The 144179-nt window shown below is 43.3% G+C and overlaps 4 protein-coding genes across 8 annotated transcripts in view; 3 read left to right on the plus strand and 1 right to left on the minus strand.

Annotated features, from left to right (window-relative positions):
* Window positions 1-19837: 19837 nt before the first annotated feature.
* On the minus strand, window positions 19838-39934 carry CMPK1 (cytidine/uridine monophosphate kinase 1). The gene is made up of 6 exons (XM_030571843.1): window positions 39681-39934; window positions 28608-28754; window positions 26262-26414; window positions 24060-24136; window positions 23884-23980; window positions 19838-22179 (listed from the first exon to the last, which is right to left on the minus strand). Exons 1-6 carry the CDS (start codon window positions 39849-39851, stop codon window positions 22138-22140), a joined length of 687 nt encoding a protein of 228 aa, XP_030427703.1. The 5' UTR covers window positions 39852-39934; the 3' UTR covers window positions 19838-22137.
* A 1908-nt stretch (window positions 39935-41842) lies between these two features.
* Window positions 41843-72504, plus strand: STIL (STIL centriolar assembly protein). 2 transcript variants are annotated; one of them, XM_030571842.1, is made up of 17 exons: window positions 41843-42462; window positions 43144-43206; window positions 47101-47208; window positions 49131-49246; window positions 49440-49627; window positions 51732-51979; window positions 52917-53000; window positions 53133-53219; window positions 55109-55256; window positions 57302-57411; window positions 58606-58720; window positions 60023-61105; window positions 62688-62814; window positions 64587-64812; window positions 67045-67237; window positions 67747-68003; window positions 70585-72504. In XM_030571842.1, exons 2-17 carry the CDS (start codon window positions 43163-43165, stop codon window positions 71414-71416), a joined length of 3966 nt encoding a protein of 1321 aa, XP_030427702.1. In that variant the 5' UTR covers window positions 41843-42462; window positions 43144-43162; the 3' UTR covers window positions 71417-72504. The 2 variants fall into 2 exon arrangements, with proteins under 2 accessions (XP_030427702.1, XP_030427701.1); XM_030571841.1 differs by lacking the exon at window positions 41843-42462 and adding an exon at window positions 42523-42596.
* A 4303-nt stretch (window positions 72505-76807) lies between these two features.
* On the plus strand, window positions 76808-94104 carry TAL1 (TAL bHLH transcription factor 1, erythroid differentiation factor). Of its 4 annotated transcripts, none has more exons than XM_030571449.1 (4): window positions 76808-77015; window positions 84942-85361; window positions 86581-86672; window positions 93085-94104. In XM_030571449.1, exons 2-4 carry the CDS (start codon window positions 84946-84948, stop codon window positions 93501-93503), a joined length of 927 nt encoding a protein of 308 aa, XP_030427309.1. In that variant the 5' UTR covers window positions 76808-77015; window positions 84942-84945; the 3' UTR covers window positions 93504-94104. The 4 variants fall into 4 exon arrangements, with proteins under 4 accessions (XP_030427309.1, XP_030427307.1, XP_030427310.1 ...); XM_030571447.1 differs by lacking the exon at window positions 76808-77015 and adding an exon at window positions 79747-79875; XM_030571448.1 differs by lacking the exon at window positions 76808-77015 and adding an exon at window positions 83661-84599.
* A 45720-nt stretch (window positions 94105-139824) lies between these two features.
* PDZK1IP1 (PDZK1 interacting protein 1) overlaps window positions 139825-144179 on the plus strand; it is a 23340-nt gene continuing 18985 nt past the window's right edge. Inside the window, exon 1 of the mRNA XM_030571451.1 lies at window positions 139825-140102. Coding sequence (XP_030427311.1) covers window positions 140036-140102 — 67 coding nt within the window. The 5' untranslated portion in view covers window positions 139825-140035. The remainder of the gene's footprint in view (window positions 140103-144179) is intronic.

A 144179-nucleotide genomic window follows, 5' to 3' on the forward strand; every position in this document is an offset into this window, starting at 1 on the left:
TACAACATATTAGAAAACAAATGCTGACACAAAGCATTTTATTTTCATCTAAACAAAACACTTGGATCGACCTAACACAAAATGTTTCCCAGACTTTTATTCCAGGGAGATTTCAAAATTTGGGGTTTAATTCCTGATCCGAATGAAAACAAGCCTCAAAAGTCTTGAAATCTTCCCTGAAATAGAATTTGCATTCTCTGCACAGCTCCAGTAAATACATTACAGAGTGGGAGATGCTCAGCTACCACAGTAATGAGGGTCATGTGGCTACCTAAGCTCAGGTCCATATGGTTTAAAACTTTAAAGGGATACTAGGCTTGATAGAAGTCTGTAGAAGTCAACAGGAAAATTCTCATTGACTTCTATGGGCCATTGAGCAAGCTTATTATACAATACTTCATGCCAAAACAATTAGCTTTTCTTTTAAAAGAAGTGGGGCTAGTGGGTTACAAAGCCTAACATGAACAGATGCTTTATTATTCACATGTATATGAAAACAAGGTGTGGATCTAAATAGCCCCTGTAGTGTTGGGGCCCATTATTGCTCTTCCTTTCCCATGGGGTTCTGTCCTACATGATACTGAGCATGCTGGCCCCAGTCCAGTAAGAGACTTAAGCACATGCAGGACACAGATCTGGCCCTGAGGTGACGGATTCACACTAAACTGTGGTTCAGGGCAGATGCATTTTGTACTCCCCAAACAGTGACTGAAGGACGCAGTTTCTCTGTGTTTCAGGACAGGCCCCAAATCCCTCGAATCCAGCATCTGATTTCTCTCTTGATAAATTACCTCCTTCACTGCCCACACAGACACCACAATAACATCAGTTCAATGTCATTCTGTTCTTCCTCTACAGCAAACCCGATTTTCTGAATGACTTGGCGAGATCACCTCTCATTAGCCTGACACACGAAAGGCAGCAAGATCTCGCCTTTTGTCCAAGCTGCCAGCCAGGTCCTGTTCGGAGCTCAGATGACCTTTTATTTTCGTTTTCAGTTAAGCAATCCTCATTTCACTGTCAAGCCATTCATTTAATGGACTCTTGACATAAGGGCGCTTGGAAACTTAGCCTACTGTTAACATTTCCTGTTTGCATTTCACTATTTGTATTGTCATCCAGTGGATTGGTTAAATGATTTTGAAGAACCAGGAGTCTAAAAGTGGGTTTATGATAGAGATCATGCCAAGCTGCAAAACTCAGACTTGCTCCAAATGGAAACCCTTTTCCCTCAAATTTCAACCTCTTTCTCTCTGCAAATTTCAGGGCTGCTTAGATTCTAGGGTTGGGTCCTCCTGTTATAGAGCAACAGGTATGGATTGGTATTAGACAGCTCCCAACATGCTAGCCAAAGTATAAACATATTAAGAGATCGATCATCAGTTCTTTGAGTAGGGACTAAACAGACAAGACTGACGAAGCGTGGAAGGAGATTAGAGTCACAGAGATTCCCTCTGTGATTTGACCAAGGTTACCCAGCAGGGTTCAGAACAGAAGCCAGGTTTTCTGAGTGCCCATATAAACTGGACCGTGCTGTCTCTCTACCTGCGAATGATTTCATTGGACGTGCCAGAGCCCACTAGGGGTGCCTAATTACCTAATCAGCTAATTTGGTAATTTACAAGAAAAATACACCCACTAAGCCATCAATATTTTCTTTTGCAAATACACAGTGAGTGGTTGGTTGATTCCTGTTTTAACCCAACTTTGGTTTTTTGTGGTGTCCATTTGCACACAACTTTTCACCTCCAGGACCAGATTCAGATTCAGCCTATGTCAGCAAAGTAAGTAGCCAGAATTGATCTGTAGGCCTGGGTTTAATGGTCTATATGAAATGGCGCAGTGATCTAAGTCTGATTCCAGCTGATCAATAATAGCACTGGCTGATCAGGTGCCACGAATTTTATAAAGGATTATGGCATTGCCATGCCTATAATGTTGGCAGGATTATTATGATTTATTATTTGTATTACCACTGCACCTAAGAGCCTTACCAGGATGCCATTGTGCTAGGGGCTGTACAAACACTGAACAAAAAGGTAGTTCCCTGCCCCAAGAGGCTTACAATCTAACTAAATGGTTTGTGACTAAGGATCAGAAGTGGGAATCAAAAGGTCTGGGTTCTATGCCTCACTCTGCCCTAATGGGTAAAAATAATGCTGTTTTGTGCCTCACTTTACCATCGGCGAAGAGGAGAATTTTTCCCCCTTCCCATGTTAAATTAATTAGCATGTTTGCAAAACTGCTTTGAGATCTTTGGCTAGAAGGATCAAAAATTCAGAGCAGTCATTTACTGAATGGGGTTTCCTTGTATTCAGGAATATTGTTCCTTGTTATCTGTATAAGAGTAGGGCCTAGGGGCCCCAGGCGAGGTCAGGACCCCATTGTGCTGGGCGCTGCACATATGCATAGCACGAGAAAGTCCCTGTCCCAACGAGCTTGCAGTCTAAACAGACGAGGCCGGTATTATTACCTCTTTTTTTTTTGTAGCAGGGCAAATGAACCAGAGAGAGACTAAGTGACTTGCTGTGACAAGGTTGGGACTCACCACTGCAGCACCTCCTACTGGCTGTCTTGGTGAATTAGCTCATTCAGCCTCCCGAGTGCCTTCTGCAGGCTGGTGTCCTGCTGTCGCTTGGCCCCTGTGTCCCTCCCAGACCCGATGCCCTGTTATCTGGGCTGCAGTCCCCTGGCCATACACTCCTCAGCCTCAAGATGTCCCCTCCCCAGGGAACCCTCACCCACTATCCCCACCTTGCCTCAGGCTGAGCTACTGTCAGTCCTCATCTAGCCCCCACTCCCTGGGGCAGACTGCAGTATAAGCCACTCATCACAGGCAAAGGGGTTTGGATCTGTTGCCTCTGGCTACCCATGGGCTGCCCCTGCAACCCAGTACCTAATAGGCCATACTAGGCCTGCAGCCTGGGGCTATCCTAGGCCAGAGCTCCCCAGCTCCCTTAGCCTTTCCCCAGCCCTGCTCCACTCCAGACACTAGGCTAAGCTCCCTGCAGCCAGGCCCTTCTCTCTCTGAACACAGAGACAGACCGTGTGCTTGAGCTTCTAGCTCAAGCCTTTACAGGGCCAGCTTGGCCCTGACTGGGGCGTGGCCACAGCTGAGCCTGCTCCCTCCCAATCAGACCAGGCATCCTCCAGGACTGTTTTAAACCCCTCAGGGCAGGAGTGGGTAACCTATACAGGGAGTTTTGGCAGAGCAAGATTTGAAACCAGTTCTCCCAAGCGTCAGCCCAGTGCCTTAATTCCTGTCTGTCCGTTCAACTGATCATGGCTATTGAAAGAGAAGATCTGGTGGCTGGAGCAGTGGAATTATTACCAGATGTCCGTGCTGCAATAACTGTTGCTGTAGCCAGTTCCACATCCTGTTATAGCTTGAGCCAGACCAGTTGCATTCCTGGTAGTGTCTGGTGATGAAGAGATCAAGGCCAAATCATCAGCTGCTTTGTCAGTGAGAATTTCTTATTCACTGGTGATTGCTTTTTATTATCTAGGATGTGTTAAATAATATTTTCCAACAGTTTCCATGGGAATGTTTTTCATCCCGGAGCTGCGAATGAAGGATTTCTGGCTGGTGCACCGTCGACTGCAGGACCTGTGTCAATCTCAGAAGAGAGGAAAACACTCGCTACTTGCCCCAGCTCTGCAATCTATTCCTCTGCGAGGCAGGCATTGGTCAAAGGCTCCTTCTGAAGCCAGACCTGGACTGAGGGGGCTCACGCACGAGCCAAAGAGTTTACAACAAACCATTCCCCCCCACACTCCTCGAAATGACATTCGCTTCGGGAGGCCTCGGCGTCAGGAACAACGGCTCTATTGAAGAAGATACAAGCTTTGCTTTTGCCTTTCAGTCAGATGAGCGTTTCAACAGGAACTTTTGTTCGCCTGAATCACAAGGAGGTGGAGACCAGGTAAATACGAAAAGCCACCTTAAAATAGAACGATGACCTCATGCCGTCTCTGGTCTTTTTTTGTCTTTTTTTTTATTAAGCAAGAGAGACAACCAGCATTCAAGCCGACTTAAAAGCTTCAGCAGTGTGATGACAGCTCCCATTCTAGGGAAGAAAGGCAAGAGGTGACGGGATTTGGATCCAGACTAAATCTTCATGGCAGCTAGTCTTCAATATGTACTTAAAGGTCAGAGGCCTGGAGAGGCTCCCTTAAAATAATAAAAAGCTTTTGGCTTTATTAGCCTTCAAAAAAAAAGTTATTTCCACTGTTTATTGGTGGCATTTTCCACTCCCAGAGATGTCACTTGGATGTCATTTCAGGGACTATTCCGTGTTTACACAGCATGTCTGTATTTGGCAATCCCTCCCACACCTGTGGAACGGGGATAATGTTTTCTTTGTCTTGACTATTTAGGTCCCAGTCCTGCAAACACCTCCACTTTAAGCAGGTGAGTAGTCACACTGACTTCAGTAGGACTGGTCACATGTTTGAACATAGGAGCTGCCACACTAGGTCAGACCATAGCACAGCATCGTAGGCGGCTGGCATAAGAGGCCAGGAGGCTAAGCCTCCCCAAACAGCCAGTCCACCGCCTTTGGAGCACGCCGTGGTGGGTACCCCGGCTATGGCCTCGTTCATGCTTGTCCTCTTCCCCCAGAGGCCCTGCCCTCCCGTTGCATCTTCCTGTCTTCGCTCCGCCCACATGGGGGCCTCTCAGGAGGGGGTGAAGAGGGGCATGCAAGCGGCGAGCAGCTAGCCCACCAGCAGGTGGGTGGGGTTGGGGGAGGATGCAAAGAGGCACGAGTGGTGGGGGAGGGGGCTGAGTGGGGCCAGAGGTCGAGTATGAGTGGGACCAAGCAGGGAGGGGCCTCAGAGCGGGGCCACAGTCCGGGCACACCCAGCCCCCCCAAAAGGAGGAGTCATGCACTGCCCATACACAGTATCCCGTCTCTGACAGTGACCCATACTGGAGCTTCAGGGGAAAATACACCACCGGCAATTACAGAGTAATCTACCTCCGTCTTCCTGCTCCCAGCTTCTGGCAGTCAGAGGGTTAGGCTTGCCCTGAGCATGGGGTTGCAGCCCTGACCATCTTGGCTAATAACCACTGATAGATCTCTCCTCTATGAAGTTATGAGCTATACATTCGGTCATCGCAACATCCCATGGCAATGAGTTACACACGTTAGTTGTGTGTTGAGTAAAAATGAACTTCCTTTTGTTTGTATTAAACCTGCTGTCTTAATTTCACCAGGTGGCCCTGGTTTTTGTATTATGGGAATGAGTATGCAACACTTCCCCATTCATTTTTTCCACACCATTCATGATTTTATAGATTGCCTTCATACCCCCCCATCTCTGTCATCTCTTGTCTACACTGAACTGCCCTAATCTTTTTAGTCTCACCTCCTATGGAAGCTGTTCCAGATCTTTGATCAGCTCTGTTGCCCTTCTCTTAAACTTTTCCAGTTCCACTCTCTCCTTTTTGAGATGGGGTGATCAGCACTGGACACAATATTCAAGGTGTTGAGACACCAGCGATTTATAAAGCAGCATTATAATTTTTTGTCTTATTTTCCATCCTGTTCCTAATCATTCCTAACATTCTCTTAGCCTTTTTGACCGCTGCTGCACACTAGGCAGAAGTTTGCAGAGAACTATCCACAGTGACTCCAAGATCTGTTTCCTATTTGGTAACAGCTAATATAGAACCCATTGTTATATATGTGTAGTTGGGATTATGTTTCCAGTGTGTATTATTTTGCATTTATGAGTGTCAAATCTCATCTGCCATTTTGTTGCCCAGTTTTGTGAGATCCCTTTGTAGCTCTTCCAGCCAGCTTTTGGCCTTAACTGTCTTGAATAATTTTGTATCATCTGCAAACTTTGCCACTTCATTGTTCTCTCCCTTTTCCAGATCATTAATGAACATGCTGAACAGCACAGCTCCCTGTACAGATCTTTGGGGGACCAGCTATTTACCCCTCTCATTACACAAACAGGCTTGGTCATCATCTTGGCTAATACATCAGGGATTTATCCAGGGCCCTTCAGAGCTGAAAGCACAAAGGGCTACCTCTTGAGCTAAAGACCAAAGCTTGCTTAGCAACAAACTCTTATCCTCTGTGGAAAAAGCACAGAGAGGGACACACAACACAGTCACTGGTAAGTTACATAAAGTTGACAGGATCAGGTTCCTTGATAGAGTCTCCTCCCCTCCCCGTTTAGGCTTTAGTATAATTTTTTTTTCATATCCCACCTTATTGCAGAGCTGGCAAGTCCAGAAGAGAACTGCAGGCAAGATAAGACACCAGTTAATTAATTACTCTTGATGGAAGAATGACAACCAAGTTAATTGTGCATCTTAATATGCCTTCTGTCTACTACTGTTAACAGCAATGGTGACCCCCTACACATGTGGCAGAAATTAACCAACTGTCCCAACCTGCAGGCATTCACTATCACCTGTAATAATCTCTATCAGAAGGTCAGGTGCAGTCCTCACTCAGTCTCTTTTTATCTCATTTTGCATACTGAGGTTATCTCTCAATTTTTTATTAAGGTCAGTTGGGCCTTACAGGTTTAATTAAATGACGTCCTTACTCACTTTAAAATACATGTAATCTGAAGTGTAGCTATCTAGTCTTTCATTCCTCAGTGGGGATGAATATATGGTTGGTGTGGGTCAGGCAAGGTGAGGAGATAAGAAGAGGTTTTTTGGGGGGTGTGGAGGGAGTCTTACTTCTGTTCTCAGCCTATGAATGTAACTCCCATTAATCTGAAAAAAACACAGGTGATGTCGTGCTGGGAGTCTACTACAGGCCACCTAATCAGGTGGAAGAGGTGGATGAGGCTTTTTTCAAACAACTAACAAAATCATCCAAAGCCCAAGATTTGGTGGTGATGGGGGACTTCAACTATCCAGATATATGTTGGGAAAATAACACTGCGGGGCACAGACTATCCAATAAGTTCCTGGACTGCATTGCAGACAACTTTTTATTTCAGAAAGTTGAAAAAGCTACTGGGGGGAAGCTGTTCTAGACTTGATTTTAACAAATAGGGAGGAACTTGTTGAGAATTTGAAAGTAGAAGGAAGCTTGGGTGAAAGTGATCATGAAATCATAGAATTTGCAATTCTAAGGAAGGGTAGAAGGGAGTACAGCAGAATAGAGACAATGGATTTCAGGAAGGCGGATTTTGGTAAGCTCAGAGAGCTGATAGGTAAGGTCCCATGGGAATTAAGACTGAGGGGAAAAACAACTGAGGAAAGTTGGCAGTTTTTCAAAGGGACACTATTAAGGGCCCAAAAGCAAGTTATTCCGATGGTTAGGAAAGATAGAAAATGTGGCAAAAGACCACCTTGGCTTACCCTTGAGATCTTGCGTGACCTACAAAATAAAAAGGCGTCATATAAAAAATGGAAACTATGTCAGATCACGAAGGATGAATATAGGCAAATAACACAGGAATGCAGAGGCAAGATTAGAAAAGCAAAGGCACAAAATGAACTCAAACTAGCTATGGGAATAAAGGGAAACAAGAAGACTTTTTATCAATACATTAGAAGCAAGAGGAAGACTAAGGACAGGGTAGGCCCACTGCTCAATGAGGAGGGGAAAACAGTAACGGGAGACTTGGAAATGGCAGAGATGCTTAATGACTTCTTTGTTTCAGTCTTCACTGAGAAGTCTGAAGGAATGTCTAGTATAGTGAATGCTTACGGGAAGAGGGTAGGTTTAGAAGAGAAAATAAGAAAAGAGCAAGTAAAAAATCACTTAGAAAAGTTAGATGCCTGCAAGTCACCAGGGCCTGATGAAATGCATCCTAGAATACTCAAGGAGTTAATAGAGGAGGTATCTGAGCCTCTAGCTATTATCTTTGGAAAGTCATGGGAGACGGGAGAGATTCCAGAAGACTGGAAGGGGGCAAATATAGTGCCCATCTATAAAAAGGGAAATAAAAACAACCCGGGAAACTACAGAGCAGTTAGTTTAACTTCTGTGCCAGGGAAGATAATGGAGCAGGTAATCAAAGAAATCATCTGCAAACACTTGGAAGGTGGTAAGGTGATAGGGAATAGCCAGCATGGATTTGTAAAGAACAAATCGTGTCAAACTAATCTGATAGCGTTCTTTGATAGGATAACGAGCCTTGTGGATAAGGGAGAAGCGGTGGATGTGATATACCTAGACTTTAGTAAGGCATTTGATATGGTCTCGCATGATATTCTTATAGATAAACTAGGAAAGTACAATTTAGATGGGGCTACTATAAGGTGGGTGCATAACTGGCTGGATAACCGTACTCAGAGAGTAGTTGTTAATGGCTCCCAATCCTGCTGGAAAGGTATAACAAGTGGGGTTCCGCAGGGGTCTGTTTTGGGACCGGTTCTGTTCAATATCTTCATCAACGATTTAGATGTTGGCATAGAAAGTACGCTTATTAAGTTTGCGGACGATACCAAACTGGGAGGGATTGCAACTGCTTTGGAGGACAGGGTCAAAATTCAAAATGATCTGGACAAATTGGAGAAATGGTCTGAGGTAAACAGGATGAAGTTCAATAAAGATAAATGCAAAGTGCTCCACCTAGGAAGGAACAATCAGTTTCACACATACAGAATGGGAAGAGACTGTCTAGGAAGGAGTATGGCAGAAAGAGATCTAGGGGTCATAGTAGACCACAAGCTTAATATGAGTCAACAGTGTGATACTGTTGCAAAAAAAGCAAACGTGATTCTGGGATGCATTAACAGGTGTGTTGTAAACAAGACACGAGAAGTCATTCTTCCGCTCTAGCCTGCGCTGGTTAGGCCTCAACTGGAGTATTGTGTCCAGTTCTGGGCACCGCATTTCAAGAAAGATGTGGAGAAATTGGAGAGGGTCCAGAGAAGAGCAACAAGAATGATTAAAGGTCTTGAGAACATGACCTATGAAGGAAGGCTGAAGGAATTGGGTTTGTTTAGTTTGGAAAAGAGAAGACTGAGAGGGGACATGATAGCAGTTTTCAGGTATCTAAAAGGGTGTCATCAGGAGGAGGGAGGAAACTTGTTCACCTTAGCCTCCAGTGATAGAACAAGAAGCAATGGGCTTAAACTGCAGCAAGGGAGATTTAGGTTGGACATTAGGAAAAAGTTCCTAACTGTCAGGGTAGTTAAACACTGGAATAGATTGCCTAGGGAAGTTGTGGAATCTCCATCTCTGGAGATATTTAAGAGTAGGTTAGATAAATATCTATTAGGGATGGTCTAGACAGTATTTGGTCCTGCCATGAGGGCAGGGGACTGGACTCGATGACCTCTCGAGGTCCCTTCCAGTCCTAGAGTCTATGAGTCTATGAGTTTCCCAGCTAAATTTCTCCACTTTAGATAAAAATCAGAGCTTCTGGATGTTTATTCAGCACAAACTAAACCTTGAGTGATTCACCCTTTGCTAATCTAATCCAATTTGTGGTCTTGTCTACACAGAAATTGCAGCAATTTTACCAATATCTGTTTCCTGCATTGCTGTTGTTTAACTGCCATAACTACCTCTTAAACCATTTTGAATGAATTAAGTTACAGTAATATAAGGCTCTCTTAAGATGATGTATGTTCAATAGAGCTTCATCCATTTAACTACATTGATTTAGAAACTGATTCAGTGCCATTGGTGTGTGTAGACTGGATTTATTTCTCTCTTCACTACCGGCTCAGGCTGTGTCCGGGGCCAAGTTTCTGAATTGCTCTGTGCCTCAGTTTCCCCATCTGTAATAGGGAGATAATGCAACATACCTTGGTTAAGCACTCTACATTGCTTAGATTTAAGCTAACACACTTGTCTCTACTGTTACTTCCCTCCTCTACACATCCCAGATGTGAGTTTATTCATCTGTTGCATGGTGTTAAAATCCTAGGTTGGGAGCTCCCGGGCCAGGGACTATCTTTGTGTTATTTGTTTTACACTGCACAATACTGTGGGGCCCTGATTCCTGGCTGAAGTCTTTAAATGTTGTCACAACAATAAAGAATCAAATGGAAGGGGTTATGTAAATGCAGAATATTGTTCTTACTAGAGCTGGTTGGGAATTTACCATCAGGATGGTTTTTCTGTGAAAAATGCCCTTTTTGCAAAAATCAAAATTTTCTGTGAGAAAATTTCAATTATGCAAATCAAAATTGATTCTCTACAGGGAAAATGAAATGAAGGCTCCCTGCCTGGAAAGCGCTTGTCAATTTCAGGCAACTGGGGGGAAGTGGGGAAGGCCCTTAATCAATTATACCTTCTGCCTGCAGGGAGAAAGAGAGAAATTGACACGACTCTTCAAGCAGGCAGCTGGGAAGCCGAAAAATACTATTTCAGGTCTTCCAAAATGGATTCTTTTTCTGGAAATCCCTTCCTGCCAAAAATTGTGGGGTTTTGTTTTTGTACTTTTCCTCCTGATTTGGGATGATTTTTTTTTTCAAAAATGCAAAAGTTTTTGAAGGAAAGGATTTCCATTTTCCAGACAGCTCCAATTCTTACCCTGTATTTTGGTCCCCATTTTATGCTTCAGATTCCCCTCGCCCAATGTGAACTAAGCGATATCCTCAAGCCAGATGGCTAGCCCCAGCCCTTTACCTTATATTTAATGTTCTTCCTCAAAGGGGATAAATATCCACATACAGAGCACTGCAGGAGTTGTATTGAAACAAGGCTGAGAAAATTAAAAAGCATAGGGGTTCTGAGAAGATGGACTGAGACAGCTGCTAACTCCTGTATCCAGTAAAATACTTATGATAAAGCCTTAGAGCTATGACAGTGTCTATTTGTAGATTGGTTATTTTCAAATTCCAGTCTCTGATTTTAGCTGCAGGTGGCTTAATTTCTGGCAAACGATGAGGATACATGTGGAAAGTTTGAGCTGTGAGATATGAGGATAGGTACTGCATGGAGCAGCCTGTTGTTGTTTTGTAAGGAGGTGGGACATACTGCAAGAGAGCTGTAGCTGTATAGATGTACAATTAGCTAATGGACAAGCTACCAGAAGCTGGCACTCAAGAAAATGTAGCATAATTCCTGGGTTTTGTCCAACCAATAAAACTTATTGCATTCCTGTCACCTCTTGCAATTTTATTGTGAAACTTGCAATATTTGGTGTTTTGCTTAAATCCCCAGCTCCTGGAGTCAGGAGATTACCAGAGATTCTCAGCTTTCCTTTATAAAAAAGTATGTTTCTAGCCCTGGTTGTGGAAAAAAAACTAGAAAACATGGCCTTACCACATTGTAAAGGCTCAGAAAGAACCCCAAATGTATCGTTTAAAAAAAACCTCATGATTTTTGAATGGTTGGAGTTGGCAATACAGTGGTATTGTGCACTGCAAATGGCTTCCGTTGTAAAGGTCTACACATCAGCTCTTCCCAGGGTGTGGCTGTAGAGATCAAAGGTCATTTCCATGGTGGAAGGCAGGGCTCTGGATTAGCAGCAGCTGCTTGTGTAAAGGAATAACTGAGTTGTTGCATCAAGTAAACACTAGCACCTGCCTGAGCAGGATCACTCCTTAGGGAGGGAGATAGACAGGGCAGTTGTCTTGGCCCAGGTGCAAAGTGCAGTACCGGGACATTTACAGAGATGCTGCAATGGGTGAAACAGCAGTAAACATAACTGTGGGCAAGTCACTTCCTCTCTCCAGGTCTCCATTTCCCCATCTGTAAAATGGGGATATTTTAACTACCCAGCAGACATGCTGATGTTTCAATAATTTAAAGGCATTAAAAAAAATGTTCTGATCATTTCTAGAATGGGATGGGACGGTATCTATGGGAGGTTGCAGCAGTGCCTCTACTCCAGCTGGCATGACGGGGAGGAGGGCACTCATGTGGGGATTCCCAATTGATGGATCCAGGCAGGCATGGCTCTAGGAGTAGAAGTATTTTTAAATTTTCCATCAAAATGGTTTTTTCATCAAAATTGAAACTGCCCGTTGGTGGGGAGGAAGATGGGATTGTGAAAAAAAATTCAATTTTCAGTTGCTGAAAGGCAAAACAAGTTTTTGATTTGCCAATTTATTTCCTTTTTCTAAAAAGCATTCATGGCAGACGGGACCCCTCACCATTTCCTGATCACCTGTGCCAAGTAGTCTCATGCCCCGTACTCCCCTCTTTAGAACCCTATTCACATCCAACACAAAGCCCACCTCCCAGGCCCCATAGGCTTCATTGACCCCTTTGGTCCATGCAGCTTTATCATGGCATTTGCACAATGCGGGTAGATTTTGTGCAGTGTCCTTCACCCAGAGGTAGATTTCACCCTAGTTTATTAATCTAGGCCAGGTGGCTAGCAGATTTACAACAGAAGCTACATTGTGGTGGTAGTGGCACCAAACCCTCTAAAAAGAAATTGGCATTCACTAATTGCTGCTATTAAAAGTAATAAACTGACAAAAATACATTCAAATACTAACTATTGCCATTTTAGAAATACAGCAGATTTCTCTCTGCATTGAAAATACAGCAGTTGTCATTCCTGTTTATTGGGAACAAATATGTTCACATGTGCTCAAACATAAAAATCATACACTTATATACTGGCACACAGGAAACATTTTTAGTACACACACTGATACATATTATTACCTCTAGCGTCCCTTCTTTATGAACCCAGCACCCCCTCTGGTGGTGAATTTGAACAGTTGCGATGAAATAACTCATACCTCCAGAGACCGAATGGTTCTTGCTTCCAGAGGCACAGCTAAAAATCTAGCAGTCAGGACTTTTCCAGGTAGTGGATTTTCACACGCTAGCACGACAAACAACTCTCTTGCCCCACTGCAAGGTAAATATATGTGTATTTTTAAAATGAAATTGAACTGTAGGGTACATGGGTGACAGACACATTGGAACATTTACAATTACATAATCTTAGTCTGTTAGTCTATAAAGTGCCGCAGGACTCTGCTGCTTTTACATAATCTTACTGTTTGTTCAGAGTTTGCTTATGGATGAAACCTTGTTCTAGAATATAGAACAGATGCTGCAGGCATCCATTATGTATTTTTGCAATTAGCAGAAAGTCCTGGTACTTCTCTTGAAGAACATGCATAATTGTGTGAGATGTTTATTGCTGGGTGCTGCCTCCTACCCCTGGCAAAAGCAGCATCCCAGATTCATGGACCCTTTACAAGAAGTCACATACTATAGGCAAGATGGGTGGTCTTCTTTCTGAATAACATTTGAAGCCCTAACATCAGCATTACAGGGAGGTAGTTAAAATCGGTTTCTTTCTTTCCATGGAAAATTTCAGTGAAACGGGGGTAGGGGGGGAGTTGGGGGGGGGGAGAGTTTTGCTACACCTTGCAGGGAAATTGTTGCTTTCTTCAACAGAAATTCAAATGTCAAAACATTTCAGTCAAAATTCAAGAAGTTTTTATTTGAAAATGCTTCCACAGTGCGTCATGGTCTCATTTTCTCCTATGGTCTGGCCTCCTTCGTTTGATTGTCCCCCTTTGGGTGAGGGTGGTGCATCATGGGAGACCCTGGTCATGGCCTATCATGGAAGGTGTAGTCCAGCCTGTTCTATGCTGGGGAAATATGAGGCACTGGCACTACATCTCTCATGATGCACTGCGGCATCATTTCCAAATGGAACTTTTTCGATGGGGAGCAGTCAGCTGATTTCAGGGAAAAAATCCAAATTTTACATTGAGCTGAAAACCCATTTTTTTGTTGCAAAGGCTTTTCAATGGAAAATTCCACCCTAGTATAAGGAAAGCAAACTAGAATGATGGCCAGAGAACAGGTGGGAGTTCATGGGAGTCTAATGTCTGTATTAGAGACGTGTAACCATCCCAAAGAAGTAAGGTGGCTTGGTCTTTGGGAAGGATGTTGGCCAAGTGGTAACCTGGTAAACCTTACCATATGATCCCCTGAGTACAAGCCAACATGGCTAAAGGAGGACCACCTTCTCTCCACCTAATCATAACTAAGGAAATTCTACAGCAATACATGGAGTGGGAAAGATGTCCTGTAGAAAAGTGGGTGAACATATAGCATGAGAGCAGCTATTTACAAAGTAAATTTAGGCACCTGCAAATTGAATGGTCCGATTCTCAGGGATTTCCCAGCTCTCACAGATCCAGAGGACACCCCGGGGGGCTGTAGATGCTCAATGCCTCTGAAAACCAGGCTCCGTTGGTTTAGGTGCCTAACTTCAAGAATCCTAGGTTGTAAATTTTGGCCTAGCTTCTTTAAAAGTTGCTTGTTTTGCTTCAACAAAGGGGACTTATCCAAGAGAGAAAAATATGGGGTGGGAGAATCAGAGGTGAGCAAAAAACAAATAGTGCAGGAAAACTGCTATATGAAGAATACTGCAAAATCCAAGTTCTGCTTGGTTAGACCAGAACACAATTAAGGCTTCTGTTTATTCCAGCTTTGTCACAGAGTTTAAGGCCAGAAAGGGCCACACGATCTTCTAGTGTGACCTAAAGGAGGTTGAGGAGCTACCAAAGCCCAGCACCGAACCAGAGACCATAAAATCTTCAGGCTAATGCATGCCCAACTGAGCTATGCTTTATGTGCTCCTGTGATTGAAAGGTGTGATCTGAGCATAGTGTAGAAAATCAGGAGCAAACAAGTGTCTTATCCGAGCTTTGGAAGTGACTCATTAGATCAGCCATCCTGGGTCAGACCAGTGGTCCATCTAGCCCAGTAACTTATCTTCCAACAGTGGCCAGTGCCAGATGTTTTAAAGGGAAAAAACAGAACAAGGCAATTAACGAGTGATCCATCCCTTGTCCAGTCCCAGCTTCTGGCAGTTGGAGGTTTAGAGACACACACAGCATGGAATTGCAACCCTAACCATCTTGGCTAATAGCCATTGATGGACCTATCCTCCAGGAATTTATCTAATTTTTTTTAACCCAGTTATACTTTTGTCCTTCACAACACCCCCTGCCAACACGTTGCATGAAGTACTTCCTTAGGTTTAACTGCTATTAACTTTATTGAGTGACCCCTGGTTCTTGAGTTATGTGAAGAGGCAAATAACACTTCTTTATTCACTTTCTCCCCACCAGTCATGATTTTAAACACCTCTTGCATATCCCCCCTTAGTCATTTCTTTTCCAAGATGAACAGACCATCTTTTTAATCTCTCCTCATATGGAAGCTGTTCCATACCCCTTAATCATTTTTGTTACCCTTCTCTGTACCTTTTCAATTTTAGTACATCTTTTTTGAGATAGGGCAACCAGAACCGCACAGTTTCCAAGGTGTAGGTGTTTCAGATTTAGATAGTAGTATTACGATATTTTCAATCTTATTATCTATCCCTTTCCTCCTGGTTCCTAATATTGTTAGCTCTTTAGACTGCCGCTGCACATTGAGATGTTTTCAGATAATTCTCCATGATGACTCCAAGATATTTTTTGAGTGGTAACAGATAATTTAGACCCCAAAATTTTGTATGTATATCTTGGATTATGTTTTCCAGTGTCCATTGCTTGGCACGTCTCAACATTTAATTTCATCTGTCATTTAGTTGTCCAGTCACTGAGTATTGTGAGATCCCTCTTCTGAAGTAGCTTTGGACTTAGCTATCTCAGCTTCTTCAACCAGAGTGAAATTCACCCCTATGCAAAGTGCCAACACGAGGTTTAGATATTGCTTCAAATCTTATTTTAGAATCTTATGTAATACAGAGGGCTTTACTTGGTTCTCCGCGCAGATGTGAATTTCACCTTCATTAAACACTGACTTGACTGAATTCAACTGAGTTATTCCGGATATAGGCCAGATTAGCACAGAAAGAGTTTAGGCCTCGAGACTTTTTGTTACCATTATTTAAGCAGCAGTGACTGTGCTCAGAGCTGCACACAGGAGAAAGACAATCTGAGCCCAAAGCAGCCTACAATCTAAATGAAAGCCTAGTAGAATTTTAACACTGGCTACAATGAATGGCCAGAGAAGGGATTAGGCCTAAAGTAACGTAGAATTTACCAAAAATTTTAAATATGTGCTATGTATTTAACTTCCAAATCACTTTTCAATGACTGCTTAATTTTGTGATGAAAATAAGTATCATCCCACTACTAAGGAGTCTCTATATGTAAAGTGAGGAAGACTGCAACTAACTGTATATGGTATCAATACACCATACCTTAAGAAGGCATCATAGAATACAATCATATCTAAATGAAATTGCAGAGGAAATTTAGGTTGGAAGGACATAATTACCTGTGTTGGAATTTAGAATGGGCCTCAGCATTGGCACTTGTATGAATGTGAGATAAATATTACAGGCTATTTCAGGACCTCAACTGTGTCTCTAGAAGACCTCCTACCAATCTGAGGTATTGATTCTGCATTGAATCAGACAAGCAGACCACCACCTAATGAACCACCAATACCCCCTTCCTGCAGTACTCAGGTGTTCCCTGAGGGGCTTTGAGGTCTGCTATACACGAAGGTTTGCCGGCATAGCTATGGTTGCGATGGATGTGATTATTTGCCAACATGACTAATGTGTAATCTTTAATTATAATGGTGAAAAAAAGTCCTTTTGCCATCATAGCTTATTTTGCTTAAGGAAACACGCATAAGCTGTAGCAGCAAAAAGGACTTTTTTGCCAGTATAAACTGCATCTACTCTGGGAAAGCTCGTCAGCAGAACTATATTGGCAAACCTTTTCAGTGTAGCCAAGGCCTTAGACACATACAGCTTCACATCTGAGATCTGACATGATTCCAGCACAAGGAGATGGCTGAAGCCACCACTTATGGAGTCTAACAAAGGTTGTTAGCTTTGAGCCCAAGGGACTCCGCTGTATACTTTCATGCCACTTTTTCATACTCATGGATTAAGCTGACTTCATTGAACCATTCAGTAGATTTTTTTTTGACACACTATTTGAATGTCACATTTCCTGTGCTACTTGCAGAGAAACCCACGTGTCTTTTCCATTTCCTAAAAAAGAGTGAACACTTTCATTCTCCAAAAGGAGAGAACAAATCAAGAGGCGGGCACAAATCATTTGTGCTGGCTCCACATTTTCCAAGAGCTGTCTTCCTTCAGTCATTATTACAAAAAACAAAACTATACAAACAACTGTGTATGTCTGTGTGTATGTTATGAGCAGCACAAATCAGTATTTGCTTTAGGGTTAAATGGTAAATTGTGTTTAAAGAATGTTCCAGACAAAAGCAAACTTTTGAGCACATCCCTCTTTCTATCATGTGTCAAAGGGGAAGAGAAAAATTCTGCTATTGCCAGTAACTACAATAATAAACCTGGATTTAAAAATAGGCTGGAATTGATACTCCTGGTTAATAAATCCTTCATCAAGAGTGCCTCTGTCTGTCTTCATCTCATTCAGTCCAGGTATTACAGCCTCAGCCCAAAGTCGAATTTGCCATGGCAGCTGGTTGGATTTCAAAGGGACTGGGATGATGAATGAAGACACGGGGTGAATTGTGCCCTTCTGGTTCTTCATTTTTATTCACAGAAGGTTCTCTGGCACAGTATACGCCGGAAAAGAGATGATAGACACTGTCTATTTGCCGTTAGCCTAACAGGTAAACATCTGAAAACTAAGCTTCCAGGAAAGCTTAAATCCTATTTATGATGTAGGATTTATGGGCTCTATGAGGCTTTCCATTGTAATGCTCAGATACTGGGCTGCCTTTTGGTTCTCTCACGCTCATTCACTTCAGTCCAAGCACAATGGATTGTGGCACGCTAAACATACAGGGAACACTGATGTACACCTATGTAATGTCTGCTATGTGTCAATTTGAAGATGCAACAGGCTCATAGGGGCATTTCTGATCTCATTTGCACTGGAGAAAACACAGAGTAACATTTATAAACAGAGACTTTATATTATATAATTAGAAGTATCAACTAAATACTAGTATAATAAACTCTACAACAGCTTGATATGGGACAGTGGATCTCCCTCACTTGTGTCAGTGAAAGGGAGCGTGCTCTGAAGACACTGATCAACAGTACTAGAATTTATTTGAATACCTCTCCTGTCCTCTTTTCCCAGGTATATCCTTCCCACTACCAAAGAATTGTAAATTGTGAAGGTTAAGGGGGGGGGGGCACATCAGGCAGCAGCAAGCGAGGTCCTGAACCCTGTTAAAATTTTTACAAAGTACTGTACGGAAACTGAGTGAATCCCCATAGCTGCTTGGCTAGTGCAATCTACAGTCATTGACTGGCTAAGAGAAGGTACACATTCTATTATTTTTGTTGCTTTGTCTCCTGTACCCTTCACTCTTACTTGCTTGTTTATTATACCCACCTGTTATATCTTGTGTTTTAGGATATAAACTCTTAAGAGGCAGGGTCTGTGATTGTGTGTTTGTACAGCACCTAGCACAATACGGCCCCAACCTGGTTGGCCCCTAAGTGCTACAGCACTATAAATCTGTGTCCTGGAGAAACAACCTAGTCTAGGTGAGGGACCAGGTACTGGCTTCCTCTGAGCACAGACTGCCAACTCTGTTCTAGGCAGTCCTTTTGAACCTACTGGCATCATATAAAGACAGCACTGATATAAAATTCATTTCAGCAAGGACTTCAAGTCATGTTTGAAGTAGAAATCTAGTCTCCTAGAATGTCACCTTTCCAGCTGAATAAAATATTCATGGCCGACTGCTGCAGTTTGAGCTATGGTTTTCCATGCAAATAATTAAAACTCTCCTCACTCAACTCAGTTCCTCCTGGTTAGCTGTGAACAAGTTGAGACAGCAGCATAAATCAAAGTACTTTGCAGAATAACTCAGTGTTACACTCATGACCTCTCTTTTTAGGTTCATGACAAACACTCCTGATGGGAATACACGGTAAAGTAACCAATAACCAACTCTCTGTTTACATTATCCTCTGATGATTTCTTCATTTTAAAGCTGGAAACTTTTAGCATTGAATCTCAACTCAAGAAGGGATTTCAGCAATTGAACACCTAAACCAGACCTTTGGCAGTTCCTGACATCAAGAATTAAGACCTCCAAGCAGACCCCATTTGAGGGGGGGAAAGTTGGGGGCTCAATGAACCAATCTTACTCCCGCTGACATCAGTGAGGTTTTGCCATTCATGTCCACTGAAGCAGTTGAGGACTAAACCTAAAAGCAAGTTCATCAGCCTTGCTGCATCTGAAATAGTGCCTTTAAAGCTACAAAGAGAAAAATACAACTCTTCAGTGGAAAAATGAATCACAAATGTCTCATCTAGAGCCAATAATGGGGTTCTATTGAGGAAACCAGATTTATGGGGCATCTAAGACTCAACAGGCTGCACACGGGGCTGACACACTTAGAGAAGACCAAGTGCCGTTAAAAAAAATTATGGGGGAACTCAGACAGCGAAAGGACATCCATAGCTGCTCAAAGGTGAAAAGTTCCCTTGAGAGCACAGAGATGGCTACAGGAGCTTGCAGTGCCTTAGCACCAAAGAGAGCAGCTGATGGTTGAATAAAGCTCTGGGGGGTCGGGGGCGGAAGGGGAAGAAATATGATCCCTTTGATAGCAGATGTAGACCAGAAACTGCTTTTTTGATCCATGTCCCAACACTGATGGGTCCTTTTTCTTTCACAGATGGATCAGATGAATTATCACTACATGATTAGATAACATTATGTACATATCAGAGAGAAGGAGCAAAGCCTTATATTCAAATACTGCATGCTTCCAGGTTTTAACTTGGGTTGAGTAGGGTCTCTGGGGCCTCATTTTCTGACCGTGGAACCTGTGTGTTTAAGTGCAGGAATATATCCTTAATTTGTCATTTTTCATGGCAGATCATAAATGTAAGCCAGGAACTTGGATGAAGCCACAGAGCAAAATGTATTGGTCAAACTACTCAAATTCTTAATACAGTATGCCGCTGCTTGGAAAAGACACATTGATATATTACTTCTATTTTTTTATTTAATTTAATTTCAATTATGTCTCATCTTGAATAAACCCAAGTGCCACATTAATGCATCTTCAAAAAACAGAAGGACAAAATTATTCAAAGGACAAAATGCACAAGTTACTCCAAATTCAATATTGCCAACATTTTTTAAAAAACTGTTTTAAAAACAAAAACTTATTCCTAAGTAACTGATACTTATTTGGCTTCAGCTCTTAAATACATAGTAAGGTATATGATGAGAGGAAACAGAGTTTCTATTCTTAGCAGAACTCTTAAAAGCCAATATTATTAAAATAACACCAAAATAAATATTTACATATTCAGAGAGATTTCTTCAATCTGCCTACAAAAGTGTTTGAGTCTTGATTTTAGCTTTTATATCAGAACTGTAGTTCCATTTCATCCTGTCTTAGGTCAGCACATTTAGACACGGAAAACAGAGTTCAGTAGTTTTGAAAAGATGTGGGGGGGAATTAATCAGGTGAACGCATTTAAAGGATTTTGTGAAACTCTTCCAAATTCTCAGGAACAAGGCATGGTGCACATTTTCTGTGTTACTACACTTTATACTATTTGTGCTCAGTAGTCTGACTTTAGACATCCAATGTGTTGGGGGAAAAAAATCTCTTTTAGCAGTGGCTATGTTCCATTCCATATTAAAAACTCTGAACTCGCAGTCTTATAAGCCTCAGTAAACAGAGCCTCATGCAAGAGTTGGCCTGAGCAGATCCAAGTGCAGGATCAGGACCAAAGTATTTGTAACTGAAAATCAAAACTACCATTAACTCACTTGTGACTTCCCCAAGTAGGATTTAATGATGAGCTGAAGCCCAAAACTTCAAAACCATTTCCCCCTATACATCACAATGTCTGTTAGAGTATCACATCCAATTATAGCAACAGCTGATGTAGCAAAAATAACCTTCATTGATAATGTGGGGGGGGAAAAGGTTAAAATACTCATCCTCAGGTTTCTGGATGTCCTTTAATGAAAGTTTTGGGTGCATGAGGAATGCAGAATTGGACCCATATATGGCTATGAACGTTAATGCTTGTGGAAAAAATGATATTTAGCAAAAAAAAGTCATAACTATATCAACTGTACAATATTTAAATGCATGATGGCTTGTGTCAAAGTCACTTGTTTATTCCGATTATTACTGTTGACAACTGCACTAATTCAAGATAATGCAATAAAGCATGAACTAATTTGTTTAAGGGAATGAAACTTTTTTTTAAAAAATTCAAACTGGTCAAATGAAGTGCAATAATTAAAAAAAACTTTTTAAAACAAACTATTAAAAGTATACAATTTTAGGGAAACTACAAGTTTAACCATAAAAATCTCTTTCCCTATAAAACAAACCTTAAAGTATTCAACAATACAATATTCAATAATACAGAAATGCCCTTTCATTTGTTACAAAAACAGAATTCTTAAAAGAATAGTTTTACTACACATCTGCTTGGAGGTTTGTCACTGTCGAAGGACTTCATTATACTTAAGAGCATAATTACCATCACAAAGTGAGTGCATAGACACTAAACTGACTCTGCAATTCTATTCTTAACCCCTTGCATATGAGGACTACACAAAGGGGGTACATTTTCTCTAAGTACTCAATAAGTTACTACATATGGTATGCACCCAGAGTCATAAGAGAGTACCACTTTACCAAAGCACTCTGTACATCTATTGCTTAACAGCTTCACACTGTATTAAATTAGACAAGAAGTTCTAAAACAAATGCACATGCTAATTTTACAGTTCTGTTTACAGAATTCAGCTGTGGGATGAAAGAACAATTTGACTGCATAAAATTTTACTTGGAAAAAGTTTCCTAAGTTTGGTCCAAATACAGGCAGAGAGTTTTGTTTAAAAATAATAATAATAATAAAAAAAAAGATATGTAGGCCCTGCCGCTTAATATTGCTATTTACTGGACGCTTACAAACAGATTTATGGCAATAAGAAAGGCTGCCCATGAATGGCACAAACTGTAAAAGGATTGATAGTCTCTCCAGATTGATTTTGACTACTATCTTTATTTGTAAGTAACTGAACTAAGTTAGATAAGAATCCTGAAATGTATTGTCTACTATAGCTACAATAAATGAATCCATTCCTATTTAAAAACAATTTAATTTTCAATTAATTACTTTTCCATCTATCCATGAATACAAGAAACATTTAAAAAAAACCTTTAAAATGATTACAAAAGTGTTGAATTTAGTAGCAGCTATTAACCCAAGATTCAAGCACAATTTCAAGGGAACTTTCAAGAATGGAACTAGCCTTCTTTGTCAAAAATTTTCACAACCTTACCAAAAACCTGAAAGAGAGAAACATTTAATTAAAATTAGGGAACGTTAAATATTCAGCAATTTTAAGTTAGGCCACCTCACACAGTTATTGATGGTAAATCAATGTTTTTTAAAATGTACAATACATAGCTGATTTTTTTTAAAGATGTGCATATCAGAAAAGAGGGGAGGGAATCTGGCACCAAATCCAATTTAATCTCTCATTTCCATCTTTTCTAGGTTATCAACATTATTACATTTTTTTGTGTGTGGCAGCATGAGAGCAAACCGTCTATAGCAGAAAACTCTTCAAAAGGAATATTAAATTAAAAAACAAAATCTAAACAACAAACACACAATTAAAAAAAAACAAACAAAACAGGCCTCTGCCACAAGCAGATCCAGGAAGGTGAACCCTTGTGGCTTGACTACAAGTGGTCTGTATGTACTGAACTAATTGCAAGATGGAGGCCCAATTTCCCAATCTCTGATATGAGGGTAACACCAATGATTAGTAAAACCAAAACTTTTTTCTACTTATAATGTTTAGTTTTTGCATTTTACTCAGCTTCAATAATGAAAAGAGGCTAATAAATTTCATTTTTGTTTTTAGTTAGTTTCTAATTTTACTTCATTTTCATATTTCCATGTGCTGGTATAAAAACTGCAGTATTTGGATTGTACGGGTATATTTGTTTGAAACAAAACTGGCTCCCAGTTGAGGAGGAAAAAAATTCAATTTATGGAAACATTTTGTTACAGGACTGCTCTCTCTGTATATAAGTAAATAATTAGTTAATAGTCAAGGTGGCAGTAGACAGAGCTTATGAATATGAAGCATAGTTCCTGAGTTTTGTAGAAGCAATAAAACTTCCGGTTGTGTGCACTGTAAATGTCTTCCTTCAGATGCTATTTACATCAGTTCTTAACACATTTCATTTGGTTTTAGGTTTCATAACAATAAATTTTAACAAATTCTAAATTCTGGGCCAAATTTGACTAGACAGAGTCCATTTCAATTACAGATGTACCCAAACAAATACCCAGCTTTCAATCATCCTTGAGCTTTAGGTAAGTGAATCCTGATCCACCTTTGCTCCCCAGAACTCTCTTCTGGTATGTTTACACTATATCGCTGCCCGCCGATCGATCCAGCGGCGGTCCATTTATTCCTTCTAGTCTAGACGTGATAAATCAACCCCTGAGCGCGCTCTCATTGACTCCTGTACTCCACCGCTGTGAAACGGGGGAGTGGCAGCAGTCGACTCACTGTGGTGAAGACACTGCGGTACGTAGATCTAAGTACATCGACTTCATCTACGTTATTCACATAGCTGAAGTGCCTTGGCCCTAAACGCACAAAGGCTAATAGCATTGTGCTGCAATGCATTCAGCCCTGGGGTGAACAGGAAGCACATCACGACCCCAGTTGACTTACTACATGGAGCCCTCTCTAACCTTCCTGTGAGAAGGCAGTTTTTGAGAAGCAGGAAATGGAGGTGATTAAAGGTGATAAATGGGGAGCTCTTGTAAGAACCCTACCACCAAAAAAATAAATAAATAAATAAATTGTTTTATAGTATTTGACATTTCATAGACAGACCAAAAAGAGGAAGGCTACATGTAAGGAATGGAAAGAAGGGATATCACTGACTCAACATCTCAGAAGAAGGGATCCAAAAATATATACCGCGTTATGCAAGCCCCAAAATTTATTTGTCCATGAAACTTACTTCATCAACAGATTTAGAGGCATCCACTTTCCTGACTTTTCCCATTTTCTCATATTGGTCTATTATGGGCCTAGTTGACTGCAGGTATGTGTGAAGTCTATAAGACAGAAAAACCATGTATCACATCATACAAAGAAAACAAGAAACATAAGTATGAAAAGTTCTGGGTACAGTACCTCTTTTCTAGACTCTCTCGGTTATCATCACTCCTACCACTGCTCTTTCCTCTTTCAAGGCAGCGGTCAATACATATCTGCCAACAAACACAGAATGAACTCTTAAAAGCATGTGACCATTATCTTTCTATATCTGAAGACAGACTTAATAACAAACCTTTGTCCTTTGTTCAATAGGCCTAGTTCATTAACGTGCAAAACAGATTTGAGGGCAACTGAGCATGCGCACACATGGTTCAGTGCATATATTTTACAAAAGATTAGCTAGATCTAGACAGTAATATGAATTAGTTTTTGATTCACTTGCCTTTTTAATTGTGGCTTGGGAAATGGGGGCTGTGGGAAGGTGATGGCTTACAGTTTCAAAAGTGACTCATGATTTTGGGTGCCCAATCTGAGACACTAAGATTGAATACCTAACTTTCAGAGAGCAGATGCTCAGCACTGTCTGAAAATTGGACTCTTTAAGTGTCACGTTTGGCCACTAAAAATGAATACATCAAAAAAAAATCATTAGTCTCTTTTGAAAATGCAAGCCTACAATATTTAAGTATCAGGGGGTAGCTGTGTTAATCTGTATCCACAAAAACAACAAAGTCTGGTGGCACCTTAAAGACTAACAGATTTATTTGGGCATAAGCTTTCATGGGTAAAAAAACACTTCTTCAGATGCCACTTCTGAAGAAGTGGTTTTTAATCCACAAAAGCTTATGCCCAAATAAATCTGTTAGTCTTTAAGGTGCCTCTGGACCTCTTGTTATTTTTATAATATTTAAGGTACACATACTACATGTTAACTTACTAGGTCTGAATGACAAGCGTCTTAATTTTTGTTCAGTCAATATCACTGTATTTATTAAGTTATTCTGATCTGTAATATATATTGTGAATAAAGTATAATTATGGTTAATAGATACTGAATACATATAAAGTTATGGTTATTCATTTAACATTAAAATGTAATCTTGATAATATATGGCAAACAATTTTTGATATATGTCAAGATGCAAGAGAGGGATCTTTTAAAACAATTTTTCATATGGAATACATCCGTGATTTAACTTAAATAAAGTAAAAGACCATTCAGTTATTATTGTAGATTACTAGAGCTAGTCAAAAAAAATTGAAGAACTTTTGGGGAGGGGGAGAAATTTTTTTTTTCCCAAAAATGAAAGTTTTCATTCAGGTTTTTTATTTTCCCCTAATTTATCTGATCGATAGACATTTCTGATGGAAAAATTTAGCCTGTTGCTTGTTCTTTGGCATGTTTTTTTCAGCTTGTCATCTTTTGAATTCCCAAGTTTGACTGATCAGTTTAACTATGGGATTTTTTTCCAAAATTGAAAATTTGCTATTTTGAAATTGAAAAAAAAAAATGAAAAGTTGATTTTTAAAATTAAAAAAAAAAATAATAAAAAGTTCCACAGAAGGTTAATCTAACATTTTAAAACTTTCAGTTTCTGAGTAGCTCTAATGCTTACATCTCAAGGGCAATGGCATAATATAGAGTATAACATGGCATTTGTTATTTTAATTTTAATACATCATTGCCAGAATATCATTGTAATCTAGGTTTCAGAGTGGTAGCTGTGTTAGTCTCCTTGTTCTTTTAATTGTAATCTAGTTACTCATTTAGAAAAGTTGTTTTGATTACTCAGTGTCCTAGTAAAATTCACCAACTATGAAAAATTTTGAATCATTCTGCCAGCACCTTAGAAGTGATCAGAGGAAGATGCTGGCTAACTGATTCTGCTCTCAACTATGGCATCAGGCTGTACACACTGTAGGTGGAAAGTTTTCCTAACTTCACAGGAGCATCTTGTGTATTCTTATGTGACACAATCCTTTTGATTTCAAAGGTTTCTTAAGGAAAAACAAAATTGTTCAGAATTGTTGTTCAATATAATTTCTTTACGCAACTGAACACTTGATATTCTGAAGAACACAGTAACAGCAATACCTAGATCTAAAACCATTCTACAAAGGTCAGATTATTAACCCCATTTTATACAAGAAGTTTTATAGCTGTCAAGTGAACTGCCAAAAATCTTCAGTAATCATAGTCCAGAACTTCCTTCTCATGTTGCTAATGCTCATACATATTGGAAAATTCAGTACCTTCAACACAGTTTTACTGTTCTCGCTGTCTGCCTCTCATCATACAACATGTGAGACAAGTACACAGCAATGATATTTCAATACCTCGTTGTCACAGTCGAAAAACAGAACAAAAGACACATCTGCCTTTCCATCCATAGTCTTATTCCAGCCTTGAAGATTGTCTTCATTTCTGGGGAATCCATCAATCAAGAATTTGTACTTTTGGACATTGGCCGCCATAGTTTGATCCATAGCCTAATAGATAGCAGAGTTCAGTTCAAGAACTTCTTACACACAAAATAATATATTTGTCTCTTAAATTTTGGTCAGATGTTGACATGATTTACAAACTTTTAACTTGATAGTTTTATTGGACCAACATCTGTTAGTGAAAGAGACAAGCTTTGGAGCTGACACAGAACTCTTCAGGCATGGGAAAAGTGAGGTACCCAGACTTTCACAGCTGAATACAAGGTGGAACAGATTGTTTAGCATAAGGAGTTAACACACATTGTAAGAGACCATTCAAGATGAAGTGGCCAGTTAACACCTCTGCAATCATAGGACAAAAAAAAGAGAGAAGAACAGGAGGGCCCCAAAGGGTCACATGCCCCTGCCCAAATGCCAGGGGAAGGGAGAGGCCAGCAGCCAGGGAGATGAAGGGGCAGGGCCAGAGCCAGAAGGGAAGAGGTGGGGCCAGAGCCTCTCCTCTTCCAGCCACACTGCATGGGACACTGCCTGGTGCAGCACAGTGGCTGCATGCTCCCAGGCAGCTGCACTCTCCCAGGCAACTGCTGCGCTGCACTGGGCAGCATCTGGGAGTGGCTCCATATGCCAGGGGGAGCTGGCGCAGCGGGAGGACAGACCTCCTCCCCCAGGTAACGTGGGATGGTGAGAGTGCGGGGGCCCCCAGGCTGGGGGCGAGGAGTCATGTGGGAGGTCACGTGCTCCCCCTTTAGCTGGTATCCCCGTGGTGTCCCTCCCACACGTCACCTGTCCGAGTGTCTTTATTAAGTCCATGATATTTAGTGTCTAGCAAAGCTATGAATTTAGGCTCCCCGGCTCATCTTTTGAAGGTGTTGTGCAAACTTCCTTTGAGGATAAGGACTGAGTGGTCAGATACGGGGTGATCACTTTGTGAAAAATGTTCGCCCATGGATGTTATGGTGATTTTCTTTCATAATTTTTCTGTCTGAGTTCATTTCAGAGCATAGCGATTGTTTTATTTCACTCAGAGTTGTCATTGGGGCTTTTGGTGCACTGGATGAGATACACCACGTTATGACAGGCATGTGTAGGACCCATGGATCTTGAAAGGTGTATTGTGGGGGGTATTAATCAACATAATTTGGTCAGTCACGTATCTACAGAATGTACTCCTCTACTGTCTTAAAGGCATCCTCATTATTTCACTGCTTCATAGTGTGATACGCCAGGGCCAGAGGGCAGCAGGATAGTGATAGATGGGAGATACATAAGCCCCAGGATGATCAGGGCCTTACCTGCGGACTGAGGAAAGTTGCTACAGGTTAATTAGAGTACTGGAGCCAATTAATGCCCTGCCAGAGACCTAATAAAAACCCCTGCTTCAGTCAGACAGCCAAAGATAAGGAGTGCTGAGTACTGTTATTGACCAGAGGATCAGAGTACCAGGGGAAGGGAAACCCTGCCCAAGCAGAGCAGAAGGACTCCCCCAGCACAGAGGATCAAGAGAAACCCTGCCCAAGGGGAGAGAGAGTAAGCAGCCTGTGAAGATGAAGGGGTTGGGACCCGGAGTAGGGGGCAGACCCAGGTCCCTTCTCCACTCCCCTTTTCTCCCCCACTAGGGCACTAGCAGAGCTGTCAACTCCCAAGAATGGGGGCAAGGGGTGGCACCATGACCCATCACACCAAAGAAAAGCGCAGGACCCACCTACAATAGCCGCAGCCATTTGCCACAACAGCTTTAGCAGTAATATTATTGATATAAACTTCACGATTCATTGTTTTACAATTTCAAAGGATGTAAGAGTTTACTCTGGGCTCCAGCTTGTCAAGCAAGATCTCAGCAATCTCATACTGTGCACAAATCTGGTTGGGGAAGTTATTTTTATATTCTACAAGATGCTGAAATGCACTCTTACAAAATACAATGTGCCCTGAATGGTACTTGGTTTTGAGTTAGTTTTAGTTAAAAACTTCAGAGAAAACATTATAAAAATAATAAAATGTATCAAGTGCCCTCTTTGTGCTTTATGTAATGAAAGGCATTACCTCTTGCCTTCTGTAAGGACCATAACATAGCCATATGTGGTTTTAAGGAGAAGCAGGGTATACAACATGCACCCATTGCCTATCATTTTCCTCTTGCTCACTTCAAAGGGAAGGTAATGTTTTCTCAGGCTACGTTCGCTACCTTGTTTGCTTGGAAAGGTGAACCATCAAGACAAGAACATTGATTTTTCTTACCCTCTTCAACAAGCTGATAGTAATCTCAACTGGTACGATTGCTCCCTCTTTAATATATTTTTCAATTAGTTCTCCATACTGAGAGCCTGGTCTTTTTCGTTCATCTCGAAGGAGATCGCCTGCAGAAAGGTGAGTGTACCCATATTTCTGAAATACATATAACAATAGTGTTAAGCAAATGAAGACTCCTCTGAGTAAGTATATATACTAAATTAACCTAGCTGTTAAAATTAATTACAATATCCTATTAATAAAAAGGCAAGCTTACAGCCAATAATAGTCAGTTTGGTAAAAAGCATTCTATTTTCAGCCTCTTGTCATGATTTCACGGTACACCCAATACGTGCAGGAAGCCTGGCAGACTGTAGGACCTCGGGTAAAAAATTTTTTAAATGCCTACATGATTTTTGAAAATGAGACATAGGCTCCTTAGGCCTGGTCAACACTAAAAACTTAGGTTGCTTTAACTACGTTGGTCAAGGGTGCGCAAAATCCACACCCCCCAAGTGACACAGTTAAAGTGACCTAAATCCCCATGTAGGCAGCACTAGATTGAAGTTTCTGCTTCACAGAGAGGTGGATTATCTTTGCCAACAGGAGACCCCCTCCCGTGGGTGTAGGCAGTGTTTACACTGTGCTGCTGTAGTGTTTTAAGTGTAGACAAGCCCTTAGTCACTTAGACACCTTTGAAAATTTTACCCCTTGTAATGAATTAGATGTTTAAAGTAAACCAAAAGACTAAAAGATACATGTTGCAGTCCCACCCAAAATACATGGCTATTTAGATATTCACTGGCAATGTTAGCCAGTAGATTCAATTTTAATTTAGCAAGTGAAAAGGAGTCAAAACTGCTTTACTTGGTAAGCATAAAGGCAGGCTTGCATTTTAAAATAACTACCTACCTTTGCTGCAGATATGGGACTATTATATGTTTTGATTAGAGTTCTTTATTTAGAAAGGCAGCATGCTCCAAGCACAGTGCTAGAAGCCAGAAAGACCCGCTTTCTACTTCTGACTATGACGCCTTCTGTGGCCTTGGACAAATCACTTATACTCCACTGTAAAAGCTGTGTGAATAATGGATTTTTTGGTCTGTTGGCAATTCCGAGAAACTGCTAAAAATAGTTTTCAGAGTGGTAGCCGTGTTAGTCTGTATCATTCTTTCTTTTTTTTTTAAAGAACCAAACAAAATGTTTCATTTCATTTGAGCATTTTTTACATTTCTAGTTCTTTTTAAAATAAAAAGAAAGGAAATTTCAAAGTGAAAAGTTATGTCAAATAAAAAAATTGGAGGAATCCCATGGCACCTTAAAGACTAAGATTTATTTGGGCATGAGCTTTCGTGGGTAAAGAACCCACTTCTTCAGATGCATGAATTGAAAATTATAAATACAAGCATAAATATACTGGCACATAAAGAGAAGAGAGTTACCTTACAAGTGGAGAATCAGTGATAACTAGGCCAATTCAATTAGGGTGGATGTGGTCAACTCCCAATAATTGATGAGGAGGTGTCAATACCAAGAGAGGGAAAATTGCATTTGCAGTGAGCCAGCCACTCCGAGTCCCTATTCAGGCCCAGATTGATGGTGTTAAATTTGCATATGAATTGTAGCTCTGCAGTTTCTCTCTGAAGTCTGTTTTTGAAGTTCTTTTTTGTTGAAGGATGGCTACTTTTAAATTTGTTATTGAATGGCCAGGGAGATTGAAGTGTTCTCCTACTGGCTTTTGTATGTTACCATTCCTGATGCCTGATTTGTGTCCATTTATTATTTTACGTAGAGACTCTCCGATTTGGCCAATGTACATGGCAAAGGGGCATTGCTGGCACATGATGGAATATATCCCATTAGTAGATGTGTAGGTGAACGAGCCCCTGATGGTGTGGCTGATGTGATTGGATCCCATGATGGTGTCGCTAGAGTAAATATGGAGACAGAGTAGGCAACAGGGATTGGTTCCTGGGTTAAGTGTTTCTGTGGTGTGGTGTCTAGTTGCTGATGAGTATTTGCTTCAGATTGGGGGGCTATCTGTAAGCAAGGACTGGCCTGCCTCCCAAGGCCTGAGAGAGTGAGGGATCGTTTTCCAGGATAGGTTGTAGATCGTTGAAGATGTGCTGGAGAGGTTTTAGTTGGGGGCTGTACGTGATGGCCAGTGGTGTTGTTATTTTCCTTGTTAAGCCTGTCCTGTAGTACATGACTTTTGGGTACCCGTCTCACTCTGTTAATCTGTTTCCTCACTTCCTCAGGTGAATATTGTAGTTTTAAGAATTCTTGATAAAGATCTTGTAGGTGTTTGTCTTCGTCTGAGGGATTGGAGCAAATGCGGTTGTATCTTAGCGTTTGGCTGTAGACAACGGATTGTGTGATGTGTCCTAGATGGAAGCTAGAGGCATGTAGGTAAGAACAGCAGTCAGTAAGTTTCCAGTATAGGGTGGTGTTAATGTGACCATCACTTATTTGCACTGTCATGTCCAGGAAGTGGATCTCTTTGGACTGGTCCAGGGTGAGATTGATGGTGGTGTGGAAATTGTTGAAATCCAGGTGGAATTCTTCAAGGGCCTTCTTCACGTGGGTCCATATGATTAAGATGTTATCAATGTAGCGCAAGTAGAGGAGGGGCGCTACAGGATGAAAGCTGAGGAAGCGTTCTTAGTCAGTCATAAAAATGTTGGCTTCCTGTGGGGCCATACGGGTACCTATAGCAGTGCCGCTGACTTGAAGGTATAAGTTGTCCCCAAATCTGAAATGGTTGTGGGTGAGGACAAAGTTACAAAGCTCAGCCACCAGGTGTGCCGTGGCCTCATCAGGGATACTGTTCCTGACAGCTTGTAGTCCATCCTCGTATGGACTATTGGTGTAAAGAGCTTCTACATCCATGGTGGCCAGGATGGTGTTTTCAGGAAGATCACCAATGCATTGTAGTTTTCTCAGGCATCGGTGGTGTATGCTTGTATCTGTAATTTTCACTCCATGCATCTGAAGAAGTGTTTTTTTACCCACAAAAGCTTATGCCCAAATAAATCTGTTAGTCTTTAAGATGCCACCGAACTCCTCGTTGTTTTTGTGGATACAGACAGAGGACTACACTCTCTGGTAAAAAATTGGAAATGTTTAATTTACAAAATGGCATAACAAAATGTTTTGATTTTTAGTTAGGGGTGGGTTTTTTTGTTGTTGACCAAAACAATCTGGCAAAATAGAGGTGAATTGGCAAAATGTTTTGGTGTCATCCAACTTGCATATTTGCCAAAAAATGTTTTGGTCAAAAAATTTCACCTAGCTGTATTCCAGTTTCCCTATTTGCTACATGGGGATAACATTACTAACCAAATGCCTAACAGTATTGTGAGAATGAGTTAATGTTTGCTAACGCTTTGGGGATGTAACATACTAAGTAGTAGGAACTATATGTATATTAGGTAGTTTTGATGAAGTTGTCCTGGTTTCTTTATTCTTACTTTTTTTTTTAAATCCCTGTTTTGTATGCATTTCAGTTATATGCTTACATTGAAACCAGGAAACTCAGCATATATATTGAGCCAGGTGGCAGTCTCCAGGGAGAGGGAGAGTGTCAGGATGCGACACGGAGTAATCCACAAGAGAAGCTAGTGTCTTCCCCTAGTGCTGATGTGGCAGTCCAGGCTAAGCAGCTAGACTGATGCTATTAGAAATCTCTCAATATACTGTATAGAAAGAAATACAGAAGGGAGTCCATACGCAAACATATCATACAGATAGCAGTATTTAGTCTAAACATCTATCACCCTTGTATTTTGTGGTCAATTAAGGCATTTAAAAAACATTAAAATGCTCTAACATAAAACCTCACCAAAAAGCATGTGCTAGACCTATGCTTTTCTAAGGCACCCATCACCACAGAATCTAGATACCAGAAGTAAAATACATGTGTGATCATACTGTACAGAGAACAGATTTCAGAGTTCAGAATGATAAATCCCAGCAGAAAAAAGTTAAAAAGGAGAGTTTTGATAGCTGTACTAGTGTCAGTTAACTACAGAAATGTCAAGTACATAAGGTCTTTTTTAAAAGTAAGTTTTTAATATTACATGAAACTTTAACAAGATTACAGATAGTTAGGTCTATAAAACAGGTATTAGAGACATAACCTAGGAACATACCAAAGTAAATGATGATTCTAAGAATACAAAATAGAGTACGAATGTATATCTTTACTCTAAGTTTTAGTACAGAACAAAAACAAACAAACAGATTTTAAAGTTATCCGCTTGGCTGCAGTGATAGTCACAGCAGATTTCAAAAAAGGAGCCTGGGCAGAATAATAATGAGCATACTTCCCTTTTATGGCTGTGATCTTGGGATTTAAAAACTTGGCTACTAAATAAATACAGTAGACACATTACACAACTCACCAAGCAAGCTTAAAAACATTTAGTTGCTTTCCAACTCTACCCACAGAAGCCTGGAAAGGCAGTTTTGCTATAATCACAATTTAAGAAACTATATAATTACTTAAATCCCCCCCAAAACTGCAGACAGCTGGAGAAAAAAATAAAGCATGCAAGATTTTGCCCTAAATGACCATGAAGAGAAACTCTAGCTATGTTCTCTATTACTTTACTGTATTTTTATTCAAACGGGCATTGCATTTAGATATGCTTATTTACATATTAACTATGAACTGCAGAAGCCATAAACCAGAGTAAAGCTTTATATAAACAAGAAGTTTTACTGTCCAGAACCAAAATTAACATGTAGCTCTTCTTGCTACATTTAAAGAATTATGATATTTTTAACATTAAGTTAAACATTAAGGAGAAAAGAGGAAGAAAAAAATAATCCCCTTGGTTTCATGGGATTACAGCACCATTTAATTTTCCTCAGCACTTTTTCTTTTCATGCAAGAAGAAATATTGACTCAATCTTTGGAATTCTCTTTACAACAGCAAACTAAAATAGTTTTAAATAGTTGAACAGGAAAGAGCAAGACAGAAGTATTTTAAAGTGATCTTGTTAAACAGGGATGTTTCTAATTATATTAACTTCTAAACTGGAAAGCTTTTCAGAATGGATTAGTTGGGCTACATAACAGACAGCCTGCTCCTCCAGAACTTGTTAAATTTTCAAACACCTTCCAGCCTTCTCCCATGCTGCCTCTCATGCTTGGGAGGAGCTCCCTGTAAATATCCATAAAGCTACCTCATTATCTTTCTTTTAACTCTCCTTCACTGAGATATCTATGAAAAACTTATAAGTCTGCTGACACCACTGTCTATGATGCTGACCAGTACTGTCCCATTGTATCTCCCTGCTTCACTGTTTCCATCTGTTGTCTATTGTCTTATACTTAGACTGTAATCTGTTTGGAGCAGGGACCATCTTGTTGTTCTATTTGTACAGCACCTAGCACATCCATGGGGTCTTGATCCATGACATAGGTGCTGTGGTAATACAAATAATAAATCATAGTAACTCAATGGCAAAACATCCATTTGTTGACTTTGATGAGAACAAAATCCCAAGGAAACAGTTTTAAATCTTGTAAATAAATGTGGCAGAGTCTTGATTTCCAATCTTTAAATGGAAGACTGCTGAGAAGTGATATTCAACAGGTTGCTGCCTGTCTTCATGAAGCTCTCTTATGGCTGTCAGAGGAGTGCTCCCTCTTGTGTCATGCAAGGCAAGTATTTAGAAAATGAACTGGAGCTAACGAGGTGTATTTTCTCTCCCAGAAGCCAAGAAAGGAGATGTCTTTGGCAAAACTTTTGTCTCTCAGGGCTGTGGGTGTGTTTTTTAACACCTCTGAAAAACAAAAGTTAGGCTCTCCTGCCAATAAAGCTAACACTGCTCGTTGGGGATAGAAGTTTTTTGTCATTCATTTGCCAGTGTAGACATAGCCTTAGCTCTACTTTTTATGTCTCTTACTCCCAGGGGTGAAAGGACTTACCTGTAAGCAGGGCGGCCGGGCTCCTGGGCAAGGTGTTGGGTGTGTAAGAGAGAGAGCACTCTGGGCCCCTGGAAGAGGCGGGGCCTCAGGAGAAAAGGGCAGGGCTGGGGCCAGACTCCCCTAGCCAGCCCTTCAGCACTGCCTGGCCCGTGCCACCCAGGGCTTCGGCTGCGATTTAAAAGGCCACGGAGCAGCTACTCCTTTTGCCCCTCACCCCTGTCAGCAGCTCCGCCGGTATGGTCCTTAAAACGCTGCCACAGCAACGCTTTATCATCGGCTGTGTACCAGCCCATACCGATGACCACTTTCTTACCGGTACGCCGTACAGCCCCAGACTGGTTTACTTTCATCTCTGCTTACTCCTAAGGATTTCCCCTTCCTAGGTTTAATATTAGCAAAGTTAACATGTAATGCTTTTCTAGTAGTGTATACAATTCAAGCAGCAGTGACTCATTTGACTCCCTCCTCCTCAAGTGGTCTTTATCCAATTACTTTAGGATACCAAACCAAAATGATTTACATTTCTAAGTATAGGGCAGCAGCCACATAAGCTACTTCGTCCCTGAGGCTGCATTAATGGCTTGTAATTATATTCCCTCCAGCTCTACAAAACTTCCCTATGGTTGACGCTTATTTGTTTGTTGTGTACCACGGACAGGATTTGACCCAAAGTAACAAAAAGGCTTTTTGAAAGTTACAAGCCTTACATCCCACAACTTAATTTTTTTTTTTAAAAACCTGTTTGAGTTAAGAGTTCATAACTTATGGTGAAAACCCTTTTGTGGCTAAAATCTTAAATTAGAGAGACAGTATCCTTTTCTCTCTCGGTCTCTAATATCCCGAGACCGATACAGCTACAACACCACTTTATAAAATCTTAAATGTCAGTTTTCAGTCTGGACCAAATTTTTATAACCAAGTTATACAGTATGGAGAACTAGGGTATAATGGCACAGTGGAGAAACTATAACAGTACTCTACCACGCATCACTAGAAAACAAACAAATGCTAGTGCCAGGACTTGTGGTTTCTCCTTCTGTAGTTTAAGTAATATGAGTGTTTTTATGGTTCTTAGTCATTGCTTTCATGTGGGTGTGGACAAACCTCCATCATTTATGGCACTCATCATGCATAAAATATCCACGTCTACTCCATTTTAAAAGGCTCTATTTGGAGGCATTTAGCCTTAAATACACCATAACTATCCAACAGAACAGAATTTCATCATCCTGATTTTTAAAGAGGTCTGCTTCCGTATGTAAATAATTGTCAGGTATTAATCATCAGCTATTCCCCTCACTCTTCTAAACATCTTTTCCACCTTAAAGTACTGTTCAACTAAAACAAATTCTAAATATTTAGAAAATTTGTATGAAATTCTATAATTAAATCATGTAATTGCTTAATGCTAATTTGAAAATCTTTGATGGCAGAAAAGACAAGGATTAACTTAACACAGGACACACATAAAGAGTCACTCTGCATAACTTGTGACCTCCATCACGTTCAGCTGCGGAGCAAAATTTCACTTCTATTTTTGCTTATAATATAATTTGACTTTCACAATTTACAGTGGCACAGAGAAAATTATCTGCCCTCGGAATTATCAACTCCCTGGTTGTACTGTTTGTATGTTTACATCATAAACTCTTTGGAACATGGGCTTGGATCTTTGGCTGACAATTTGTGTATTTAAACTACTGTAAAGCACCAGATTTGGTTTAAGATTGTTCTGGGTCAAAAGATACAGAGGATTTTTCTCAGGTTGTACGGAATGAAGACAGTTTAGACATATCATACTTTCTCATTCCCCAGTACTCTGCACTATAAAGTAGTGTTGAAAGTACGCAGCTCTGATAACAATCTCAAACCAAGATCTATTGACACAGTGCAGCCAAGAGGATCTGAGCACCATCATTGCTAGGAGGCGTTGAGATGGATCGGTCATGTGCTTCGGATGGAAACTGATTCCACCACCAGAGTAGCAATAAGATGGACACCTAAAGGCAAGCAAAAATGAGGCTGCCCAAAAACAACATGGCGAAGAACTGCGGAAGCCGAGCCGAAAAACCTGGGGCACAGGTGGGGAACCATTGAAAGACTTGCTAGAAACAGACAGGAGTGGAGGAGCTTCATCACTGCCCTAAACACCAGAGGTATAAAAGGAATATGATGATGATGATGATGAAAGCATCATATACCTCTGAAATAATAAACCAATTGTACCTTCTATTGCAATCACCCCACAGTATCTTTGCAGGACATTCTCTTAAATTTATGAATGGTTTATGTATGATTGTGTTCCATACCACAATGGGGGGTTACCAACAACTTTTCCAGGAAATACAAACAGTAGGGGGTAATTAAGGCAAGTCATTGAGGGGACCATAGTTGTGTTAGGTTCTGTACAAAATATACAAAAGATACCTTGAGCAAAGGGGTAAGAAACAGGGGACACAGAAGGTATACCTACACTGCAATAAAAGACCTGCAGCATGGCCACAGCTGGCCTGGGTTAGCTGATTCAGGCTCATGGGACTAAAAGTTGCAATATAGATACTTGAGCTAGGGCTAAAGCCTGGGCTCTGAAACCCTGCAAGGCGGATGGGTCTCTCAGCCTGGGCCCAAATGTCTACACACTGCAATTTTAACCCTGAAATTCAAGTCAGGGCTTGTCTACACTGAAAAAATTGCAGCAGTGCAGCTACACCACTGTAGTGCTTCAGTGAAGACACCTACTCCAGTGAGAGGGGTTCTCCCATTGAAGTAGGGACTCCACCTCCCTGAAAGGCAGTTGCTAGAGTGACAGGAGAATTCTCCCACTGAGGGTTTGGCTACACTTGCAGCTGTACAGCACTGGAAGTTAAAGCTGACTTCGTACAGCTGTGTAAGGAAAGCACTGCAGTGTGGCCACACCAACCGCTACCAGCGCTGCAGTGTGGCCACATCTGCAGCAGTGTTGGGAGTGGTGCATTATGGGCAGGTATCCCAGCATTCAAGTGGCTGCAACATGCTTTTCAAAAGAGGGAGGTGGGGTGGAGTGTGACAGGGAACCTGGGGGAGACAGAGAGAGTGGATTTTTGTCAGCTCCCTGCCTTGCAAGTTCTAAGGACCTGAAGATACATAGCACCAACCTTCAATCATTTGAAAAGTTTTGACCCCTTCCCCCACCCCTCTCTCATTCACTAAATGCAAATAGCCTTCAGACCAGATAAGCAGCTGCTCCAAAACGGACCCCTCCACTCCCCTTCGGGGCTGCTTCTCTCCTCAAGCAAACACTAGCTGTGGACATTGATCCCCCTGTCTGCCTCTGCTCGAGCAAACAGTAGCTGGGTTTGTTTTTTAGATAAGCAGCTCCGGGAGCCCCGAGTTCACAACAAAACAAAGAGAGGCATCACAATAAAACAAAGAGTGTTATCTTTACTTAAAAGCATTATGGGAACATTCCGGAGGTCAGTTACAGCGCCACAAGAGCAACATGCTATAGTCGTTATTCCCCAGGCCGAGGTGGAGTACAGCCAGCACTGTAGCCAGGGAGATACAGCGCTGTATGTACCTTGCCAGTGTGGACGGGGAGTAAATTACAGCGCTGTAAAGCCACCACCAGCGCTGTAACTCTCAAGTGTAGCCAAGCCCTGATTTAGCAGTGTCTATGCCTGGGGGAATGAGGGATTAGTTTAATTGCATCACTCGGGTGTAGATTTTTCACACCCTTGAGCCATGTAGTTATATTGACCTAATTTCCTAGTGTAGGCCAGGCCTCAACCGACCCAGGCTCTGAGAGTCGATGCTGTGGATTTTGCAGTGTAAATGTATCCAAAGAGGCCCTGGCAGAAAGGTAATGGGAAATGGGACACGGACTCTGGCAAGCACACCCATCAGCTCTAACTAGGGCTGTGATTAATATTCATAGACTCTAGGACTGGAAGGGACCTCGAGAGGTCATCGATTCCAGTCCCCTGCCCTCATGGCAGGACCAAATATTGTCTAGACCATCCCTGACAGACATTTATCTAACTTACTCTTAAATATCTCCAGAGATGGAGATTCCACAACTTCCCTAGGCAATCTATTCCAGTGTTTAACTACCCTGACAGTTAGGAACTTTTTCCTAATGTCCAACCTAAATCTCCCTTGCTGCAGTTTAAGCCCATTGCTTCTTGTTCTATCACTGGAGGCTAAGGTGAACAAGTTTCCTCCCTCCTCCTGATGATACCCTTTTAGATACCTGAAAACTGCTATCATGTCCCCTCTCAGTCTTCTCTTTTCCAAACTAAACAAACCCAATTCCTTCAGCCTTCCTTCATAGGTCATGTTCTCAAGACCTTTAATCATTCTTGTTGCTCTTCTCTGGACCCTCTCCAATTTCTCCACATCTTTCTTGAAATGCGGTGCCCAGAACTAGACACAATACTCCAGTTGAGGCCTAACCAGCGCAGAGTAAAGTCGAAAAATGACTTCTCGTGTCTTGTTTACAACACATCTGTTAATGCATCCCATGAACATCTTCCCGCACCCCCAATCTTACCTCTGCCCAGGGTACTGTGAATAACATGCAATCAGAACATGGCCTACATACACAACAAGAGTGCATGACCTGTCTAGTTTGTACCGCTGGGCCTCTACCACACACACCCCTTGCAGAGATAGCCCATTTCCCCAGCTTTGCACTGAAGGAGCGAGGGCCCTAGAGGCTGGGAGTTCGGTCTGGGTGCACAAAAGGGAAATGTGGGGGCTCCAACGTGCACTTGGAGAAACAAGTGAGTTTCTTTGAAAATACACCAAAAACAGCCTCTTGCACCTTCAACCAAGATTGAGAGCTAGAACTTCCCTCACCGCCTAGAAACAGAAACTGAACCCCAGGGAGACAATTATAACGGGCCGCCTTCCACTCCATCGCTGGGGTCCCCATGTTCAAGCCCCCACTCAGCCCCGCAACGCCATGAAAGCGAGCCCCCGCACAGACTGAGCCACAAGACTACTCGTCCCGTCATGCTCCACGCCGCCTCGCAGGGAAGATACCAGAGCCCCTCGCCGCGTTGCATGCTGGGAGGTGTAGTCCGCTCGCGCTCTGAGGCGGCGGCGGCACTGGGGAGGGGTGTGTTCCCTGGGGTCACTGAGACCCTCCCCGCGGCGCTTCTCACCTCCACGATGCGGGCGCACTGGGTCCCCTTGCCAGCGCCGGGCCCGCCCAGGACGAACACAACCAGCGGCTTCATGAGGAGAAGGCTGCGGCGAGGAGCGGCGGCGGTTCGCAGGCAGCGAGCGCGAGGGCTGAGGCGAGCCGCTACCACCAGCAGGCAGCGATAGAACATGCACGGGGTGAGGGGGGGAAGGGGAGCGGGGCCGGGGGAGAGGCCCAGGCCGCCAAACCGCCCCCTGCTGTCACACGCCGGCTGCTGACGTGTGAGGGAAAGTGCTTCCGGGTGCGGAGGCGCGCGGCCCGGTGTGTGCTGCTGGGGTGGGGTGGGGAAGTGATGACGTGACACCTGGCTGGCGGCCGGCGCAGGGGCTCTGCTGAGAGCGCGGCCGGTTCAGAGGCGGGGGGCGCAAGGCCAGTCTTGGCAGGTGTTCAGACAAGACTTGGGGGGAGCAGTGACACAGCCCGCTGCTGAACTGGGGGGGGGGGGGGTATTGCTCCTTTCCCTGCTCTCGAACCGCTGCGCGTTGAACCTCTGTGAGAGTCCAAGCTGGCTGCTGATCTACCCATTTCCCCAGCTTTGCACTGTAGGAGCGAGGGCCCTAGAGGCTGGGAGTGCAGTCTGGGTGCACAGAAGGGAAATGTAGGGTCCCCCCCCCCGCACCACCCAGGTGTTCCCAGTCAGCATTGTCCCTTTTTTGAGGTAGAGTGACCAGACAATGTGAGAAAGTGGGGGGTGGGGGGGTGGTAAATAGGAACCTATATAAGAAAAAGACCCAAAAAACGGGACGTCTGGTCACCCTATTTTGAGGTAGCTATTATAGTTGCCTTGGGAAATCAGTAAGGATGCCCAATAGGCACTGCCATGCCAGCTGTTCAGTATTCCGGGCTCACAACACCAGGACATCTGGGAGGACCCTGAGGCTCAGGCTCCTCCTGGATCCTGATTTTGGCAGCTCAGTGGTGGCACTCCTTATCAGTGAGCACCTGTTGGGGCGCACCCAACTAACAGGAATTTCAAGTCTAGTGGTGTTGCATAAAAGCAGTACACTACAAGTTCTGTATAAGTGCCAAGGAATCTTCAGGAAGAATGATACAATGGCAAATTTCGTGCTTGACCTTGCAGTAGGAGGCTTCTGGGTACACGTCTGGCTCAGTTGATCTGTTTATTTCCTTGTGTGGGTATCGTAGTTTTGAGAATGCTTGGCGAAGATTTTGTAGGTATTGGTCTCTGTCTGAGGGGTTGGAGCAGATGCAGAGGTACCTCCTACTGCAAGACAAGCCCAAGAAAGAAACCAACAGAACTCCACTGGCCATCACATACAGTCCCCAGCTAAAACCTCTCCAACGCATCATCAGTGATCTACAACCCATCCTGAACAACGATCCCTCACTTTCACAGGCCTTTGGGGGTAGGCCAGGCCTCTCCCACAGACAACCTGCCAACCTGAAGCATATTCTCACCGCACCATAGCAACTCTAACTCAGCAACCAATCCATGCAACAAACCTCAATGCCAACTCTGCCCACATATCTACACCAGCAACACCATCACAGGACCTACCCAGCTCAGCTACACCATCACCGCTTCATTCACCTGCATGCCCACCAATGTAATATACGCCATCATGTGCCAGCAATGCCCCTCTGCTATGTACCTCGGCCAAACTGGACAGTCCCTACGTAAAAGGAAACGTACACAAATCAGATATTAGGAATGGCAATATACAAAAACCTGTAGGAGAACACTTCAGTCTCCCTGGACACACAATAGCAGATTTAAAGGTAGCCATCCTGCAGCCAAAAAACTTCAGGACCAGACTTCAAAGAGAAACTGCTGAGCTTCAGTTCATCTGCAAATTTGGCACCATCCGCTCAGGATTAAACAAAGACTGTGAATGGCTAGCCAACTACAAAAGCAGTTTCTCCTCCCTTGGTGTTCACACCTCAACTGCTGGAAGAGGGCCTCATCCTCCCTGATTGAACTAATCTCATTATCTCTAGCCTGACTTGGGCTTGCGTTTTTATACCTACCTCTGTAAATTTCCACTACATGCATCTGACAAAGTGGGTATTCACCCACGAAAGCTCATGCTTCAATACGTTTGTTAGTCTATAATGTGCCACAGAACTCTTTGCCGCTTTTACAGATCCAGACTAAGTTAGCCCTGAGTTAGCCTATTTGTTTGTTGCAGTTGAGAAATTATATTTCCAGTTACTAGAAGGCTGAAAATATCCACCCAGGCTAGAATATGGGTTTAACAAAACCCCAGACAAAAAACGTGCTGGGGACAATTGTGCAAATGAAATTCCAATCTCCAGTGTGCCTTTCCCTCTTTATCCAGTGTGGGCTCCAGAGTGGTATCTTCCCCCCAAATCCATTCTGCCCCCAATCATGCCCTGCACACTTACTCAATAGCCTCACATTCTAGACTTCTTATGATGAGAGGGGTCCCATGTAAACTATGAGAGCGTTTGGATTTCTTATAAAATAATTAGGGGTGTGTCTCTTTAAAACTCTAACCTCAGACAACTCGCCTGTTGCTGTGGCATCCAAACCACGCCTCCCTCCCCCTCCTGAACGTGTGCGCCTGCGCAGTAGCGCTTGCTCGCTGGGGGACCGTTTAAAGCAGTGGTGTTTTTTAAATCCCACTTCGCTTGCGCGCGCAGGGCGGTTGGTTGCCCGGGGTGTCACCTGATTGGTTGAGCGGTCGAGTCGAAACGGGGTGCTGATTGAGCGACCGCAAAAAGAAGTGGGCGGAATGCAGGCTGCGCCTCCTGATTGGGTAAGAGGGGTTGGAGGGGCGGGGCGGAGCGGCGCGCGGCGCCCATTGTTTGGAGGGCGTCGTAGGGGCGGGAGACTGGCGGTGCCGCCGTTGGAGCCGCCACAGGCAGAAGGGCCCGGAAGGGGCCTGCCCAGGTGAGTCAGTTACCGAGCTCCCTACCTTGACCCGCGGCATTGCCCCTACTTGCGGCGGCAGTGGGGGGAGGGCCCCGTTCGGGGGTGAGGCTGGGGCGCCCCGCCTAGAGGGGGACGGGCTGGTGGTTGGGCACCGCGAGGCGCTGGGGTCCCGGCCTGCGGGTGTGCTGGCCTCCCGTTGGGCTGGGGTGAGGGGATGCCAGCCCCACACCCATACCCAGTTCCCGGTCCGGGGACCTCTCCCCCGGCCTGGCTCCTCCTGGTCCTGCGTGGGGGCCCGCGCGCGGGGTGCGGGTGCGGGCTGGTTTCATTGGGTCGCGCGCAGGCTGTGGTGGATTCATATGTCAGCCCTAGTAACCCTATCAATTGCCTTGCAATATCCTCTGGCTGGTTGTCGGCTTTGATGTAAATCAGTCACTTGAGAAGATGTGATTTGTGTTCTTGTTGTTTTCTGTGTTTTGTTTATTTGTGTTACTATAGTGCCTGAGAGCCCTAGTCATGGGCAGGGCCCCATTCTTTAATGTTCTTCCTTTTGTTTTCCTTGTAGGGGATTGAAGGCAGCAGTCATGGAGGCTATTTATGCTGTTTCAGATCACCAAACAGATCCTAGGTATCCGCTCCTCTGTAGCAAAATTACTTTATGGAAAGCTTTTGATTTTAATATTTTTCCTTACAAGGAGATCAAAGAAAGCACAAATCTCTTGATTCTTTGGACTACAAATATCTCAAGTTTATTATCTCTGCAATGGACGATATGCCATCATGAATTATTTGTATTACAGTAATGCCCAGTGACCCTAATCACGATAGGGGGCCCCTTGTACAGAGTGCTGCACAAATAGACTTTAAATGGCAGTTTCTTTTCTGAAGATGTTACAATTTAAGGCGCTGTTCTGCAGTCTGATCCATGTAGGTGGGTCCCTGTGCCTCCACAGAGCCTCATTCTTACAGATCAGCTTTCACATCAGGCCCTAAATATTATAACTAGTGAGAGTTCTTATGTTGAAAATGACTGAGTTTGGTGACCCATTATCTTTGCCCTTAAAGAGCAGGACCTATTAATAACAGTGTATGAAGGGAGTGGGGAAGGGGGGAGTGTGTGTGAGAGAAAGTGAGTGTGCAGAATGGTTCAGGCAGTGTACTTTTTTTAACTGCCTGGTCCCCTAACTAACTTATTTTTTTTAAACAAATAGTTGGAGAATTGGGCTCCACCATTATTAAATACCCATTGAAAGTCCATTTCCTAGTACACAGCTGTGCATGTTATAGAAACCATCACGACAGAAATCCTAGTATCCATCTAAACAGTGAGGCAAATATTCAATAAAGGTTTAAACTGATTTTTTTTATTATAGTTATAAATTTTCGCTTATTTCTGATTGCATGGAAGTAGCGAGATTTGAATGTGGAGAGGCTGGGGAGCTTGACAAACCAAGATGGGGGGGAACTTTCCATGCATAAAAGGAACAGGAGTACTTGTGGCATCTTAGAGACTAACAAATTTATTTGAGCATAAGCTTTCCATGCATAGTGACAGGTAATGGGCAGAAGGAGAGAGAAGACATGGAGATGAGATGACAAATTACACTCCTTGGACAAACATAATTCAATACTACAGAGGGCTACTTACGAAAAAACATTAAGATTTTAAAGTTGCTGTTAGTGAGTGGCCTCCCTAGAAGTAGCACCTCTAAATAAACATTGGGAAACATTGGGGAGGAAGTTTTGCAGTGGTGTGCTGCTACTTTGGTGAACATAGGACCTCAGTTTCCATAGGTCTCAATCTATTGCCTTTCACCAGGGTGGCGACTGTCCTATTTCTGTCTCTTTTTCCACCTCTTGCTATGGAATGTTCTCCCTATAGTTTTTGAGTAATCCACAATCTTGTTCCACACAGTTATGGACAAAATTAATCTCTGCAGGGCCTGTAAGCTAACAAAAAATATATATAATAATTAAAAATCAGTTATTCATTCTTCTGGGCTTCCCAGTGCATCCTACCTTCAAATAACTCTTTTTGGCATAGGGAATGTCTAAATTTTATGTCTTGTACAGTGTGAAGTACATTTTACACTTAAAAAAAAAAATATTTTTTTTAATTGTGGCAAGCTCCAACTTCTGTCTGGCTCAGTAGTTGCCAAAAACCCACAAAACCCTAAATCAAAAACACTACCTACATTCCACAGTTGAGCCCCACTTCTGCAAAGATCTATGTGCGGGCTCTACTTTAAGCTTGAGTTACGGTGGATAAAAATTGATTGTCGATTAATTGCAGTTAACTCACGTGATTAACTAAAAAAAATTGCAATTGATCAGTTTTAATTGAACTGTTAAACAATACAGTACCAATTGATTAAATATTTTTGGATGTTTCTCTGCATTTTCAAATATATTGATTTCTATTACAACACAGAATACAAAGTATACACTGCTCACTTTATATTTTTTATTACCAATATTTGAACTGTAAAAATGATAAAATAGTATTTTTCAGTTCAATCTATCGTAAAAAAGCAGCTTATAAATGTCAATATTTTTTGTGCTTTGTTTGTTACATAACTGCACTCAAATGAAACAAAGAGAAACTTCAGAGCCTGCAAGTCCACTCAGTCCTACCTCTTGTTCAGCCAATATATATATCATTCTGCCATATATTTCATGTTATAGTTGTCTCCAATGATGACTTGGCACATGTTCATGTTAAGAACACTTTTGCTGCAGATTTTACAAAACGCAAAGAAGGTACCAATGTGAAATTTCTAAAGATAGCTACAGCACTCAACCCAAGGTTTTAGAATCTGAAGTACTTCCAAAATTTGAGAGAGATGAGGTGTGGAGCATGCTTTCAGGAGTCTTTAAAAGAGCAAAATTCTAATGAGGAAACTACAGAACCCAAACCACCAAAAAAGAGAATCAACCTCCTGGTGGCATCTGACTCAGAGGATGAAAACGAACATGCATCGGTCTGCACTGCTTTGGATTGTTACTGAGCAGATTGTGTCATCAGCATGGATTCATGTCCTCTGGAATGGCGATTGAAGCATGAAGGAACATATTAATCTTTAAAGCATCTGGCATCTAAATATCTTGTGACACCATCTACAAAAGTGCCATGCAAATGCCTGTTCTCACTTTCAGGTGACATTGTGAACAAGAAGTGGGCAGCATTATCTCCTGCAAATGTAACCAAACTTGATTGGCTTGATTTGCTGACCAAGAAATAGGACTGAGTGGATTCATAGGCTCTAAAGTTTTAGATTGTTTGTTTTTTATTTTGAAATGCAGTTTTTTTGTACTTAATTCTACATTTGTAAGTTCAACTTCATGATAAAGAGATTGCATACAGTATTTGAAAAATACTATTTCTTTTGTTTTTTACAGTGCAAATATTTGTGATAAAAAAATAAATATAAAGTGAGCAAATATAAACTGGATACTTATGTGTCTAACTCACTTTCTGAAGTGCAGTATTTGAGCTGTAAACAGTACAGGAAGTATTGGTCCTTAATTCAACAAGACTTTGTGAAATTTAAAAAAAAAAAAAACTTCTGTGAGCTTGTTGGGCTTTGCACCTTTTTAAAAAAAGAATCTAAAATGCAGACTTAAATTGGCTGACAGCATTGTTTTAATGAGAACCAATCCTCCATCATAACCAGCATGTGAGACAAGTGAGTGAACTGAGGTAGGGCATCAGAATAGAGAAATCTCTTTCTTATGGCAGCTAAAAGAGTGTGAGGGGGATTTACATGTATTGTTTTGATTAATGTAAAATATTTTAATGAAGGAGTCCTGAGTTGATCTTTAGTCAAATGTTAGCAGTGGGTTATGAACTGTATTATATGGATTACTAGAAGATTATTTCTGTCAACTTGGAGAAATCTTAAAATAAAATTTGTAAGACTTTGTCAAGAAATTTGAATGGCTATAGCTTTTGAACACCTGTTTGTGGCTGTGAACTTGGAGTTCTGTAGTCACAACACTCACAGTAATACTCTTTCTGTGTAATATGCTGTTTGACTTCAGATATAATTATGTTTCTTTAAATATGCTTCAAAACATGCTGCTTTTTAATGGAGCAAATCCTATGTAAAACTATCAAGGAAACTGGAAAGATGACCTTTTGGCAAGTTTTTTCTTAATCTGAATTTAAAGTGAGCTGAAAATCACTTATTTCCTGGTATGGTTTATTCTTTCCAATGTCTTATCCAGAACATCTTCATTTCTCAAGCTTTATCTAAAAATAATTTGTACCTTGGCATTCACACCTAAGACCATATGAAGGAACTGTAGTAATGAGCCCTTTAAAATGGCAAAATAAATGAAATCTCATTATCTTCCTTGTCCGTTTCTTAGGAAAAGTTTTTTTCTTCAGCCAGTTTGATATTCTTACGAGATGTTGGTGGGGGTTTTTTCTTCCTTCATCTTCTGGCCCCTGACCTAAACCGAATAAAGTGCATCTTAAAAGATTAGGCTTAATATATTTGATTTTTTTTTTCTTTTGCAGAATTGCTTCAAGCAGGATGGTACCATTCAGTTTTCCTCTATCAAAATGTGCACTTTGGGATCCAACACCTGTGGGAGATGTTATTGGCGCACACATCAGTTATTACAGGTATAAGTAAGACTTGTTCCTCTTCAAGATACAAATAATTAAATTACAAGGGGGCTCTTCTGAGTATGTGCAGAACACTATTCTACAAGTTGCATCCTGGGTATTCAACCTTGTTAAAGACTGTTCCAGTATCAGTTCATCATGTGTGGATGGTAAAGCTTTATTAAATTGTATTGTGCTGAGGAAGATTAACTTTTGTAGGGATCTGTTTATCCCTTACACCTCTACAGATGGGATTTTGATTTCCCCAACCCCACCCTGCAAAAGTAGTTCTGTGCTGGAAATCTACAGCATCTCAGGGTGGGACTGCGAGGAAGGGCTGTCAGCAGCATCTCTTCGTCCAATGGCAAATATCCATGTTCATTTGTTTTGTCAGAAGCAGTAAATACTTGTCTTCTCTGCCTGCGCTTCTGGGGAGAAAAAAGGAGTTTGCTTACCACTGCATTGCTTCCATGGTTTTAGTAGGAACTGTCCTCCCAGGGAGGCAAAAAAACAATGGGGAGGAAATCACAGTGAGCACAGTATAAATATCTAGCTAGAGGGTTTCTTCCTTCTGAAGGACTGGGGAGTCCCTTCTTTGTAGATCAGCATAATCAACAGGTTGAGAAGCCCCGGTGAAAAATACCCGCCCCTCAAGAGAGAAGGTGGAAGGAAACTATAAAGTATAATGATGATGGCAAACCTCTTGTTTCTTTAGGCCAGTTGTCCTCTGCCGCTACATGTCTGCAGGAAAGAGAGATCCTGATAAAAGCAAACTCCAAAATGCTGAACTAAATTAAAACTCAACCTGGAAATCCTAATTAAGTGAAATGTTTACAGTCCTGTAAACATGTCAAAAGTTCTGACAAATACTCTTTTTAAAATAAGTCAGAAGGCAAATCCTGGCCCTCATCAGTTCCTAGGCCAGTACGTGTCAGACCTGGGATGGGGGGAAGGGAAGTGGGAAAACCTGTTTGCACTGGCATGCCCTTGAGAATAAAAGCTGTGACCCTCATGATTTAAGAGGGTCAGATGGTAAAGAGGGTGTCAAAAGTTTGGTTATTCAAACAAAGTCCATTAACATTAGGAGAGGAAAAATCCTGCAACACAGCAGTGCAAGTGTAACAGCAGAGAGAATAATCTTTTACCAGCCGAGGTGAGTACTAGTTGAAGACAACATGGTTGCCTTCTGGGCAACCTAGAGATGCTATGGGTGCTTCACCAAAAAAATAAATCTAGATAACTGCCTGTCAATGACAGGAAAATGTTCTTTTAATGGAGGATTAATCAGATTTGTACAAAATCTTCTGTGAAATTAAGCATTGAACAAAGTGAGGCATAGTGTGCAGGGGGCATTGCAGTAGTTCAGACATGTTCCTTTTCAGTTGAGCAGGCTGTACTTTTGTTACACCTCTGCCATTTACGGATTTTTCTCACAGTATTCCTGAACCCTTTACAAGGTAGTTCCAAAATAGGCATTCATTGGTTAAAAATATGTTAAAGACTTAAAAATGTAACGCTTTCCTAACCATGACCAAGTAGGATTTGGGCCACACTTACAGCATTCTCACAGACAGCTTCAGTCTACAGTCATCTCTTGACGTTATGTTCTTCACAGACAGCTCACAATCAAAACTCGACATGCAGCTTCAAGCTAAAAAATTTCTGAGGCTTATTGCACCTAGGTTCTACTATTCTTCCTGTTACTCTAATATCCAAATCTCTTCCTGTTTAGGGCATAGGATTGTTTCATTGTAGTAAAATATTGGTTTTATTCTTTGAAATAGTTTATTCAGGACAAAAATTTTATATATTAAAACTTCCTAACTATACCAAAAATATTCTTGTTTATATAATATTCATAGAAATCATTGTTAATGTTGGTATTAAACACATTCATTGTCTCTTTCCCCCCTCCTGTGCCCCTCTCCTTTCCCCCCCAGAAATCCCAAACTATTGATGATGGAGAAGGCTCTTCGTCTTGCCTATCGCCATGCTAAGCAGAGTGAAAGAAAGTTCTTTTCCTGTTTTTTGCTTGGGACTCTTGCAGTGGATGAAGGTAACTCTTTCTTTTTATTTTTTAACCTACATGAATGTTTTATTAAATCGTTTGTCACTAGCTTGCATCTTTCTGCATTTCTGGTGATTGAGCAAGCCTCAGTCAGTGAACTGAACTTGATGGTTTTGGTATGCAAGATGCAGTATTCTTCTCCACATCCACTCTTTTTTACCATATTTTTCCCCCACCCCAGATGATGAAGGTGTATCACTGACAATAGACAGATTTGATCCCGGTCGAGAAGTAACTGATGGTTCAGGGAAAGTCCCCACAGCACCTCTTCCTGGAGACTTTTTGATTCCATGTACAATTAGTGCTCGGGGATCTTCCTCTGGAGATATTATAGTGCACAATTCTGAAGACTTCAACTTAGCTTTTAAGGTAAGCCACTCCTAGCAACTTTCTGATCTCTTAAAACAGTGACACAGAAAGGAGACTAATGGCTTTCGGTATCTTTTTTTCACCTCCCTGCCATTCATCTAAAGCCAAACTAGAAGAGCAAAGGCCAGAAGGTTACCATTTAATGGCCAATGTGAAGAGAGTTGTTCTCAGTCCACATCATGATTGTCACCAGTAAGCTCCTTTTTTGGCAATCTCAGTAGAAATTCCTAAGACAAAATGAGCATGAAGACAAAACTCCTTTTCGTTCCTAGCTGAAACTCTCCCAGAATGGTGGGATAATATGGGAAGATCTCGCTCTATTGATGGTGTCACATCATTTTTGTGAATAACTATTTCCATCTGCAAGGCAATATTCAACACTAAAGATCCACAAAGTGCAAAAAAAAAAACAACCAAAAAAATGAACCTAAACCCTCTTTAGTGGTTGATTTACAGTGTATAAAGAAAGTAATGCATGATTTTGGGTGGATTTTTTGTTTATATATAAGGAACATCAGTTCTTTAGCCCTGACCCTCAAAAGCCAAAGAGAAGTAAAGAATCCTCTTTGGGTACGTCTAAACAGCAGCTAGACACCTGTGGTTGGCCTTTGCCAGCCAACTCTGTTTCATTACAGTGTAGACTTCTGAGTTCTAGTATCCTCCTACCTTGCCGGGGTCCTAGAGCCCAGGCTGCAGCCTGAGCCCTCAAGACTACACTGTAACATAACAGCCCCGCAGCCTGAGTCAGCTGCCACCGGCCAGCTGTGGGTTTTTCATTGCAGTGTAGGCATACCCTTTGTTGCTGCAGAAACTGAAATAATTACATCACAAGAGACAGCAAGATAAGACAGCTTTCCAAACCTTCTGTTACAATAGGACGGGATATCTAGTTACACTGATTAGTTTTGCTGTTTTGAGAATTTTATTTCAAACTGATTTCTACTGAAGTCTGAGAGCTAATCTTAGGGTTTCAGTCTGTTAGGATTTTTTTTTATCCTTCTCTAGTTCTCCAGTTGGTCCTTCAAGCAAAAGGAGTAAGGCAAGCCCTGATGATGATGACTCCCCCCGCCCCCTGCGCCACGGTTAAAAAATAAAGCAGAAAAATGCCTCATTCTTTTTTTTTTTTGCATCAAAAAGTATAAGTAATAAAAGTTTCTCTGATGTTCATCTTTGAAGAAAGAAATAATCAATTATACTATTCCTGAGCTTAAAGTTAAATATGTGCTTAAGTCTTTATAAGATCAGACCCCAAGATGAGTTTGTGTGATTGGTTTAGGACCCAGTTAATTTAAAACAAAAATGTCAGGAATGCTTTGGTAGGGCATGTTGCACCTTGTATTGTTTGTGCATCCCTTAACACTCTCAATACTTTGTGTATTATCTAGACTATGAAAAACATTTAACGTGTTAGTGTGTAGAAACAGTATACCAGTAACTACAGATATGGTACATAAACAAAAGATAAGTTACACAGATAACTTGTGAAGTAATGTGGTAAACTATCAAGAATGTGTGTAAACAGGATAACAAATGTAAATCTAGTAGGCTTAACAGCTGAACTAATTTCCTTTTCTACAAATTGTATAAATGAGAGCTGTACATCTTTAAATATTTTAAGCCTAGCTTAAGTAAACCTCTTCCTTGTCAAACTCTTCTGGGAGAGAAGGGATATTTGTTTTTCCCCAAAGAGGATATTTCAAGGAAACAGAGAATCTCAGGCAGCTAAACATTTTTTCCTTCTACCCTTGCCTTGTGACTGTACTTATAGGGTGGCTCTTCATATCTTGAAAAAGCAATTTATGTTTCAGTGAATAATTTCCTTGTGATTGCACATCCATTTTGTGTTATGAGGGTTTCTTGAATGCAAGCAATTGTCCCATTGCCAGGTTTTTGATAAACTAATTTTTGGATTTCATATTACTATTTACTATGTTCAATACAGTCACGAGCTGTTTGAAGAAGGGGCTGATCCTTTGTGTTTAAACAATGCCTGGCACAATGTTGGCCCTGATTCATGACAGGCACCTAGGCATTACTGTAATATACCTGTTATGTATAAATATGGTGTATAAAGACTAATCTCAGCACTTTTTGCCTCTCCTAGGGACTTGAACACAGTTTGTGCAGTAGAGACTCTTTGGATCTTTCCAAACTGCTCCCCGTAAGAGTTCACATTGCTTCAACAGAGAACATGGACAATCTAAACTTTGATTTTCACTGGGCAGCTGTTTCTATAACAAATACTTTAGAATACACTCCTGTAAAATCTGTCCCAATTATTCCTACAGCCCTGGCAAGAAACTTGAGCAGTCATATGAATATTGCACAGATTCAGGGGACTTATAAATGTGGGTAAGTTCAATGTTAAAACTTTCAGGCATGAAGTGCTGGTCAGTTGAATGTCCTCGGATCAGTTAGGTGGTGCAGGGAAATTATCTCCCATTAGTGTCAGTGGCTTAGCCTTCAGCTGTCTTTATGAGGAAGCAGGAAGGCATAAAGGATATTATTTCTGATTTAGCTTTCAGTATCTTGAATAAGAGGGCTTACACAGTGAGCACAGGAAGCTAGTCCTCCTGGAACAGGAATCGAGGGACATTCTGCACCGTTCTGTTCAACTAGAGCTATTGCTTTTGACTTTAATAGGGGGAGGATCAGTCTACAGGAGGAAAAAGAAAAACAATTACTGTTTTATTAGCTTTAAAAACAGTCTGTAGTGTTTTTTTAGATTATCGTATCAATATAAGTGCTAGACCCGGAAGTGAAGATCAGGCCATTTCAGTCAAAGCTCACCAATCTTAAACGCATTTGTAAATACTCACAATAAGATAACATTAGAGAATCTTAATTTTTGTCTGATTGTTCTATTGTTAATAGGGTGCACTGAGAATTTCATTTATGATATACATCAAGTAGTTTGAGCCTTCAGTGCTGTCAGGATTTTTGTCCTAGATCCTTGACCATTCAAAATGTAGACTTTTTTTTTCTTCCCTCCAACCTCCTCCTTTTATAACTTAAAATGTGACACATCTTACTACTTTTCTGGGTTCGTCAGTGCAACCAATATATTAAACTGACTGTAGTGGCTTCAATAACAGCTTGATGAGTTGTTGATAGCTAGGAAATAAGCCTGAGAATATCCATTCTTTCCCAAGATATGAGTACTTTGGCCACCTGAAGCCTTCATACAGCATCTTCTGAAAACATGCTTCCATCACAGGATTTTCTTTCTTTAAATGTTGTTCTGGAGTTCCTGAGTCCTAGAACAAACACTTAGCCTGTTATGTTCCAGATATCTTACAATGGACCAAACCCGAAAACTACTTCTGGTGCTGGAATCTGATCCCAAGGCTTATGCTTTCCCATTGGTTGGAATGTAAGTATTTGGCTAGTTTTGTATAATGCCTTTTCCTGATACTAGTATAGTTTTGTCACTTACTTGGATGAGTGTTTAGTGAAGGATATAACAAGTCCATTTCTAATGGCAGGTTTTTCCTTTCCCCTTTAGTTGGCTGAGTGGCATCACTCATATCTACAATCCACAGGTCTGGGCCTGCTGCCTGCGTTATTTGTTCAGTTCTTCAATTCAAGAAAGGTAAATGGCTTAAACTTTATTTGATGGAAGTCTTGTTTGAGCTACTTAACATCAGATGCTATGGAAAACTTGCTTTTGGTTTGATCACGTGCACACCTTGTTGGAACGTTGGCTCTATATAAGTGTAACTGGGTGAAATTGCGTGGCCTCTGCTAGTAAGGAATTCTGACTAGAAGATGATATAATGATGCCTTTTGGCCTTAAAATCTACTAATATGAAAATAAATTACTAATGTTCCTGAATATTAATTTCAGAAAATTAGTAAGTTGGGTCAGTATCTGTCTAATTACTTTTGGGAGGGGGAAGAATAGGTGTTAGTTTTTAAAATGGAGGACTACACATCCCAGTTCTTATTTTCCTGACTCTTAAGGCAGCTAATCTCTTCTCCTCCTTTCCACTCCCTTCCGCAAACAGACATTATTTTAAGAGTTCCTAGTACTCTTTTCTTGTGTACCAGTTTTTGGTTTATCTTCCCTTGTTGTCTACCATTTTTTTTACTCATGTCATTTCCTGTTCATATAATCCTTCCATGAACTTCCAGCACTAGAAGTCAATGCTTGTTTTGGAGCCTTAACACCAGCAATACATACCTGTGACAAATAGCTAACTGGTAGCGTTTTTTCCCAATCCTTATGGGACAGAGTGCCACTCTGTTTATGTGGGTTAAAAAATGCACTGCACTTCATGATTAAATACTAAGAATGTAGTTCTGTGGCCTGTTTGTACCATTCATTAAAATTAGAATTTATTGGCCCTGAAATTAAACTTGAAAAACACAGTTTGCCATTATCTGCCCCCGAAGGGACAATCAACTTACAAATAGGTACATAATTTCAGACAGTTCAGATTTATGACAAGTGTTACTTGTAACAGTAATATCTATAATTACTTAAACTGAAAATTTAGAGGAAGATTTTGCTATTTCTCTGTATTTGACTGCACTTCATATAGTGTACTCTTTCTCTGTATAGTCAAGTTAGCAAGGGGGTAAGCTGTCTAGCTAAAAAGACCATTAGACATTCAGTGGGGGGGGGGAAAAATAACTTTTTTTTTTTCTTTTTAATCAGGATGTACTGGTTTAAGGGTGCTCTATCACTTAATGGAATTTTGAAATTAGCCACATCAAAAAATTTTGACTTTCCCTCTTGATTGTCTTTGTTCACTTCTCACAAACATAAAGAAATAGCCAACCTGCAAATGAAATTATTTTCATGATATTTGAAAACTAACTTATGAATAAACTGTACCGTTATCCTCAGTCTACATTTACTTTTTCATTTGTTCTTGATCTTGGGTTTCTTTGTTTCAAATGCTGAATTGGACTTACACATTCAGTGTTGTTCATCTGTAGAAAATGTTAGTATATTATAGGATTAAGTTAGCATCCTCCCCAAACACTCATTTCAGTATGTTCAATAGAAGAGTTCTTCTGAGTATGTAGGAACAATTGAAATACTTTATTTAAAATAGAGGTTCACTGCTTGAACTTTTAGAAGCAAGCAAGCGATCAGTTAAGATGCTACAACATTGGATCTCAAAGCGCGACAGTTCTGTCTTGACATCAGCTCTGTGAATGGATTCCTCCATTTTTGGATGCTAAGTGATCTAGAATAGCATTTTGTTGTTTTGTTTTGTTTTTTTAAAAAGTCCACAGTCTCCTTACTGTTCTCTCCACATACAGCATCAGTGAAAGGTCTAGCTGTTTTTGTATGCAGTTCCATACAGAATTCAGCTAAAAATGAGTATTGATATGTTTCATCTTGATTAGCCGGATGTTCCTCATTTTTCAGTGAACCATACAGAAAGTTTAGTTGGCCAAGTGGATTTTTCCTGTTTTGTAAAATAAGTAATTTTTTTTTTTTAAATGAATGATTTTTCTTTTACCTAGGGTTCTTTCGGAGTCTGGAAGTTTCCTGATTGTTCTCTATTCGCTGACCCACAAGGAACCAGAGTTTTATGAGTGCCTTCCGTACAGTGGGCAAACTGAACTAGGGTTTCAGCTACTAACAAGTAAAGAAACATTACATCTCTTCAAAGTAAGTGGCTTGGTTGACTAATACATCTTCATGTATGTTGTATTTTGATAATTAAAAGCTACACTGTAGCATAAAGTTAGAAATTACTAATATGACTTGCACAAATACAGTGTTAGTGTAGCTCTAAATCTAAGTTTATTACAGTAATTACTCTAATTTCCTAAGTTATGAAAGACTTAAAACCCAAGATGTCTTCCAAAGTCTGCAATTGTTTAACTATCTAATCGTGGCAAGTGCTAAAAAATATTCTGCATATGGACAAACACCAAGAAGTTAAACTTGTCATGGCACAGCCCCTCCTTATGTATGGTCAACAAAACTCTGGGACATAACAGATTTAGAAGTAATATGAGCAGTGTTATGCCACTAGTTTGTGTGTCCCATGTACACTGTGGGCTTGTCTACATCACAAAGTTGCAGCGCTGGTGAGGGGGTTACAGCGCTGCAACTTAGGAGGTGTACACATCTGCAGGGCATCACCAGCGCTGCAACTCCCTGTTTGCAGCGCTGGCCATACTCCCGTTTTGTCTCGGGTGTAGAGGATCCAGCGCTGGTCATCCAGCGCTGGTAATCAAGTGTAGACACTTACCAGCGCTTTTCTTGACCTCCGTGGAATAAGCAGGTATCCCAGCATACCTGAGGAAGCCTCTCCTTCAAGCAGGTCTCTTTCCCTGCGGTTTGCAGGGGGGTCCGGGGAACGCGAGAGCAAACCGCGGGGAAGCTGGTCTCCTTCCCCGGTTTGCTCTCGCGTTCCCCGAACCCCCAAGCAAGCAGGTCTCCTTCCCTGCGGTTTGCAGGGGGGTTCGGGGAACGTTAGAGCAAACCGCGGGGAAGCTGGTCTCCTTCCCTGCAGTTTGCTCTCGCGTTCCCCGAACCCCCGAGCAAGCAGGTCTCCTTCCCTGCGGTTTGCAGGGTGGTTCGGGGAACGCGAGAGCAAACCGCGGCGAAGCTGGTCTCCTTTCCCGGTTTGCTCTCGCGTTCCCCGAACCCCCCTTGAAGCCGCCCAACAGCGCTGAAGTGTGGCCACATCTAACACCACTTGCAGCGCTGGTTGCTGTAAGTGTGGCCACTCTGCAGCGCTGGCCCTATACAGCTGTACTAATACAGCTGTAACAACCAGCGCTTCAAAATTGTAGATGTAGACATACCCTGTGTAGGTGGAAGAACAATCCTGGCTGTTGCATGATAGTTCTGGAAGAAGTAGTAAATTGTGTTGCCCCACCCCTTTCCATTTTATAGGAACTGAGCAAAAAGGGGAAAATGTCAGGAATAGTGACTGGTTTGTGGCTTTCTTGCTGTTTTTAAGAGTGCAACTGCTATATATAAGTACATGAGAGACAAGCTAGGTGCAGTAATATCTTCTGTTGGACAACTTCTGTTAATAAGAGAGTCAAGCTTTTGAGGTCGCTCCAGAACCTTGTGTCTCTAATATCCTGGGACCAACACGGCTACAACAACACTGCATACAACAATAAAAGTATATCTTCGTTGTACTGTTTTCAAAGGAAATTTAAATTGCATCAGTAGTATCCAGCCTTTTCAGCCTGAGGTCCAGAAAGGTTAAGGGGCCACAGTCAATACCTTAACTCTTCTCTGGGCTCAGGCAGAGCCAGTCAAGCTCCTGGCCTGCTCAAAGTAGGGCTCCTACATCCTGGCAGGGAAGTAGGTAGAGGAACAGTCTGAGTTACTGTCTCCTGCAATGCTGAAGGCTGCCAGGAGGGGAATTGCTGAGCAGCTACAACAAGGAAGGGACAGCAGCTGCTCACTATTCATGGTTCACACCAGATCTGCTTCTAGAGCTGCCGGGAAAGCAGTGGGAGACAGGTGGGAGGCATCGTTACTGACTCCCTGTAGTGATGAGCCTGATTCATAAACTTGAGTAGCAGATTTGCAGGGCATTTTACAGGGAACGTATTTTTTAATTGGTAACCAAATACAAACTTTTTTCTGTTTTTGATAGCCATTATATAGCACGTTAGGGCAGCCGGTTGGATGCCACTGACTTGCTTCAGATTTCATTAATGCAACTCATTATTTAATTTCAGAATGTTCAACCTTCAGACAAGCACCCTATTCAATTTGAGCTGAATGCAGAAAAACAAAATGCAGAAACTGAGTTCTTCAGCAAAGTTTCCATGAATCTTTCCATTAGAAGGTGAAGAATCTTTCTCAAGTGTCATATTTATACACAGTCTATTTTCAACATCTGTTATTGGGTGAAGTTCTTAACCTGTGTTATGTGTTTCAGGCTAGATGGTAATAAAATGGTCTTATCTGTCCATAAAGTCTATTAATTATGGATCACTTGCACCTTACCTAACTTAATGGCTTTTCATGAAATAATGGCTTTTCATGAAATAAGGTCTACAAGTTGACCATATGTTTCTAGAGAAACTCTTGCATGTACCTATACTAGATATATTATTGGCATTAAAGGCTTTTACACACTTAAGTGGATGTTTCCTAAAATATGGATCTCCTCTAGTGTGCTGTATGACACTTAGTGTTGGTGAGTTCCAGTTGTCCAAGGAGGAATCTGTAACGGAAAACTGCTTGTATTCGTAAAATGCCTTTTTCCTTCTTATTTGTCAAAGCTGTGAGATGTGCATAGCAGGAATCTTGGTTTTTATAAATCTACCTTGCCATCAAAGCTTGTAGCTAACAATAAGATGGCCTTTATTCTGCTTAAAGCCATATTATATATTTTTTCCTCAACTCTTCCTTCCCTGTCAGTGTCTTACAGTGGGCCTGATAAATCGGTGCCTTGGCTTAAAATGTCATCTGAAATACTTGTATCTAGCAAAGATTCTTTGACTAAAAACTAGATAATCCAGAAAGGGATATTTATTTTTTCCACATTTTTTGTGATCCTTAGATCTTTTTGCCATCTCACGCTTCCTAGCCAGTCAGAAGAGAGATGTTTATCAGTGGTTCTTCCAAACTGGTAACAGTACTGCTCTGTAGATCTCCTGGTATGGACCACAAATGAGAAATGTCAGGATTCATGCACTCTGTCAATCCTATCATGTTAAAATACAAGTTACACCAGTGGTCCCCAACCTTTTTGTCTGGCGCCTGCCAGACGAAGGACCACTGCGGCAGTGGAGCACCCGCCGAAATGCCACCAAATTTCGGCGGGGACGCCTCTCGATGACGCCACTTGTCGACGGCAAGCGGCGTCATCGAGAGGCGTCCCCGCCGAAATGCCACTAAAATTTGGTGGCATTTCGGTGGGTGCTCTCCCGGGGGTCAGGATGTGGGCGCATTAAGATGCCCCTGCGGGCGCCATGGCACTCACGGGCACCGCATTGGGGACCACTGAGTTACACAAAGGTCTTTTATTTTTTAGTCCTCCTCAAGGCTCTTCCCCCAGCAAATTGTCAGTAAGTGATCATGACTCAGGTGTGGAAGATGAAGATTTATCTCCAAGACCAATTCCAAGTCCTCTTCCAGTGAGTCAACAGGTAACTTCAGTTTTTCTATACTGCCTCTCTTCCAGGGATTCTGGGCATTTCTAAACATTATAGATAACTATTTCCTAACTCAAAAAGTGTGGCAGGGAGCACATGGGAATTCTATATTTTAAATCATCAAGTCCAGGTAACTCGCTCTTTTAAAACTGTTGGAGGCAAACTGAGGAGCTCTCTGGATCATTAATGTTGATTTTTTTTTTTTTCAATAAGTCCTGGAGCACTGGGGAAATTCTGGAGGAAAGTTAATGTCCCAATTTTTTTAAAAGGGTAAACATATATGCTCTAGGAATTTATTTTGAGGCAGTTCTGTGGCCTGTTATACATGTTAGACTACATAATTGCAATGATACCTTCTGGCCTTGGTATCTGATCTCAAAGTGCTTTGACAAACATAATTTCACCACACCTTGGGGGAGGTAGACATGACTTTTTTAAGCTAGCTACTTGGTAGCAGAACTGGAGGACCCAAGAATCTTGACTCCAAGTTCAGTCTAATCCTTATCGCTGGTAATATAGTTCCTTCTGATGAAATGCTGCAAAGTGCAATAGCAGTTGTGAATAGAAACTCACTGGTGTTAGATGTGAACCTGCAGGGTAAAGCCAGCGGAACCATACTTGCCCTAGAATTGTTAGGGAACAGCGGTGTCTCCTCCCTTTTGGCAAGGGGAGAGGCAGCAGAAAAACTGACTAAAGAGTATGTTTCTGGGTAGGAAGATATGAAGGTCCCCTGTCTAACAGGAACACCTGTTTTTTCCTTTAAATTCTGTTCTGTGCTCCAGAAGCTATAAAATGCACCCATTCAAAAAACTTAAATACCCAGAAATCAGTAAATATCTAGTAATTCTAGACTTAAGTACACTAACTTAAAATCCCCAAGCTAGGGATGTGTTAGCTGCCTGGGCTGGGAGTATTGTGAAGGGCACACTCCATCCTGAAAGGGAAGGACCATGCTACTCGAGCAGTCTTGCCACTGTTTCTCTCCCAAACACCCATCCCCCCAGAGTAACACATTGACTCTGACTCTTAGACCCAACATCCGGGCCTCTTTAGTGGCAGGAATTTTGCCTCAGAACAGGGCTTTTACAGAATTCCTATCTTCCCACTCTTGGCTTCCTGTTGCCTTGAGCGTGTGGGGAAGAAGGCTTATTGACCTGAAGCAAAATTATCTGTCCCATATTTATTTTGGCTAAGAGTTGCAGAGAAGTGCTTTTAGAAACATAGGTCAAATAAGGTGACATGATGGTGCCCAAGCTAGCTTGACTTCACTCTTTTTTATAACTGTCTCCTATCCAGGTTACTAAGATCCATCCTTCGGTTCCTGAACTTTCCCTTGTCTTTGATGGCAGCTTCATGGAACCAAAACCAATGTCTCAGCCTATGGAGACTATGAATAACAAAAATCAACCGCTGCTGGTACCTCAGCCTAATAAAAAGACCTATTCAACAGGACCATTATACCAAAATCAATGCTTTGATAACAATAAACAAAGCTTCAGCACCCATGCTAGACATTCTTCATTGAGAAGGTTACAGAGCCAATTAAACCAGATAACTCCAACTTTAAAACCTTGCAGAGGAAAGCAGCTGCCACTACAGCAACAGCCTAATTGTAGGAGAGTTGGCCTTCAAACAAGAAAGAGTTCTGGATCCTCTTCCTCTTCATCATCCCCTTCCCCTTCAACACCTCGCAGTGGGCCCTCACCTAATACATCTGTGCATCAACCCAGGATGCCATCTGAAAGGCTTGTATCAAATCCTGATAGAGCCACACAAAGAAAAGGGAAACCTCCAGCAACGAGTCCCTCAACATCTAATTCTAAGCAGCCTCCTGGTGCCACACAGCCTCTCCAGTACAACTTTGCTTTTTCACATCAGAACTCAAGAAGACCAACAGAACTGCAGATGCCTGTCCCTCAAATGCCATCTTGCTGTCCAGCTGGTGTATGTAGTTGTCCACTTCATGGACATATCCAATACAGTTCAACAAATGCTTGGCAAGGACTGGTTAAAATGGGCACCAATGATGCAGAAATCCAATCTGATGTTCCTCAAGAGAGCGCGTATTCAGTTTTCCAGCAAAATGTCACTTGTCCAAATACTTGCTGTAGTCCAATACATACCCCAAGTAGTTCTGTAACTCATGGGTACAATGGGAAAATGGGGAGTTGTTCTCCCCTTGGTAGCAGTTTATCACCTGGGTCAAGACTTTCTTCACATCCAAGCCCTTGCCATCTCCAGTCTTGTGCAGCGCATTCAGAATGCACACATGCACCTGCCCCTAAAATGGGGTCAAATAATGGAATGATGGGATTATCTCCAGATGCTTACAGGATTCTTACAGAACAAGACAGGCAGCTGAAATTACTTCAAGCTCAGGTTTGTTTGGGAGGTTTTCTCTTCTTCCCTCTTACTGATAGATACACTCTGGTAAATGTGTTCTGAAATAACACTAATGAAAATAAGTTGGTTATAGCTATCTTTTTTTGGTTGGAATAAGGGATCCTGTCAAATTGGGACTCAATTCTCTCAGTAGGCAGCTCTGCTAATGATTTGGTCTCTGTTAAAGCAAATTGAAAGCAAATTCATTTGATTTTTCTAATTAGATTATTTTGGAATTACAATCAAGTAACACCGGTAAATATTTGCTCTGCTTTCAGTAAACTGTTTTGTATTACTAGGAGATAGCTGTCTCTACCCATCCAGAAAGTAAACCGCACAGTTAAATGAGCCATGAACTAGTTTGGAATTAATATAAATATATGGTGAAAGCATGGTGCATTCTAATGTGTTTTCTTCCCCCATAACCAAATTTGCAACTTAATAGCTTATAACAGACTTGTGTGACCTCTTTTGAGAAACACGAGTACCTCCATTGTTTGCAACATGCTGTTGAAATTGAGCAGGGTCAAAGCACTGAGGTTGGAAGTGTGCTTTTCTTTTGGTTGTCCCATGGAATTCCATTCAGGATAAATTAAGTTGCCATTTTCCTTCTATCATTTGCATTCCTCTGGAAAATTGTCAGCCAGCCAAAATGGTAGGTGAACAAGAACATTCTAAAGAGCCAAGCTGCTTCCAGAGCAGCTGTAGCAACAGGAGGTGGAGCCAAGCCAGACTCCCTTCCTCCCACTTCTCCTGATTATACCCCCTTCCTCCTCCATGGACTTAGCGTGAGGTACCAATGGCCCATTCTCTTCCTCAGCCTGGGCCCCAGGATGATAGCCGCCGCCTCCTGCAAGTTCGTGTGGTTCAAGTGTCAAGTTGAAGGTTCAGGGTTCAAATCCAGTGGATGATGCAAGAGGAAAGTGGAGGGACTGTAGTAATAACAGACCTTATCTGGTTTTGGTTTTGTTTTGTTTTAAAGAAACTAGGAAATGACATTGAAATAATATTATTTAGGTTGCAAAGATAAGCACTCCAAGGTTGATGTTAGATTTTTGGTTGCACATGAAACCTTAAGTCTGCCCCCTTATGCATATGCATTATGGCACAGTATTTAATTACATGATCATGTACTGTTTTTCCACAGTACCCTGGCCTCCTTTAGTGAACAGGATGGATGCAGAAGGGGTAAATCTGACTTTTCCAAGCTTTCGTGTACTTAGCTTTGCAACCTAAACCAGTTTTTTAACATGTTGGGAAGGGGGGCGCTATACAAAAGAAGCTAATGGGGGGCGGCTTCTAATGGGCATAGTGCAAATAGGTACATAAAAGCTTTTTGGTGTAGTTCTGCCAGCATGTCCTTAATTTGCCTGCTATTCCAAACTAAAAATAGATCATATAAATCATGCCAAACTCTCTGACGGTAACTAAAATACCATTAAACTTGTATTGCAACATAATCAGAATTTGAATCCAGATTTTCATCAATAAAAGTCTGGTATGGTAACTCGCTGTCAACTAGCATCCTGAATTTATTATACTTTCAGTACAAGTGATACTCTCCTAATAACTGTTCCAGATCCAGCGTTTGTTGGAAGCACAAACTCTTCAACCTTGTGAGAAGCAGTTGGAATTCGTTGCCATGGAAACACAATCTTCCCAAGGTTTGCACATGAGAAAAAGTGTGAGCATTGCTGTAAGCACAGGTAACACTTTTTTTAATTCCTTTTCAGAATGATGATATAAACCTGTTCTTAATATTGCTTCGACTTGTGCCTGATTTTCAGAAGTGCTGAGCACCCACCCCGCTAGTCATACTCAGTCCGTTGTTAGGGGCTAAGCACCTCAGAAAATCAGGCCTGTCTTTTGGGAATTGTCATGCAAGGTCAGACAGGAGTTCTTTTTGACAAGGAGATGAAGGCTTTGAATTCAACCCATGATTCAGTCACAAGAACTTTGGTCTCTTTTTCTTTATAAGCAAAATGATGTACATATTCCTGCTTTAGGTGTAATAGTTCTAATCCTCTATGGCATGCTATCAAATATTTATCCAGGACAACATTAAGGGTCTCCATTTTTTCCCAATACTATATGTTAGGTATTGATGTCATATCCTTCTTCAGGGGGAAATTGACTCCCTTTAATGTCAGTGAGTCACACAACTGAAGCCAGTAGGCCATAAACTAATGTCTGGTCCTAATAACCTTTTTTACAAGCTTGTGGCTGGTTGTGGAGTTATCTCCCACTCCAAATCTTACAGATGGGCACATCCCTTTCTTAAAGTAAATTTAGAGGAATACAAGACTAATTGTATTCCTATCTAGTTGTTTCATTTGTTAAATAAAATGCAGCATTTATTTGCTATTGTACATAAAGTAACACTTTTTAAATTGATGAACAATGTTAATTTTTGCAATTTTTTCATTAACTAATAGGGGTCACCAAATGAAATTTAATATGCAGCAGGTTTAAAACAAATAAAAGGAAGTTCTTCACAGGACACAGTCAACTTGTGGAACTCCTTACCTGAGGCGATTGTGAAGGCTAGGACTAGAACAGTGTTTAAAAGAGAACTGGATAAATTCATGGTGGTTAAGTCCCTAAATGACTATTAGCCAGGATGGGTAAGGAATGGTGTCCCTAGCCTCTGTTCGTCAGAAGATGGAGCTGGATGGCAGGAGAGAGATCACTTGATCATTGCCTGTTGGGTTCACTTCCTCTGGGGCACCTGGCATTGGCCACTGTTGGTAGACAGATACTGGGCTAGATGGACCTTTGGTCTGACCCAGTACAGCCATTCTTCTGTTAACTAAAAGCAACTTCCTCAGATTTTTTTTTTTTCCTGAACGATGTTTTAGAACTTAGAATCATAGAATATTAGGGTTGGAAGGGACCTCAGGAGATCATCTAGTCCAACCCCCTGCTCAAAGCAGGACTAATTCCAAAATCCCTAAATGACTGAACTCCCAGCCCTGGGTTTAGCAGGCCAATGCTATCCCTCCCCCCCCAACTTGTCAATTTAAAAACAAGAAACTAGTGAAAATAAAACCAAACACAGCAATGGCTTTTATTTCTTTATAACTGTAGAGCAGGGGCAGGCAACGTATGGCGCACGTGCTGAAGGCTGCATGCAAGCTTATTTTCAGTGACTCACACTGCCTGGGTCTTGGCCACCAGTCCAGGGGGCTCTGCATTTTAATTTAATTTTAAATGAAGCTGCTTCAACATTTTAAAAACCTTATTTACTTTACATCAATAGTTTAGTTATATATTATAGACTTTTATAGCAAGAGACCTTCTAAAAACGTTAAAATGTATTACTGGCACGTGAACCGTTAAATTAGAGTGAATAAATTTAAGACTCGGCACACCACTTCTGAAAGGTTGCTGACCCCTGCTGTAGAGAATTAATTTATTGGAGAACAAGTGACCTTTTTAAAACTTAAAATCACAAACTGCATTAATTTTCCTTTGCTAGGTGCTAGCTTATTTTGGAATGCACCATGTGAAAAGCAAGAAGACTCTGTGTGTCCAGTTAAACAAGATGACACTGAAATATCTAAAGAAGATATAAGCATTTCTATTAACAGTGAGCAAGATACAAGTAATACAAGTATTGCCTCCTCATTAAAGGCTGTTGACATACCCAGCTTCGTAGAAAGTTGCCATGTTGCAGAAGAAGGAACTAACCAGGATGGACTCAGGTAAATATTTGATTTGAAAAATCTTGTTTGTGGGTGGTTGATACTCGTTCACTGTTTAGTTCACTGCCGTTTAAATAATGTCATGTAGAAGCAACTGACTTTTTTACAGAACATCGTCAGTTGGCATCTGACTTAACTAAATGTTCTATATAATTCCTTTTGCCTTTAATCCTGTCTCTGAAATCATTTGTGCAGATGTACCAAATATAGTTGCCTATGGCAATCGGGCACCTTTGGTGGCAGCTGTAGCTGATGGCAGCAAATCCCCCCTAGGTAACTTTTTAAAAAAAAAATTAAAAATGCAATGATCTTCCAAGCAATATTCTCATCCTCCCTTTAAATCACAAGGGGAAACGCTGCTATACTTAGCATTTTCCTACATGAGTTCTCCACTGCAGAGAGTTGAAGGTCATATGACTTGGTTATCTCTCTGGATTCTTCTGTGTTTCACACCTAATCACTGACTTTTTTCCCCTTGTGTTCTCACTGTGCTAAGTCAAAATATAGAATCTATTAATGTGGCTCTAGAATAAGCCATTTTGATTACTTTTAAACCTCCCAGTCATAATTTTACAATGATGTTAAGAAAATTTAACTCAAAGCACTTCCAGTATTAGAATGAGATTAGAGTTTTTCATGCGTAGAGTTTCTCAATCTTTTCCCTTGATAAAGAATCAAGTGTTTTTCATTTTCAGAAGCTCCATAAATATAAAATCCTGATCCAGTACATTTCACACGTGTAAAAAGCTAAGTGAAGACATACCATTCAGGTCAGATTAAATTAGATATCTAAAAATAGTCATGCTGGAAAAAGGTTAGTCATTAAACTGATAAACTATGGATTTCCAACTAACTTGGGGCTCTGAATTGGAATAGGGAAGAAGCATGCACATGTAGTTTTAGTTAATGTGAGCATTGGCTCAATCAGTCCTTTTCTAACATGACTGGTTTTAGAGAGAACTCTCTCCAGCACTGTTTTCTAACTTGGCTTTATACACGTGAACTATTTTGATGATTTCTTCATAGGAAGAATGCACAGTAGCATTGGGTTTTACCTGTTTGTTTTTGCTGGGGATAATGAATTGCTTCTCCTTGCAGTAATTGATTATCTGGCACAGCACATGATTTAAATCTTATCTCTTTCAGCATGCACTGTTGATTGGTTTGGGTTCCAATATTTCCACTATCGTTCATGTTTGTTTCTGGGAGTCACTCGGAGATCTGTCTGGGACCCCAGCATTATCATTCCTTCTGACCTCAACTGTTACACATTTGTAGATAACACCCAGATACAGTGGTTTCCCCATGCCCTGTGATAGTTCACTGTGGCATATCTGCCTTTCTGATGTGTGAAGACTTTGAATCAGATTCTTCCCTGAAGCTCCTATTCATGTCAGTAACAGTGAAATTTTTCATCTGAACTTCACTTATCTTATTGTAGAAACCAATTGGGTGCGTAGTACTGTGAACATACCATCCTTTCAGCCAGGTTGATATCTTCACTAAAACTAAAGTATGTGAAAATATCGGTATGTGTTTACAGTGAAACACAATAATACTTGTCACTAATATTTGTGTTAAAGTGACTTTGAACTAAAAAGCCAAACAAACAAACAGAGTCTTAAGGGCTTTGAAGAAGGAGTAAAGTGCTGACATTCTGAAAACTTGGATGCAGCAGGTGAAACAGATTAAGGCCAGAGGGAGGATCATTAGTTCATCTAGTCTGATCTCCTATGTAACACAGGCAACACAGTGTCATCATGATGAAAGTGTATCTATCAGACAAACTTTCAGTCTTGGTTTGAAGACTTACCCCTGGGGGGAATTCTGCATCACTGCACGTGCGCAGAATTCTTGTCCTCCACAGACTTCTTTGCTTCCCTGCAGAAAAATGGCTTCTAGCTGTTGGTTCTTGTGCCCTTCCTTTTGGTAGATTAGTAACCAGTATATCCTCTCCATGATGGTACTTATATAATGTAATCAGGTCAATACTTGATCTTCTTTTTGATAAGTTAATCAGAGCTCCTTCAGCCTCTCTGTAAAGCACTTTTTTCCAGCCCTTAAATCATTTTCGTAGCTCTTTGCTGCACGCACTCGTCTTTTCAACATCTTGGAGAACAGTAAGAGAAATTGAGAGATGATATAATTTTCCAAGATTTAGTTTCATAAGTTACTTTAAAACAAAGTAAAAAAATCCAATGGTGTATTAACTCATTGTTCTGTCTCCTTCAGAAATGAGCTAGTTTCCCCAGCATGTGCTCCGAATTCACTGTTGGAAGAAAGTGTTAGCATGTGTTTACAGTCGGGACCCACGGAGGGAGCTAACTACCACATGGTGGCACCAAATGAATCACAAGCTGAGCATGCTGGTCCATCACTACCTAGACACCCATCCGATGATCAGAAGTTTTACCAGGATATATTGGTAAAAGTATTTTAACATACACCCTTTAATATCTGCTTGTCTTTCATATCTTACAATTATTTGCCACTTGTCCTTCATGGTGCGTTCTCATAACAAGAATAGGTTCCATGCAGTACATTACTGTGGCTTTCATGTCGCTGAAACTGTGTATGGTTGTCACATGCATCTCACCTCTTCATGTTTTCTGCAGTGCAAAAGAGAGGCGAGTTTGTGACTTGCTTTTCTTGGAGATTTAAATACTCATTCTGCCCTTCGCTCCCATCTATGCATAAATGTTGTATCTTATTTTTGCACACCACTTAATACACAACATTTAGTGATACCAATAGTTAACTTATTCTGACAAACAAGTCACATTATTTTCAGATCTAGCTGTATGGTACTTTGATTTGGAGTAAATATGCCATAAATAACACAAAACAGGATTCTATAGTAAACTCCTTTGTCATGTTTCTGTGCCCTTGACTAGTTGGTGGTCCACACATGCTTATGCTTTTTCCCCTATATAGGGTCAAGTAAACCACTTCTTAAAGTCATCCTGTGAAGAAAGTGATCCTCCATCTACAAAACAAACAATGGTCAACAATGATGGTACCATATGTCGGAATATTAATGACCCAAAGGAAAGGAGTTCAGTATCTGACCCAGGCCTGACGGATAAAGAGAGCGTGATTAGTGCAACCCTTAAGCAATTAAGGAACCTTGGTGTGAAAATTGAATCACCTGACAAAATGAAGAAAAATGCACACAAAGTAGAGAATGCCAGGTAAAGTGTTAGCCTTCACTGTTCGTTCTCTTCAGATAGAAAGACAAAGAGGGACCAAGAGGCCCCAGCGAGCAAGTAGTGATGCAAAAAAGGCCTAAAACATTACCTCCAGGACCATGTTTTTGATACTCATGCACAGGGAACACAAGCTTAGTGTGACCTATTCAGCCTAGTTCATGCTAGGCACTGCTAAAGCTGTTAGAAGAGAATGGCAGGAAAAGCTGGACTCCATCCAGATATTTACACAGGCACTAGATACAGGATAGCCCCTTAATTTTTCTTTTAAAAAAAGAAAAAGTAGTAGTTCTCAAACTTGGGTTGGGCAGTGCATAACTAGCCACAATGTTCCTGCTATCACAGGTTAAACCACATTGTCCTTTAAGGAGTGGTGTTTGATGCTGGATATATCCCAGTACAAAACTCTGAGGATTGCTAGAGGCTTTCTTAACCAACGAAACTTTTAAAGTAAAATCCAAGCATCTCTGTATGCTGTGTGGCTGTTTCAAGCACTCCTTTGTCTTGTATTTCATTGGTGTACGTTTTAGTTGTCGTCGTCAAACTTGTGCATGAGACTAAAACTAGAGAGACAGCAAACACATGAGATGAGGACAGACCCAGTCAATGAAGTAATATGGAGAGCTTAGAGCAGTGGGAAACTGGAGGCAGTGAGAAGAGGTACAGGCCTGAATCCATGGAGAGGACATAGTTTAAAAATGGAGGGTGGGAAGATAAAGGTTACCAAGGAGCCAACCCAGCTGCATTAAAGCAAGCTTTGTTTTCATCTTTATGCATCCTTAATGTGACCATGTTTCTTTATTCATGTAAACTAAGAGTTCTGGCTGGTGCAAAGAAGGTATAGTGGCAAGCAGGCAGGCATGGGGGAGATGTCTGTCCCAGGAACTTCTGCTCAGTAGGAAAAAAATTTGAGAATTGTTCTAACTTGCATTGCAGTAGGTGCTTTTACCAAAGTTTAAGACAGCCTGTATTACTGGCTGTATCAAACTTTCCCCACCATCACTCTCAAGCTTGTATTCTGTTAATATGTTCTATTAACATGCTAATAGGTGTGAAACTATAAAACAAACTAGAGGTCTCTCTTCTTGATATACCTCTTTTTAAAAACAAACAAAAAAAAAACCCTCCCTCCTTCTGTCATCTTTGTGGCTGATTTTGAGATCTTCACAATTGTCTCCGTCACGGTAGGGAACAAGCTGAGAACAAGGCCCCTCCTGCTTATATTTTGGTGGTCTGTTTTTCTCACAAGTCCATCTTTCTACATGTACCACTGGAGTACATGGATGCCTTCAATTTTTGATATTGGGGAAACTGGATTTATTAATCTGAAGCACATAGCCTGTAATAGATGAAGTAATGAACACCAGTATCTTGGAGCCTGTCTGGACCGTGTATTTTTAGGATTAAACATTACAAGAGTTTAATAGAGCAAGGACAGGAAAGAGTGAACTTCCTTCACATTCTGAAAGAGCTCTTGAAAAACTGTATCCTTCCCAGTAACAATAAAAGTCTCTCAACTTCTCTTTTCAGGCTTTTGGAAATGGGTATATTGGAAAAATCTCTAGATGTCCTGGCATTATTTTCCCATAGAGACAAAAAAGCAATCCTTAACCAGTTATTGGTTTACAGCAGAGGCTGTCTTCCATCTGGATAAAAATATTGGGCTACGTTGCAGTATATAAACAATAGTCAGCCCTCACATTAGCGCTTTTCACCAGTAGATCTCAAAGCAATCACGAAAGAGTCCAATATGATTCCCATTTTTATAGGTGGGGAAACTGAGACACAGAAGTGCAGTAACTTGTCCAAGGTCACCCAGCAGGTCAATGACCAAGCTGGGAATAGGACTGAGGTCTTCCGAGTCCCAGGGCAGTGCTCTAACCACTAGGACACATTGCATCTCGGGGTAGAGATCAACGAACTATTAATTAGTTTTTGGGTGGCATATTGAACTGTTGGTCTTAACTTACAAAGCCCTGAAGCTTGCCTGAGGCTTCCTATCACTATGTTACACTACTGAAGTTGTGATCAGCATTGGATCAGGGATGATTATTCTCAATCCCCTAGTGCAGTGTTTCCCAAACTTGGGACGCTGCTTGTGTAGGGCTCCCACTAGCTGCGGTTTGCTGCTCGAGGCCAATGGGAGCTGCTGGAAGAGGCAGCCATTACACCCCTTGGCCCACGCCGCTTCCAGAAGCCCCCATTGGCCTGGAGCAGCGAACTGCAGCCAGTGGGAACTGTGATCGGCCGGACCTGCGGATGTGGCAGGTAAACAAACTGGCCTGGCCCGCCTGGGGCTTTCCCTACACAAGTGATGTCCCAAGTTTGGGAAACATTGCACTAGTGGATCTTTTTCTGTAATGTAGATCCCATTAGGTAAAATGCACAATCATACTATGTGAGGGGTGTGTGTGTTAATTATATGAACAAATAGCCTACTTAAAAGCCAGATATTTCAGCGAGTTTAGGAGGGGAGGAAATAAACTTCACGGTGTTGGTATTCTGAAATGATATGAACACAGTATAAAGCTAAATTTAACTTAATTTTCGGTGCTTTGTGTTTTAGCGTATTGGCCTGCATAAATCCTGAAGCAGTGGTCTCTGGACTAAACTACATGTCATTTGTTAATGTTGGCATGAGTGGGTTAACTCCCAATGGAGTTGATCTGAGTATGGAGGCAAATGCAATAGCACTCAAGTATCTAAGTGAAAGTCAACTGACACAGCTTTCTCTCAGTCACACAAGTGAAAAAAACTCTGAAGATTCGTCTTTCCAAAACCTTTTACATGCAAATATGGACAAGAGCATGATGGGTCTTAGCTTAATTTCGCCAAACAATATGTCCTTTGCAACCAAGAAGTACATGAAAAGATATGGGCTCCTACAAAGCAATGACAATAGCGAAGATGAAGAGGAGCTACAAACTCAGAACTGCAGCATCTCTAATATTAGCAAGAGTGAAGATGTGTTACAGAGAAACTTTAAGCCCATGTTGGAGGGTTTTAACTTCTGGAAAGAATCTTCTGAAGGAGTTTGTGAAAGATTATCCATTAACCTGAAACCTTACAAGGAGTCAACTGGAAGTTACTCTCTATCAAAATCCGATGGTCCTGTATTGAGAAATATTACAAATGAGATCTGTCCTCCAAAAATAGATCATCAGCCACATGAGAATTCACAGCAGATTCTGAAGGACTTAAAGCCAAAAACCGAACTTGTAGCTGGGAAAGTAGAGTTCACTCAGCAACCTGACAGGGAGAACCTGGGAAATGTTCGGATCTTCTCTGAAAATCTACAAACTCCCACCCTTGAGACATTAAATCAGGCAGACAGCATGAGTTCAGTTGGTACCTTTCTCGATGTAAAACACCTCAGACAGTTGCCAAAATTGTTCTGAACCTTTTTTGAGGAGGGGGGGTGGAAAAGACTGGCAACCAGCATTTCTTGGATTTGAAGGCTTCTGAAGGTTGGACAAGATTAGAAGAAGCCAACGATTACGTTGCCTTTATAGGTTACTTAGCTTTCTTGGCAACAAAGGGCTAACAAAACTGAGTATGTCATACAGTGCTGGTCCACCAGATGCTCAGCTGACCAGGATTTGGCTGTCAGATTTTTAAAGTACATATGTACTTTTGTTTACAGTTTGGATACACTTTTAATATCCAAAAGGTCAATCAATTTAGAATGTCTGGACATAAGGTGTGCTCCAATGTATTTTTAATGATGCCTGTTTCTTAACTTTTCAATTATTGCATTTTTTTTTAAAGCATCATTGACATTTTTATACATTTGTGCCAACTTTGAGCTATAGGGTATAATGTGTAGGTGGGAGTTTAAACTCAAATAGAATGAACACAATGACTGACTTCAAGTCTACCCAAGCATATGGCAGGGTTACTGTATGTGGAAAAGCATAACCTTGACTTCAATTAGTATAAAATTATTTAAAATTGAGCCACAATTGCACATATAATAGACATTAAATGTATCATGAAAACCCAAGAAGGTCAGTAAAATTAGCACTAAATGTTTATACCTTTTTTGTGTTTTTTTTTCTTTCTACTGAATGAGTGTCTATTTATTTGGAAAGTACACATTAATCATAAAAGACCAAGCAAATCTGTATGATACAAAACTGAACTATTGATCTGTTGCTTATTTACATTTGATGTGGTGTTTAATCCTTGTTAAAACACTTACAATATAGCAATCACAGTTAACTGTTAAATGAGTGACTAACCTTAAGTAAAATTGCAAGTACGCTGTCTCACTTGGTTTTCAAACTTTTTAACAATTCTTGAGTTCAAGAAAGACAAGCAAACTAATTGGTTTACTTTGTTCTTCTGTATTAATATGTAAATTAACCTGTCATCAACACTCTGGAGTGCATTACTGAAATAGCCTTTTTTTTTTTTTAATCCTATAAGATATATGTTTGTTGAGTTCATGAATCTAATAAATTATTCATTTTTTCTTTAACTGGTCCATTTTTGTAATGAGCTTTTAGATTTTTTTGGTTCAATATTTTGTCTGTTGTCACTGGCTTCACTTAATAAGTTATTTACAATCTTAAATATAACTGAAAATGGCATTTCATGTACTGACTTTAATGGTAACCCCTCTACCTACTTTTTATCAGGTGCTCTCCAGCCATGTAAAAACAATTCTTCCTGAGCTCTGTTAATTCTTACCTGGAGCCTAGCTTCTGCTCAGGACTCCAAGAATAGCAATCAATTGTCACAGTCAATAGGAACCAAGTGCCTGATCTAGCTCCTGTTGAAGTCCAGTGCCACTGAATTCAGGGGAAGTTGAAGTCATAAATCGGAAAATAAACTCCTCCCTAATGGAACTAGAGCCATCTAGTGTCTTGCTGATAAATCCAGTGTATTTATGCTAAATCAGCATTTAGTTACAACTTGTTTCAATGGAGGTTAAGTCCATTAATAGCTGTTAGCCAGGATAGGTAAAGAATGGTGTCCCTAGAGATCACTTGTTCATTACCTGTTAGGTTCACTCCCTCTGGTGAACCTGGCATTGGCCACTGTCAGTAGACAGGATATGGGGCTCGATGGACCTTTGGTCTGTCCAAGTACGGCCATTCTTATGTTCTAATGCAAGATGGATCAATGACAGGCTGTGTATGGCAGTTGATCAACCCAGATTTCACCCTCCTTCAGGAGCTAAGAACCCCTACCTTCTTTCCCAACTTCTAAAGTAGGGAGCAAAAAAAATTGCTTCCTAGAACTCCTTTCACTTTAGACCACCAAGCAAGCAATTGCTTTACCTCTAGCTCATGCTCCAAAACGTCATGCGTTTTAGCTCATGCTCCAAAACGTCTGTTAGTCTATAAGGTGCCACAGGATTCTTTGCTGCTTTACCTCTGAACTCTTAGCAGGGATTTAGTGTTGTGAAATGCGCTACAGTAGAAGCAGCAAGCTTTGTCCCTGCCACTGTGCTTCCACTGTGACCTCAAAGACTTTACAGAACAGAGTAGCACTACAAGGGTTGGCTAGGGGTTGTGGAGAGCAGGCTTTGTCAACACCATGTGCACTGGAAGTTTTTGCAGTGTATAAAGATAATCTTACTCCTTCCTCTCTGAATGTGATGTGAACCCTCTGGAAGTCTGGTCTCTACTTGGACCAGCTGGAATCCAGGGCAGTAAATATATCTTCTGTTACAATTCTTAAGAATTTTTATTCTAGTTATTGTTAGCTCATACTTTAGAACAGAAGCCAGGTACTAGTGGTGGGATCCATACAGGGGACTTAGGCATTGCAACACTGAGCATCATGGTGCCTAGAAAATCCAAGAACAATACTATGATCAACAAAGCCGAGTTCAATGCCTAAGAATGAGATCCAGCTTGCTAGGTGGGTAGCTGCCTAGGCTAACCAATGGGAGATGCTGATTTGAGGGGGGTGGGCAAGTCCTGCCCTCTCTCACAGATAGGCACCTATCAATGCTAGCGGTCTGTTAACAGAAACCAGCTCCCTGGAGTTGGACATCTTAGGAGCCTACAGTTTTTTGCCGGAATGAGTTGCGTGCCTGTCTTGCTCTACACAAGAGCTGGAGGAGGTGCCCACCTTATAACTCACTGGGGATGTGTCAAACCAGCTTCAAATTGCCCCCTCTGGCAGAAGGGGGGGATAAGATTTGACAGCAGTGTCCCACCTCTCAGGAATATGCTCTAGCCACTGAGAGAGATCCACACATCTGAATGTCCATTTTCTCCTGTTGAAGCTGTTCCACTGTGCATAAATAATTGAAAGGGTGATTGGAATGAGGGAATTGGACACCTCCCCACAATTACTCTCCAAGTATTTGCTCCACTACAGATATTCTGATTTCTCTGCACAGGGCCGGCTTCAGGCCCCAGCGCACCAAGCACGTGCTTGGGATGGCATGCCCCAGGGGGCGCTCTGCCAGTTGCTGGGAGGGCAGCAAGCGGCTCCGGTGGACCTCCCGCAGGCGTGCCTGAGGAGGGTCCGCTGGTCCCGCGGTTCGGGTGGAGCATCCACAGGCATTCCTGCGGGAGGTCCACCGGAGCTGCGGGACCGGCAAGTGGCAGAGCGCCCCCCGTGGTGTGCCGCTGTGCTTGGGGGCGGCGAAATGGCTAGAGCCAGCCCTGTCTCTGCAATACCAGTCCCTTTCTCAGCAGAGCCCAACTTTCCTTCTAAGAGGAACCTAAGAGCTGGTGGGGAGGAAGGGGAGAGCAGGCTTTCAACAGGTTAGAATGTCTGCTTGTTAACATCAAGCTGTCACTGAGGGTGTGTCTACACAACAACTAGACAGCTGCATCTGGCCTGTGCCAGCTGGCTCGAGCTGTTTCGCTGCTGTGTAGACTTCTGGGCTCTGGCTGGAGCCCAAGTTCTGGGACCCTGTGATAATTAGAACTGGAGAAAGTACTGAGAATATGCTGTAATGAGTCCTGCATCGTGCCCTAGGGCAATGAGGAGATGGCCTCATGGGTTTTATCTCAATTTCTGCTTGTGTGCAACCAAGAGATCAGATGCACTTTCCAGCTGTAGCCTTCGGCCTCTGTCCTCTAGAGGTAAGTGCCTATCTCATGACCTTTGGTTCTGCTGCCTGTGGTTGGTATTTTTTAGAGCTAGCAGGGTTATTTTTTGTGCAATTTGTTATAATAAAGCTACAATCTTGTCTTCCGTTATACTCCCAAGTGAGGCTAATGGAAGAATAAAAATATTGGTAAGATATTGACTATTTAAAGCAAAATATTCAGTGGCATCATCTAGACTCCAGTGGTCTTTAACCTATATATTTATGTCCATGTTATGACCGGTTGTATCTTGTCAAAGTAGATTGCTTTAATGATCAACAAGAATAGTTGTTGGCTCTTCTTAGGCCCACTTTTCCCCCATTGTCTACATATTTTGAAGCCCCTTCAGAATATGTTTGAAGGTACAAACCTCTCGTAATCAGTTATAAGCCCACTAGCTATTGGATGTGTTTGCTCAAATAATAAAATGGTTTAATGTTCTAAAGCTGTCATTGCTAGATTTCATGAGATGTTAACTCTGAACATTGATGAGGCCATTCATACCTCTGACCTACTTTGTTTTGTTCAGTATTTCCCACTGGAAACTGAAGAAGATGCCAACTGCATTGGTTTAGACTGTCAACATTCTGAAGACTTTTTTTTTTTTTTAAAAGATCTTTAGAAAGGTAATTTTAAAAACAATAAGCTCAGCTGCTAGAGCACATCTTGAAGCAGGGGTTGACAGGACCCTGAATAAGGATAGACAGGAACCTGATCATGTCATTTTCAACCAGGTGAAGAAGAAAAAATGGTTATTTACCTTCTCCTAACTTCTTCTGTGATGTGTTGTTCATGTCCATTCCAATACCTACCCTCCTACCTCAACTGAAGGGCTGTGTCAGGTTGGCAGGGCACTACATTGAGCACCATGAGGGCACAACTCCAGGGGGCCCCTAGGCTGCCCCTACAGATCCTGTTAGGGGCAAAATCTTCCGGCTGCCATGCACGCAGCACATGCACACCTGATTGGAATGGACATGAACAACACATCTCAAAGAACAACAGTTACATGAAGGTGAGTAACTGTTTAATCCATCCAGACTCTGATGCTACACTGGGTCAAGGTGGGAGGTGTTAATATTGCTCTCTGCTGCAATAGTCACTTGGCATCTCCCCTGTGATCAGCACTCTGGTATCCTAAAATTAACTAGACACAGAGACAGTGACCGTCCTTGCCCCAATTAAATTATTTTCTAAAGAGACAAGATGTATGAAAAGGGGAAAGGGGGGAAGATAGGTTAAATAATTGCCCTGGTCTCTAGGGGGCAATTATAAGTCAGGGGAAACACTCCCAGTGTGTTCAGGGGGCTTTGGTTCTGGGGCAGAGTAGAGAATACAGGCCTGGCCTGTTAAATGTGGGTTCTTTTCCTTTAGCCCACCTTGCTTTCACCGTCGGTGTCCATCCCTACAGGGAATACCTTAATTATAACTAAAGTAAAAGGGGCGTTGGTATGAACCTCTCCAAGGCAGATCCCATTCACACGGCAGGGGGCTGGTGAAGGTGGGGTAAGGCGATGGATCCCCCTGTTGATCTGTACAGTGTGTGATACAGAAATGAGGTACAATGGACGCGAGTGAGGCCATGGCTATATGGATCGGGAGGCACACACAAGGCTTGACTTCCTAATCTCCCCTCCCCAGCCCAGTCTGTTCTATCTTTAACGTTTCCTGTTGCTGAGAGGAGCCGGGCTGAAACTGATCGTGCTTCCTGGATGTAGCTGGAAACACGCACAGCAAAGACTCCGCTAGTCGTGACTGCCCCATATCTCCCCCCACCCCGCCCCATTCACACTCCACATCAAACGCAGGGCAGGAAACCCATCAATCCAGCCAGCCCCGGGACGTCTCTCCCACCGGGGCCTCGAAAAGCCGCTGCAGGAAAGTTGAAACGAGGAAGCTCAAGGGCCCTTCTCCCTTCCCCTCTCAGCAGTTGGTACAGGTGTGTGTGTGTGGGGGGGACACGTGGGTAAAACATTTCCACGCGAGGGGGGTCCTTCCGAGGAGACCGCAGCTCAAGTGCAAGCAGGGAGCCCCCAAAGGACAGCTTGGAGTTGGCAATGAAGGGAAGGGGGGAGGGAAGACCAGACATAATTTCTGCTCATCCTTCCCCTGGCCAGGGAGAGAGAGAGCTCGATCTGGATCTAGCCAGAGAAGGGGTGGCCGGTGGGAAATAACCAGCCTTTGGTTTAGCCCCACGTGTGTTTTACGATGTGCCACCCTGCAAGCTGCCTTGCTCAAGCGCCTGGCGGCGGGGGGTGCATTGCTAAACCGCTAGCAAAGGGCCATCAGGGAGTTAGGTTCAAGGGCCCAATGGCGGAGACAAGAGCAGAGGGTGGGGGAGGAGGGCAGGATTTGTGGTTGAGCCTGGGGGCGCCGTGCCTAGCGGGATCGGGCCCAGGAGCGGGAGACCTCTGTCTCAGGAGGCTAAGTGAAAAGCTCGGGGGCGGAACCTGCGTCCTGGCAGGGTTCCTGGGTCCCCTAGAGGGGATCACATCCCCCCGCACGCCCATTCCCTTCCCCGCCTTGGGGGGGGGGGCTAATGCTAATAACGAATTAATCGCTGTTCGTTGTCGGTTTCCGCTAACCTGCACGGCCTGGCGTCCCCCTGCTTTCTGGTTTGTGGGTTTTGGGGAGTCTCTGCTGCTCAGAACTGGCTCGCCTGGAGCCACTAGCCTTTGGGTGGAAGGAGAATTGGCCGCAAAGGCGCCTGTGAAACCCCGGCCAAACCCGATCTTTTCTCTTCCTCGTCCCTCGCCTGCGGGGGGGTGAAAGGACCAGGATTCTGGTGGCTTTGCGTGGCCCCGTGTCCTCGGACCCTTTGTTCTGAAATGCCCAACGCACCGCGTTTGCCTTCTCTGCCTTCCACGACTGACGAGGCTGGCTGCGTTTTAGGAAACGGGTAATGGGATCTCTTGCAAAGAGCCAGGCTCCCACGCCAAACCCTCCTGCAGGCAAACCGCTCAGGGCTGGGAAGCGGGAGGTAGCCAGGTAGGAGTGTGTGGGTAAGAGAGAAAAACGCTGCGTCTTTTCCTCACGTGACAGCTGGTAAAAACCCAGGCAGCTTCTAACGATTGTGATCCAGCGCAGAGACCTCAACGGCGCAGCCATCAACTATCCTCTGCCTCGTGTCTTTGCTGATCAAACAGAAAACCGCTGAGATACAAGCGGCCACCACATTGTTCCAAAGGGGGGGGGGAAATAAATCAAGGTGGGGGGTTTAGTGCCCCAACACTACACTCTATTTCCCAGTCATTCCCCTGAAGGTTGCTTGGCCATTCCGCAATTGTAAAAGACAGCACATGTGCAACCAAATCACGATCTAATCCTGGGCAAACCAGGGTGGCATCATATATTTGGTTTCGTTATCTACTTAGTTGTTTTTTGTTTTGTTTATATGTGTGTCACGCTCGGTGTTGTAACGGTGATTAGTTGATTAGTAGGGTTCATTCACGTGTATGTGGGACCTAGGCCTGTGGGCTACACTTTAATACTGAAAGTGAATAGGTTGGTATTTCAATCGAGGTAGTTAGCACGTTTGTAAAAAGCTAGTGTGGACCCTTCCCCACATGACTGATCCAGATTTATTATTTACCTTGTGTTAATCATAGAATCATAGAATCTCAGGGTTGGATGGGACCTCAGGAGGTCATCTAGTCCAACCCCCTGCTCAATCCCCAGATAATCCCCTTGATACTGCGTATACTGTATGGTTTAGAATTTAAAAAGCCAATGTATTTCTCAAGGATAGGGGAAAATATCCCCGAAATCCCTGCTGCCCTCCAACTTTAAAGGACGGCAATCATTTTCCACCCGATCTTCTATTTTGTAAATGGCACTAACTTGCTATCTTGGCAGATCATTCTCTTCCAGCCATGGCTTATTGTTTTAAAGAATCAGATTCTCTCCCCCCAGTCTCTTCCACCACACGTTTCACAGCCCAGCTACACTGACCGAGCACGATCCGAGATGCTTTTGTGTTTTCCCAGTTTCAAGATGATTATTTCCCAGGATTTACCTTTTATTTCTCACACACTCCTCGCCCCACTTTAAATCCCCTAGCCCCACATAGATTGCAGAGTCTTTTACCACCCCTTCCTAAACTTAATCAGATTAAATTAAAACTAGAGATGCCCGCTTCCCCATTTATGCTTGCAATGAAGAAATATTGAGGGGGGGGGAATCTTGTTTAACTGTTCCCTGTCAATTTGCTTTATTTACCCTATTGTCCCAGACAGCCCTCCCCCCCTCAATATCTCCAGCAATTTATTTTGGCTCATTAAATTTAATTAAGAACCGAGTAGGTGTTCCATATTTAATCAAAAAAATGCAGGGGCATAATAACCTCCAGGAGGACTAAAATAAAGAATTGCTATTCAAATGTGGGCAGTCATGGTGCATTTTTTATTACTCTTTTTCTACGGTGTCTTTTTAAGAGCCTCTGGGCATACACACAGAAAAAGCTATAAGGCAGGCAGTCCTAAGTTATTCCTATGCATATCCCTGCAAGAAGTTCCCGCTTTCCTTCGATAAAATTGCCAAATAATAATGAATCATTTCATAAATAATGGGTTTAGAAGCTTATCAGGGCAGGCGGGCCATTGCTGGGGCGTTATCTCTGTTGGCCACATTGCTCTAGTGTTCCGTTCTCCATACTAAATAGGAAACTGGACGTGATGTGGAATTAGATCCTGCTCCAGTGAAGCCACCCAGCACTACCGTAAAGGGGGGTGGGGGGAATATAGCAGCGATGAATAGGCCACAAAATGGCTCCACTCACTTTTACCAATGAAAAGCAAATGGTGAGTATATAGATCTCTGTATATATAAAGGGGACAGCGTTGTATTTTGCGCATTGTTTCTAGGGCTTCCTTTTGGAGACAAAGCGAGCATTTTCACGGTTGTTGCGCAATATGTAATAATGCGCAACTAAAATTAAAAAACAATTCTCAGTTCAATGGGTGGAGGCGAGGGGGGAAGGGACGGATCTTTTTTTCTTTTTGGGAAATTTCGTTGAGCAAATTGATCCCAAAGCAGCCGGATATTTGATGCTGCAGAGAGAAGGCAGGATTAACAACCCTTTCTTCGGGGCAGATGCAGAAGCGAAGTATAGATATGGGTGTATAGGTTTGGATAGGGTCGGTTTTGTTCCTTTGCATCGGGATCTGGTTTTGCTATGGAGCCAGTTCGTCGGAAAGGCCCTGTTTGAATCTAGCTGGCAAGAAGCAACTCCAAAATAATGTTTTATTTCGTTTTGTTTTTGTTGCTGGTGGTGCTGCTGGAGGGGAAATGAACGAATACTTGGATTAATGGGCACAAATTTCCCGTCAGATCCACAGTTCTAAACAAAGAATCTAGGACCAGCACAAATTACGTAGGAGAAGTGGAAATTAAGACATTAAAATTATAGGATTCACCACCCTCATGTTTTTCTAGTAACAAATTCGATCTGAAAGACACAAATTCAATCCGGTTCTCTGCTGATGTTTTAAAAGTGTGAAATATTATGAAAGCAAAGAGGAAAATCGGTTGGGAAGGGTTACTTATTTATCTTCCTTCGGAAAATGAAACGATTATTATTTTCTACCATTGCATTTGAAAAGGCTCGGGAAATGCTCTGTGAAATGATCAGAAAATAAGGTGCTTTGGCTAATGGCTTGTTGGTGATTGTCTGTGTGTTTCGCTGTTATTTCGCCTTGTATATTTGCGAAGGGAAAGGAAGGATGTGTTTAAAATTGCTGATTCTTTCTTGTTTTATTGTACGCTGGTTTAACTCGTTGAAAGAGATCCCAGAATGAAATATTTCCACTTCTCAACTTTATGGAGAGAGATGCGGACTAGACAGACATTAGGCAGAGCTCTCGACCCAGGGAGTTCATGTAGCCTTTAGGATTACATCCCTTAAGCAGGCACAAAGATCGGATTTTAAAAAAAATATCGTCCTGATTCATAACTAATTTCATGCTAAAGGAATCGACAGGAGGGAAATCTTTCTATTGTGTGGTTGGGACTGAAAATAACCGATATTCAGGATTGGATTCCATCTCAAACTTTCAATGAGAAATCCTGACAGACTGTGCTATATAAAAGCTTCAACCTGCCTATTCATCCCCGGCTGGCTTTTAGGTTTAATTTCTAGGCCCTGCACTTTTAATAGCCTGTCTGCAAATCTGCAGGCATCGGTTTGAGAAATGCCAGCTGAAGACAAACATCCTGTTTTCGGCTCTAGTCCGGTAATACAAATATATCGTTTGTTTTATTTCGACCCGTGTATGTGATGGGATATATGTAGAGAGAAATCTTTACGTTATATGTCTATGTTAGTAAGGGATTTGCATCCATGTTAAACCCCCTTATTAATAGAAATATATGAATAAGAAGAACAAGATATTTACATATATATTACATGTATTATAAATTTGTTATATATAATTAAAACAAAAAATATTTATAAACGTGTTTTAATTATATATATAATTATAAATTTATATATATGTGTGTGTGTATATATCATTATAATTTAATTAAAGAGAATACATGTAGCGTGCATAGATAGGGTGTGTTTCTGTTTATATAACCTATGAATAATATAAACATCCCTATATACATTGAAACTAAATACTTTTTAATGTGATATCCAAATTCCAAGCCCAATTGACGCACAAGGGGGGATGATATTCGGGTCCAGTCTCCCAGTCCCCCAGTCCTGATTGGCTAGGGTGGGTGTACGGCCGGCCCCCGTAGCTACACACCTTTCTATCAGCGTTTGCTATCTTGATGTCCATCACGTCGGCTCCAGGGTTTTAATGTGGGACAAGAGATCTCCCCCCGCCCCCGGGAATTAGCTGCATTATTCCGATATGGGTTCCCTTTCTCCTTGTCAAGTCGTGAGTATCCTTGAGGTGAGAGGGGAGAAGGCAGCCCTGAGCCGGAGAGATCTTTTGTTGGAACAGGCCACTCGAGGGGTTCCTGCTTCACTAGGACAGATGTGCCTAATGGCCCACACGATGCCATATCCCCCAGACCCTTTCTGGAGAGGTGGCTGGGAAAGGGCCAGCGCCCGGGGATTTTCTCAGGTCTTCTCTACAAACGACCTGGTTAACTGAACCCCGCAGAAGCCAAGGATATTAAGGTTAGAAAGGCCGAGTCTGGGATCAGATCAGACTTCTGCTTTCGGTAAAGCACTGGGCCCCCTTTACTTACCCAGCCCTGAAATGAACAAACCAAACTTCAGGAGGAAATAATAATTTCTCAGCGTTAAATGCGTTGTCTGTAACGATACATCCATGTGTTTGTCTGATGGCAGAGGAGCCACTAAACAGCTCCTTGCCCAGCTGATGTGTCCTGTCTCCTGCCTGCCTTGGCTAATGGATAGAGAAGGAGCCCATAGATTGTTTTTTAAACAACTTGACTTCAAACGTACCTAACACATTTTGGATACGATCAGGTAGAACAGGTGCAGGATTGGGGTCTTTCGGCCCAAAGCCAGGGGCCATTCTGCTTAAAACAAAAACCGACGGTGTAACATGTCCCCCAAATAGGAAACATCAAATGAACCCGATGCTGCTCTCTTTACTCAAGAATAGGCCCCGAGTAGGCATTTGTTTTGGAGCAATATAACTATTTCCCATTGCTGTCACATTTGATCAGACTCCACGTCTTGGTTATAGACAAAGCTAGTTGTTTGAAATGAATGGGAAGTCTGTCTATCTGTCTATCCACATACAGCCTGCCTATCTATCTATCTATCTATCTATCTATCTATCTATCTATCTATCTATCTATCTATCTATCTATCTATCTATCTATCTATCTATCTATCTATCTATCTATTGTATAATATTCTACTACGTTAATACGGAAATACTAAATTCTTATATTTCTCAGCAAAACATTGCAATCATTGTATATAGATTAAGTATTAAATTCTCCTCATGCAAGATTTTATATATATAGTTTTATATATCCAAATTGCAAGCTTAATTTACGCATAAGGGGGGATTATAATATGTATAGATAGATAGATAGTTATATATATAGTTATATAGTTATAGTTGTATATATAGAAAGAGAGAGTTATAGAGTTATATAGTTATATCGTTATATATAGTTAAAGTTAGTTATATATATATATATAGAGAGAGAGAGAGTGTATACAAATATACAGACCCCGCATATATTTCTCAGCAAAGCCATTGTGATCACTCTGTTGCATGAGTGGAATTTCATACTTCAGCTGTATCTCCCTGTATAACAACATAATTATCACAATGACTTTGCTGAGAAATACATACATTATGTGGGTGTGTATTAGATTGCAATGGTTCCGTGTTAAAGCAATCAAACGTACTACTATGTTTATAGCGAAGGATTATAATAGAATGCTATATATTTGTATATAAAATTATTGTGATGCAATATAATCGCCACAATGGCCCTGCATGTTATAGTATATGTGTGTGTGTGTGTCTATCTATCTATCTATCTATCTATCTATCTATCTATCTATCTATCTATCTATCTATCTATCTATCTATCTATCTATCTATCTATCTATCTATCTATATGCGTGTGTATATAATGTAGGATACACACATACATGTAAATACTGCTATCCAGTGTGTGTATGTGTCCAGACAGAAATAGAATCCCCCTTTAAACAGTTCTCGAATTAGAAATAGACACGTTCTTTCATGCTCTTTAGAGCTCGTAACCACGATACATTCATCTTCAAATCAATCGTTTCCACGAAGGTTGGTTGAGTTCAAAAGTGTAACCTGCGGTAGCAGCAAAACGGGGTTTCCATTGGAAATCTCGCCAACAAACGCCTATTTAGCCCTGTCCTTTCGTCAGCATTAACTGAAATCCTAAGAAAAAGAATGTTTTATTTCGTTCTATTTTTGTTGTTGTTGTTGCTCCTGGAGGGGAAGTGAACGAATATTTGGATTAATGGGTCCCGAAGCTCTCGGTTTACCCTTCGATAAAAATGTGCTGTTCTTTAAACACCATCACGTCCGCGTCTTCAGACCCTGGAGTTTATTCTCTCTCTCTGGACTGCAAAAAAATTAATAGAAAAGAAACCGATTCCAGGGGTGGCTGAGTCACCTGCCAGTGCAACAGCAAATGTTGGCTCAAGGAAAAGATTAAATGTGAGGCTTAAACAGGCAGCACAGAGATATTAAGTTAAGGCTAACGGTGGAAGGAATAGTGATCCCTGGGCTTTGGGGGATTGCACCCAGCCCATCTCTTGGCCGCCCCTGGCTCCGGTGAATCCTCATCTATTTAAGGACTGGGTGAAATCCTGGCCCCACGGAGGTCCAGGGGCCTTTTGCCATTGACTTGAATGGGGCCACGATTTCATTTCTCGTCCTGCACTGGCGGAGAAGCTGCCCGAGCGCTTCGGTACACAGAGCTGAGCGCGCCTCTCTTCTGAGCCAAAGAATCGTTCGGCTAATTCTCCTGCTACGAAATCATTGGGCAGGAGCCTGGCTCCCAGGCCGGAACAATGGGCTCCTTCGCGGCCCAGGTGTGTTTGCCTGGACGCTGCTGTCAAACTGGCAACATCTGTCATGGTCACCTCTTTTCTGTTCCTTTTTTCCTTCACCCTCTCTTCTCCTCTCTTTTTATCCCTTTTCTTTCTTTCTTTCTTTCTTTCTTTCTTTCTTTCTTTCTTTCTTTCTTTCTTTCTTTCTTTTTCCCTCCCACTTTTCTTCTTTCTTTCTTTCCATCCCTCTCCCAAGCGTCTTTCTTTCTTTCTTTCTTTCTTTCTTTCTTTCTTTCTCCCCCCGCTCGGCTGGGCGGTCTGTCCGCCTCGCAGGGGTGCCCTGGGCTCCCCCCACTCCCTCACCTCCTCTCCTCTCTCCCCCAGGACGATGGAGCGGCTGCCGGCGGAGCTGCCCCCCAGTGACCCGCGGGATGCCCGGCCCCCCCAGCAGCACGATCCGGGAGCGGAAGGCACGAGCGAGCCGGAGAGCAGCCGCGGGGGGATGGAGGTCCCAGGAGAGCCCCAGCTGCTGCTCAATGGGGTTTCCAAGGAGACGGGCCGGCCCTCCCCCGGGCCCCCCGCAGCCGCCGTGCCGGTGATCGAGCTGGTGCGCAGGGACATAAAAGGCCGCGAGGCGCCCGGCGAGGCGATGCAGAGAGCGCCGGGCGCCGAGCCGTGCAGAGCCCCGGCCGAGGCCGCCTGCGACGCCCGCATGGTGCAGCTGAGCCCCCCGGCGCTTCCCCTGCCGGCGGCCGGCAGAGCCATGCTCTACAACATCGGCCAGCCGCTGGCCGCCATCAACAGGTCCGTGCCCTGCCCGATCTCCCCGTCCGTCCTCTCTGTCTGTCTGTCTGGCTGCCCCTTGCTCCCGCTGTCTCCCCACTAGTGTCCTACAGCAGCATCCGCGCCTGAGATGAAGTACCGTTTCTTCGGAAACCTGCAGGATTGTTTCTCTTCTTCTGTCTCTCCGACCGCTCTCTGTCTTCCTGTCCTGCACGTGGCTATCTATCTATCTATCATCTATCATAAACCCCGAAGTTCATAAGGACAGGAGGTTGTCTGGCAAAGGAACCTTTCTCTATCCGGGCATGCAATATTTGTGTGTGGATAATTGTGGGAGAGTTTGTATGTATGTAATTTTGCAAAGCAAAACATCTGTTGTAGCCCTTGGAACAAGGGTAATTTTTATATATATACTGCATATGTTAAAATCATATTAAAATGTAATATTTTAAATGCAAAGGTGTAAAAGTAGACAGTGCTATATTTATCTAATGGGCAATTGTTTTGGTTCCTTGAAGAAATCTCTCAGCTATTTGCACCCAGTGAGATGTGTGTGACCCTACAAATAATCATGACAGTGGGAAGAGATTGCTTCAGAATATGCATTATATGTAGTGCGTGTAAATGAATATACATACACCCTACATTGCAGTTATATAATGCAATTCAATTCCATTTTCTCTCATTCAATACAAATTAATAGTAGTTTAGCACATGTGTGTTATATATCATCTAGAGAAATCTGTTCCAGAGATCAGGTAGCCTCCTGTCTTAAAAGACGTGCCAGAAAGTGCACATAAGTGTATTAGAATTCTATCACATTGATTGGAAGACTTACAGATTTTTATCCTGGTCACTTAAGACAAATGTCTGTTATGCTGCATATGTAAGTGTATGTATAATATGTATATGTATAATATGTGTATGTGTATATATATCTGTACACACAAATGCATACATAGATCCTCAACTGGTATCAACTGGCATAGCTCGATAGATTTGAAAGTCCCTTTGATGTCAATGGAGCTATGCTGATTTACACCAGCTGAAGATCTGGCCTATAATATCTAATAGTTCGTCTTCAAGTGGCTGCTGCACAGATGCCCATGTTGCTTTCCATGAGTGGAAATGTGCAGAGTCCATCTCGAAGAACCCTGACGACATGGGAGAACTCTTCATGAAGTGTATCTATGTGTTTTCCTCATTTTTTTCTGACTTTTTCTTTGTACCTTGTTTGCAGTGGGTTTTTTGGAGAGCCAGACAGCTTCTCAATGTACAACAACAACAGAATGAAAAGAAGACCATCTCCTTATGAAGTAGAGATCAGTGATGGTGAGAATCTTTTATTCTGCCCCTGATGGTGTATATCCAGTGCAAAGGGGTGTACATGGTGCTTAATGTTGATGACATAGAATATTAAGGTTGGAAGGGACCTCAGGAGGTCATCTATCTAGTCCAACCCTCTGACAGATTAATGTCCTAGATCCCTAAATGGTCTTCCCAAGGATTGGGCTCATAACCCTGGGTTTAGCAGGCTAATGCTCAAACCACTGAGCTATCCCATTCTATCCCATCCCTCCCATGGGAAAGTTGCTTAGACCAACATATGTTGGGATAAAATACAAAGCACTAAAGGGATGAGGGAGAGGATGACATCACTCCTACTGTCTGATAGCATGCTCCTGCCCTGGTCTTGACTCCTGCATAATGGAGCCAATATTTCCTGCTCCATCTGGTAACCAGTCTGATGATGAAGGACTTAATAATATTGCCCCAGTTCAGCAATGCACTCTAGCAGGTGTTTAATTCCATTCCTGTTCTGCAAACCACTTAGCTCTTGTTTAAGGTTATGTCTACAGAGCCCATGCTGGCCTAGCCCCCTAGTGTAGATAAAGTGTACAAGACAGAAGGGGTTTTTCTGCCAGTGCAGGAACGCCACTTCCCTGAACAGCGTTAGCTATGTTGACCGAAGTGGTCCTCTGTCAGCATAGCTGCATGCACACGGGGGGTTTTATCAGCATAGCTACATTGTCTAGGGAATGTGGGTTTTTCACCCCCTGACTGACATAGCTATGCCAGTATAAGTTTTAAGTGGAGACCAGGCCTAAGTCCCATTGTAGTGAGAGAGACTTGTATACATGCTTGAGTGCTTTGCTGAACTGGGGCCATTCTTCCGAGGTGCAGTAATTGCAAAGACGCCTCAGAGAGTCACCATATATAGAGGCTTGCCTTGTGCCAGAAGCTCTCAAGCAGAATTCTCCTTTGAAATTGACCAGTTCTGCTTCCAGACTGATGACCCAGAGTTTATAATGTATTTTTAAAAATCTTTCAAAGTAGGGAAGGAATTAAAAAGCCTAGGATATTATGTCACTACCTGCCCCTGCACAGTCCTATGGGTTTCAATGGGAATGGCTGTGTGAGTAAACACTCCTATGTGTGTATGTTTCCAGTCAAAGGGCCTTAGTTTTTAAATCAAAGCCTAAAGCTCTCCACAGTGACAGATGTCTATATAAATGAGATGAAAGGATAAAAAGAAAACACATTTTAAATGAGAAAACATTGAAATCCACAAAAGCTTGGAAATTCAGTTACCTCCATTTGTCTTTCTTTTCAGCTAACCTATCCAAATAAAACCCCAGTCCTCCATATTTCAAAAGAAAATGGTGAGGCTAACATAATGCTTGCAGAACATCACTCCATGCTCACTGTACTGATGTTATTCCCTTTCCCTCCATCCTCTGTCTGTTTGTCCATTTATATTGTAAGCTGGTTGGGGCAGGGACTGTCTCTCGCCATGTTTCTGCACAGCACCTAGCAGAATAGGGGCCGTATCTTGGTTGGGGCCTTTAGGTTCTACCATTATATAAATAATAATTAAGGCTGACAAGTAAAAACACAAGTGTGTATCAATGTCATAAGAGTCTGAGCAAGAGTTTTAACCTTACCACTGAGTTCACTTGTTTTTAGCTTAGATGTGAAGTTTTACTTATATATAATACACTCAATAACTGTTTAGATGAGCAGTACACATATAAATGTATTTGAAAGAAAACTGAATATGTATTTACTCGATAATGTATTAGGTATAATCATTGGGCCTGATCCTGTGCCTCCCAAATTGGTTGATTAAATATTTGCCGGATCAGGCCATTGAACTAGGATAGTTTTGGGGGGTGTATCTCAGAAAGCAGACTGGGACACTGAGCTTGCAAACACTTATGCATGTGAATAACCTTAAAGTTACATGAGTGAGCATTTGCAGGCCCAGAGGGCCTGATCCAAAGCCCACTGAAGTCAGTGGAAAGATTCCATGGGGTTTTGGATCAAATTTATATTTAGCAAATCAAGTAAATAGGGCAAAATTGTGCCCCTAAACATGACCATGCAACTTCCACTAACATCAGTGGACTGCAGCTGATACAAGAAAGTGTGATGTCTTCAGAACGGTTGTGGTTTGTCTGTCACGGAGTATTTCATATCTGACAAGATTTGCAACATGGGGCATTTGGGGGGAGAAACAGAGACGTTAAACTGGGAGCGGTCTTTGGGAGATAGAATGGCAAAATAAGCCTGGACTCTTTCTCCTAAAATAGAGGCAATGTAGGTATGCAAATTTCAGTTTTTGGGTCAATGGCAGCTCTCAAGCTTTGCAAGTCAGTTTGATTTATGCTCAAACCAGAATGAGCAGGTGGAGAATTGGCATTCACAGGGGCAGGGGACTGGACAGCGCATAAGTGAGGTACAGAAATGAGAGTATGGTGGCCAAGTTTAGGCCTTTCAGTTGCTTCCTCTGCCAACCAGAATAGTGGCTTAATCTGGCCTGCTTAAAACCTGCACTAAGAAGAAACTGATAGCAGACAGGCCAGTCACCGACCTAGAAATATGTCTGAAGGTTCTAAGATAACAATATATATTGCAAGCAGAGTCTCAGTAGCTCCTGATGTCAGCTGAGCAGATTCTTCACTGGCTTCCCCACCTGCAGTGCCTGCTCCTCTCAGCTTATTGGATCATGAGTAACAAGCCGCCTGGCTTCCTGGCTTTCTCCCAGCCTTCATGTTCACCCCCACAGGGCTCAGCCCTGAACTGCACAAGCTGAACTGCTTCAGACAGGAAGAGTTGTGAAGCCCCAAAAGTAACTCCAATCAAAATCCTTTGTTGTGAAAACGTTTTGTTGAAGTGTGAAAATGTTTTGACCGCTCTCCAAGCCAGCTGCAAAACAAATAAATACATAAAGTTCACAAAAAGTTTTGAAAACTGTTTGCAAAAAAAAATTCTGTTGGGATTTTGAAAAATGTCTTCTGCTTCTCCTTTTAATTTTTGTTATATTTAATAAATTATGGAGAAAGCCCTGTTCAATCTTCCGAATTACTTACTGGACAAATTTCATTTAGAAGAACACCTCCGTTTTTCACAACCTATCCACAAAGCATCCTGTGTTATCTATCACTTAAAATCTTTAAATCAAGAAAGGATGATTGTTTTTCTAAAAGATATGCTTCAGTTCAACCATAGTTACTGTGTTCAATGCAAGAATCCGGAGATGAAATTCTACACCTGCATTGTGTCTGATGTCAATGCAGGAATCGAGGTGAAATTCTATGGTCTGCGTTATGCCTGATGTCATCTTAGATAATCACAGCATTTTAAAAAATTTATGAATGAATTCCTTAGGGGCACCAGCGACCTCAATGGGTATTCTGTGCATGCAAGATTGGACCCTTGGTTATTTTAAATTTTTTGTTACGCTAGTGATCTCTCATATTTTCCCACTCAAATTCAAAAGCAGCAAAAGAGATTTTGTGATATTAAACAAAATCCTCTCTGCATGAGAATCTGATTTCCATGTTCTTGATATTTTTTTTAAGCTCAGGGGAGTCTGTTTGAGTCTTGGAATTGGGCTTTGTAACAGGAACGCTGAGGTTATGTCTACACTGCGTTGTAAATCTAGGTCTGTGGGACCTGCACTTGGTGTTTCCACACTCATGCTCATGCTTGAGTGTCCACACTGCATTGTAAACCTGGGTTTGCAATTGCTGGACCTCGGCCTCACAGCTGTGCTGCCAGTACATGCATTCTGCAAGGTCTGGAGCTTGAGCTGTGTCCACAGTGCAAAATGACAAGGCTTGGACCTGAGTCCCAGCAGGAATCGGGCTCTGGCCCACCCCCCCAGCAGGGTCCTAGAAGGACCCAGCTCCTGAGTGCTTGCTGTTCCAAGCCAGACTGATTTGCACGTGGATGGGAAAGGGCCGTGGGCTTAAACCTGAGTCAGACTCCAGGCTTAATGTGCAGCATAAACATACCCTGAGAGATCTTTAATGATAGGCTAGCAGTGCAAATAGCCCTGCTATTGCTATTATTTGGGTCATGGTTTTGCCTGGATGCCCCACCTAGCATTGGGGACCTGTGTTCAGGGTGCTGTACAAATCCAGAGTAAGAACCAATCCCTGTCATTAAGATGGTACAACTGCATTTGAATGCTCAGTTAGGGTGCTCTTTGAAAGTGGAAGAATGGTGTCATGGCTTAGGTGCTTGACTGGGATTGTGGAGATGTGGGGTTTAGTCCTGGCTCTGCCAGAAACTCCCATTGTGACCTTAGGCAGGTCACTTTGATCTCTCTGAGCTTCTCTTTTCCATCTGTACAATGGGGATGAGAGTGCTTCTGACCTCCCAGGGCAATCAGGAGGGTAAATTCATTCATGCTTGTGAAGTGCTTAGATGCTACAGGGAGGGAGGCCCAATAAGTGCCCAGATAACTAGATTCCCCCTAAGGACCTGAAAGTTGCAAAATTAAATTTTTACTTAATGATGGTGATGCTTGCTCTCATGCACAGGGTTGGGTCGGGAAGGACATTTCCCCCCCCACGGTGCATTGGCAAACACCTTGGCTTTTTCGCCTTCCTCTGGAGCATTGAGCATCTGTTAGGATCAGGTGGGCGTATCCCACACGATCAATTTCCTGTGTATGCAGGGGAGGAGGGAATCTGGGGTGGGAAATGATGGACCGGAAAGGGACTATTGTGCATTTCAACTATGCAGCTCCTGGTAATGTGACTGAGATGTGTCTGTTTGCTTATACGTGGCTGATTTGGTTTGAAGGGGCCAGTAGCTTGAATCTGTCGCAGCGATGACTGCGGTTGCTTAGAAGTGTTTCCAGTTGCAAAGCCCATGGAATGGATTTTTCTCGCAACACATCATGTGTCAGTGTTTTCTTTTCCCCAGCCAGCATTTCATTACCTAGCATTTGGGATTTCTGTCTTCTCTGATCTTGAGGGTGGATTTATCAGGAGGCAGCCACATTTTACTAGTATGTTGCAACAATATTGTAAGTGAGATTCAGAGCACATGGTCTATTATCCATTTGCTATAGCTGAACTCCTCACTCCAGGAGTCCATGTGCATGTTAACAACCAAAACACCCACAGTGCAGTGGGCACATGGCTAGAGCCAAAGCATCCCAAGTATTGGGTGATGATGGAACACTGGGCAGTCTAAACAACTGACCACAGGCAGGTGCATATTGGTCAGTGACTTATTCCCACCATGATGCAGTAATCAGACAAGGGATTTCAAGAGATTAGCGTGTGGTCATGTGTCTGTACAAGGTCATGAGATCTGTCATTCAGTGTCACCCCCATAGATATTATACATACATTTGTCCTTGGTGCTGTGCTTTTCCAGGCACATCTCTCATCTTTAGAGTGGTTTTTGCCATGGCAACCCTTCCAGAGGCTCATGAGGTCTCCTGCTAGGCCCCTTCAATAATGATTTATGGAAAGCAAAATATGTAATAATAATAATACACTCTGTGGGTACTATTTGGGTAGAAGTTGCACTGTCCAATAGTTGGAATGAATGCCTGCTTGTACATGCTTCCACTGGTCCAGGGAAATGGGATGCTGAGACTGCACTCCAGCCTGGATCTTATGCATGGCAGGACCCACTGATAAATCTTTCCCCTCCATGCATGCAACCCCCCACCAATGGCAGTAGGTGTTATGTTCACACATTGAAAGGAGAACACACTGTCAATATTGCTATCTATCTGGTCTTCCGAGATGTTACCTGTTTTAGGTTAACACACTCAGTCTAAAACTGGCCATCGGGTAAAACTAGCCATTTTAAATGGAGTCGCTGCTGGCCAGGCTAAATTAACAGCAGTATGTTATTGTTGTTTTCCCTCCTACAAAAGTAAATCAAAATAGAATCAGGTTGAGGGTATCTACAGGACAGGAAAAGCATGGTCAGCGACCGCGTCATTGTAAGGTGCTCCAGCTGCTTTGCCAATGCTCCACAATGCTGACCTGATGAGAAAGCTTCTAAAACTGGTAGGGCAGTTCCAGGATGATTTGGTTCCTGGTCTCCATTCAGAATTCCAACAGAGGCACTCATTTTTGTTTGGTTTTGGTGTTGGATTTTCTTTTTGTGGGGGAGGGAGGCTGGTTTTGTAATGTGGCTACCTGTTCCCAAGGAATTGATCTGAGTACCAGCAACTCATTTCACGTATGGACACGTAACAGCTTTAAGCTCCCTACCAGCTTTGGGTTTGTATCAAAATTTTCAGCTCCCATTGGCTTGAACGGAAGTTGTGGCAATTCTAAAAAAACAGACCACTTCTGTTGAGATGCCTACCTAGGGAAGTAGGTGCCTAAAGTTAGTCAGTCACATTGGGAAATTTTGACCATTAAGTGAAATGATAAATAATCTGTTTAATGGCTCCCCTAATCATGCACTATTGTAATTTCAGGTCCTCATACAAAAGTGGTCCGCCGTATTTTTACCAATAGCCGGGAAAGGTGGAGACAACAGAATGTCAACGGTGCATTCGCAGAGCTTCGTAAACTCATTCCAACCCACCCACCTGATAAAAAACTGAGCAAGAATGAAATTTTACGTCTGGCTATGAAATACATCAACTTCCTGGCCAAACTGCTTAATGACCAGGAAGAAGAAGGAAACCAGAGGGGCAAAGTGACCAAAGACACTGGGATAGTCCAAGAGGATCTCCTGCAGGACATGTTGTCTCCAAATTCTAGCTGTGGAAGCTCTTTAGATGGAGCAGGGAGCCCAGACAGCTTCACAGAAGAACATGAAACATTAGATTCAAAGCATACGAGGAGTCTTCATCACTCCATTCTTCCTGTAGAAGGCAATGCCCAGCGATGACGACCTTACAGATCCCTCCTAAAACACAGAGGGGAAAAGTAAACCTTAAGTCTCTGGGTCTTGGAATTACACTGTATTTTCCCAACTCTACATCTCCAGAAAGAATATTTCTAAAGGTCACAATCCCTGAACTAAAAGGATAGCGAGTTGATGGAGAACAAGACCAAATCAAGTGGACATTCAACATTTAGGTACTTGATCGGACAGAGACGAAAGTCATCTTATTGTACATATTGTTCATGGATGTAATACTGGATGTGGGGAGGGAACATTGCTGACGCCTCTTCAATATCGAATGATTTGATGATGGTCTCTTGAAACAGAATAATCATGGCTCAGAAACAGGCAGCAACTCCCTCTTTCACTGTCAATGGAAGCTACATGTCCCTTTCATTTGCATGTGGCGCTTGGAAATTACCAAAATCTCTAACAATTCTGCAGCATCTCTCCAAACTATTCTAATGACGTATATTCAACTTGTCGGTGTGGAAGCTAGGACAATGCCTTCTTGTTGTCCAAGAGCTTTTGACTTTACCTTTTTAAAACGCTGAAAAATGCCTCCCACTAAAGAACTATTACAAGGAATGAGACTTATTTTTTTTCAAAAACCCCCCAAACCTTAGCCTAACTTTGGATTGTTTGAGGTGTTGTATTTATGATGTGGAATTACTTCTGTTTAATAACCGTCGTGCAGTATCCACTGAAAGAAAAGGTACATAGATGTTTCCTTCTCTCTCCCCTCCCAACTATTGCTTAACGGCTGAAATCCTGGCCCTGTTGAAGTCTATGGGAATCTCATCATTGGCTTCAGTGGGGACATGACGTCACCCAAGGACGACACATTTCAGTATGGGTGAGCAGGAATTTTCCTTGCAATTGTCATCCTGGTATTTTAGTTTAAAACAAAGGCAGGAGTGGAATAACAAATTGTGTGTGTGTGTGTAGAAGGGATAGAAAAGAAAGGATGGTTATTTCACTTACTCTCTCCCCCTTCCTCCCCCCCCGTCTGTTCATTAGTCCCCCGGTTTGATCCTGACACTTTGTCTACTTAAGATTTCCACTGGAGCCTTGTCTACACAAGGATGTGGCCATCTCTAGAGTTCTCAGAAGCAAAGCAGTTGACCTGGACTCTGAGACTCACAGCCACAGGTTTGTTCTTGCTGTGTAGATTTACACTAAGGCCTGGTCTACACTTGGGAGGTGGGGGGATCGACCTAAGATACGCAACTTCAGCTACGACAATAGCGTAGCTGAAGTCAACGTATCTTAATTCGACTTACCTTACATCCTCATGGCACTGGGTCGATTGCCACGGCTCCCCCCGTCGACTTTGCTTCTGCCTGTCGCCGAGCTGGAGTACAGCAGTCGACGGGAGAGTGATTGGGGATCAATTTATCACGTCTACACTACATACAATGAATCGATCCCCAATAGATCGATGGCTACCCGCTGATCCGGTGGGTAGTGTAGATGTAGCCTGAGATTCAGTGCTTTTGCATACAGCAATTCCCAGGCATGCAGACGTACTGTAAGTTGGTGGCCGCATACAACCAGATCACTTTAAAACAGAAATTATCCTCCAACTGGAGACGTCCACTGAAGGACTTCAAAAATGTGGCCTAGATTCTCAGCTAGTGCAAATCAGAGTCATTCCATTGACTCCCATACTAAGCCAGTTTACACAGGCTGAGGAGCTAGACCCTGCATATCCCATGAACAGCAGAATCTACATAGGACTCTCCCTTTTTCCCACTTGCTAATGCTTGATGGAGCAACCGCACTAGAAACAAACAATCTCATTATCCACTTACTCGACAGAGATTCAGAAAAATCCACCCAACGCTGGAAAGCCCCCTTCTTTGTAAGGGAAAATCACTAGAATGAGTACACTTCATACAACCCTATCTTTTATTTATCGTAGGTGTTGAGGTACAAAGCAATGCAGATATTTCCACGTGTGAGCATTTAGAGCCATTAGTCTGCCTATTGGAAAGCCAGGTTGTCCCAATTTTACTTCAGGGTACAGTCACTTCCTTTTTTTAATGCTTGTTTATGAAAATGGGTTGATACTATCTTGGAAGTAATATGAGCGAGGCTGGGTTCTCTCGGTGTTGTGTGGGGGTATATTTAGGAGGATGCTCTGAGTTCCCCACTGATATTTTAGAGTGATCCCAATCCCGTAAATGGTCTTAGAATTCACCTCTATGCAGAGGGCCAGTACATCGCACATATAAAGTCCTCAAATGGGGCTCAGTTGAGACTTACATTATGTGGGCATTAGTCAGGGTCAGTTTCACCGTCTGGTCTTATCTAAAGGCCAGACCTTGCTCCAAAGGGAGTTTCACTGACTTCAACTCAGACACTGGTCGGGGGTGCATTCTGTGGAACTATATAGTGGGGTAAGAAATTGGAACCTGAGCCTGAGAGATGCTGCAGGGGGCGCTCATCACTTTGCAAGATCAGGGGCTCGGTAGTTTCTGGGGGAGGAGGGAGAGAAATTTTGTTAGGACGATGAAGCCTTGTTCCTTTTTTTTAAGGGATTGAAATAATGACATTTTGCCCCTATTCGGATGGATAGTCCAAGACAAGTCATTTCAAATGTTAGAAATCCCCCTTTTTTTTGTATCTGAAAGGAAGACAAAAATGGTACAACTGATAATCCTTTTACAAAACACGTGTATTCGTAGCCTCTTAGCAGAATACAACTTAAGTATATCTGAGGTATGTATAGTTGTACTTTAATTGTGATTTGAATGGTACATCTCCTGTTTCTCTGTCTCTTCTGCCTGCTGTATGTCTTGGTGTATATAACATCATCCCATTTATGTTTGGAATCAGCACTTTCAGTCAATGTTGTACTCTGTGATGAATTCTTTTCTTTTTTAAAATTCCTTTGGTTTCTGCATTTTTCTGCAGAAGTTAAGTAACCAGACCTGGTACCCTTATTATCTTTGTAAAGCCGATTAGGCAACCCACTGTGGATGTGCTATTTAGAAAACACATTTGTTGTAATGTGTGTGTATATATAAATATATATATATAATGAATATATCCAGAATATTTCTAAATAAAGTTTTACAAATCAGCCTCTGCTCTTTTTTTTAATGCTTGTCATTCAGTATTTTTCCCCTCCATTTTCATGAGCTGTAACTGCATCCGGATGTCAGTGGGTGTTATAACAGAAGGTGGGAGTCAACTGCAATCTCTTTAGCTCAAGCTGGAGGGAGTCCAGTATTGCCTACCTCAAGCATGAGTGTAGCTTTAAAAAATTAAAAGGCAAGATGGACTTAAAAATCGTGAGATCCTTTTAACAATAATAAAACATATTCCTTTTCTCTGCCTTTTCCCAGCTCTTCTCTGCAACCAGCAGGGCTAGAAATTTCGCTTATTTTCAAAAATGAAAGCTGAGATTCTCTTGCCGCCTCTTGATTCCAAGGGCTGGGGATTTAAGAAAAATGCCAAACATCGTGAGACACACGAAAGTTGGCAACATGGAGACTCATGCGATTAGTTGTGGTGGTCATCACGACACATTTAAGTGCAACACACTGGACACAAGTGACTCAGACACTGACCTGGGCTTGAGGAGACCTGGATTCCAATCCCAGCTCTGTCATGTGCATCCTATGCCTCAGTTTTCCCATCAGGAATTAATAATACTGACTTTCTTTGTATTGTGCGTTGATATCTGAAGATGAAAAGTGCTATATAAGTAGTAGGTATTATTGTACTATTTCTAACTTCCATGATTCAGACAACTCCGATGATAAATATTTTGTGTCTCTTAGCAGGAGCAGAGAAGGGGAGAAATCCTATACATAGAGAAAGAATTAAATTAAAAGTGAAAGAAATAAGGATAATAGGAAGGGGGAAGGTGTTAAGGGAGCCCTCCTGTTTAATGTGCTCATTTCAAACATGGCCATTGTGACCAAGAGCAAATTAGTTGTGTTGCTTGACTGCTAAATGTTCCCATGGGGGAAAAAAATTCCCCCTTCAGATCTGGGCTCACCACTTATTTATGAAACAAACTGACATTTTTACAATGGAGAAAATGGTGTTGCCATCCTATACTCAAGTCTCTGCGATGAGGGCTCAGTGGAGAGAACAGAAGAATATAAGACCGGCCATATTGGGTCTGACCACAGGTCCATCTAGCCCAGTATCCTGTCTTCCAACAGTGCCCATTCCAGGTGCCCCAAAGGGAATGAACAGAACAGGTCATCCTCAAGTGATCCATCCCCTGTCGCCCATTCCCAGCTTCTGGCAAATAGACACCATCCCTGCCCATCCTGGCTAATAGCCATTGATGGACCTATCATCCAGGAATTTATCTAGTTCTTTTTTAAACCTTGTTATAGTTTTGGCCTTCCTCTGGTGAGGAGTTCCGCAGACTGACCATGTGTTGTGTGAAAAGATACTTCCTTTTGTTTGTTTTAAACCTGCTGCCTATTAATTTCATTTGGTGACCCCTTGTTCTTGTGTTATGAGAAGGAGTAAATAAGACTTCCTTAAGTACTTTAGCCACACCAGTCATGATTTTATAGACCTCTATCATATCCCCCTTCAGTCGTCTCTTTTCCAAGATGAAAAGTCCCAGTCTTATTAATCTCTCCTCATATGGAAGCTGTTGCATACCCCTAATCATTTTTGCTGCCCTTTTCTGAACCTTTTCCAAGTCCAATATCTCTTTTTTGAGATGGGGCAACCACATGTGCATGCAGTATTCAAGGTGTGGGCGTATCATGGATTTATATAGAAGCAATATGATATTTTCTGTCTTATTATCTATCCCTTTCTTAATGATTCCCAACATTCTGTTTGCCTTTTTGACTGCCACTGCACATTGAGAGGATGTTTTCAGAGAACTATCCACAGTGACTCTAAGATCTCTTTCTTGAGTGGTAACAGCTAATTTAGACCCCATCATTGTATATGTATCATTGGGATTATGTTTTCCAATGTGCATTACTTTGCATAATGAACTGAGCTTCTATTTAAACAAAGTCAACTTTTAGAAATGCTTTACTACATGAGGAAAGTAATTGCTTTTTAAAATAGATCATTATCAAGAGATGTGTAGAAATAAATACTGTTTAAATGAGTGACTCTGCAGCACTTACTTACAAACTAAGTTACATACAATTATTGAGTCTGTGTGTGTGTGTGTCTGTCTGTGTGTGTGTGTAAAAACAGCTATGCTGGGTCAGATCAATGATCCATCTAGCCCAGTATCCTGTTGTCTAAGTGTGGCCAGTGCTTCACAGGGAATGAACAGAAAAGGGCAATTTAGAGTGATCCACCTCTGTCATCCAGTCCCAGCTTCTGACAGGTGGAGACTTAAGAACACCCGGACCACGGAGTTATGTCCCTGACCATCTTAGCATAGCCACTGATGGACCTATTCTCCATGGACTTATCTAATTCTTTTGGCTTCACACCATCCCCTGGCAAGGAGTTCCACAGGTTGACTGTCCCTTGTGTGAAGAAATACTTCCTTTTGTTTGTTTTAAACCTGCTGCCAATTAATTTCATGGGGTGACCCCTGGTTCTTGTATTATATGAAGGGATCAATAACATTTTCTTATACACATTCTCCACACCAGTCACACTTTTGTAGACCTCGATCATATTCCCCTTATGCGTCTCTTTCTTAAACTGAACAGTCCCAGTCTTTCCTCATATTGTAGCCGCTCCATACCCCTAATCATTTTTGTTGCATTTACCACACAGCTCATTTTATAAGGGCTAGGATCACATGCATTACATGGTGCAGTCTTGCTGCGACATTCACTGGACTAGCTAGATGTCTTTCCCACTTCTAATTTCTATGATCCTATAATAATTTGTTTGGATAAAAATAGCATTCTTCTATTAACCATTCGCAGCAAATTATCTAAACGTGCCCCCTGGATTTGTATAGAGTTTCGAGAAAGTTCATTTAAAAAAACCCCAAACACCTGCTTTTACTGTCAGTGAAATTCACCGTTTAGCAGCAAGAGGTCCATGCACCACTTAAGCTTCCAAAGTAGGGCACAGATGGGCCTGAAACAGAGCACAGCACTCTGCATACGCTGATCTGCCCCTTCTGAGATTGGCTGGCAACACCCTGAGGAACAGGGTCAGACATTGTTCATGTTCTACGCTTCACTTTAAACAGTTGTCCAGGCTGTTGGTTTTTTTAATTATGAGAGCCCACTGGCCTGCGGATCAGACGTTGGCCTGTGAGCACCGTGGCGCAAACACCCATTGTGTGTTTATCGGTAGCATGGTTGATCGCTGCCTGACAGCTGCTTTTCACCCTGCCCTTTCGGACACTGTCATCCCACCCCAGGCGGGGAAAAGAGCTGATAGTTTGCATATACTTTATCTCTCCCTGACACCTCACCGCATCCCTCTTCCTCGCCAGGAAAACTTCACCCTCCCCGGTGTATTTCTTTTAAATTTAACTGCCTTCAGAATCCTGCTCTCCTTTGCTCATTCTGTTCTGCGTGGGCTGTTGGTTTTGCAAATAATCAGACGGAGGAATTAAAAGCACCAGCAAAACACCATCATAACGCTGGGACAAATGGGCCTGACCGCAAACCCACTGATGCCAAAGGAAAGACTCCTACTAATTTCAGTGGGGTTGGGCTCATCAAACCCCTCGCAAAGCAGTTTAAATTCAAACCATACAAAATAGTCCATGAACAGACTAAGGTCCAGATCCTCCAAATTGTTTAGGTGCCCAACTCCCACTGAAATCTATGAGAGGAAGGCACCTGTGAGGATCTGAATTAACACCCCGTGGTGCCATGTATAAAACCCACACCAACCAAGAAGGGATTAATTAGATCTCTAGAGCTCTAATTGGCCTCACCTCGTTACATCTGCAGGCTTAGGGAGGGGTGCAAAGAAGGAGATCAGTCCAGTGAGGGGAAGGAGATCCAGGTGTAAGCTCAGGTTAGGTGGAAGTTGTGTAGCTTGTTTCTGTGTCTGTTTTTTGAGAGTTGCTGAGGGACTCTAGGGGCAACCCTGGGAGCTGCTGCTCTGGAAGAAGAGTGGGGCTGAAAAGGAGGCATTGAAGAAGTGGTGTTTGCCCTTGTTTTGTGGGCCATTATTTGTTTGGGACATTGACACCCTGGAAGGGATGGAACTAAAGGGTGACCTGGCTGGAGGGCCGAGTCACCACCCCTACAGACCACTGAAGTCCTAGGGAGGCAGAGGCTCGACGTGCTATCCTTCATCTGTAGGGCAGGAGAAGTCCAGATCAGTGAGCTGGTGGGTAGCTTGGCTTGCTGGAACTCTGGCAAACGATAGAAGCGGGCATTGATTTACAGTGTGCTCCATAGTATGCCACCGGCGGTCAGAGTCCCATTGTGTATTGTCTCTCATCTTCCAAAGGTGAAAGGGAGGTGACAGCAGCCCCCTTGCAATGTTCTAAAACGGCTCAGTGTGTACCATTATTTCCGGGGAAGGGTGAAGCCTGTACAATATTTTGTGGGGTCAGCAATCAGGTGTATGTTTGGGACATTCGCCTTCTCCCAGAATTCTTTCCAGGGTGAGTCAGGATTTCATGAGAACACGTTCAGAGCACTGGCCTAACCCCCAAAAGGCTTGCAAGATTTCAGACGTGGGGACAAGGCAACAACATTCACATGGTGCTCCTGTGGTGTGTTATTGACTAACCCAATGAATGTCATCAGAAGGTCAGTGGACACAGACGTGTTGATCTCCTGGTATGATTAGCAACGTGAAATGCTGTGTCATGCCATGAGAGGGTGCTCTGGGATAGTCAGACCAGGACAGAGCCCAGTCCAGAAAAGCCCCATACCACGTGTTTCACTTTAAGCATGTGAGTAGTTCGATATTTTTCAAAGCAGCTACTCACATGCTTAAAGCTAAGTGTGTGCCTAAGTGCTTTGCCGGATTGGGACCTTAAAAAGGATTGGATCAAATCTACAAATGCTAGTGCAGTAGATCGTAATTCATATACATCCAGGCTACAGATGCAATACTGCATTAAAGAGAATGAGTAAATACCTCAGGTGAACATGTGAAAATAAGAGAGCGCCAGGATATGTGCATAAAATGAGTGTATAAAGAAGAAATAGAAATATATGGGAAGAAATCCTGCCTATGAGGCTCTCCTGGACTTTAATGGGAGTTGTCTGCTTAGGTAGTGCCTGCATAGACCCTGTGCTGCCCTTCTGCAGAATCTAATCCTGACTGCATCCAGGAGATGCATCCGGCCCTCTGATAGCCCATGACTGGAGTGTGAATAGAAATGAAGAAATACTACGGGAGCATAATTCCCCGCACTTTAGGACTGAGTGAAATTCTGTGGCCTGTGTTATGCAGGCGGCTTAGTATGAGACATTAAATGAGCCTAGTGCTTCCTTCTGGCCTTAAAATCTATGAATCTAGAACAGGGGTAGGCAACCTATGGTACGTGTGCCAAAGGCGGCACGCAAGCTGATTTTCAGTGGCACTCACACTGCCTGGGTACTGGCCACCTGTCCAGGGGGCTCTGCATTTTAATTTAATTTTAAATAGAGCTTCTTAAACGTTTTAAAAACCTTACTTACTCTACATACAACAATAGTTTAGTTCTATATTATAGACTTATAGAAAGAGACCTTCTAAAAACGTTAAAATGTATTACTGGCAAGCGAAAACTTAAATCAGAGTGAATAAATGAAGACTCAGCACAGCACTTCTGAAAGGTTGCCGACCCCTGATCTAGAATAATAGGATCAAATCCAGGCTAGAGGATGATCGGGCTCCAGCTCTATTGAGGCTAGCTGCAAAATTCAGATCCAGAATGTTTATAATGAGCCAGTCCAAATCCTACCCGCAAATCTAGAGAAAGGCAGAGAAGCAACATTCAGCTCCATGATTGTATCTGAATTTTCCCAAAGGCAGGAGGTAGAATCTTGGGTACTGGTTCAGGCCCATCTATGTTGGATCCATCTTCCTCGTAAACAAGTGCCATGTTATAAAAAGAATCAAATATGTTCTTATTAGCAATGGTTTCCCAGCTGCGGTTCAGAGTGGCATTGCTGAGTGAAGCCATGTTTAAAAATAGGACACTGAGGAATCATTCAGATTTTACTTTAATCCAATCACCGGCAAGGTAGAGGTGGCCCAAAACGTCTGCCAGCAGCTATTTATTCAACAGTGGAAGAGTTCAGCCTTATAGAACCAATGTGTATTGTCAGCGTGGGTGGCCAGGTCTGCCCTGAGGCAGGAGTACTCTACTGGGCCTTGGCTGATTGTGCCACATTCTCGAATGCCTTAAGAGCCCACTCTGCTGAAATAACCCCTGTGGAAAACGAGTGAGCCCCTCCAGAATGCCCTTCAAAGGGTTCCTTAGGTCCTGATCCAAAGCCCACTGAAATCAAGGGTCAGGCCCTTATGGAGGGCTGGGTTGGTGGCTTACCAAACGCTCTAAAGACTCTAGTCTGACATTCCAAACACACCCAGATCTCCCAGTGGGAATCCATGTGAAATCTGGATGCACAGAGAACGCAGGCTCAGTCTCATTCTTTGTACAAAGAAGATTAGATTGCAGCTGTCCACATCTTTACTACAGAGGTGGGGATTGTGGTGAGTGCAGGTGCTTGCTGTCAACTGTCCATTTTGATCACCATGGTCCCTAAGATGTGAGCTTGGCCCATGAGTTCCATATTATCTGACTTCCCATATAACACATGCTATCAAAACTTCCCTGACCTATTTCCTGTTGGAACGACAGCAGATCTTTTAGAAAAAACATCCAATCTTATTTAAAATTGCCAATGTTAGAGAATTCACCACAACCCTTGGTAAACTGCTTTAATGATTAATTGCCCTCACTGCTAGAAATGTATGCCTTATTGCCAGCTTGAATTTGTCTAGCTTCAATTTCCAGCCATTGGCTACTGACAAACCTTTGTCTAGTGTTGGAGAGCGGAGACGTTTTTGACTCAAAACAGCTCAATGAAAACCTTCATGGGAAATGGTCATAGTGGCCAAAATTTTCTGCATTTTAATGAAAAATAAAATCCCCAATTTTTTTTTTACCAATTGTTTTTTAGTATTTAGAACACCAAAAAGTGTGCAGGGTGTTGTGTCTCCCCCTCTGCCCCCCTGGTTTGTTTTTGGGTTTTTTTGCAAAACATTTTCACAGGGAATTCTGAAAAAAACCTCATCCAAATACTTCAAAATTTCCCACTGGAAATAATTCAGCTTTCGATCAGATTTGTTTGGTTTTTGATCTACAGGGCTTGGAGAATTGAAATATATTCACAGGCTCAATGTACATCACTATTCTTTTTGATGCTTACGTACGCGAAACAGATTAGAGACCTGTAGATTGAATCTTAAGGCATCATTTTCTCCTACAAGGGAATAAACCACACAGCAGTGTGGAAACATTGAGTTTCAACTGGTAGAGTAAATGCTTCCAATGAGGAGGGAGGGATCTCTCTGAAAAGAGCTGTGAGATGAGCCTTCACAAATAACAGTGTCAGGACAAATTAATTGGCTGCGTGCATCCTTTCCAAAGGTGATCAGCATTTTGGCATGCTTTCACCATGGGAGATGTCTTGGCAAACAGTGGCTCTCCTCTTGTTTCGTAAACTCTAAGCCCAAAAATTCAAAGTCATGAAAAATGCATTCTGTTTTTGTTTGTTCATTCAAGTGTCTACCATGTAATGCCCTAAAAGCTCAGTGATAGAATTCCAGCTGGGCATTTTCAGAAAGATCTCACGTTGCACCAAAATACGCAGTGTAACCAGCCAGAAATATTCGAGTCCTTCCTCACAATCCATTGTTTTTGTCAATTTAATCCCCAGGGCCTGTTCTCATATAGTGCTTGCAACCATCAAAGAAACTGGGATGGGGGTTAGATTAAAAAATAAATACAAAGGAGAAGCTGGTAAATATACTTAGTTCAGACAAAAAAAAACCCAAAACATAATAAGGTCACCTTGACTTTTGAAGATTTCATCTTTAAGCTTGATTATCTGCATATAATTAGAAAAAAAAAGACAGTGTTTCTGGAAGGAGCATGTTACAAGACAGTCTAAACTGCCATTCAGTGCTTTTTTCATGTACCTGTATTGTTAACGGGATTCCCACAGTCATAAATTAAAATATGCTGAAACACAGGATCCAAACATTCCCAGCCTCGAGAGTGATGAGAAAGCTTCACCTCCTCATTATTATACAGAATCAGCAACGGGAACGAGTAATTTATTGCTCTCTGAAATGATTCAATATGTCCCTTTTCCCATGTGCTTGACAGAGCTCAGCTAGTTATCTGTCTTGCCTCAATGTTCCTGCTGCAGGACAAAAACTGAATCAAAGTAACTGGACCCAGAGGAGAAGAAGTGGCCATATCAGATGTATTTACTAGATAAGCCCGGAGTAAGCAGAGACCAGTATCCTATCAGCTCTCATTCAAGAACTGCAGCATGGCTAACTGGCATGTGGCGGCTGGTGAGGGAAATGCAAGTTAAAAAAAATGTTTTGAGCCTTTTCTCATTGATTCTCAGTTAAACCTAAGGCCTTAAAATGGTTATAACTGAGGGTATGTCTGCCCTGCAAGTGAAAGTGTGTAACAGTCCTCACTTGAGGAGCATGGCCTAGTGGTCACAGCTGCAACTCCTCACTGCTGGGGAGGTTGTAGGGAGGGGAGCCCGGGCCCTTCCACTCCCTTTCCCTAGTGGGGAAACCCAAACCACAATAAGTCAGAGGGGGTTATCAATGTCTAAGGTCCACAGGATACTTCCCGCTTTGGTTGTCTCCAGGTGGGTCCTCCCTTCCCTCAGGGAGGGCTCTCTTGGGCAGCTGTGTCCGAGTCTTGGGCTACCCTCTGCCCTGCCCTGCCCTGCCCTGCCTTGCCTTGCCCTGCTCTGCTCTGCTCTGCTGGAGCTGTGGGTTGCAGGTCTGCTCACCTCCAGCTCTGCCACCCAGAGAGCTAATCCCCTGCCTTTTAATTCCTCCGGCAGATGGAGCATTTGCTGCAGGTGTGGCGGGGTGGGGCTGGCTGAGCCCAGAACAATCCCTTCATCCCTGGTTTCCCGGTGTGAGGTTTGTACACCCCATCACAAGGTGTGATTTTAGTATGGGCAGATTGAAATGTGCCAGCTTTAATCTAGCTACCACGGGTAACAATAGCAGTGAAGATGTGGCAGTGTGGGCTTCTGGCCATGTTGTCACCACAATTGTGATTGGTGCTAGCTAGATTAAAGTGGACATAGGTATGCCTATTTGTGCTACAATCGCACCTTTCCTTTGCTGTGTAGACATTCCCTAACCGAGAATCAAGCCCATGATCTAATGCAGGGGTTCTCAAACTTTTTCTTTCTGAGGCTCCCCCAACATGCTATAAAAACTCCACAGCCTCCCTGTGCCACAAATGTTTAACTGCATATACAAGCCAGGGCCAGCGTTAGGGGGTAGCAAGCAAGGCAGCTGCCTGGGGCCCCATGCCACAGGAGCCCCTGTGTAGCTAAGTTGCTCGGGCTTTGGCTTCAGCCCTGGGTGGTGGGGCTCAGGGCTCAGCGTTCCGGGGTGGGGCTTCAGCTTTCTGCCCTGGGCCCCAGAGTGTCTAATGCTGGTCCTGCTTGGTGGACTCCCTGAAACCTGCAAGTGGTCCCCTAGGGGTCCCTGGACCCCTGGAGGAGAACCACCGATCTAATGTAGACACTACTACAAAATGTTAAGAGATGCTGCCAAAACCCTGGGGCCAATCCTACAACTTTTACTTACCTCATTTGTTCTGGCTCCCATGAGTGTCCTCCTGGCCTCAACGGGCCTTCTGGAATGAATTAGGGACGCAGGACTGGGCTGTTTTCTTGATTCAGGTCCCTACAGTCTATGTTCCTCGAGCCCCTCAAAATTGCTCTTGGAATGCAGGATTGGGCCATCTCCCTGGATTTTCACAGGGTCTCCTCTGCTTCCTTCATTTCCTTATTCCCCTGCTCCCGATATATAATGATAAATGGTTCAGCAATTGCTACAGGTACTTATCAAGTCCAACAGTTGCTTACAGCCGCAGAGTAAAATGATCCTTAACACCTCGCACTGACATGCTTCTAACCATTTGTAACAATTAATCATGTTTATTATGGCAGTGCCTAGCAACCAGCCCAGATCACGGCCCCATCGTGCGAGGCATAGTACAACCACAGAGTAGCGGACACAGGCTACTCATGCCTGTAAAGTCTCCGTAAGTCATTTAGAAATGGAACCTTATTATCCAATGTAACCAAAGGTTCATAATGCTCCCCTTGACTTAGGGAAGGAAAGTACAGACACAGATGCCTTGATAGAGTCGTTTTCAAGTTTGTTGCTGTTTTGTTGTTGTTTTTTTAGCTTCTTGCAGAGCTAGTTATGGAGAGTTGTTCTAAGAAGCCACCGTGACCTTTCCAGGGAACAATTTGCCATTGTTTTTGTGCAGACTTGCCTCTATTTTTACACTCTGTTTTGCTGATATGGGGAAAGGGAATCCCTTGGGAATCTAGCAGTTAAAGGAGGGAGTGGCTGCAGCTCTGTGAGAAGTGTCTGGGCACTCTGATCTGTCTGTGGGAGATTTGTCTAGATGGGGTGCTGTGAAATTGCTGGTCTTGCAGTGGCGAGGTCTGCTGATTCCTCGTGGCAGGAATTGTCACTCCCAGCACACTAGGGGCACATCCTGCAGACCCTAACTCCCATTGATAAGGCATGCTCATGGGTTGTCCCATTGAAATCATGACACTACTCATGTCATTAAAGGTTTTCCAGGCCACAGCTACTGAAGATGCTTTATTACTTGCATTGCAGTAGTGACTAGAGGCCAGGCACATAGCACGAGACAGCGTCTGCCTTAAAGATCTTACAATCTACAGACAAAACAAAGCAGGGATCATTAACCCCATTTTACAGATGGAGAAAATGAGGCACTGATGGATTAAGTGACTTGCCCAAGGTCATAAAGGACGTTTTGTGGTAGAGCCAAGAATTAGACCCATATGCCTTTAGTCTCAGGCCAGTACTTTAACCACAAGGCTAACTTTTCTCTTTAAAACATCATCTCTAACCAGCTTTTCTGTTTAGTTGCTTCTGAGCTCCCTTCTTAAGTCGTATCTCAGCATGGCCATACATTGACCTTCTTTTTGTGTTGTTACTGGTCATACTTGATTTAAAGGTGGCTAGCTTGTGTCACAGTGAAGTTATGTGCCCAAAACCACACAATGAAATCGGTGGTAGCGCTGGGAAGTAGAACCCAGGCATCCTGGGTGCCTCCTGCTGAACAGTGCGTCCTCGTTAATATACAAAGGAACAATATGTGCCTAATTAAGTTACTTTGTACAGCAACTGCCCTCTCCTCTCTAACATGATTTCTTTTTTAGTTTCTGACCTTGGTGCTCTGGAAAGTATAAGCACTAAAATCCTTAGGTGAAGCTGGTATGAAGCAAGAAGGTTTTCTGCATACTGAGCCCCTCCCTGCCCTATAGTGCTGCGAATCCATCCCAGTCCTGACCTACAACAGCCTTACTACACCAGCGCTACACACCTGCTATGTCTTGTACAGCTCTGCCGATGCAGGACGCTCTGAATCTGCACGACCTCTGCTCTGCCAATGCACCTTGATCCTCATAGTCTAATCCTGGGCCCAAGGGTGGTTGTTCCTGCTTCAAATCAGTGTCCAAACTGACTGGTTAGACACCCTGCCCATTCTAATATCCTCCCACGCAAAGGGCCCAGGCTGTATGTCAGTACCACCACTGCCGCTAGTTAGTTAGAATTCAGATCTTGTCAGTCAATCTGATACACACTTTCCAGCCCTCATTCCCCTTAAGCAGCAACAGCTGGCTCTTCAAACAGACAGCACGTGCACCCGCTATGAAACAACCAAGGTGTAAATCAGATGCAGCTCAACTAAAGTCATTGGGACTAAATGACTGGTACAAATGCAAGCAGACTCCAGCCTCAGATCTGCAGCTCTTATGCACCTTTCAGCCTCAGTCATGACCCACAGTCTAACCAAAGCCTTCAGTTATGTGCTGTGACACATGGCGGACTTTGGGACTAATCCAAAGCCCATTGAAATCAGCGGAAAGATTCCCATTAGCTTCAGTGGGCTTCGAAGCAAGCCACTTTTCACACGCTGTCCTGCCTCCTCATACAGGATCGTTTATAGCATCTGATGCTATGGCGTACACATGAATGGAAGAGTCTTTGAGAGCCAGCATGACCATTCTGGAGCATACGTAGTTGATGCTTTTAGAAATACATGCAAATGCACTGGCACAGAAATGAAAAACGTTAACCCCCCAAACCAGCAGTTATATTATAGCAACTGGCACATCACGTAGTGTCAATTCTCTTCAGCGTGCCAAACCTGTGTTCTCCTCAAGGAAGAGGGAAAGGGGATCTGGAAATACAGAGAAAAGTTGTATGAAGTTTCCTCTGGGGCCACACTGTGTCTTGTTAGCGACTTCCTATTGCAGAAGTTCTGGACAGGGATGGGAGAGCCCTGCTCGGGATCAGGAAACACACATGAAGACTTGAAATGACTCCCGCTTTGCTGAACATCTGGTTTGCAAATCAGCAGTCTGCATTTCTGATTTCATACCTGCCCTCCAAACCAAAGCCACAGGCTTGTGGAGAGAAACACGGCTTCCCACTTCTTATGCGACAGGACATCACGCTATCACTGCCCCGGAGGTACTGTAGGGAGGGGAGCCCCATTAGTTCCTATGGTTAATTACATTATTTTTCTAGCACTGAGAGACCCCAACAGGCTCTGTTGTGTTAGGTGCTGTACAAACACATAATAAGAAGCAGCCCCTGCCCTGAAGAACGTATAATAGAAAAGTCACACAATGAGTGAGAGGGAACAGAGCAGGGGGAGGGGAAATTATAAGCCCATTGAGGCTCATTGCCACAGCCAGGAGTAGAAACAGGTCTCCTGACTTGCTCTCCATGGTCCTATCCACTAGACAATGCTGCCTTCCTGTGAAAGAGAGGAGACTGGCTAGATCTGTGTGGCAACTATTATGTGAGGTGCATAATACAATGTGACTGAGCTTGATAGAATTTGATTTTTAGTTTTTTATAATTTCAGTGGATAACATTGGTGCTTATTTTTAAGCATTTTTTAAAGATTTTGATTCACAGTTGTGTGACATTATGGGTGGGGTGGGGTGGGGTGGGAGGTGTCGGCCAATAAGTATTTAATGACGGTAGGCATTGAGATTCCCAGAGTTAAAGCTTTTCAGCTGTTCCACCACAAATTGTCAATGTTACAGGTCAAAATATACACGATACATATCCTTAAAGCAAACTGTAATATGCTTTCAAGTAGCATTTTCTTTCTTTGCCTCTCTGTACATTTCAGTTCTTATATCTAGAAATTATTTTTGGGGGTGAATTGCTTTTTGGGCTGCACAGTGGAATCGCGATGTTTACTGATAAAAATCCAACCCTTCCAAATGTAAACACAACCTCTAGTGTTTTCAGTTGTAAGCAGAGACTTTGAAGCAAGGCAGTCAGTGTGGACTTCTGCTTATAAACTGACGCGCTATGGCCCAGTACTATTGCAAGGTCAGGCTTGACAAAGCCCTGGCTGGGATGATTTAGTTGGGGATTGGTCCTGCTTTGAGCAGGGGGTTGGACTAGATGCCCTCCTGAGGTCCCGTCCAACCCTGAGATTCTATGATTCTACGCACATACCAACGGGTGACTAAGAAAGGGAGCCAAAGACTGAAACTACTACTAATAAAAAATACTAACCCAATGAATGGTAACTAACAACACAGTGTACTGTATACTAGCCACCAGCGTGTCATCGCCCCTTATCTACGTGCTATCGGACGTCCAATCTTGTCTCTCACACTAAAGAAATTCAAAAGAACTTGGAACCACTACTGAGATTTTAGTAAAACAAATTGAACATGCACAAAAATAGCAACTCTAGTAAACTGGCACAGAGCCAGGTCTATTGTTTCACCAAATATAAATGCTCCCAGCTGGCAGTTTCACTCCTATTTTTGTGCGGGTCTATATAGGAAAATGCTCATTCTCTGGTCTTGGTCTTCATGCCCTAAGACGTCTGAGCTGTTATTGTCTTTATAGGTCAGCCTATGTTAAACCACTGGGGATAGGAACCCCGGTAGGATTGTGGTGCTGTTTTTAATTGGATTCTGACAGCTGCAATAGGAATAGCGTTGGAAAGTGGCGATTTGCTTGAGAGCTATTATTGTTTTCGGTGTCTGACTGTATTACAGTAATGCCCAAAATAGAATATCAGGGTTGGAAGGAACCTGAGAAGGTCATCTAGTCCCCCCACACCGTGCTCAAAACAGGACCAACCCCCAGGCAGATTTTTACCCCAGTTTTCTAAATGGCCCCCTCAAGGCCACAAGCTCACAACTCTGGGTTTAGCAGGCCGATGCTCAAACCACAGAGCTATCCTGGTTAAGGTTGCCTGATACTTCCCATGATGAGATACAGTTTTCAGTAGCTTATAACTTTGCCAAACTTTAAGCATTTGGGCTCAAGTTTCCCATGCAAGGTGTCTGCCTCAGCATAGGCACCAACTTCCCCTCCAGCCGGGGGTTGCTCAACACCCCAGCCCCTGTCTGCCCCAGGCCCTGCCCCCACACCAGCTCTTCCCCCAAGCCCCTGCCCCTCCCCCTGCCCTGCCTCTTCCTGCCCCATCACCACTCCACCCTTTTCCCCAAGCCCCTGCCCTGCCTCTTTCTGCCCCCCCCCGAGAACATCCCATTCCCAGTCCTCCCCCTCCCTCCCAGTGCCTCCTGCATGCCACGAAACAGCTGTTTGCAGGAGGTGCTGGGAGGGAGGGGAAGGAGTTGATTAGTGGGGCTACCAGTAGGCGGGAGGCACTGGAGGAGGGGAGAGCTTGGTTGCTGGTGAGTGCTAAGCACCTGCTAATTTCTTTTTAATTTAATGAATTTGGTGCTGCAGACTGATTTTTTATATTATGTTTTAAGTTTCAGCTAGATTGACTCTGCCATTTCTGAGAATGAGATTAGGACAAAATGTAACTTGTTTTGCCCATGGGGGGCAATTTGCCCCAGGCCCCTATGAGAGTTTTTTGGCTGGTTTTCAGTGCCTATGAACACACCCAGATTGAGTGAAGGACCTGCTGCCAGAGACCTGGAGCTGTTTTAAAAAAATAAATACATATGGAGATATACCTATCTCATAGAACTGGAAGGGACCCTGAAAGGTCATTGAGTCTAGTCCCCTGCCTTCACTAGCAGCACCAAGTACTGATTTTGCCCCAGATCCCTAAGTGGCCCCTTCAAGGGCTGAGTTCATAACCCTGGGTTTAGCAGGCCAATGCTCAAACCACTGAGCCATCCCTCCCCCCTGAGTTTCTTCTTTGCTGGCTCTTCGGTGGCAATTCAGCAGCGAGGGATCCCTCCACTCCAGGTCTTCAGCGGTGGGTCCTTCATACACTCTGGGACGTGTTGCCGAAGTGCCCTGAAGACTCGGAGTGGAAGGACCCCCGCTGCTGAAGACCCCAGGCCCCCTGAATCCTCTGGGCGGCCCTGTTTGTCCATGTTAAAAACATTCTTACAGCCATTTTGCTGAGAAACTCTAGCATCTTCATTCTCTGGAGCAGGAACTTAACTTGGGCTGGGGGAGGAGAGGCATGTAGGCCTTGCTGGAGCCCTTGGCATAACTAGCAGTGAGAACCGAAGGCTGAGAACCAGAGTAGGCCTGGCCTTGGCAAAATAGCAACACACTAGATATTGGCTAATCAAGTAAGCCCACTCCTGACTGGAGAGTATGGTACAAGAACACCAAGAGTTCTCAAGTAACTACATAAACACGTTCCTAAGAGATGGTAGCGGAACACACCGACCTCTTGTAAGATAAGGATGAGGTGATAGGATAACGGACGAGGGCATTGGGTTCGAACTAGCAGGTACAGGGTGTAGGGTGGTAACTAATCACATCAGGAGTGTCATACGGAACTCATTTGTATCAATGTATAAAAGGAGCCGTCACAGGAGAGGCAGCTTTGGCCAGCCGAGGGGGCAGTGTCCTGGTGCGCAGACTGAGCTGGTACCATTGTCGCGGGCATACATGTGTCAGTGCCCCATAGAGCACTTTGTCGACAATTAACCTGGCCAAGCACCTTTGCCCCTGAGCCTAGCCCGTGGTCTTGCTTGTGAATAACTTCAGGGTCTGTTGAATGAAGACACTTGCACTGTCAGCTAATGCCGCTGACTGTGGAGTGCCAAGAACCGTAACAATGCTGCAGGAGCAAAAACGTTCCTCAGCACTTAACAACAAAGGGTCGAGAGTGGTCAGGGATGTGCTTTTTGGTATCTCTGTGAAAATCAACCCACAGGTGGCCCATTTATAAGCCTCTGGTCAAATCTCAATTTGCACATGCTCAGTCGAGGTTTGTTAGAGTTTGGCAGCTAAATTCCCGGGCCCCTCCCCTGCTCGGGCCCCTACCAGCTCGCCACATGCATCCCTCCTCTTCTCCCGCCTCCCCGCTCAGCCCCCCTCACCCGCCACTTGCTGTGCGCGTCCCTCCTTTCCTCCACCCTCTCCTTGGTCCCTCCATCGCCACTCGCTGCGTGTGGCCCCCCGCTTCTCTCCCCTTCTCCCTCACCCACCTCCAACGTGCATCCCTCCTCCCCGCTCGAGTGGTGGTGGGTAGAAGGGGAGGGCTGTGGCGAGCAGTGGTTGTGGGGGCTGAGTGGGGAAGAGAGGATGAACCAGTGAACGCCAGCAGGGACCTCTGGAGAGGGAGATGGATTGCTGGAGAGGAGCAGCCAGGCAGCGGCGGGTGGCGAATGTGGAGCTTTTATATGTGCCATGCAGGTTCCCGGGCAGCAGAGGAGGTGGCATCTGCTACTCAGCTTCCCGGGTTCATCAGTAATCTCCCTGGGGAGTCCTCCTCAGCCACCCAGGAACCTGCAATAAATAAGCAAAAGCTTCTGGTAGAAGCTCACTCCCAGCAGGGAGGGGAAGAGGCAGGGTCACCACAGCCCAGGCCTCTGGAGGCCACGTCGGTGGCAGCTTTTCATGAGTTCTGCAACCCTAACTTGTAATGAGCTATATTGTAATATGCCATTGTTAGATTGTGTTACACAGGAGACCAGACTAGAAGATCACAACAGTCTCTTCTTGCCTTAGAATCTATGGCTGTGAATTGAATTTTACACCTGGACTAATCCCATTGATGTCCATCAGGCTAACACAGAAGCACAAGGAGGGATAGCTCAGTGGTTTGAGCATTGGCCTGCCAAACCCAAGGTTGAGAGTTCAATCCTTGAGGGAGCCATTTAGAGAACTGGGGTGAAAATCTGTCTGGGGCTCAGTTCTCCTTTGAAGAGGGGACCTCCTGAGGTCCCTTCTAGCCCTGATAGAAATAAAGAGTTTCCAGCCATTAGATCTTGTTATTTATATCTTTCTCTGTTGACTAAAGAGCCCATTATTAAATATTTGTTCCCCAAGACTGCAATCAAGTCACCATCTTTAAGTACCTAGACAGGGAGCAATTATCTGATAATAGGCTCTTCGGTCTAGCAGTTTGTTTGTTCACTTTGTGTGTATCATTTGCCTTCGAGAGGACGACGACTCAGGTGCGTCTCACACAGACTGCTCCAGCTTTTGATTTTACAGCGCAGCAGTTTTTCAACACTGACTTAAAAAAATCTGAAAAGTGCCTATTTTTTTGTAAGTTTTAGAGAAGGCTTCTTTTACATGGAAATGCTAGGTCAGGTGACAGTGACTGGGTAACACCCATGTTAGTGCCGTCTAAGTCAGGACTAGTGGGTTAAAATTAAACAAGGGAAAGGTAGTGCCAAGGATGAAGAAAAACATCCTGATGGTGAGATGCATTAGGCTGTGGGATAGTCTCCCAGGGAGAAATGATGGAAGCCTCATTGCTTGGAACTTTTCAAACCAGCTTGGACACAAGACTAGCAAATATACTGTAGGCAATGGGCTAGAATGACTCTAGGAGGACTTTTCCATGTGTGGTTCTATGGTAACGTAATCAATCCATGGCCACCAAGAGCATCAAGGTTATTGCTGTGCTGCACAACGTGGCAGTTTTGAAATTCCTGGCAACAGTGGGAATAGAACTCATACCTCTGTGTTGATAGCACAGGCCCCGCCCCTTAAAGGGGAATAACTGTTAGTGTCTTTCCAGTAGAGGGCAGCGGTACGCAGGGCCAGCTCCAGGGGGTTTGCCGCCCCAAGCAGCCAAAAAAAAAAGAAAAGCCGGGATCACAATCTGCGGCAATTCAGCGGGAGGTCTTTCGCTCCAACCAGGAGTGACAGACGCGCCGCTGAATTGCCGCCGAATAGCTGGACGTGCTGCCCCTCTCAGGAGAGGCCGCCCCAAGCACCTGCTTGCTAAGCTGGTGCCTGGAGCCAGCCCTGGTGGTACGCAAACGCTAGACAGCGCTTTACAATAATTAGCCCAGTGCACAGATCTCGCGGGCGTTATTTCTGGCATCAGCAGCTCCACGCCGTACTTTTCCTCTGGAAATAATGGCATTTCAAGCCACATGCTGTTTGTTCTTATGCCTCATAACTAGGGTTGGTCAACAAACAGGAAGTATTTTTTGCAAAAAATTTGAAAAGAAAGAAAACATTTTCATTTTGTTTAACATTGTTCATGGCATTTTTTGGTTTTGCAATAACGTGAAATGAATTTGTTTCTTCATTCCCCTCCCCCCTTTCCCTTTCTCCTGCTCTTTTAACATTTTTCACCCAGGGGAAAAAATAATAAAGAAAACAAGAAGAAAAATAACCCCCAAAACACGCACCAACCTCCCCCCCCTTTTTTTTTCGGTTGCCACAATTTTTCAGTTTTAGCTTCATTTGAAAAAAATGTTGATGAACAAAAATTGTTGTGGGAGTTGAAAAGTTTTTTCCACTGAAACAATGTTTGGAGGATAATTTTTCTACTAACTCAAATCACGCTTGTGTCAGACTTGCCCAGAAATGTTTGTTTTCATTTAGAACATCTGGATTTCAGCCCTTCATGAGCCATCACAGGTTGATCTCAACACAAAAATCCAAGGAAAAGAACTCATGGGAAATCAGTTAGGACCTGTCGGCAGAAATGGTGCCCTTCATGATGGACTTTGTGCATTTAAGAAATAGAGCCATTTGTGTCACTGATACTCCATTTGATTCTGCACCATTGCTCCGTGAGACCCTGCAATGGTTGACTCTTTCATATGGCCTGGGAGACTTGTTTGTCAATTGTCAGAGGGATCATTTGGGAATCCCAGTATGAGAACTTGGTGTTTTCCAATTGGGAAGAATGGGAATGGGGCAGTGCCTTGTTCTTGGCGGTGGCGTTCTGTTTTGTATTTTTTTAATTAATAGATCTCTCCATCCTGGAGACCTGCTCTTCTTTTTGATCCCAGGCAAAAGCATCTCTCAGGGGTCTCAGACTTCTGTCCTTGAAATCTATTCACACCGCCAGTCTAAAGGGCATGGCTGTTCCCAGGGACCATATGACACAATGACATTTCTCTGCTTTATTCAGCTCTTTCTCTTCCTGCCTCCCCTGGGGGAACCCGGCTGTTAGCCCCCCTGCCCTACAACACTCTCCCGGATCAGTATGTGTGACAGTCCCACTCAGCGAGGAAGAACCTTCGACATTTCAGAGGCACGCAGCCGCTGCTTCCTTATAATGGTTCCCTCTGTACCAGCATACCTTTAAAAATCACGTCCCCTTGGGTTAATATGAAATCCATTCAGCATTTCTGGCGTCCTCCTCACTGCCTCATCACAATGGGAGGCCCATAGTGATTATGTGAAGCAGAGATGTATGTGCTCAGATTCATCCCCCCCTTTAGTACCTGCATCTGCTTGCTTGGTCTATGGCCAAAAAAGTGACTCAAGTGCTTGTGTTTTTGTTAGATTTTTTTTTTAAACCAAACAAACCCGCCTGCCTATTGCAAAGTTATAGCCAAGAGGCTAGGCCAGAATCCTGGGTCTCTGTTATGGTAATCGCACGGTTGCAGTCTCCACGAAGCAGATGCAGACTGGTTAATAATAAGACTGTTTAACAGCCACAGAGGAGGAGAGTGACTCTTTTGTGAGGCACTTGCCGGGGCTGGAGGACACTTATAAGGAAACAACTGGAGCTTGTTGAACAGAAGTGTGGGTTATCAGATGGGTTTCACTGGTTTCTGATGGGTCTGGTTTTGGGGGGGTGGGGGGGAGAGGCTGGGTTTTGTTTTCCCTGCTGCTGAATTAGAGAAGTGCCTTGGCTGTATCGATTGGTGGGAATAACGCTCCCGTCCCACGGTGGAGTGTTTGCCTTTCCGGAAGGGCCTGGGGTGGCTGAGAAAAGCAGGGCAGTCTTTTAATATTACTGATGGGCACAGGTCAGAAGTAGGGTGGGTCCCCGCCGGGGAGTCTGGCTCCTGCTGCTGAATCTGGGTTGACAGAGCTCAGATGCTCCAGGGCTGTTTGGAATTGGGGTTTGGTCCAACCTGTTATAAAGGAGAGGGTGTTGGTGACATTGCGAGCAGGGTGTGGAATTCAAATCCCCTCCAAAGTGAATTTCCGATTCATAGGGAGTGGGACAGAGAAGGCAGGGCAGGGATGGGGAGGGAGCATGGTCAGGTCACAGTGCATACAGCTATTCTCTGCTTCTAGGGCTTGGTGAGGACCAAGAGAAGAGGCTGCTCCAACTGAGGGCAGTGGCCAAGCAGGGCCCTGCCCGACCCCAGAATATGGGGCATGTAAAAGTGATTTAAAGCCCAAGGGATAGAATACTAGAGAATCAGAGCAAGGGGATTCAAGAAAACTATTTTGTTTGGTCACCGTCGGAATGAAGGGTATAAGCAACTCCTGTCGCAGCCTGGAGATGAAGACCTGGTCTAGTGGGAGCATGGAGAGCCTGAGAGCTAATCCTGGCTCTGACACCCACACCCTCTGTAGACTTCAGCAAGTCACTTAACCCATGTGTGTCTCTGTTCCTCTAGCTGTACAAGGAGGAGAAGAATTCTTAGTTGCCTGCCCATGTCTTGGCGGGGTGGGAAGGATTAACCAATTAGTTTTACAAAACGCTTAGAAGATGAATAATGCTGCATGGGCAAAATCCATCGCTCCGCCTTGGTGGAGTTGCATTTGCGTCTGTCTGCTGCTGTGTTATTTTCATCCATGCTTTTCCTTCACTCGTCCGCAGGGTGTTGCTAATGACCAACGAAAGGCACTCAGCCCAATCTGAGCCTGAACATGCTGGTTCTAAGTCACCCCAGATGTGCGTGTGACATCATTGACTGTTGGGGGGTGCTTAGACCTTCCTCTGAAGCAACTAGTCCTGGTGATTGTCATACAGTATCTATCTATCTATCTATCTATCTATCTAATCAGCAATCGTGATCCCCTCTGTAAGACAAGGGTTGAACAATCACTCCAGCAGTTTAAGTAATTCTGCCAGCAAAAGATTCAGACAAATAAATATATTCCCTCTCCAATTCAGGTACCTCCTCCTATAGCTCCTCCAGGCTTCAGTGTGGTCTCCTAGGACTCCAGGGTCAGTAGCAACCCTATTTAATCAGCCCATACGATCAGTCCCGTTCGTCCCTCCCAAGTTGCAGAAAGGCCCTTTGAAACCTTTGTCTCTTTAATGAATTATCCGCACGTTGCCGTTGATGATTTAACCAGCCAGCCTATTTTGCACAACAGTTCTCGGGTTAATAATGTGCAATGCTGGCTGCAGTTGAGATCTTTAAAAAAGCAAACCAAAAAGCCAAAACCCTGAAAGAGCAAAGCACTGTGAATAATCACAACTGTCAATTTCCCTTTGCCAAATCTCCCATTGTGCCATTGCCCTCGGTGGTTTCAGTCGTAGATCTTAGTCACTGAGCGTTCCATTTAAAAAATGTGGTGTATACACAGACAGTGCACTGGAATGGAAGGGTTCCCGATGAAATCCACAGCAAAACTCCCATTGGTGTGAATGGGAGCAGGAGCAGAGCCAGGCTCGGCACTTCGGCGAAGGCAACAAGAGTTGGGATGGCTCAGGATTTGGCCTCAAAAATCCTGATCCAAAGCTGGGACTCTTCCTATTGACTTCAGCCTTCTTTGGGTCAACACTGGTTCAGGAAAACACTTACATGCCCTTCTGGACTGGGAGCCCTAGCTGAGAAAGTTGCTTCTGCCGGGTTCTGTTGAAGGTGAATTTCCCCCAAGAGGTTTGCTACCTGTCACAGTCTGAATGCTTCCCTTAATAACTTCAGATGGGCACCAGCTTGCATATTGCTCCAAAATTGACAATAATAATAATAAATATGCAAGCAAACGCATCCAGCTCACCTCCTCCCAACTCACGGGATACGGAGTTTTCCAGGAGGATACTGTTGTTAATAAATCACAGGCATGTCAATATGGCCCACCACCAAGACAGGCAAGGCAACCTAATCTGCAAGCGCATTAGGATGTGGGAAAACAATCATCCAAGAAGGAAACACATTATCTGGCCATGTCACTTTACAAAGTAATTTAAATTAATTTTTCCCTAGAGTGGTTAGAGACCACTGCTGCTTGCCCTTGTCTATTCTCTCTGGTTAATGAAGCTTTACCAGCTACTGCTAGTGAATTTCTATTAAGACCTCATCTTAGAGGTTACGGGGCAAAATCATTTCTGCTCCTGGGAAAGATGTCTATGAATTTGTAATTGTAAGTCCGTGTTTGATAGGGATTAGCATCTGAAAGGCACAGAGTGTGTGATGGGGTGAGGGTGGGGAACATTATTTCAATTAGTAGAAGAAAAGCAACTTAACATCTGATTATAGTTTATGCTTTTAATTTTCTTCTATTAAGGCATCTGGGATAATTATTTTCATAGGACATTTCTCTCCACCGCCACTGCCTCACGGTTCTGTTGAAGTACACACGATGAGATGGGGTGGGTTCATTCTTCCGACTTTTCTTCCACGTGATAGCCATAGCTTCAAAATGTAGGGGAGAAAGTTGGTTCCTCTCCAGCTGTATCTTCTCTGGGCCTGACCAGCTGTTTATGCGGGTGATATTAGCTATGATGCTGTTGTTCATAAAGGGGCACTGAACTATGAATTAGTTGCTTTATTCTTATTTATTTAGACAGGAAGCTGCTCTTGTTTTAAGGCACTGGACATCAGGGCCACCCAGAGGATTCAGGGGGCCTGGGGCAAAGCAATTTTGGGGGCCCCTTCCATAAAAAAAATTGCAATACTATAGAATACTATACTTTTGTGGGGGCCCCTGTGGGGCCCGGGACAAATTGCCCCACTTGCCCCCCCTCTGGGCGGCCCTGCTGGACATGGATCTAGGTCAGGAGTGGGCAAACTATGGCCCACGGGCCACATCCGGCCTGCGGGACCGTCCTGCCCGGCCCCCGAGCTCCTGGTTTGGGAGGCTCGCCCCCGGACCCTCCCCTGCTGTTCCTCCTCCCCCACAGCAGCTCGCTCACTCCGCCAGCAGTGCAGTGCTCTGGTGGGTGCGGCTGTGAGCTCCTAGGGCAGCGCAACTGCAGACCCAGGCCTGACCCGGTTTCTGTGCTGCATGGTGGCAGCAGTGGCGTGGGCCGGCCCCAGCTGGGTGGCATGGCTGTAGCGCCGCCAGCCACCGGTGCTCCAGGCAGTGCGGTAAGGGGGCAGGGAGCAGGGGGGATTGGATAGAGGGCTGGGGAGTTCAGGGTAGTGGTCAGGGAGTGGGGGTGTGGATGGGGTCAGGGTGGTAACAGGAGGTTGAATGGGGGCAGGGATCCCAGGGGGCAGTCAGGAAGAAGGGGGGGTTGGATGGGGTGGCGGGGGGCAGTCAGGGGCAGGGGTTCCGGGGGCAGTCAGGGGACAGGGAGAAGGGGTGGTTGGATGGGGCAGGGGTCCCAGAGGGGGCCATCAGGAATGAGAGGAGGGGTTGAATGAGGAAGTGGGGGTCCAGGGGCAGTCAGCCAATGCCGCTGACTGCCTCTGGACAGGGAGTGGGGGTGTGTGGATGGGGCAGGGGTCCCAGAGGGGTCATCAGGGAACAGGGGGAGTTGGATGGGGCAGGAGTCCCGGGGGGGATAGATAGGAGATGAGGGCCTAGCCATGACCCCCCCCAACCGACCCTCAATACTATTTACAAAACCCAACGCGACCCTCAGGACAAAAAGTTTGCCCGCCCCTGGTCTAGGTTCAATTCCTGGGTCTTCCAGAGATTCCCTGGGGGACCCTGTGGAAGTCACTCCGTTTCTCCGTTCCTCATCCGAAAAATGGGGTTGCTGACAGTGCTCCCTTCTTTGCAGATGGTAAGACCATTGCGGCTGGGCCTGGCTCTGATTATGTGGCGATACAGTGCTTAGCACAATGGGAACCTGATCTCAGGCGCTACCGTAATACTAAAATTATAAGAATTAAAAGGGATTAATAATAATGTCACCCTAGCTTTGGAGGGGGTAGGTCTGTGTAATTTCATCTCAGCCTGTGAATAGCTTCTCCATCAAGGCTAAGTGAGCCACATACACCAAAACCAGCTTTGTGTTGAGGGGCAGTGGCCCCCACATAAGACTAGTGCTTAATTTCACATCAGGCAAATTTGATCGCACTTGCCTCAGCTCTGCCAATTTCAAACCACACAATGAAGGCCAGGGCAGATTATCGGCGCTCCAATGGGGCTCAGTCCATGGCCCGAACCTATAGCCCATGTGCTGTCTCTGCTCAGTCGGGTCAGCTACTCCTTGGCAACTGTGCAATCAGTATTCATGACTGGAGAGTCACCGTGACAAAGGGCAGTTATTATTTTGGGATGATCATGAAATCCATTTAGGGTCATGCCTAGTGAAAAGACGGGAGAAAACTCTTCCACCACCTACGCTGTCAGCTGAGATTATCATTGTTATGGGGTTTCCAGTCCTTCCAGCTTCCTGGCTTATCAGTGAATGCAGCTGGAGGCTTCAAACACCCGCCCAGCTTGCTGCTGATTTTATGGGGTGAAGATTAGAGATGACGATCGGATAGTAAATTATGCATTCCATTTGACACCGCTGGGCAATAGGGAATATCTAGATACAATTAATCTCTCCCCTCTTTTTAAGTATCACATATTGGAATACTTTCTATCTCCCACTGCAGTATTACAGCAACACTTGTCCTTGAATTACTAGTCATGCAACAGCCTTCTGTGCTCTGACCAGAAAGCAGAAGGAAAATAATGAATGAAAGATCTCAACTACTGCACTCAGGCAGGATTGGAGTTACATGACTAGAATCCCTGGAATTATTCAGAGTTTCATAGATTAAGGTGAGAAGGGAGCAGGGGCGGCTCCAGGCCCCAGCACACCAAGCGCGTGCTTGGGGCAGCAAGCCATGAAGGGCGCTCTGCCGGTCGCCGTGAGGTCGGCAGGCAGGCTGCTTTCGGCGGCATGCCTGCGCAGGGTCCGCTGGTCCTGCGGTTTCGGCGGACCTCCCGCAGGCAAGCCACCGAAGGCAGCCTGCCTGCTGTGCTTGGGTCGGCAAAATGCCTAGAGCCGCCCCTAGAAGGGACCACTGGTATAAAGTAGTCTGAACGTCTCCATAACACCAGCCAGAGAATTTCACCCAGGATGGGGCAGAACAGGACAGGCTGGCTTTTTTGGGAGAGTGGAAGTTTTAACTTCTTTGTCCTGGCCGAGTTGCCATTTGGCCGATCACATTTTGCCAGGCTGAAATTCCCTCTGCAGCTTCTACTGGACTGAGTGTTCTTCGCTTCCACTCGAAATCCGCTGTGCAAGGTTGCTGTGTATTGCCAGGCCGTTGCCGCATTCATCTCAAGAGTGGAACAAAACAAATCATTTGCCTTGAGTAACACAGTCAATGAATGGAGGATGCTCCTGTGGCTTGGGAAGGAACAGCCAGCAGGGGTGACTTCCTAAGATTTATTCAAGAAATGGTTGCAGCTTTCCCCCAGGGAGCTCTGCTCAAGAGCTAGATGCATTTCTGTGGATGAGTCTGTCTGTCTGCAGTGTTGTTGTGGCTGCATTGGTCCCAGAATATTAGCGAGACCAAGTGGGTGAGATCTTTTATTGGATTGGACCAGCTTCTGCTGGTGACAGAGGCAAACTTTCGAGCTACACAGAACTCTCCTTCGGGTCTGGGAAAGGTACTCCCAGCAACACAGCTAAATACAAGGTGGAGCAGATTGTTTACACAGGTAGTGAGCAGCACATATTCTAAGGGACCATTCAGGCCCGTTAACACCTCTGCAGTCATAGGACAAATAAGGGGAGGGGAGCTAGTGAGTTACAGATTGTTGTAATAAGCCATAAATCCAGTATCTCTGTTCAGTCCATGACTTTCAGTGTCTCGCAAAGTTACGAATTTAAGCTCCCAGGCTCATTTTTGGAAAGTGTTGTGCAGGTTTCCTTTGAGGACTAGGACTGAGAGGTCAGCTATAGAGTGATCGCTTTGTGACAAGAGCTCACCCATAGGTGACAGGGTGTTTTTGTCTTTTATCATTTTTCAGTGTGAGTTCATTCAAGAGCCTAGTGATTGTCTGGTTTCACCCACGTATTGTTATTGGGGCATTTAGTGCACTGGATGAGATACACCACATGTTGTGATGGGCATGTGTAGGACCCATGGATCTTGAAAGGTGTGTTGGGGTGGGAGCTGGTCATTGTAGCAGTGGAGAAATTCTGCAGGTTTTGCATTTGTTGTTGTGACAGGGTCAGGAGCCACTCTTGAGCAGGTGTGTCCTGGTCTGTCGGGAGCTTGCTTCTTAGTTTGAAAGTTTCTCTCTCTCATCAACACAAGCTGGTCCAATAAAAGGTCTGGTCTACACTGGGCAGGAATCGATCTAAGATACGCAACTTCAGCTACGAGAATAGAGTAGCTGAAGTCGACGTATCTTAGATTGAATTAAAATTACTTACTTTGCGTCCTTGCGGTGCGGGATCAACGGCGCGGCTCCCCCATCGACTTTGCTTCTGCCTCTCGTCGAGCTGGAGTTCAGCAGTTGACGGGAGAGTGATCGGGGAACAATTTATCGCCTCTACACTACGCGCGATAAATCGATCCCCGATAGATCGATCGCTACCTGCGATCCAGTGGGTAGTGTAGACGTACCCAAAGATATTATCTGACCCACTCTGTCTGTCTAGCAATTCCTCTTGTGAGTAGTCCCACTGGAGAATTCTTGTAAGTACTATTCCAGGGTTGTATAATGAGTCTATAAGTCTGTGGCTAAGAATGATTATTGTGCTGAATCCTGAGTCGTTTTCCTCAGTCTGCATTCAGGCCCGGCCCATTGAAATGGGGGGGGCGGGTTTGTCTTCTAAGGACTGAGTGAAAACTGAGTAAGAACTCTAGGCTTTCGTCCTGACCTTGCAAAGTGCTCTGGGTTCCCTGGGAATGGAAGGTGCTGCAACAACATCATTAATGTTTTAGCAACAAATCAGCCAGCACCTGAGGCACTGTTTGTCCAAGGAGGATGCACGAAATATTAGGGCAATGGGGACAGTAATTAATAATCCAGATCCTCAGCTGGTGTAAATCAATCAGTGGAGCGATGCTGATTTAAACCAGCTGGGGATCTATCCTAGCCTTTTGAATTTCACTCTCTGTCTCACTGGAAGCTGTGAAGCAGGATGGGGGCTCACTGTATTGGTTTATCAGCTACTGCCTTTGGATTATGTATTGAGCCGGGGGTGGGTGGGGGGACGGTTCCTGGTTTTCCTCTTGCTCGCACAGGGTGTGAATCCGGAGTGACGCTGCTGAAGTCGATGGAATAACACTGGTGTGAAAGGTTTGTGAGGAGAGACCCTGCGACTTAGTCTCCAGGCACAAGAACTTAACCGAGTCAAGGCACAACTCAGGCCAGAGAGCGAAGGTGTCGTCAGATGTGGTGCCCTGCTCTGCTCTGTTCAATGTTGATAACAGTCGGCTGCGTGCGTGTTCCCTCTGTGTGCTGCCCCGGCTCTGCAGGTCGCTGACACAGCAGACCCTGAGAGAACCCCCAATGACCACAGACTCCGATAAGGTACCAAGGCACCCGACCAGGTTTGTTGTCATATGAAGCACAGTAGTAGTTTCCCACAGACTCTACAGGACATACTATGAATATGTGCCCCCTGACGATGGACCGGCTCAGACTGTGGCGGGATTCTCCACTGTCCCCTAGGCCAGACCAAGACAACCCCTCAGGGGTACACTTTTGTACACAGGTACAAACAAGTTACACATCACTCCCGACGTATAGAGGTGCAACCCCTGTACGTGACTGGGAGGCAGGCCATGTGGGAGTGGGTCTCTGGAGGGCCTGGTGGGAGGGGTGCTGGGCTGTGAGGGGATGGGGAAGATCTCTGGGTGTTGGGGCACTAGGGAGTGTGGGATCTGTGTGGAGTGCTGGGCAGTTGTCATGGGGCTGTGGGCGGGGGGCACTGGAAAGGGGTGGTGTTGTGCAAAGTGCTGTGCATTTGTGGCAGGGTATGGGGGGCACAGGGCACAGTGGGTCCAGGGGGGCTCTGGCCATAGGGAATTGGGGGGGTGTGTTCCAATGTTGGGGGGGGTGTTGCGCGGCATGGGGCATGCTGGCAGCACAGGGCCGGGCAGACCATTGTGAGCCTGCCGCTTTGTAAATAGTGTCCTTGCACTAGGCTGGGTGGAGTGGGGCCACCCCTGCCATGCCATTGCCCCGGCTGGCCCCTTGCTCCAGGGACCGACTCCTCCTCCCCCCCGCACTATGCTTCATTGCCCCATAGGGGCCCACAAATATGTTTGGCACCAGGCCAACAAAAGGTTAATCTGGCCCTGTAAACCCAAACTATGACTGGTACTAACAGGGAATTTGTTTACCCAATTTGTAGTTACTGTGCAACTTAATTTCTTTATCAGAAGGGTAGCCATGTTAGTCAGGATCTGTAAAAAGCGACAAAGAGTCTGGTGGCACCTTATAGACTAACAGACGCATTGGAGCATGAGCTTTCGTGGGTGAATACCCACTTCTTCAGATGCATGTAGTGGAAATTTCCAGAAGCAGGTATAAATATGCAGGCAAGAATCAACACTATAACAATAATACAGTAATGCAGCAATAATAGTTGCTTTTACACAATAGCCAAATTCAAATGAAATGACACTGATTTCTAGCTGATTGCCAACTTAATTGTTCATATATGGTAGATTGAAGTGTATTTGACCAGTCTCTTATTTATAAAGCACTTCATTTTTCTTTTCTTGGTGCTTGGGGGGTTTCTTCACTGTATGCTGATATCATCTGGTGTTTTTGTGATGTGATATTTTCCGGTGTCTTTGGTGTGATATTTTCTGGTGTCTTCTGGTGTCTTTGGTCTGTGGGATGCAACCTTAAACAGCTAGTTAGTTAACATAATACAGTTTTCTGTTTGTTTTACATCTCTTCTTGTTTTCAGTAATCCAAAGTTAATACACTGATAAATGTAGTTTGTTCATGATGTGATCGGGACCAAATCTTTTATAACACAAGCTATACTTTTGCAAATGGACGTGCATTACTAATAGTTTATACTAAATAAAATGCTTAACCACTAAAATAGATACTCACAATCTTCTATGAGAAGGTGTGTTGCTTTCCCTTGCTGAGCACTCTGTTTTAGCTAAAGAGTTAATAACAGAATTTTTACCAAACTTTTTAAATTTAATTTCCTGTGATACCAATTCCACTTTTGTTAACTGTTTAGAAGCACAAACTTTAACAACCACTACGTCCCTTTAACATAATATAAAAGAAAATAAAAATTAAATCAAAATGAATTTTAAATACAGGTCTGTGCAAATGCTTTGGGGATATTATACTTTTATGATGCTTGGTTGCGTTTCGGAGACGAAGGTGGAAACCTATTGAAAAGATGCAAACCTGTTGAAATTGTTCAGTTAGCTTTATGCATAAATTGTTATTTTAAAACATTTTTGTTATGACAGTCTTATAACTATATTCAAAAGTGCAAACAAGTTTATAAAAAGCCCAAACAAGAAATTGACATTTTGTTAATATTACCTTAATCTTAAGGTTGAGGTTTTCCCACCTTTTGATTTCTTTGAGTAAAAATAAAAAATAAACCTGTGATTAATAAAAGAGAATTCTTTTTGTTTGCGACTGCATTATTTGTTGAGGCAGAAATATATGTACATATATTTATAACTGAGACCTTGTTGAACTTTGAAAAAAAATGGTATTAATAATATTATGATGGTTATACCCCAACCATAATATTAAAATAGTGTGGTACCATATTACCATATATCTATCTATCTATAAAGGGTATACAATTGACTTTTGTTGCAACAAAATAAAAATAATAAAAAATAATCATGTGACACACACAACACAGGACAACATATATGACGTACAGGACTAACTTACAGTTAAAAATAAATGGTGCCAGAACTCCATTTATAACTATACAAAATCAGGCAAACAAAAATACAAAATAAACAAAAGGGTTAAACATTTAAATAAGCAAGTTATTACCTTGCTATTTAAAACTTTTAATAAAAATTGATATAACTCATATTATTTTCAAAATTTGTTGTATTAATTTAGTAACTTAAGGGCTTTTCCATTACTTTATATTAACTTTATTTTAAAACCTCTGCTATATGGAAATAAGGATAGCCCACGTTTCAAATATTAGTTAGTGGTTAGGATTAGAAGCAGAGTCTGCATTTCCGTTGCATGGCAACCATATCTTCAAGAAAGTTAGGAGTAATTCCAGCTGTTGCATTCCTGAAGGGTTAAAATAATTAATGTACTGGATTTACTTCAAGTTTTTACCTTATTTTCTCTTTGTTTGTTGGTTGGTTTGTTCTGTTTTGCTTAATCTTTTGGAGGTTTCTGTAAAAACTATAACTTTTAAACCACAGAGAGAGAGAGAGTAGAAGTGAGGAGAGGCGGCAGAAAGGGTGTGAAGAATAACCTAGGAAGGTAGGGAGACCTGAGCCAAAAAGGTATCTTAAAGTACAGGCAGCAGCAGCAAGATTAGCAAACTGAGAAAGGGTTTAAAGGAAAACTTAACTGGTATTAAAAATATTTCAGAAAGAAGGTTCTATGTTTAGCTCTGAGCGCGGAGTGTGGTTCAGTCGGTTAAAGCTGTTGGGTACCCTACCCCAGGGTTTTATCCTGGCTCTGAGAGGAGAGCGGGAGTAGTTACGTGCTCTTGTAAAACCTGACTTTGTTCCCCCAGTGTATGTTGCTTTTGTGAACATGCCAAGTGGATGGCGGGAGTGCCCTTTCTTGCTGCCGTTAAATGGTTTTGGGCAACTCCATGGGTTAATGCATCAATTCTAGGTGTTAACCCTCTTCATTTTTTTACTTTGAAATTCTTTTTTATTCACTCCCCTGCCATCGAGTCGCTGCTCCTGGCTCCTAATGTGCTCTGTGAACTGTTCCATTTTTTCCCTCTTCTGATTTATCAGTTCAGAGAAAAGTATTGTGCATGCTCCTCTTTCCTTCTGTGCACTTACTTCTCCTGCTCTGACAGGCACCAGTCTAGGGCTCGGTTTACGTTTAACCGGCACCTGGCTTTTATCATAAAGTGGTGGTTGCAATGCAGTGGACTCCGTTTCATCTTTTAATTTTGCTAGGGCCCCCTTTTTCCACTTCTGTCCCCATTCTTCAGGCACAGGGGAGCTATCAGAAGCCTGCTGTTGACCACCAGTATTTATAACAGGGGGCAGCACATCTCTTTTTCGTAGGTTTCTTGCAGATGTTGTAAATGTTTTATTCTGTTCCTGTGCTGGCTGGCTGTGGGCTGCTTGCCACTCTGCAAGGAGAGCGAGAGCAGGCCAGGGCTCTGTAGCGTCTTCTGATTCTTTTAACACTTCCTTTGTTTCTCTTAACTCGTCCCATCAATTTTGTGATATGTTGTCTTAACCATTTAACAGCCCTGGTTATAGTTTGCAATATTCTGCATTTCAAGGCTACTGTTTCTGCCCAAGCCTTACAAATTTCATTCCATGGTTCTTCCTCAGTATATTTTCTGAATTCATATAGACCTCTTTGGCTAGCGACCCAGCAGGTCCACAAGTTATTAAACTCTGTGGGGATTTGAAGGCAGGGGAGAAGGGGTTCCCTACCTCGTGGCTTTCTGTCATGTTAGATTGTGATTCCTACAGCAGACAGCTCGCTTACTCACCAGATCAGCGGTCGGGGTCACCAATGTCATTGGACATCACTGGTGTGGTGCTCTGTTCTGTCCAATGTTGATAACAGTCGGCTGCATGCGTGTTCCCTCTGTGTGCTGCCCCGGCTCTGCAGATCGCTGACACAGCAGACCCCGAGAGAACCCCCAATGACCACAGACTCTGATAAGGAACGAAGACACCTGGCCAGGTTTATTGTCAAACGAAACACAGTAGTAGTTTCCCACAGACTCTACAGGACATACTATAAATATGTGTCCCCTGACAATGGACTGGCTCAGCCCGTGGCGGGATTCTCCACTGCCCCCTAGGCCAGACCAAGACAGCCCCTCAGGGGTACACTTTTATACACAGGTACAAACAAGTTACACATCACTCCCGACGTATAGAGGTGCAACCCCTCTGCGTGTTAGGGTGCCGCCTCTCACCCTGTACATGTGGGTTCAAACAAAACAACTCTAGCCATCATAGAATATTAGGGTTGGAAGAGACCTCAGGAGGGCATCTAGTCCAACTCTCTGCTCAAAGCAGGACCAATCCCCAACTAAATCATCTGGGCCTTAAAAACCTCTAAGGAAGTCGATTCCACCACTTCCCTAGATAACTCATTCCAGTGCTTCATCACCCTCCTAGTGAAATAGTGTTTCCTAATATCCATCCTAGACCTCCCCCACTGCAACTTGAGACCATTGCTCCTTGTTCTGTCACCTGCCACCACTGAGAACAGCCGAGCTCCATCCTCTTTGGAACGCCCCTTTCAGGTAGTTGAAGGCTGCTATCAAATCCTCTCTCACTCTTCTGCAGACTAAATAACCCCAGTTCCCTCAGCCTCTCCTCGTAAGTCTTGTGCCTCAGCCCCCTAATCATTTTCATTGCCCTCCACTGGACTATCTCCAATTTGTCCACATCCCTTCTGTAGTATTACCATCCAGCCCATTTTTAGGATGGTTCAGCCTGTTTTCCTTGTTATCTATGTGGAAAGTGTTCGTACCGGACTCTTCTGGTACCATCCTGGCACATGTTTAGTGCTTAAGTACCTTTTAGGTATGTGTATATTTGCAACATCAGCCTTCTTGCCAGCTCCTGTGAGCAGGGCCTGCCTCTGGCTCACAGCTTCACTTTGCTTTATGTTAGCAAAGTCTTGACATTACTTTAGTTCAGACTTTAGGCTTCAGACTAGGCCTCTGATACAGTACTTATGTTTCAGGACCTCATCTTACTACAGAAGACACCAGAAAAATAACAGGGTGAGCCGCTTTGGATACCGGCTGAGCCTACGGGGCTTCAATAGTTTGGGACAGGCCAGTTCCTGAGGGTGTGTGGTGGCAGAAGGAGAGTAGCGGTGGCAGGGGGGTGGAAAGCAGCAGGTCCTTCTCCAGCCAATCCTTCCACCTCTGTCTCCCATCATGCTTTTTTCAGCCAGCCCCACTGTGGCTGGGATGGGAGGAGTGGAGCTGGGGCAAAGACGAAAGCTACTATGTAATCGTTAGAAGGAGAGGGAAAGCCCAATTCGTTGGCCCTTTACTCAGAGAGGAGCACACTGAGTTTCCCCCTGGCAGCTCTGAGTCCGGGCACACAGAGACCCAGGCTGGGTTGCAGGTGGGGCACCCCTTCAGCCATGGGGTTTATAGGTCACAACATTTGGGCTGTTTTCTGCCCTACAGAGGCCTGGCACTCCATGAGTGCTGTTGTGCCAGTATTTCATTATCCTCTGAGTGTTGCCATGGTGTACATTGCCACCTCCAGTGAATTGCTGTGGGTAACATGGCATTAGCATCCCCCTGGGAAGTGCTACACTAGGCATTGTGCTCTGCTGGGGCTGGGCAGCCTATGGATCTGCTATGGTGGGTGCTGGCTCCTACTTTGCTAGGCAGTGCAATCCCTCTGGCTAAGCACTGGGACAACTGACAGGCATCGTCATTCCATTCTGAGTAGCCCAGAGGAGGTATTTGCAGGACTCCAACTGCAAGGGAATGAACAAACACTCAGAGAAAACACAAACACTTGCCCTGTCTTGACATCTAGTGTGTGTTGCCAAACAGTCTTCACCCCCCACTAGCCGCTGTTTATCCAGGCAATCTGTAACCATGCCCTCTTTTCAAAGCTTTGCTCTGCTTGGATGACTCCAGGCCTGCTTCCAAAAGAAGGGCCTCTTGTGTAGAAATGTGTCTAATTAGCACCAGCCCTCAGGGGGCTCATTAAGCGAGAAGCAAAATGCAAGAGGAGCCTCTTCCTTCCCTCTCTTTTGTGTGTGTGTGTGTGTGTGTGTGTGTGTGTGTGTGTGTGTGTGTGTGTGCGCGCGTGCTGTGGGGAAGCGAATTTTTCCCAATGAGAGCCTACTTGTCTAACTGCACCAGGAGGCAGGATTTCAGATGGGCAGAAACAGAATTTTCTTTCAAACATCCACTTTTATTCACTGTGTATACAGAATGCCCCGAAAATTGGAGCCTCTGTCAGATCCAGGCAGTCCCACAATAATAATGCTTAGCTCTTATATAGCAGTTTTCAGCAGTAGATCTCAAAGCCTCTTACAAAGGACAGCCGCATCATTATCCCCATTTTACAGAGGGGAAAACTGAGTCACAAAAAGGGGCTGTAACTTGGCTGCTGGGTGCTCATTAGACTGTGTCGGAGTTGGGAATAAAACCCAGGTCTCACTAGTGCACTAGGCCAGTGGCTCTCTACCTTTCCAGACTACTGTGCCCCATTCAGGAGTCTGATTTGTCTTGTGCACCCTCAATTTTCACCTCACGTAATAACTATTTGCTTACAAAATCAGACAAAAATATAGAAATGTCACAGCACATTATTGCTGAAAATTTGCTGACTTTCGCATTTTTACCATATAATTATAAAATAAATCAATTGGAATATAAATATTGTACTTACATTTCAATGTATAATATATAGAGCAGTATAAACGAGCCAGAGTCTGTATGAAATTTTAGTTTGTACTGACTTCACTAGTGCTTTTTATGTAGCCTGTTGTAAAACTAGGCAAATATCTAGATGTACCGCCTCGAAGACCTCTGTGTACCCCTGACTGAGAACCACTGCTCTATGCACATGGGCACACGGCACAAAACAGAAGCCTTTGTCTAGTCAAGGATACAGTGCTATGCTGTCTCTGAAGAGAAACCATGGGATTTTTAAATACTTGAGAGTCAGTGCTGTAGAGAATGAGGTCAAAAAATTCGGTGGTAGGGCTGGGGGTGGGGGCCAGAATATTTAATGTAATGAAAAGTTGCAACATAAGTGAACAAGTTTTGTTTTGTTTGCAAATTTTCTGTAACTTTTTCAACAACAAGATGTACATTTCTTTTAAGGAAAAAAATACATTTAAAGGTTTTTGTGTCTCTCCCCCCATTTCTATCCCTCTTAGTTTTACTCCTCTCTTCCCTCTCTTCTGGGGCAGAAAAAGTAAAATTGGGAGAGAAAGAGATGGGAGAACCCCAAAAATGAAAACCTTAAAAATGCCCTCCCAAATGAAATGATTTTACTTTTGAAACTTTTAATTGAAAATAATTCTTTTCTTTTTACCCAAAATGAAAATTCTCTGTGAAAATTATAATTTTGGTCAAAAAGCCATTTTTTCGTCAAACAAAAGTCTGATGAAAAATGTTCAGGCCGATCAGTGGAAATTTTAAAATTCCAGCACCTCATTGTCCACAACACTTGAAAAAATGGACAATGAATAATCTAAATTCCCTGGGGGGTTGCAAAATGGACTGGCATGCTCTGGTCTGGGACCTGAGAGGCCTGGATTCTGGTCCCAGTCTACCACTGACTCACTGTGTGAAGTCACGTCCCCTATCCATGCCTCAGTTTCCCACCTGTATACAAATGAATGTAAAGATGACAGAGAAAATAAGATTTTCCCAAATCTCTGATCTGTATCCAGTGGCAGCTTGCAATTTCTGTTATCTGCTGGATCAGAAGCCATGGGTTGCCATGGAGATAATTATGAAAACATAAATCGAACTGCAAAGCAAGATTTAATCTGTTGAGATTTATTACATCTTCTCTGGTACGTTTCCTGCTACCATAGCCATTTTCCACTTCCTATCCACAGATGGTCTGAATGAACAAACACATGCTGTACATCATGCCTCTCACATTCTTACCTTAAATAAAGTCTCCACAAGACCTTCCTCACAGAACCACAGCTTGTAAAGACTGAAGGAACCTTCCTGAGCAGCTGGTCCAATGATCCACCAGAACACATAAGAGTTGCCAGATTAAACCAGACCCTCATCCCAGATCCTGTCTCTGACAGTGGCCAGCATGGGCTGCTTCAGAGAAAGTTACAACAGAGAGCGAGGGGATAAAATGCCCCCAGGGAAAGTTTCGTCATATCACCTGACAGAGATTGGCTTATGCCCTGAAGCAGGAAGCTTTAGATCCCTTTCAGAACTATTGTAACTGGTTGTTCTCATTACCCAGACAAATGCAGGCAGTAGAATTTCACCCAGCAATTCTTGCATTGAGCCCAATAGCTTGTGGTTGAACTCCTGTGCATTTTTAGAAAGCCAGGCCCGTCTTAATTTAAAGACTGTGAGTGATGGAGCATTTACAATGGCCCCTGGGAAGCTGTTGCACAGGTTAACTTGACAGGGAGCTCAGACTTATTTGTGACACTGCTCAGGTGCCACAAAATTACAAGTTGCCTTCGTAGAGCCATGAAACAAAATGGTTTTTAAAATGTCCACTATAACATAAACTAAACTGAACAGAGAACACCCAGCTTTTCCATCAATCTCCAGCTGAACGTCGAGGAGAAAGGATGGCCCAGTTGTTAGGGCACTAGCAAAGGACTTGGGAGACGTGGAGTCAATTCCCTGCTCTGCTACTGAGTTCCCATGTGACCTTGGGCAAGTCATTTAGTTTCTCTGTACCTCAGCTTCCCATCTCTGCAATGGGGATAACTGCACTGCCCTTTCTTACAAGGGTGTTGCAGGGATTAATACATTAATGACGGGTAGGTGCTCAGATACTACGATGACAGTGGCCATGAGAGTACCTAAGCCAGGCAGAGGATTGCTGGGAAGATGGATGTGATCCATCTCCTGCTGAAGTCAATGGGAATCTTTCTACTGACTTTAATGGATGTTGGCTGGGCCCCACCTGATCTCTGCATGCTCACAACAGTCTGTAGCTAGGGAATCAAATACATATAGATGCTTAAAGTGCTCTATAATTCTTTTTAAAGTACACTTGGTGCTTGGGAGAGAGGCCAGACTGACAGCCAGGGAGACAGAAAATCCTCTCTCTGGGTCTGATCCAAAGCCCATTGAAGTCAAGGGGAATCTTTCCATTGATTTCAGTGGGCTCTGGAACAAGTCCTTTATTTGCTGAACTGCTACAGCACGAGGGGCAGCAGGGCATGTCCTGCCAATGAGCCTCAGTCCTGACCTGGAGAGATGCCCTCTAAAGGTGAAAGGGGAGTTCAGTCTATATCGCTATTTATCCCTTAGCTTCCTTGGCAGAACCATCAACGGGGGAGGGGGGCAGTTAATATCAGTGTCAGTGGGTATGTCTGTAACATGGATTCCTGTTCACAGGGCACCGACCGAGCCCCTCAGTCCATTTCACACAGGCCACGGAAGATGGGAACAGCTTTTGCTCACTACCAATCTGGGCCTCTGGCCTGCCAACTGATCCTCATGGGCGGAGCCTGATGCTCATGGAGAATCCCTCTGAAGTCAGTGCAACTCCATGTGAGACAACAGTCGGTCCGCATGGATCTGATTGCCGGGTTTGGGCCCTGGGCTGGAGCAGCGCCAGTAACCTGGAGGCAAAACGGTGCACGTTTGATCACCAGTCCCCTGCGTTGTGTAATCTTCTTCACAGCAAACTATTCAAAATGTCACAAAATGCAGAAGAAAAATCTACTGGGCTATGCAGTTCTTTTACATACTAGAGGAAGCAGAGCTATAAAACGCGTCTGTCATCCGACAAAGCTGCAATTACAAGTCAGTGGAAAGGCAATCCTTAAAAAACAAAGCACACGGTAAAAATGAGAAATCTAACATGCCTAAGAGTCAATATATTAACAAACCTGTACTATCCAAAGCTCAGCAATAGCTAAAACCTTTCCAGTGGCTATCAGAGAACAGAGCAGATGCATTAAAACATCGAGATAAGCAGATACATTGTTCGGTAGGCTATGAAGCAAGGAAAGCATACAAATGTTTACCTAAAACACTTGTAAACAGAGGAACCAGTGGTGATAAAGTGCTGTTTGGTCTTAAGAAGCAAATAGAATTCTATTTTACCACAGAATTCTATTCCCCCTCAGCTAACACCCGCCACAAACTCAGATCCTGCAAAACAAAATAGCCCTGATTCCTAAGAAATCAAGTGTAATTTTGGAAGGCAGGTCATAGCGCTGTGCATGCATTTAAATCATTAATATCTCTCAGGGCTGGTGCAAGGATGTTTTGCACCCTGGGCGAAACTTCCACCTTGCGCCCTCCCCCCCATGCCCCTGCCCTGAGCCCCCCCCCAGCAGCTTCCCCCCTCCGCCCTGAGGTACTCCCCCACCCCAGCTCACCCCTGCCCCGCCTCCTCCCCGAGCACGCCGTGGCTGCTTCACTTCTCCTGCCTCCCAGGCTTGCGGCGCTAATCAGCTTAGGCACCGCAAGCTTGATAAGCGGGAGAAGTGAAGCAGCCACGGTGTGCTCGGGGAGGAGGCGGGGCAGGGATGAGCTGTGGCGGGGAGTTCCTCTGCATGCCGCCCCGCCCCTTACTTGCTGCAGGCGGCCCTCCCCGTGCACCCTCCCCCAGCTCCCTCCGCCTAAATGCCGACGGCGACCGGGGTGGCCGAAGATGCGGCCGCCGCGGTTGCTGCTGAAGAAAATGCTGCCACCCCAAATCCTAGCACCCTAAATGGTTGCACCGGCCCTGAAACCTCTCTGTGTTTTCATGCCATCGCACATCACTTTTTCTTTATGGCTATAAAAGTCAAGATGTGCCAGGTTCATAGGCTCGTGGAATTTGAGGCCTTTACCTTCCTCCAATAGGTTCTCATCCTGAGGGTCATGCACACATGGCATCATGGGATTGTGACCACGTATCTTTTTCATATTGTCAAATGGGGGGTTTAGGCTAGATGCGAGGGGGACCCTAGGAAGGATCCTAATGTGGGAAAGGGGGACCCAATATGGAAAAGGTAGAGAATGACTGATGTAGTCTGACCTCCTGTATAACATAGCTCATAGAATTGCACCCAGTAGCTTGGAGTTGACCCAGATCATCTTCTTTAGAAAGAGATCCGGGAGTGCTGTAAGCAAGACAGGCGAAGTAATTCTTCCACTCTACTCCACCTGACTAGATCTCAGCTAGAGTATTGTGCCCAGTTCTGGGGGCCACATTTCAGAAAAGATGTAGACAAATTGGAGAGAGTCCAGAGAAGAGCGACAAAAATGATTAAAGGTCTAGAAAACATGACCTATGAGGGAAGATTGAAAAAACTGGGTTTATTTAGTCTGGAGAAGAGAAGACTGAGAGGGGACATGGTAACAGTTTTCAAGTACATAAAAGGCTGTTACAAGGAGGAGGGAGAAGAATTGTTCTTCATAACCTTTGAGGATAGGATCAAAAGCAATGGACTTAAATTGCAGCAAGGGCGGTTTAGGTTGGACATTAGGAAAAACCTCCTAACTGTCAGAGTGGTTAAGCACTGGAATAAATTGCCTAGGGAGGTTGTGGAATCTCCATCACTGGAGATTTTTAAGAGCGGGTTAGACAAACACCTGTCAGGGATGGTCTAGATCAGTGGTTCTCAGGCAGTGGTGCAGGGCTCCCTGGGGGCCGCGAGCAGGTTTCAGTGGTTCCGCCAAGCAGGGCCAGCATCAGACTCCCTGGGGCCCAGGGCAGAAAGTCAAAGACCCACCACCTGGGGCTGAAGCCAAAGCGTGAGCAGTTTAGCTTCATGGGGCTCCTTGTGGGTTGGGGCCCGAAGCAACTGCCATGTTTGTGTGATGTTTAGATGTTGCTTGTAATTATTAGAACTGGGAGCACTGGCTGTTGGGAGTCTAAAAGCACAGGAAACAGGAAGGACGGGGGAGGAGTTGAGGAGGCAGAGTGAGTTACAGAGGGTGCAACAGCAGTTTGGTAAAGAGGTTTCCACTGTAAAAATAAAGTCCTGTTGAAGTTTGTTAGGACCTTGCATGGTTGATGCAACAGTTTGCTACCTCCTTATACTGACCCTGGCTTTTATATGGAGAAAATCAGTTGTTGTGACACAAGTGGGTCATGGAGATTGTATAGCATGGTAGGGGGGCCTCAGAAAGAAAGAGGTTGAGAACCCCTGGTCTAGATAATACTTAGTCCTGCCATGAGTGCCGGGGCTGGACTAGATGACCTCTCAAGGTCCCGTCCAGTCCTGTGATTCTATGATTCTATGTTAAGTCTGAGCTGGTGGGAGGATGAAATACATGACAGATGGTGTATGAGAAAGATGCAAGACTGGCTGGTAGGAGACAGGTCAGGTATGGGAATATTTGTGAATTATCATCTCTGAGATGGTAGCTGATGCTGTGCAATTATTATAACATTGCAGTTATAATAGTGATAGCTTACAAACCTTTTGGTAGGAATATAGAGCCTCATGCATCCAGGTTTAAGCCAATCTCTGAATATGAGGGGATGGGATGAGATGGTCATGGGAGGAGATTATCCCACTTCTGCTTGCTGCAGGGTCTCTTATCTTCCTTTGAAGGATCTGGTACTGGCCACTGTCGAAGTATGGAAACATACTTCTGGACTGGATGGACCTCGTCTCTGACCCTGACTGATATTTTCCATTTTCCTATGCAAAGAGGATCAAATTGCTTGGGGATAATCGGACCTTCTTCATGAGCGCTGAGATAGAATGTTCACAAATCAATAGTTCGATAGCCTGTGCCTTAAGCGGACACCAGCCATCTCAGAGATACAAGCTTCTACATGTAGCCAGTAGGATGGGATATCTTACTGCTGATTCCTCCAGGGCCTTTGGTCTTGTGATAAATGTCTCCACTTTGGACATTTATTACAGTGAATTCTACTTGTCGGTGAACTGGTGAGTAAAACTGGAAAATAACTAGGCTTGGAAGGATTCAATTTTTATCAGTAAATGTCAGTAAATGTTGATTTTACCAAATACACCCAAATGGGTGAAAAATAGTTCCACTGATGATAATCAAAATTTATAGATAGGCGAAATAATAAAAATGCTGCTTAGGAACTCAGAGACAAAATCCAGTGAGTTAGACTTCAGAATGAGGCTTGTTACAAACAGACTAGCGAATGAATAGCAAAAACAGGTATGACTTGTTGATTTAAGGATATTAACTTTGTGTATTTTGCCAAGCACTGCTGACAATTTGTGTTTTAACTGTTTATAAAGCGTTAACTTTTTGAGCGTCATCATCTACTGTCATTAAATGTGTTCCCCTTCCCTCCCATAATTTTGCACAACTGGGAAAATTACATCACTAAAAAATCTAAAAAAAAAATGCTTAAAAATAAATGTCGATATCCGTCAAAATTATATATTAAAAAAAATTGAATTCTAACAATCCTAAATATAACAAACCAAGGCCAGCAATATGTTCTGAATGTGGTCAGTAAGTGAGGGAAAGCTCATAAAGGAGTCATTTTTACTTCTTCACAAACCAAGTATTTCACCATTATTTATTCTTTGTCCCACAGTAGTGCTAGAAGGGCTAATGGGGTAAGCCCCATTGTGCTGTTAGGTACTCTGAAAACACACAGTAAGCCTTAAGAGTTTGCAATTTAAATGGACAAGATGGATAAAGGCTGGGAAAAACAAAATGCTGGTATTCCCATTTTGCAGATGGGGACCTGAGCCATAAAGAGATGAAGGGACTCGCCCAAGGTCACCCAGGGAGGCAGTGGCAGAGTCGGGAATTGAGGTTAGCTCTTCTGAGGGTGTGGCCACTCAGATAAAACATTCTGAAGGCTTGGTTTTGAGGGGACACCATCTGCTGTGTTGCCACATCTCGTGATTTTATCATGAGCCTCATGATAGTTGATGTTTTCCTTAAAGCCCCGGTTCCTGGAGTCAGATGGTTCTAGGAAAATGTCAACTTTTACTTAAAAAAAAAAAGTTTCTAGCCCTTATGGGGGCATAAACGTTGAAAATGTCAAAGCTCAAGTAAAAAACCCACAAATTTATTGTTTTTAGAATCTTACAAGTTTTAGGACAATCTCATGATTGGGGGGAGGGGGTGACATGAGTTTTGCATGATTAGGGTTGTCAATAATGCATCTGGCTCATAGACAGCTATTTTTAAATCACAAATTTCTTTTCCTATGTTATTAATAACATCTTAGATAACTGAAAATGAAAGAATCTCATTTACTTTATGCTGCTTGTTTACTTTGCGTTTATTATTTTCCTTTTTCTCAGCCAAGACAATGACACCAGACAGGTCAATTTCAGTTTTGTTTATAGTCAGTTTCACCTTATCATTACATATTGTTTGTCTTCCAACAGCACCCAGAATGTGCTACTGTGCCTGCAAGATAGTCCCTGCCCCAAAGAGCTTTCAATTTAGGCAGCAGATCAGTGCTGAGATGTCTGGATCACAGGCACCATAGGAGAATTTTTTTTTTTTAGTAGAGTTCATTGCAACTTCAGTCTGTGTAGGTATATTTCTGCAGGTCTAAGGCTTCCAGTGACTTCATGGTTATCACTATGTTGCACACCATGATACTTGGAATTGAGATAGAACTCAGATCCTACATTACCACCAGCGCCTACCACTTGAGCTAAAAAAGAGTCACCTTTAGCCGTATAGGGTCTATGACCTGCTGATTCCATCCTCCATAGGGCAATGGCATATCCCGCTAGTCAGTAGAGTATATTATTTTCCATGCAACTATTTCTACCAGTGAGAGTTTGAAGGCTTAGTTTTACAAATGCTGTATTTTTGGGGCTTTCATTTGATTTGATTCTCTGATTTTGGTGCTGTTGCATTATCTGGTATCATGCAACTATGCTACGCCAGGGTGCTGCTTTCAAGAAAGAATGTGTTGATCTTAGTTCCCACAAATCCCCACTGTAAGTAAATAAACAGCCATGGTTCATTGTCACCTCTGAAATTCCTTCAGGCTCTGCAGTAACTGCCAATTATTCAAACCACGTCGGCAAACTCCCAAACAATCTTAGACGTTACTTATTCACCTGGCCCAAAGAGGAAGCAGGTATGTAAATTGCATCTGTACCTCCTCAGTTTAAATAGCCACTTATTAATGTCACTGATAATTTACCAAGCTCATTTCCATGGGAGGCAGCCGTGCTTAAGTCTGCTCTGGGTCTTCAGAAGACACATTCAGCAATCTGAAAAGCGAAGGAGCAGGGCTCCTTGTTTCTCTCACAAAGCAAAGAGCCCTCTGCACTGAGCAACAAAAACAACTACTCTCCAGGTCATGCAGGCTCTCCAGGTTGCTGCCCTGTGCCTTTTAATGGCTCTGGAGCCAGTGAATTGCCAGCAAGGTAAGTGTGATTTGCTACTTTTTGGGGTTGAACTGGGGGAGTCTTGAAAGTTTCTGGTTCTGAGTGAAATAGCTGATCCGTGAAAGGGTTGCTCTTTGCCTAAGCAGCAACGACGAGCACTTTCTTTTTACCCAGGTGCATCACAAATGAACTGCTGAGAGTTTGCAAACAGCATTTCATCTGAAGCTTTGTCTTCACTGCAAAAAAAAAAAAAAAGACGTGTTCGCTGTCTTGCTGTGAAATCTAGTGGAGACAAGAAAGACACAGGTAGTTTTTTTTTTTTTACCTTGTGGTAGCTCTCTGAGCGCAATATTATACACTCCAATCTGGGGTTTAGCTCCATTGAGGTAAACTGTCTGTGCCCTATCTCCACTAGGATTTTACATAGAGAGAGCTCATTGGATGTAAAGACACGCTTTTTTTGCAGTGAAGATATAGCGCTAGGTTTTTATCTTTCTAATTACTCTAGGCCAGTGGCTCGCAACCTTTCCAGAGTCTGATTTGTCTTGCGTACCCCCAAGTTTCACCTCACTTAAAAACTGCTTGCTTACAAAATCAAACATAAACACACTATGACTGAAAAATTGCTGACTTTCTCATTTTTACCATATAATTATAAAATAAATCCACTGGAATATAAATATTGTACTTACATTTCAATGTATAGTATAGAGAGCGGTATGAACAGGTCATGGTCTGTATGAGATTTTAGTTTGTATTGACTTCGCTAGTGCTTTTTATGTAGCCTGTTGTAAACCTAGGCAAATATCCAGATGAGCCCCGGGAAGAGCTCTGCAGACCCCACCAGAGGTGTGTGTCCCCCTGGTTGAGAACCATTGCTCATGCAGTGAGATCTCCCTAATTTTCATGTTGTTGTAAATCTTCAATTTTGATCATACTTGCCAAAAATATCTCCCCCAAATAGATGGTTTCCCCTTTTCAGAAAATGGCAGAGAGGCCTCCAGCTACTGTGACATCATTTGTTTTTATTAAGTACGACAGGACATTTAATAGCAAAGTGTTCTAATGAAGAATTAAAGTTGATCTTTTATCTTTTCAATGTTCTTGAACCCCTGCCCTGCGCGCACACACCCACACACACAGAGCACACTTTGTGTTGCTCCATCCTTTATTGTTTCTAATGTATTTGTTTGCTTACTTGCTTATTCTCAGAATTTAACTGCCATGGACCTCCCAGTTATTCGACTGAATTAGGGTGCAATCCTGCACTGCTAACTCAAAGAGCGTGTTGCCATTGACTTAAAGGGAAGCAGGATCGGCCCTTCTAATGACGTTCTTCTGGATTTAGGGACTTATATGACTTTTGAGCTATGGCCAAATCTCACAAACAGCCACCTTTTCAAAGCACCCCAGAAAGATGCACCCTTACACATTGGATGGATTCTGGGGAATGTGCCCATATGGGCAGTGATATGTGCAAAGCAGGTAACAGCTTGTGCAAGGGCTATTTGCACTGACAGCCCCCCTCCCCTCCCCAATTTGCAGGTGCAAATGTGTGTATGCACATTTTTATAGGCACAATGGTTGCATCCAGCTTAGATCATTTGGGCCTGTAATCAAAAGGCTGACAAGAGAATCGGCATCAGAGGGCTAATAATGAGAACAATTAAAAATTGGAAGGACACAAAAGAAAATCCGGGTCCGTGTGGAGTTGTGCCAGGGTAACCAGGGTGTTTTGAAACTTCAGGAAACTTGGGCCTGCTGCCCATATGTAATTGCTCTTTATTCAGTTCCAGTTCAGACCCTTCTTGCCACACCTGTGTACCCAGGGGGACAGAGCTAAGACACTCTGCCAGACAAACCACCAATCACCCCTTCCCTCTTGTTGCCACTTGCTCTCCAGTCCCTGCCTTGTCCATGTGCTGCTGGTACCTTCATGGCCCTGTGCTGACCTTTGCGCCATCTCCTTTGATGCAAAGGGGCATGTAGGGAACTAAAGGTGCCCATTACAGAAGTCAAAGCAGAAATATGGAAAACCTCCTGAAGTGACACAGAAAGGGGACATGGCTCACTTGTGGGGAGAGGAGAGTAGTGTGTGAATTTGGAGAGGGTAAGGGGCACATCTCATTCCAATCAATGCTGGTCAGGCTCACCCTGTTTTTGTGGTGAGTTGAGTTTACATGCAATTCTGCTGACTTGTGTCTCTCCGATCCATATGTGATGACTCCTATACCTGTCAGTTTATGCTCTTTGGGACCTGCAGGAGTCGATGTATTTTGGGCTATGTTCAAGGGCTCACATATGAGTTAGAGGATGTGTTCTTTGCTATTTCTGTTTCATTTGGTTTGCCTTTTTAAAAAACAAAACACTTGGAGATGGGTCCAGACTGGAGCCCTGAATCCAAGCGCTTATGAATGTTCTGTTCAGATAACCCCCCCAGCGCCTGGATTCAAAACCATAGAGGGCCCATTTTCCTGGTCAGGTTTGGATGCTGCTGAAATCTTGTGAAAACACCTCTGGGAGCAAGATCCAGGCCCAAGATAATGGAAATCTCTTGGGAAGAGATGAACTGATGAAATTTCAGTCTTTGGGGCTGAAATGTCATGAAAACAACTTGCCAAATTTCAGCACGGCTGAATCTGAACCCAAATTCGCTAACACTGGCCCAAGCCTCATCTGGATCTGGATGTGAACATCACTTCCCTGATTCACATCTAACACCAGTAATGCTCACCCACCGACCTGGAAAAAACCAACACAGCAATAAAAAGAATCCAACAGAGATGAAAGCTGAGGAGGAACCAGAGAAGGAAATGAAGCAGTCTAGGCTTCAGGATTATTTGGGATGATGACACATTCCTAGGACTAAACTCTGCTCACAGCTAGACCTGCCCAACCCCATGGGTGGGACTGACAGCAAGGAATTAAGCCTCTTGTTTACGACCTATAGGGAAATGCCAGCAATAGGGCCAAATCCTACTCTATTTCCACGCCTCTGTGAAAATCAATGAGGCTGCTCCTGTGTTCCTGGATCCTGCTTCAGCAAATCTTTGAACACATGAGTAATCCCGTTGCATCAGCGGGACCAGTCTCCTGTTGAAAGTTAGGCAAGCGTTTATGTTTCTTAGAAGTGATTTTGGCCATCGATCTTTTAGCATACAGAACAGCCTGTCCTCCACTTACAGCCTTGTGTTAACTTAGGGCTGGACGCTTTTGCCTCTTGTACTGCTGGGATTGTTCTGTTTGATTGTTAAGTTTACAGTACTGCCAGTCCTGGGCATTCAAAAATCCCAAATCAGATCCTCCCATAATCATGAGCTTGGCTACAAAAAATCATGAGATTTTTAAAAGAATTATACATTTTGGGGTCTTTATATTTGCCTTCTATTTACTGAGTATTTAGGATTGCACTCGCTTCATAATTTTCTCTATAAACATGAGGTCTAAAAACTTATTATTTTTTAAAAAAAGAACTGAGAGTCTCCTATAATCACAGGATTCCAGGAGCTGGGGCTTAAACAAAATGCCAAATATGTCAAGACTCACGGTACAATCAAGAGAGTTGACAATACTAAATCTAGTTTATAGCCAATAGTAGATGACTCTGCTTTATATATACGGGCGTATGCAAGGCATGTTTACAGCTGTTAATAAAGAGACAGTTTTGTCATTATATGGGCCAGATGCTTGGCTGGAGTAAATTGTCAGAGTCCTACTGGACTCCAAGGAGCTACATATATTTACACCAGCTGAGGATCTAGACCGTGATGACTTTGCTCACACTTACTGGGCCAGATCCTGAGCTGGAGTATAGACGTGTAGTTCCATCTCCGTGTTTTGTTTACAGCTCGTTCTTTGTAAGAGCTCCCCAGCACCACCGTGGGAACTGCGGAACCATTCACCTCCCTGTTTTACAGCAAATCCGCAGGGACGTAGGTGTTTCAACTCCAGAGGCATGCGGTGTCCTTTCCTGCTTCTCCCAGCCCTGCCACACACCCACATGCAAATCATGTGCGGTATTAAATGCCTTAAGGAGCAAGGGGCGATTAATGCACTCAGGAGATCTTGTAACCTGGGAAACCTATTTGTGCATGTGCAGGATCACTAATGACACTG

This window comes from Gopherus evgoodei, chromosome 8 (genome assembly GCF_007399415.2).
Source record: "Gopherus evgoodei ecotype Sinaloan lineage chromosome 8, rGopEvg1_v1.p, whole genome shotgun sequence".
NCBI classification, from domain to species: Eukaryota; Metazoa; Chordata; order Testudines; family Testudinidae; genus Gopherus; species Gopherus evgoodei.

Excerpts from the sequence above, each read along its gene's own strand:
- CMPK1 (XM_030571843.1), bottom strand. The coding sequence starts at position 39,851 with ATGTTCTATCGCTGCCTGCTGGTGGTAGCGGCTCGCCTCAGCCCTCGC. Across the intron at positions 28,755-39,680 it reads AGTGCGCCCGCATCGTGGAG|AAATATGGGTACACTCACCT; the intron begins GTGAGAAGCGCC and ends TATGTATTTCAG. Across the intron at positions 24,137-26,261 it reads TTTTCGACTGTGACAACGAG|ATATGTATTGACCGCTGCCT; the intron begins GTATTGAAATAT and ends GTTTGTTGGCAG.
- STIL (XM_030571842.1), top strand. The coding sequence starts at position 43,163 with ATGGAGGCTATTTATGCTGTTTCAGATCACCAAACAGATCCTAG. Across the intron at positions 57,412-58,605 it reads ATGAATCTTTCCATTAGAAG|TCCTCCTCAAGGCTCTTCCC; the intron begins GTGAAGAATCTT and ends TTTATTTTTTAG. Across the intron at positions 68,004-70,584 it reads CACAAAGTAGAGAATGCCAG|CGTATTGGCCTGCATAAATC; the intron begins GTAAAGTGTTAG and ends TTTGTGTTTTAG.
- TAL1 (XM_030571447.1), top strand. Across the intron at positions 85,362-86,580 it reads CCGCTGGCCGCCATCAACAG|TGGGTTTTTTGGAGAGCCAG; the intron begins GTCCGTGCCCTG and ends CCTTGTTTGCAG. Across the intron at positions 86,673-93,084 it reads TGAAGTAGAGATCAGTGATG|GTCCTCATACAAAAGTGGTC; the intron begins GTGAGAATCTTT and ends TTGTAATTTCAG.